Source organism: Rattus norvegicus, chromosome 5 (genome assembly GCF_021556685.1).
Source record: "Rattus norvegicus strain SHRSP/BbbUtx chromosome 5, alternate assembly SHRSP_T2T, whole genome shotgun sequence".
NCBI lineage: Eukaryota > Metazoa > Chordata > Mammalia > Rodentia > Muridae > Rattus > Rattus norvegicus.
The window spans coordinates 161,592,883-161,736,103 of record NC_141538.1 but is presented as its reverse complement, the minus strand read 5'-3'; the positions used below and the strand labels follow the sequence as shown (position 1 = coordinate 161,736,103).

The 143,221-nt window shown below is 48.2% G+C and overlaps 2 protein-coding genes, 2 long non-coding RNA genes and 1 pseudogene across 6 annotated transcripts; 3 read left to right on the top strand and 2 right to left on the bottom strand.

The window, feature by feature from the left end:
* Positions 1–31,517: 31,517 nt before the first annotated feature.
* Positions 31,518–53,597, bottom strand: Lrrc38 (leucine rich repeat containing 38). The gene is made up of 2 exons (NM_001107991.1): positions 52,562–53,597; positions 31,518–32,831 (listed from the first exon to the last, which is right to left on the bottom strand). The coding sequence occupies exons 1-2, from the start codon at positions 53,202–53,204 to the stop codon at positions 32,578–32,580; spliced, it is 897 nt and encodes a 298-aa protein (NP_001101461.1). The 5' UTR covers positions 53,205–53,597; the 3' UTR covers positions 31,518–32,577.
* LOC108351056 (uncharacterized) lies at positions 52,845–76,136 on the top strand. Of its 2 annotated transcripts, none has more exons than XR_015621310.1 (3): positions 52,845–53,084; positions 53,462–54,212; positions 54,927–55,909. It is a non-coding gene; the product is annotated as an uncharacterized LOC108351056 (long non-coding RNA). The 2 variants fall into 2 exon arrangements; XR_015621311.1 differs by lacking the exon at positions 54,927–55,909 and adding an exon at positions 75,794–76,136 and having other exon boundaries at positions 52,998–53,084.
* An 8,701-nt stretch (positions 76,137–84,837) lies between these two features.
* Positions 84,838–85,256, top strand: Mrps18c-ps1 (mitochondrial ribosomal protein S18C, pseudogene 1; annotated as a pseudogene).
* Positions 85,257–95,749: 10,493 nt separating this feature from the next.
* On the bottom strand, positions 95,750–99,277 carry LOC148006140 (uncharacterized). The gene is made up of 5 exons (XR_015621309.1): positions 99,228–99,277; positions 98,267–98,385; positions 97,590–97,674; positions 96,565–96,681; positions 95,750–96,001 (listed from the first exon to the last, which is right to left on the bottom strand). It is a non-coding gene; the product is annotated as an uncharacterized LOC148006140 (long non-coding RNA).
* A 4,190-nt stretch (positions 99,278–103,467) lies between these two features.
* Positions 103,468–137,404, top strand: Pdpn (podoplanin). Of its 2 annotated transcripts, NM_019358.3 has the most exons (6): positions 103,468–103,735; positions 127,878–128,014; positions 130,220–130,358; positions 133,807–133,845; positions 135,238–135,349; positions 136,280–137,404. In NM_019358.3, exons 1-6 carry the CDS (start codon positions 103,669–103,671, stop codon positions 136,284–136,286), a joined length of 501 nt encoding a protein of 166 aa, NP_062231.2. In that variant the 5' UTR covers positions 103,468–103,668; the 3' UTR covers positions 136,287–137,404. The 2 variants fall into 2 exon arrangements, with proteins under 2 accessions (NP_062231.2, NP_001416700.1); NM_001429771.1 differs by lacking the exon at positions 133,807–133,845.
* Positions 137,405–143,221: the final 5,817 nt, after the last annotated feature.

Below are 143,221 nucleotides of genomic sequence, written 5' to 3'. Positions count from 1 at the left end.
TTTTTGGTTTGGATTTTTTGTTTGTTTGTTTGTTTGTTTTTGTGTTTTGTTTTGTTTTGAGACAGAGTGTCACTCAGTAGCTTAGGCTGGACTAGAACTCCTAACAGTCGTCTTTCTTCATCCTCCCAAAAGCTGGGTCTACAACCATGCACCCCCTACACGCAGTGTGAAGTGATGACCTGTCCACGGTCAGGACCCCCCACCCCCCTCCACTGGCGTTTCCTTGGAGGGGAAAAGGGGAGGGGAGTGCAAAGAGCTGAAGAGGTTAATGCTGCGCTGGACAGATGACCAGGAGCCTTGTCCCTCTCCTCCCCTCCCCTTCCCACTGTCACACATGTCCCCCAGTAAGTAATCAGTCACTTTAGAAGATGTGGGATTAGCTAAAGAATTGGCTCGTGAGAGGACCCATCAAAATGACAGGCCGACCTCCGTTTCGGCAGAGTCAATGAAAGGATAAATCCTAGGAAACCAGAGGACCTAAACCGTAGTCTCCTTTGGGACCAGGTGGCAGACAAGGACAAATGAAGGACCCCCCTTCCTACTTTACTGGGTTTTAAGCTCCTTTGGTGCAGAAAGTCTGTCCAAGTAATTAACAGAAGTAATTAGGGGTCAGATGGTCACAAATGAAAAACCTCTCAGTACACAGTCACGATGCCAAGACTGTTTGTGCCAGATAGACGGAGCTGCCCTGATGTGTCCCAGCGGTGTGACCCTTCAAGACCTTGTTGTCCCTGCTTTGAGGAGGAAAGCCCTGGTGAGGTCCAGGGTTACATTCATAACCAGCAGTCCAAACCGCAACAGAGATGTACAAATTCTCAGACCAAGAGCGCCGACATAGCTCCTGACATCACCGTAGCCCTGAGCTCAGAGCCGTGCCCCGTGTGTCTTCTGCTGGGCAAAGAGGGCTTTTTCTTTAATGTACTAAACACTGGTCCTCTTGGCTGTATTCCTCACAGAGTATGGGTGGCTTTCAGATCTATCACCCAACCACTCAGAGGTCCATTCAAACCACCCACCGACTCACAACCGTCCTATCTACAATCCAGTCACCTGGCCGGACACCCTGATGTATGTTCACCATCCGCGTGCAGCCACCAGACTCCTTCCCACCTGGGTGGACATCTGCTGACACGACCCACGCATTCACCCATCCTTTTGCCCACACACCCATGTAGTTACTGGTCCACATACAAATTCAAGGCGAGTCTTCACTGGGCATGTAGTAAGAGGGATAATCATAGGCTTAGTTCCTGCAGTTTAGGATGTGGTCCGGAAGGATTGTGCACAAGCAAACAACATTCTACCTGACAACCATGAGAACCAAACAAGGTGTGATGGTTTGTATATGCTCAGTCCAGGGGGTAGCACTATTAGAAGCTATGGGCCTGTTGGAGTGGGTGTGGCCTTGTCGGAGTAGGCGTGGCTTTGTTGAAGTGGGTGTGGCCTTGGTGGTGGGTGTGGCCTTGTTGGGGTGGGTGCATCCTAGCCCCCTGGAAGTCAGTATTCTGCTAGCAGCCTTCAGATGTAGAATCCTCAGCTCCAGCTGTACCATGCTTGACTGGATGCTGCCATGCTCTCACCTTCATGATCATGGACTGGATCTCTGAACCTGTAAGCCAGCCCTAATCAAATGTCCTTGAAAGACCCACCCCATGAGTCTTAACTCAGAGTTGCAACAGGCTTGAACAAGCCCAGGCACGCCCAGATACCTAGGGCCGAGTCACCGTTAAAACTAACAGACCATAAAAGGAAAGGAATACAGAACAGACTAGGAGTACCAGATCTGGCAGGAAGAGATAAGTCCCTAGCCCCCTCCCCCCCCGACATTCAGGACGTCCCAGCCCGCACGTACTCTTACCATGTTACAACCTCATTCGAATATGATTCAAACCTGCCAATGTGTGTAGCTATACCTTATTACCTCATCTTGTGAAATAACCAATCATATGTGAACATGTCTATGTGCCTCATTTGAATCCACCAATCCCCGTAACTATGCATCTGCTTCTGTACGCCCGCTTCTGCTTCCCCAAACCCTATAAAAGCCCCATGCTGGAGCTGTTGGGCGCGCAAGTCCTCCGAAGAGACTGTGTGCCCGCAGGTACCTGTGTTTTCCAATAAACCCTCTTGCTGATTGCATCCGAGTGGCCTCGGCTCGGTCATTGGGCGCTTGGGGTCTCCTCCTGAGGGAAAGGTCCTCTCCGGAGGTCTTTTCATTTTGGGGACTCGCCCGGGACCTGGAGATCCTCCGCCCAGAGATCACCGACCACGACCACCCACCGGGAGGTAAGCCGGCCGGCATCTGTCGTGTCTTGTCCTGTCTTGTCTTGTCTTGTCTTGTGCGCGTGTTCAGTTCCTCTCAGTTTTGGACTCAGATCTGGGTTTTGGTCGGAGGAGAAGGCCCAGGGCCTTCGGTGTCTCAGGGTTCAGGACCCTCAGCGCCTCCGTTTGGGCGGGCCAGAGAAGGAGCTGACGAGCTCGGACTTCTCCCCCCGCAGCCCTGGAAGACGTTCCAAGGGTGTCTGGAGCCCGGTTCTTTGGGGCTCAGCCCGTATCGGAGGGATACGTGGTTTTGGTTGGAGGAGAAGGTCCAGGACCCTCGGCACCTCCATCTGACTCTTCGTTTGGGTTTTACGTCGAAGCCGCGCGGTGCGTCTGTCTGTTATTTGTCTGATCGTTGGATTTGTCTGTCTAATCTGTGCCCTAATTTTCTTTGAAGCTACCATGGGACAATCGCTAACAACCCCCTTGAGTCTCACTCTAGACCATTGGAAGGACGTCCGAGACCGAGCACGTGATCAGTCGGTCGAGATCAAGAAAGGAAAATGGCAAACCCTCTGCACGTCCGAGTGGCCCACTTACGATGTGGGATGGCCGGTGAACGGCACTTTTAACAAGACCACTATTTTGCAGGTTAAGGACCTGATTTTCCGCCAGAAGCCGTACGGACACCCTGACCAGGTGGCCTACATTGTCACCTGGGAGAGCTTGGCATTTAGCCCTCCTCCTTGGGCAGAACCCTTTGTGGACCCGAATTGGCTTCCTGTTTCCCCTAAACCTGTTTCCCCGAGCCCACCTGACCCTTTGGTTGCCTCTTCCTCTCTCTATCCTGCTCTAACTAAGGAAGAGTCTCCCAAAGTCCCTCCCCCGAAACCTGTCCTCCCAGAGGACCCAAATTCCCCCCTTATAGATCTCCTGTTGGAAGAACCTCCTCCGTACCCTGTACCTACAGCCCCGCCAAGAGAAGAGGAAGTGGAGCCGCCTGCTAGACCTCGACTCGAGGCGGCCCCTTTCCCCTGTGGCTGGAAGACTTCGGGGACGACGCGAGGTGGCGCCAGACTCCACCTCCCAGGCCTTTCCGCTTAGACAAGGGGCTGGCGGCCAGATGCAATACTGGCCATTCTCAGCGGCCGACATATATAACTGGAAACAACACAACCCCCCCTTTTCTAAGGATCCGGTGGCTCTCACCAACCTGATAGAATCTGTCTTGCTTACCCATCAGCCCACTTGGGATGATATACAGCAACTTTTACAGGCCCTCCTGACCTCTGAGGAGAAGCAGAGAGTGCTCTTAGAGGCCAGGAAACATGTTTTGGGGGACAATGGACGCCCCACCTTGCTCCCGGAAGAGATCGATGACGCATTCCCACTTACGAGACCTGATTGGGATTTCACCACGGCTGAAGGTAGGAGACACCTACGCCTTTATCGCCAGTTGCTCCTAGCGGGTCTCCGAGGGGCGGCACGACGCCCCACCAATTTGGCTCAGGTGAAACAAGTGGTACAAGAGGCTGTGGAGACTCCCTCAGCCTTCCTAGAGAGACTTAAGGAAGCTTATCGCATGTATACCCCTTATGATCCAGATGATCCAGGACAAATGACAAATGTCTCCATGTCCTTCATCTGGCAGGCAGCACCAGATATCAGGGCCAAGCTACAGAGAATAGAAAATTTACAAGGGTATACACTGCAGGATTTACTTAAGGAGGCAGAAAGAATTTATAACAAGAGAGAGACACAAGAAGAAAAGGAAGATAGAGTACGTAGAGAAAAGGATGAGAGAGACCGAAAAAGAAGCAGAGAGTTGAGTCGAATCTTGGCCGCCGTAGTTCAGGGTCAAGAGAAAAGGGGAGAGAGGGTGGGAGTTCGAAAGGGGCCAAAGCTAGATAAGGATCAATGTGCGTATTGCAAAGAAAGAGGACACTGGGCCAGAGATTGCCCTAAGAAACCCAGCGGGCTCCGAAGACCCCGCCCACAGACCTCCCTCTTGGCCCTAGATAAAGATTAGGGAGGTCAGGGCCAGGAGCCCCCCCCCCTGAGCCCAGGATAACTCTTGAAGTTGGGGGGCAGCCAGTCACCTTTCTGGTGGACACAGGAGCCCAGCACTCAGTCCTCACCCAGGCCCCTGGACAACTCAGCGACCGGACGGCCTGGGTACAAGGAGCCACTGGCAGCAAGAGATACCGTTGGACTACAGATCGACGGGTTCAGCTGGCTACTGGTAAGGTGACCCATTCCTTCTTACATGTTCCGGACTGCCCATACCCTCTGCTGGGCCGTGACTTGCTTACCAAATTAAAAGCTCAGATCCATTTTGAAGAAGGAGGGACCCGAGTAACCGGGCCCCGCGGTATTCCTCTTCAGATTTTAACCCTTCAGTTAGAAGATGAATATAGATTATATGAACCAGAACAGGACAAGCCAAAATCTCCAGAAATAGACTCTTGGGTCACGAAATTCCCACTGGCCTGGGCGGAGACTGGCGGGATGGGGTTGGCGCTCCAACAGCCTCCCCTAATTATCCAGTTAAAGGCCACCGCGACTCCTGTCTCCATTAAACAGTACCCCATGTCATGGGAAGCTTATCAGGGCATAAAGCCACATATCAGGAGGCTCTTAGACCAAGGCATCCTAGTCCCTTGCCGGTCACCCTGGAATACGCCTCTGCTACCTGTTAAGAAGCCCGGCACTGGAGACTATAGGCCAGTACAAGATTTGAGAGAGGTCAACAAAAGAGTAGAAGATATTCATCCAACTGTCCCAAACCCTTATAACCTACTCAGCACCCTGCCTCCCACCCATACTTGGTATACGGTCTTAGATCTGAAGGATGCTTTCTTCTGCCTCCGGCTGAGCCCAGAAAGCCAGCCCTTATTTGCTTTTGAGTGGAAAGACTCTGAAATGGGGCTTTCGGGACAGTTGACTTGGACAAGGTTACCACAGGGTTTCAAAAACAGCCCAACGCTCTTTGATGAGGCCTTACACCGGGACTTGGCTGACTTTCAAGTCCAGCATCCCACTCTTATACTTCCTCAGTTTGTTGATGACCTTCTTCTAGGGGCCACTTCTGAGACAGCATGCCACCAGGGAACAGAATCCCTCTTGCAGACTTTGGGGCGATTGGGCTATCGAGCTTCTGCCAGAAAGGCTCAAATTTGCCAGACCCAGGTTACTTATTTAGGCTATCAACTAAGGGACGGACAGCGATGGCTGACTCCGGCTAGGAAACAGACCGTGGCCAACATCCCAGCCCCAAGAAATGGCCGACAGCTACGGGAATTCCTAGGAACGGCGGGATTCTGCCGCCTCTGGATTCCTGGGTTTGCCGAGATGGCAGCCCCCTTGTACCCTCTCACTAAACAGGGGGTGCTCTTCCAGTGGGGGGCAGAACAACAGGAGGCATTTGATAACATTAAACGGGCCTTGCTGTCCTCCCCTGCCTTGGGTCTCCCAGACATCACCAAGCCCTTTGAACTATTTGTGGATGAGAAGCAAGGGTATGCTAAGGGGGTCCTAACACAAAGACTGGGACCCTGGAAGCGCCCGGTAGCCTACCTGTCTAAGAAATTAGACCCTGTGGCCTCCGGTTGGCCACCATGCCTGAGAATGGTGGCAGCCATTGCCGTCCTAACTAAAGACGCTGGGAAGTTGACCTTGGGGCAGCCACTCACCATCCTGGCACCCCATGCAGTGGAGGCTTTGATAAAACAGCCCCCTGACCGCTGGCTCTCCAATTCCCGCATGACCCACTACCAAGCCTTGCTACTGGATGCGGAACGGGTCCAGTTTGGGCCCGTGGTCGCTCTCAACCCAGCCACTCTGCTTCCTTTGCCAGAGGAGGCAGAACAGCACGACTGTCTGCAGATCCTCGCAGAAGTACATGGAACCAGACCAGACCTATCGGACCGACCTCTCCAGGATGCTGACCATACGTGGTATACCGATGGTAGCAGCTACTTGGTGAACGGGGAACAGAAAGCTGGAGCCGCGGTCACTACGGAGGACAAAGTGATCTGGGCAAGCGCCTTGCCTGTTGGTACCTCCGCACAGCGGGCTGAACTCATTGCCTTAACCCAGGCGCTCAAAATGGCAGAAGGTAAGAGGCTGAATGTATATACAGACAGCCGCTACGCCTTTGCTACAGCACACATCCATGGAGAGATCTACCGGAGAAGAGGGCTGCTCACATCTGAGGGTAAGGACATTAAGAACAAGACTGAAATTCTGGCCCTCCTGGCAGCTCTGTTCCTACCAAAAAGACTGAGCATTATACATTGCCCAGGGCATCAGAAGGGACACAGCCCCGAGGCACGGGGAAATCGGCTAGCTGATGTCTCAGCGCGTGAGGCCGCCATGGGCACCCAAGTTCTGTCCTTAAAAGACCAAGATCAACCCACGTCTCCACAGCCGGAACAGACCGGTTGGCTCTACACCACGGAGGACACAAAGCTCCTACAGAAAATGGGGGCCGTTTGGTGCCCACAACTAAAACGGTGGGTCTACACAGGGAAAACAGTTATGCCTACGAAGATGACCTTTGAATTAATCTCCTACCTACATAAATTAACACACCTGGGACTCAAGAAGATGAAGACCCTCTTAAGACGAGAAGAGATTGACACCTACCTCCTGGGACGAGATCAGGCCTTGAGGGAGGTGACTGAAAGCTGCAGGGCCTGTGCTCAGGTAAACCCAGGAAAAGCTAAAATTGGACAAGGAGTCCGTCCCCGAGGACATCGGCCTGGTACCCACTGGGAAATTGACTTCACTGAAATCAAGCCTGGTATGTACGGACACAAATACCTCTTAGTGTTCATAGATACCTTCTCCGGATGGGTAGAGGCTTTCCCCACGAAACATGAAACGGCCAAGGTGGTGACCAAGAAGCTCCTCGAAGAAATCTTCCCCAGGTATGGAATGCCCCAAGTATTGGGGTCAGATAACGGGCCCGCTTTCGTCTCCCAGGTAAGTCAGTTGGTGGCCAAGTTATTGGGGATTGATTGGAAGTTACATTGTGCTTATAGACCCCAAAGTTCAGGACAGGTAGAGCGCATGAATAGAACAATTAAGGAGACTTTATCTAAATTAACGCTTGCAACTGGCTCAAAGGATTGGGTGTCCCTACTACCCCTAGTCCTATACCGGGCCCGGAATACACCAGGCTCCCATGGCCTGACTCCCTTTGAAATAGTATACGGGACCCCACCCCCATTTATCAATTTCTTTGATTCAAACATCGCTGAATTCGCTAATAGCCCTTCCTTGGCAGCACATCTTCAGGCCCTACAAATCGTGCAGAGAGACATCTGGAAACCTCTAGCCGCGGCCTACCAAGACAGGCTTGAACAACCGACGGTGCCGCACCCGTTCCAGATCGGAGACACCGTGTGGGTGCGCAGACATCAGACCAAGAATCTCGAGCCTCGGTGGAAAGGACCCTATACAGTTCTCCTGACTACCCCGACAGCCTTGAAGGTAGACGGAATTGCGGCTTGGATCCACGCATCTCATGCCAAGGCAGCCCGACCTGAGGAAACGGCAGATCACAACATCGCACCCCAGACATGGAAGGCTCAACGCACTCAAAACCCCCTAAAGCTAAGATTTTCACGTTGTTGCTCTTAACTGTCTTATGGACTAGGGGTGGGGCGAGTCTGGGGGCTAGCCCCCACCAGGTATATAATATGTCCTGGATAATAACTAATTTAGAGACGGGCTGGTCTCAAGTCCTAGCTAATGGTAAGCATGCTGAAGGAACCTGGTGGCCCCCTTTGACTTTCGACCTTTGTCAACTGGCTAAGGACTCCTGGGAGCATACTGAGCGGACTCCCCACAACTCATACCCACCCTGCAGACACTCTGATTGGTATACTTGTCCCGGAGGTAAGAGGACACGGGAGTGCGGAGGTCCTGAGACCTTCTACTGCGCTAAGTGGGGGTGTGAGACTTACACTCGAGGATGGTGGGGGACCAAGAAGGGGGACTTAGTGGCCTTCTCCCCTGAGACTCCAGGCGAATCTCGAATTACAATAGAATTCACAGATCAAGGTAAAAACATAGATTGGAAGGTGGGGCGTAGGTGGGGGATACGGTTGTATACCCCTGGCCAAACTAACCCAGGACTCCTGTTCTCCCTCCAACTGGTGAGAGAACGGGTCACACAAGAGATTGGTCCAAACCCAGTCCTCATGGATCAAAAGCCCCCTTCCCGACCAGCACCAGCACTGCCCCCGGTCGGACCCCCACTATGGCTAAACACCACTCAGAACTCCGGGGATATCTTGACAACTCCCTCCCCGACTAGGGACCCTTCCACACCGGCCCCTCAGCTGCTAGGAACGGGAGACCGGCTAATCAACTTAGTGACCGGGGCATACTTGGCACTCAATTATTCAGAACCTGACAAGACCCAAGAATGCTGGCTGTGCCTGGTCTCTAGCCCGCCCTATTATGAGGGTGTGGCAGTCATGGGGAATTATACTAATCAGACTACGGCCCCGGCCAGCTGCACAACCCTCCCTAGCCATAGGCTGACGTTGCCGGAAGTCTCAGGACAGGGACTCTGTATAGGGACCATACCCCCCACTCACCAGGTCCTCTGCGCTATCACCGAGAGGATCCCCACTGGAAGCTACTACCTAGCAGCTCCTACAGGCACCTATTGGGCCTGTAACACTGGATTGACACCTTGTATCTCCGCCGCAATCCTCCGCAGATCCTCAGACTACTGTGTACTGGTAGAAATTTGGCCTAAGGTTGAAGGATTAAAAATTAATAATAAGCCGCCTAGCTACCCAAAAAAAAGAAGTAGGGTCTGTGAGAACATGAACTTTTCACCCCTCCCTTGCTGTACAATGGTTCCCGGAACATTCTTGCATGAAAAGTTTCCTGGAACAGCCACAATGACCCATAGCCTCCGGCCACAATGGTCCAATGGCCCTGTAAAATGTCACTACCCCTAATCACAATGTCACAAAGTCCTAAATTGTATGGGCAGTTTATGGTTTTGGAATTCCCCTCCTCCCTCCCTCTTGATCCCCCTGGTTTGTGGTTTTTTCCTTTATAAGCTCTGTGAAAATTCAGGTCGGGGTCGAACTCCTCTACTCCCTGTGTGGCGTATGAGTCTCGACCCCAGCATGCTGGCCTGAGCTCTCGTTTCATCTCGCTCACAATAAATCTTCCTCGTGTGATTACAGCAGGTCGGTGTCTGTGTCCTACTGGGTGCGCGTCTTTCCCGAGACTTGAGTGGGGGGCTCCCTTCGGGGGCCTTTCATTTGGGGGCTCGTCCGGGATCTGCGCGACCACCCAGGGGTCCTAGACCCACTTGGAGGTAAGATTCTCTGTTTTATCTCAGCGCTATGTCTGGGTCTGTGTCTATGTTCTGTCTGGGAATCTGGTGCGATCGCTGTTTCGGTTTTGCGGACGCTCAGTGAGACCGCGCTCCAGGAAGGAGAGCAGGGTGGATAGGGATAGACGTGTCCAGGTACCCACCGTCCGTTCGCCCTGGGAGACGTCCCAGGAGGACAAGGGGGGACCAGGGACGCCTGGTGAACCCCATCTGATAGGTCCAGAGGAGACTTTACTCCTTGACGACCGGTTTGTTAGGCAAGGTCTGCGACCTGCCGATCAGTTTCAGTGCCTCTGGTCGACACAAAGTCGACGTCGGTTTTGTTTTTGTTTTTTTTTTTCTTTCTCTTTTGTTTGTGCTCGTGTGTGTGAGTGTGTGTGAATTAAGTCCTGTAGTCTGTGTTTTTCGGTACCGGTTTAAGGTCTTAGTGCACTGTCTGGGCAGATGAAGGATTCCTGCCCTGTGCACGAGAGTCTTAGTGCACTGTCTGGGCAGAAGAAGGTTTCCTGCCCTGTGCACGGGTGGAAGAAGGTTCCCCACCCCGAAATGGCGCCTGTGAGTAGATGAAGGATTCCTACTCCGAATAGTCTTTTTCTTTCTTTTTTTTCCTTTTTAGAAAGCGCACCGGGGGACGCCCCAATCGCGCAGGCTCTGGGACTCGTGAGAGACGTTCCACGAGTCAGCCTTTGTTGGGTCCTGGCTCTGGGACGCGTGAGAAACGTTCCTCGAGCCGAATTTTGTCGGGAGGACCCGGCAATGGACAGTCAAAAAGATCTGACTGTGACTTTGGAGGTCGAGTTCGGCTGCCTATTTAAGTATAGGCACGGACAAGTGTGCTTAGATGTGTTAGTGTCTGTTGTCTGTATTCTGTTTCTGTGTTTGGTATCCCGGAAGCAGCTAAGGTTAAGCTGCAGTTTGGGCCAGGTACTGAAGGTACCAGGCATCTGTGGAAATTGGTTATAGGATGCTTTGTCTTGGTCTTGTTTGTCTGGATTGTTTTCTGTGGTATTGTCCAGTGTTTTTTTGACTTTTGTTTCGTGTTTGAATTTGGACTGACGACCGTGTTTAAAATCTTGGACTGACAACTGTGTTTGAAATCATGAAACTGTTTGCTTTGTTCGTTGAAGAGTTTTACTTGGTCCCCTTAATGCTTAGTGAGTAAGGAACTTAATTTTGTGGACCCCGCTCTAGTGGCGGTGTGTTGGTTGATAGCCAAAGTTAGTTTTTAAAACAGTGTTTTATCTGTGCTTGTGCTCGCAGCCAGCTGAGATAAGCTAGAGAAGTGAGTAAATATTGCTTGGGTTCTATCAAGAATCTTAAAGGCAGAGTTTCAGCCGGTATGACACTTAGTGCATAACTGCCTAAAAGATCAGAAATGCTGTTAACAGGCTAAAAAAAAAAAAAAAGGGACAGGCTGCGTTAGAAATGCTACAGGAAGAATAATCTAAAAAGGCTGAGAGCTAGGTGGGGCTATAAGGAAAACAAGAACAGGAAAAGAATTTCTGACATTTGCTCACAGAAGGAGAGTGCTCATTTAGAGAAGTTCTTTAAGGAAGCCTGCCTTATCTGCTGTCTTTATTCCAAGGGAGGAGTCAGTCTCCAGCACTAAATTACTTGGAGGTAGCCAAGGTCAGGATTAATGTTTTCTTTTCCATGGGCCTTTAAACCCAGTGAGACAGTTTGGTAAAGGGCTACTACTGAGGTCCTGATAGCCCCAGGTGAACTGGTTACAATTCTTTTATCAGCCCCCTGGCATCTAGCACCCAGGTTCTAACCATCTCTCCATCCTTTTGTTATTAGTTGTTACTAGAAGCCTAGTGTCATTTGGAGGCTGGTTCTCTTGAGAGGCAAAGCCATGGAGCTGACACTGACAATGGCCTTTTCGTTCCAAGAAAGGCCTCCTGGTTTAGCTGTGTGACTAAATGCTGTTTGCCCTCTTCGGTAGACTCTATTCTCAAGATTCTCTTGTTTTCTCACCATCCCATTTGATATGCTTGTTAGTAACTGTTACAGATCTTCTTTACCACCAAGGAAAGACAGAATCCTGCTAGAGGCCAGAAAGAATGTTCCAGACGTGGATGGAAGGCTCCTGACTGTTGATTTCAATACGCCTGAAGGTAGGGAGTGCTCCAGGTCTGCCCCCAGGCTCCAAGGGTGGGTCTCCTAGGGGCTGGAAAATGCCCCACCAATCTGGCTAAGATAAGGAAAGGGTATGAAGAGAAAGTTACAGAAACTTGAAGGGTTAAGCTAAGTCACTGAGAGAGTTATTGTAAGTTGCAGAGAAAATAAGTTGATGCGTGGTTCAGGGTCTGTGCAGAAAAGTGGACAGCACCTAATAGCTGTAGAAGAAGATGCAGAGAGACTGAAAAGAAAGAAAGAAAGAAAGAAAGAAAGAAAGAAAGAAAGAAAGAAAGAAGGTAAAAAAGAGCAGGAAGCTAGGGAAGAAAAGAGACTAAAAGAAGAGGAAGCTAGAGAGTTAAAGAGAGATAGAAGACAAGAGAGGAACATATACTGGCCACAGTAGTTAGGGAACCTAGGAAGATAGTACCTGGCAACAGAAGAGAATTCCTGGCTAAAGATTGAAAGACCCCAGCTTAGCAGCAGTAACGCCATTTTGCAAGGCTATATTTAAGATGACTGGTTCAGAGAAAGGTTAGAACACTGAGTACACAGCGGCTGCCAAACAAGATGTGTTTGGTTGAAGGCCTGGCAACAGGAGGACTGCCGTTGAGCACCTGACAATGAGAAAAGCCCCGGGAGAGGTCCCACACCCTGGTGGGGGGCCGAGTCAGCCGTTATGTTCCAAGAAGGTAGCTAAGAAACTTGCCCCCAGGCTGAACCCTTGGGGGGCCGAGTCAGTCCTTATGTTTCAGGAAGGTAGCTAGGAAACTTGCCCCCGGGCTAAACCCTTGCCATATTAGAATCCACCAATTATATCCCTGTAACCATGCATCTGCTTCTGTATGCTTGCTTCTGCTCCCCAAAATCCTATAAAAGCCCATCCTTGGTTCCATGGGGCGCGCCAGTCCCCCGAGTGACTGAAGCGCCCGCAGGTGCCTGTGCCTGTGTATCCCGACAATAAACCAAATCCTCTTGCTGATTGCATCCTGTGGTGTCTCGGTCTGGTCTTTGGAGTTGGAGGGTCTCCATCCCGAGGGAAAGTTCTCCATGAGAGCTTTTCATTTGGTGCGTTGGCCGGGAAAGGAGATCCTCCACCCAGGGACCACCGACCACCCACTGGGAGGTAAGCCGGCCGGCGTCTGTCTGTCTGTCTGATTTTGTCTCGTTCTGCCTTATTCTGTCTGTTCTGTGAGCACTCAGCCAGGTCTGTTCTGTGAGCGCTCAGCCAGGTCTGTTCTGTGAGCGCTCAGCCAGGTTCTGTGAGCGCTCAGCCGGGTCTGTTCTGTGAGCGCTCAGCCAGGTTGTTTGGAATTTGGGCGGGACGAAGAAGGAGCTGACGAGCTCGGACTTCTCGCCCCGCAGCCCTGGAAGACGTTCCAAGGGTGTTGGGGCCCGACTTTTCGAGGCCCAATCTGGGAGAGGAGAAAGATCCGGACTAACGGCACCTCTGTCTGTATTTTTGGCTTTCAGAGGGCCCCGGACCTTTGCCACCTCCATCTGACTTTTTGCTTTCAGTTTGGTACCAAAGCCGTGCAGCACGCCTGTCTGTTGTTTGTTTGACTGTTGGTGTTGTTTGTTTTCTCTGTGTTCTAATCTTCCTTAGAACTAACATGGGACAATCCCTAACAACGCCCCTAAGTCTCACTCTTGATCATTAGAAAGACGTCCACGACCGGGCACACAACCAGTCCGTCGAGGTTAAAAAAAAAAAAAAAAAAGGAAAAGGGCAGACTCTCTACACATCCGAGTGGCCCACTTTCGGAGCGGGATGGCCAGTGAATGGCACATTTAATAAGATCATTATTTTACAGGTTAAAGATTGGGTCGTCCACGGACATCCTGACCAGGTTTCTTATATTATCACTTGAGAGAGTCTCGCCTTAAACCCCCCCCTGGGCGGGACCCTTCGTGGACCCGAATTGGCCTCCCCTCAACCCCCAGCCTGTCCCCTCGGCCCCGCCCGGTCCGCCTGCCACGTCTTCCTCTCTCTACCTTTGTGAAATCAGAGCCTTCTAAGAAACCTGTCCTCCCGGCAGACCCAAACTCCCCTCTCATAGATCTTCTCTCTGACAGGCCCGGCTGAAACGGAGGAGGCAGAGCCGCCGGCCAGATCAGTTGCCGGGCCACAGTCTGATAAGGGTTTCTCCCCTGTCGCAGGGAGATTGCGCAATAAGCGCGAGGTGATGCCAGATTCAACCTCCCAGGTTTTCCCACTTAGACAGGGAACCGGTGACCAGACCCAATACTGGCCGTTTTAAACAACACAACCCTTCTTTCTCCAAAGATCCGGTGACACTCACCGACCTAATAGAATCTGTTTTACTTACCCACCAGCCTACTTGGGATGACTGCCAACAGCTCTTACAGGCCCTCTTAACCTCAGAAAAAAAAACAAAGAGTGTTCCTAGAGGCCAGAAAGCATGTTCTGGGAGATGATGGGCGTCCCACCCAGCTGCCTGAAAAAATTGATGCTGCATTCCCACTTAAGAGACCAAACTGGGATTTTAATACAGCTGAAGGTAAGGGACACCTACGCCTTTATCGCCAGTTGCTTCTAGCGGGTCTCCGAGGGGCTATACGACGCCCTACTAATTTGGCTCAGGTAAAACAGGTATTACAGGAAGCAGGGGAAACTCCCTCCGCCTTTCTAGAGAGACTTAAGGAGGCCTACCGTATGTACACTCCCTATGACCCAGATGACCCAGGACAAATGACGAGTGTCTCTATGTCCTTCATCTGGCAGGCTGCTCCAGATATCAGGACTAAGTTACAGAGGTTAGAAAATTTGCAGGGCTATACATTACAGGATTTACTTAAAGAAGCTGAAAAGATTTTTAATAAGAGAGAGATAAAAAAAGAAAAAAAAATTGAGTCGAATCTTGGCCGCCGTAGTACAGGGCCAAAAAAAGAAGGGAGATAGGGGGGAGCTCGAAAGGGGCTGAAGCTGGATAAAGATCAATGTGCCTATTACAAAGAGAAAGGGCACTGGGCCAGAGAGTGCCCCAAGAAGCCTGGTGGACCCCGAAAGCCTTGACCACGAACCTCCCTCTTGGCTCTAGATAAAGATTAGGGAGGTCAGGGCCAGGAGCCCCCCCCCCCCCCCGAGCCCAGGGTAACGCTTAAAGTTGGGGGGCAGCCGGTTACTTTCCTGGTAGACACAGGAGCCCAGCATTCAGTCCTCACCCAAGCTTCAGGACAACTCAGCGACCGGACGGCCTGGGTACAAAGAGCTACTGGTGAGAAACAATACCGATGGACTACGGACCGCCGGGCTCAGCTGGCTACCGGTAAGGTGACCCATTCCTTCTTACATGTTCCAGACTGCCCGTACCCTCTGCTGGGCCGTGACCTGCTCACCAAACTAAAAGCACAAATTCATTTTGAGGAAAGAGGGGCCCAAATAACTGGCCCCCACGGAACTCCCCTTCAAGTTCTAACCCTATGAACCGGGACAGGACACTGGCTTGGACAGAGACTGGTGGGATGGGGTTGGCGCTCCAACAGCCCCCCTTAATTACAACTCCAGTCTCCATAAAACAATACCCCCTGTCACATGAAGCTTATCAAGGTATAAGGCCTCACATTATGAGGCTTCTGGATCAAGGCATCCTAGTCCTCTGCCGGTCGCCTTGGAATACGCCTCTTCTGCCTGTTAAGAAACCCGACACTAGAGATTATAGGCCAGTACAAGACTTGAGAGAGGTCAACAAGAGGATAAAAGATATTCATCCAACTGTTCCAAACCCTTACAATTTGCTCAGTAACTGTTCATCGATGAGAAACAGGGGTATGCTAAAGGGTCCTAACACAAAGGTTGGGACCCTAGAAACGCCCTGTGGCCTACCTGTCTAAGAAATTGGACCCTGTGGCCTCCGGCTGGCCACCGTGCCTAAGGATGGTGGCTGCTATTGCTGTCCTGATCAAGGATGCTGGAAAATTGACTTTGGGACAGCCACTCACCATCCTAGCACCCCACGCAGTGGAGGCCTTGGTAAAGCAGCCCCCAGACCGCTGGCTCTCTAATTCTCACACCAAGCCTTGTTACTGGATGCAGAACGGGTTCAGTTTGGGCCCGTAGTCGCCCTCAATCCTGCCACCTTGCTTCCTCTACCTGAGGAGGCAGAACAGCATGACTGCCTAAGTACATGGAACCAGGCCGGACCTATCGGACCAGCCTCTTCAGAATGCTGACCACACATGGTACACGGATGGCAGCAGCTTCTTGGCAGAGGGAGAGCGAAAGGCTGGAGCTGCGGTCACTACGGAGGACAAAGTAATTTGGGCAAAAGCCCTGCCTGCTGGTACCTCCGCACAACGGGCTGAACTCATCGCCTTGACTCAGGCGCTCAAGATGGCAAAAGGTAAGAGGCTAAATGTATATACAGACAGCCGCTATGCCTTTGCCACGGCACACATCCACGGGGAGATCTACCGGAGGCGGGGGCTGCTCACATCTGAGGGTAAAGATATGGCTAAAATTCTGGCCCTCTTAGAAGCCCTATTCTTGCCCAAAAGACTGAGTATTATACATTGTCCAGGACACCAAAAAGGGCACAACCCAGAGGCACGAAGAAACCGGCTGGCCGATGCCACGGCGCGAGAAGTGGCCATGAGCAAACAAATCTTGCCCTTAAATAGCCCAGACCAACCCACGCCCCCACCAGTGGGACAAACCAGTTGGGTTTATGCCCATGAGGACATAGAGCTCCTAGAAAAAATGGGGGCCATCTACCACCCTCAACTAAAACAGTGGGTCTACAAAGGACTTTTAAATTGATCTCCTTTTTACATAAATTAACCCATTTGGGGTTTAAGAAGATAAAAACCTTACTAGATCGGGAAGAGATAAATCTGTGTTTTTTTTTTAAATCGGGACAAAGCGATACAAAAGGTGACTGAGAGTTACAAAGCGTGCGCTCAGGTTAACCCGGAAAGGACCATGATTGGACAAGGAGTTCGTCCTAGGGGACACCGTCCTGACATCCATTGAGAAATTGATTTTACTAAAATTAAACCAGATATATATGGATACAAGTATCTCCTAGTGTTTGTAGACACCTTCTCAGGATGGGTCAAAGCCTTCCCCACAAAACACGAGACTACAAAAATGGTCACCAAGAAGCTCCTCGAGGAAATCTTTCCCAGGTATGGCATGCCTCAAGCGTTGGGGTCGGACAACGGGCCCGCTTTCGTCTCCCAAGTAAGTCAGTTGGTGGCCAAATTGCTGGGGATTGATTAGAAATTACATTGTGCCTATAGACCCCAGAGTTCAGGTCAGATAGAACACATAAATAGAACAATTAAGGAGACTTTATCCAAACTTACGCTTGCAACTGGCTCAAAGGATTGGGTGGCCCTCCTTCCCCTAGTTCTATATCGGGCCCGGAATACCCCGGGCCCCCATGGTCTAACTCCTTTTAAAATAATGTATGAAACACCACCCCCATTTGTCCATTTCTTTGATTCAAACATTGCTGATTTTGCTGACAGCCCTTCTCTGAGGGCCCATTTACAGGCCCTACAGATTGTGCAGAGAGACGTCTGGAGACCTTTGGCCGCTGCTTACCAGGACAAGCTTGAGCATCCGGTGGTGCCACACCCGTTCCAGATTGGAGACACCGTGTGGGTGCACAGACACCAGACCAAGAATCTCGAGCCACGGTGAAAAGGACCCTACACCGTCCTCCTGACTACCCCGACCGCCCTAAAGGTAGACGGAGTCTCGGCTTAGATCCACACACCACACGTCAAGGCAGTCCGGTCTGAGGAATTGACTAATCACAACACTACACCCCAGACATGGAGAGTTCAGCACACTCCAAACCCCTTAAAGTTAAAACTCCTACGTGGCTCCTCCTAGCCCTTTTGTGGCCTAGAGTCAGTGGGGGAATAAGCCCCCACCAGACAAAAATTTCTTGACCAAGTCGAGTGAAAGATTTCACTCAAAGTTAGCAAAAAAATGGGGGAATGAAAGACCCCAGCTTAGCAGCAGTAACGCCATTTTGCAAGGCTATATTTAAGATGACTGGTTCAGAGAAAGGTTAGAACACTGAGTACACAGCGGCTGCCAAACAAGATGTGTTTGGTTGAAGGCCTGGCAACAGGAGGACTGCCGTTGAGCACCTGACAATGAGAAAAGCCCCGGGAGAGGTCCCACACCCTGGTGGGGGGCCGAGTCAGCCGTTATGTTCCAAGAAGGTAGCTAAGAAACTTGCCCCCAGGCTGAACCCTTGGGGGGCCGAGTCAGTCCTTATGTTTCAGGAAGGTAGCTAGGAAACTTGCCCCCGGGCTAAACCCTTGCCATATTAGAATCCACCAATTATATCCCTGTAACCATGCATCTGCTTCTGTATGCTTGCTTCTGCTCCCCAAAATCCTATAAAAGCCCATCCTTGGTTCCATGGGGCGCGCCAGTCCCCCGAGTGACTGAAGCGCCCGCAGGTGCCTGTGCCTGTGTATCCCGACAATAAACCAAATCCTCTTGCTGATTGCATCCTGTGGTGTCTCGGTCTGGTCTTTGGAGTTGGAGGGTCTCCATCCCGAGGGAAAGTTCTCCATGAGAGCTTTTCAAGATCAGTGTGCCTAATACGAAGAAAAAAGGACACTGGGTCAGGGACTGCCCAAGAAGAACAAGAGGGGCCACTGGAGAGCCTCTTGGTCCTAGAGTGCTGGCTATGTACAGAGATAGAAGGGAAGTGTGGATACAGGGACCCAATGCTCTGTGCTCCTATGCCCCCCAGTGGGCCAATATCCAAAGACCTTGAGTGCAAGGGGCTACTGGCAACGAACAATACTTATGGACTGCCCGAAGAACAGTGGACCTTGGCGTGGGCCGGGTAACCCACCCACTAGTTCATAGTCATCCCTGACTGCCCCTATCCCTTGCTCATGAGAAAATTGCTCTCCAAAATGGCTTGCGTGGGCTGAAATGGCTGGGTGAGGCCATGTGTATGCATATCTACAGACTGTGTATGTGGAGCTTAAGACCTGTCTCAGTGCACCAGTACCTGATGCTGGGAGATGTGTGACTTTGTCCTGATCTGCCTGGAACACATCACTCCTGCCAGCCGGGCACTAACAATTATCACCCAATCCAGGACTTAAACTGTGATAGAGTGGCTGATGTTCTGCCTTTGAATAGAGTGTCCCAAAAGATGGGACCACTGGTCAGCTGCCATGGACTAGATTCTCCACCGGTTGGGGACAATCTGGTCACCTTGCTGCCCAATCCGGACCTGGAGCCACCACAGCACGAGTGTCAAGTACTGGCAGAAGCCCATGGGTGGAGGAAAGACCTCTGCGACTGGCTGATTGACCCCTGCTGAAAGCCGAGGACCTTGTCCACAGACGGGAACAGTTCTCTTCATGAATGAAGGTCAGAGACAAGTGGGTGCTGCCATGGTGGACAACACAATGTCATCTGGGATGGCTGAACCTCTACCCCCCCAGCACATCAGCACTTCAGATGCTTTTGCCATCTCTTGGATGCCCTGGTGAAGCCAACCACTGTGAGTACTATTCATTGCTCAGGATATCAGGAGGGAAGAGATTCAGTGGGATGGGGCAATAACGAAGCAGATCAAGAGGCTCGAAAAATGGCTATGCAGGAGCCTATCCTGGTTGCAGGCCTGCAAGAGACAGCCACTGAGAACTAGGATCGGACTAAGGGATGGCCTCACTTAGAAAAGGCCCAAATTGCTTAAAAGATAAAGGACAATGGCATACTTGAGGGGAAAGCTATACTCCCCAGAGAACAAAGAAAAGACTCACTTTGCCAAATACAGAAATGGACTCAATTAGGAGATAAAAAGTTTGTCCAAGTAGTTAAGTGTATGTAATAGACTTTAAGATTTTAGCCAGAGAGACAGTAGAAAGTATAAGGTATGTCAATAAGTGAATGCTTAGCAAGCAAACAGGGCAAAGAGACCTAGAGAGTTTGGTGAAAAGTCGAAGTGAACTTCACTGAGATAAAACCAGAAAAATATAATCACAAGTATCTCCTAGTGCTTGTAGATACTTTTTCAGGAATAGATAGAAGCTTTCCTCACCAAACAAGAGACGGCCTCTGCAATCATCAAGAAGATACTGGAAGAAATCTTCCTCCGATTTGGAATGCCCAAGGTAATCTGGTCAGACAACGGCCCTACTTTCGTTGCCAAGGTAAGCCAGGGTGTGGCCAAGTATTTAGAGGTCAATTGGAAATTACATTGTATTTACAGACCTCAAAGTTCAGGACAGGTAGGGTAAATAAATAGAACTCTAAAAGAGACCCTGACCAAATTAACCATGGAGACTGGCACAGACTGGGTGACACTCCTTCCCTCTTGCTCTCTTCAGAGCAAGAAATACCCCTTCCAGATTCAGCCTTACCCCCTTTGAGATCTTATATGGGGCCTCAGCCCCCCTGACTGTATTAGATGATGTTACTGAACCAACATGTCATAGTGCCATAGTAATAATGATTTGTGTGCCAGGCTAAAAGACCTACAGGTGATACAGAAAGAAATCTGCTCACAGCTGACAGCAGCCTATGCCCCGGAGACCCCTGAGACATCCCATCAGTTCCAGGTTGCAGCTACACTGAGTCCAGACACTCGAGCCTCGCTGGAAAGGACCGTACCTGGTGCTGCTGACCACCCTGACAGCTGTCAATTCTCAGCCCTCACCAGCCGTGTACTAGCTGTTGGGGCTGAGAGCTGGGACCTAGAGGGAAATTCAGTCATGTTTGTCCTGGGTTCTATCAAGATAGGTGTGGGATAGGCTTGATTTCCATTACAAATGATGTAACATTGCATATGTTAGTACTCTTAACACTTCTTGGGACTGTGCCTCAGGGATCACAGTCCGTATAAGCTTAGAAGTTCTAAAAGCTAGTCATGACCTTGGTGGATAGGCTTGGATAGTGTCCAGGTTAGAATCCTCATGTTAAGACTACAATACCAAGCTGTTATGCTAGATGAAGCTGAGTTCTCCATGAAGTTCTAGGATTAGAACTATTAACAAAAAGAAGAAGTGGGGAATGAAGGATTAAAAATTAATAATAAGCCGCCTAGCTACCCAAAAAAAAGAAGTAGGGTCTGTGAGAACATGAACTTTTCACCCCTCCCTTGCTGTACAATGGTTCCCGGAACATTCTTGCATGAAAAGTTTCCTGGAACAGCCACAATGACCCATAGCCTCCGGCCACAATGGTCCAATGGCCCTGTAAAATGTCACTACCCCTAATCACAATGTCACAAAGTCCTAAATTGTATGGGCAGTTTATGGTTTTGGAATTCCCCTCCTCCCTCCCTCTTGATCCCCCTGGTTTGTGGTTTTTTCCTTTATAAGCTCTGTGAAAATTCAGGTCGGGGTCGAACTCCTCTACTCCCTGTGTGGCGTATGAGTCTCGACCCCAGCATGCTGGCCTGAGCTCTCGTTTCATCTCGCTCACAATAAATCTTCCTCGTGTGATTACAGCAGGTCGGTGTCTGTGTCCTACTGGGTGCGCGTCTTTCCCGAGACTTGAGTGGGGGGCTCCCTTCGGGGGCCTTTCAAGGTCACCTACCATGGGCCCGAGTACATATACTCACATTTTGAGAGGCTGACTCGATTCAGGCGAGAACCCATCACCATGACCCTAGCTCTACTCTTGGGAGGAATCACCTTAGGAGGAATGGCTGCAGGTATAGGGACGGGGACCACCGCCCTCATCGAGACGGGTCACTTTCGTCAGCTACAAGCAGCCATGAATGCAGATCTAAAAGCTATCGAGGAATCCGTGAGTGCATTAGAAAAGTCCTTAACATCTTTGTCTGAAGTAGTCTTACAAAATAGGAGAGGGCTAGACATGCTGTTCCTTCGCGAAGGAGGGCTATGTGCTGCTCTAAAAGAAGAATGTTGTTTCTATGCAGACCATACAGGATTAGTGAGAGATAACATGGCTAAGCTCCGAGAACGTTTGGCCCAGAGACAGAAGCTGTTTGATTCCCAACAAGGCTGGTTCGAGGGGTGGTTTAACCGATCCCCTTGGTTTGCTACCCTGGTGTCCACCTTGATGGGACCCTTAATCATCCTCCTCCTAATCCTCCTCTTTGGCCCCTGCATTCTAAACAGATTGATGCAGTTCATAAAGAACAGACTCAGTCATTCAGACGCTTGTTCTCACCCAACAATACCAGAGGGTAAGACAACAGGAAGAGATTCCTTAGAATTCGATTTGAGTAAAGGATTTTACTCAAGTCTAAAAGAAAATGGGGGAAAATGAAAGACCCACCCCATGAGTCTTAACTCAGAGTTGCAACAGGCTTGAACAAGCCCAGGCACGCCCAGATACCTAGGGCCGAGTCACCGTTAAAACTAACAGACCATAAAAGGAAAGGAATACAGAACAGACTAGGAGTACCGGATCTGGCAGGAAGAGATAAGTCCCTAGCCCCCTCCCCCCCGACATTCAGGACGTCCCACCCCGCACGTACTCTTACCATGTTACAACCTCATTCGAATATGATTCAAACCTGCCAATGTGTGTAGCTATACCTTATTACCTCATCTTGTGAAATAACCAATCATATGTGAACATGTCTATATGCTTCGTTTAAATCCACCAATCCCCGTAACTATGCATCTGCTTCTGTACGCCCGCTTCTGCTTCCCCAAACCCTATAAAAGCCCCATGCTGGAGCTGTTGGGCGCGCAAGTCCTCCGAAGAGACTGTGTGCCCGCAGGTACCTGTGTTTTCCAATAAACCCTCTTGCTGATTGCATCCGAGTGGCCTCGGCTCGGTCATTGGGCGCTTGGGGGTCTCCTCCTGAGGGAAAGGTCCTCTCCGGAGGTCTTTTCATCCTTACAAGAGTTGCCTTGGTCATGGTGTCTGTTCATAGCAGTAAAACCCTAACTAAGATACAAGAGGGGATTACAGCTCTCCAGACAAACAGGACATACATGCATATACATACATACATACATACATGTGTGTATAAAGATTTATCAGAGGGGGTTACAAAGGGAATTGGCTCACTAAATTATGTAAGCTAAGTACCACAATTTATTATCTAAAAGCTTGAGCCCCAGGGAAGCCAGTGTCTCAGTTCATGTCCAAAGGCCTGAGACTCAGAAGCCAACAGTGCACTCCCAGGAGTCCAAAGGTGGGAGAACAAGATCCCAGTTCTATAAGGCAAAGATCAATCCATCTTCTCTCTGTCCTTTTGTTTCTTTTGCACCCTCAGCCATGGGCTGGGCTCGTCCACACTGCAAGTAAATAGTAAGTACTCATGCACTGACTCTGCCCAGACAACCCTCTCAGACACACCCTCTCAGACACACCCTCTCAGACACACCCTCTCAGACACACCCTCTCAGACACACCCTCTCAGACACACCCTCTCAGACACACCCTCTCAGACACACCCTCTCAGACACACCCTCTCAGACACACCCTCTCAGACACACCAGAAAAGATGCTATATCGCATACCTGGGCATCCTTTACCTCAGGAAAGTGGACACTCAGGTTTAGTCATCACAGAGGGTACCTGGGCTGGGCAGGAGAGGCCCCTCTCATGAGGTAATATTGAGGTGAGATTTGGATGCCAAGTGGGAACGGTGGTCTAGGGAAGAAGCAGGTAGAATGGCCTCAACCTCCACTGGGACAAGCTGGGGCTGTGCAAGGGACCTGAGGACATGGAAGGCCGAAGAGTGTGTGTGACTGGAGAGAGATATGGAAGGAGGTTGGACAACCCCAGTAGTACGGGACTACCCTCTGGGCCAAACTGCTGCCATCTTTAGTTCTGCTGGGCCCACTCGCAAAAGAAAATCACAGCAGGGCTTTATTGACTGTGGACATTTCCCCATAGAAGGAACAGGCAGTGAGGATCATGGGAGGCTCACCTGAGTAGCCGGATGTCCTTCCAACCAGTTGCATGCGGTTCTGCTCAGATTGCAGGTGGCCTCAAGGTTTGGGGGAAGCACTCGGGGTTATAGGTGGGAAAGGACTAGAAGCAGAATTCCACCTGTACAGACGTGGGAAAATGCCATCCCTGCTGGGCATAAAGTTTCCCGTTGTGGCTGCTTTAAGGTCACCCTTTCTCCCCAAGTAACCACTCACCAGTTACTCTGTAAGGAAGCCAAATGAACACTGTTCTCCAGGTAGACTTGGGTGGAATTGCACCCCCTACCTGAGTTTGTCATTGGTGAATGTTGTTTAAATATCTCCCAGGGAAGGGATCTTCTCTCAGAGAGGCGTCACGGTTTAAGGACCTGCAGGATGTCCCCTAGACTATGTAGAGGAGACTACTACAATATTAAGCCTGAATGCAGCGAATCCCATTCAGGCTTACTCTCCCCAGTTAAGGACTCCGTTGCTAACAGTGATATACAAACAAGAGTTCAAACAACACCTAAGTTCATGTGATGCTCAACTCCAGTTTACCTATGTGGTCTGCTCAGCAGAAAGCTACCTTCTTCAAGGGTCAGAGCCCAATAGGGAGCTAAGGTTGTCTTGGAAACTAGATAAGAAGTCAGCCCCTCTGCAGAACCCCATGATACTGGCAAGTGGAGTGGTGATTGAGAGTCTCACCAAGATTTTTGAGTAGGGAAGAGAAAGACTAGAAGAAAAAAGGGGAGAGCGAGGTTAGGAAAGTAAGAGGAGGGAAAGTGGGGTTCAGCTTGAAGCCATCCAGTCAGAAGCCTCTGGGAGATCAGCTTCATGTGTCAAGTTGACTGGGTTATAAGGTGCTCAGATATGTGCTTAGTCCTCAGTATGTCTCCTGCAGCTATTTCTAGCTGAAATCAACAGTTGAATTGAGCGATGGGGCAGCATGATGTTGGTATCATCCAATCCATTTGGGCCTGAGCAAATCGCAAAGGCAGCAGAGGAGAAACTCACTCTCCCTGACTGCTGAACTGAGCCTTCTACTGCCCTGGCCTGGGACTGCAGCATCATTTCTCCTGTCATTGCAGAATGTGGTACTTGTCCTCACCCACCTATGTGAGCCAGTTTCTTCAATAAGTCTGTTGATGTGGCTTCTCTTGTAGGCCATGTTTCTCTGGAGATCCCTGACACACATAGCATCCAGCTGTGCTGGAAAGACTCCTCTGCGTTATTCTCTGTCCTGGGTCTTCACTTATTTCCTTAAGAGTCTGCTACTGCTTTCCAAGTGATAGTTTTGTATCCTTGTATTTTTTTTTAAAAAAGTCTATGTTTCGAATGTGATGTGACCATGTGATCCAGTACAACCCAGAACCTGAAGTTAGCAACTGCTTAGTTAATAATCATGGAAGCAAGACTTCCTTCTTTCCTTCCTTCCTTTCTTTGGATGTGTGTGAGCTTATGTGTAATGTGTGCATGTAGGAGCCCCTGGAGGCCAGGAGGAAGCAGTGGCTCCCCTAGAAGTAGACTTACAGATGGTTGAGCTGCCACATGGGTGCCAGGAACCAAACCAGGGTCCTCTTCAGGTGGAACTGATCTAAACGGCTCAGCCATCTCTCCAGCCCCCAACTCTTTGTCTGAATCGCATGAAGCGCAGACTAGTCATGAACAACTGACCCTCCTGCCTCTGTCTCCCAAGTGCTGGGATTATAGGGTGCACCGTTACACCCGGCCTTTCAAGTGCACACTATGAACAATAAAGGAGTGGTTCCCTAAAATATCCTGGCAGTTTCTCGGGGGCTTCTGGTCCAGGTCCTGGGCCCCAGCCCCACTCACAGTAGCCAGCACAAGTCATCTTGCATTAACCCACTGGGGCTCACGATATATCTGCTTCAGACTGTCTCCGAAGCAAAGTGCTGTCTCCCTCACTCCAGAAGACACTGTCACAGCCTATGTTCCAAGGAAATGTCACGCACACCCTGAGGCCACTGATGACACTGGTGGAGGTTGTTCAGAGGCCAAGTCCCTGTGTAAGGTTTTGTTCGTTTGTTTTGTTTTTGAGACAGGGTCTCACTTGTACTACATAGCCCAGACAAGCCTCAGACTTGAGGCAATCCTCCTGCCTGCACCTCGTGAGTACTGGCTGGGATAATGCACGGAGCCATATTGGATTTGGGCCTAGCCGCTTTTTGACTGCATGGTTCAAAGTGACTCTGGGCTGTTTGGCCACAGAGACTCACCCTGAAGATGACTGCCATAAATCTTAAGATTGTTGGATAAAGCCTCTCCCATGAATTTACGGCACAGGAGTATAACATTCAAGGGATGCCTCAGCTCGAGCAGATACCAGTTATCTCCTCAGTCAACACCCAGTGTCTCCACCACCTGACCTCATCGCCTGACTTCTTTGCCTCCAGCTATCACTGACTATACCCTCATCTCCCCCTCCTTCATATTTCACAAAGGTCACTCCCCCTACCTGAAAGCCTTAAAAGCTGCAATGTTCATCCCAATAAACGAGACCTTGACAACAGAACTTTTGCTTGGTCTCCTTCTTCTCTTCACCCCCATTTTGGCCCACAGGTAGAAAGCCTCTTCGGGACCCTGAATAACTGGGTCCCCGCTGGCGGGGACAAGTGGCGCCCGAACACAGGGACCCCGAAGCAAGGCCGACTACAGGACGATGGAGATAAGAGAGCTGCAGCGGGAATCAAGGACTCTTCAGGCCGCATCGCTCGTGCGTCGCTGGAGAAGGAGGTAAGGACCGGTCGAATAATTGTCGTCTAATTGCCATGGGGAAGGTATGGATTTAGGAGGCTTGTTTCATAGGAGAGATCAAGCGCTCACTCAGGGAGAGAGGATTAAGAGTTAAGAAAAAGGATTTAATCAAGTTTTTTTGTTTTATTGATGAAAGGTGTCCCTGGTTAATTTTAAGCAGTGTGGGGCTAGCTTAAGTAAAACTTGTAATAAAAAAGGGACAAGGTAATGGTAAAGTGTTTTTGCATATGCGTTCTTTTAGAGTTATATTTTAGTCTTTGGACCCTGACTAGAGATAGTTTACACCCTAGACATGAGAGAGAATGGGTTTGGGAAAAACAGTCCTCCCAGACTCTCCGCAGATGCTTTGGAGAAAGAGAAAAACCTTTTCAGAGCTCTCTTAGGAACAGAGGGAAAACAGGAGACGTCCTGCCTCTCTGCTGGCTCCTATTGGAGAAATGCTTATTTCTAGTTCTGGGTTCCATAGGTAGGATATGTGGGTCCCTATCGTGGGACACCATCTAGTTTTTTCCCTCTATGTCTATTGTGTGTCCTTGGTGCACCAAGCTATCCATGTCTGTCAGTTTATGTCTGTGGTCTTTGTTTCTCGTTGTTTAAATGTTTTATGTTTCGTGTTCAAAAGAAAAAAATGATAAAAACTTTATCTGCCAGTCGTTCACACCTTGACTTGGTTTTAACTCGTTTCAAGAAGGGAACAATGCATAAAAAACAGTTTCAATTGGCTTTTGGAGCCTACATCTGTAGCTAGAAGCCTAAGTCTGCTGGACAAGCTCCCCAGGGGCTGGCTAAATGTTTATACTAGCTGATCCTAAAGACACCAGGAGCTTCACAGCTTAAAAGGTGTAACATTGGTAACAGAAAGTTGGCTTAAAACTGTAATTTGGATATGAGCCAACCTAGGGAAACAGGTCCAAATTGAGGTAATATTTTTATGGAATTCTTATTCTAAAAACCAGGCTTCTAAAAGATTTTAGGGCAATGTCTCTTTGTTGAGGTATTGGAGACCGCACCATCGTGCGTTCACATGTAGGAATTGGCAGTCACAGCCAAAGTTGTGGTTTGCCCTAAAGTTACTGTATTTTGATGCTAATTCCACTGCCCCAAGAACAGCTGCCTAGTCACATACTCAGAATTCAGGTGACTTTCCAAAGTTGTGGCTGTGCTCTGGTGTTACAAAGAGATCTTAAAGATTGTGATTAAAGATTGTCAGTGTTACATTGACTAACTCAAACTTATTTATAATTAAGAAAAAAATCAAACAGGTAGAGATTGTTACAGGATTTAAAAAGGATTGATGAGGTTTTAGAAGTTGTGAGAACATTACAGCCAGTTTGCTTACTCCAACTGCCATTTCAAGATAGATTTAGAGGATTATTTTTATACAATTTGTTTACGTCCTGGCGATTGTGAGTTTTCATTTCGTGAGCTTGCTTATAATTTTAGAGAGCCCATAAAGTGATATCATTAAAATTTTTACTAAAGAATGGCTAATAGCCTTATATTATGTAATTTTGTCGCTTCTTCAATGTAAGAAGTTAGAACTTTAAATCTTTAAGTGTATATAGAAATTTTTACTACAAACTTTTGCTCTCTAAATGAGCTTTAATATTTGGGGAGTAGCTGTTAGACTACTCCAGAAAAGAGTATTTAAAACTAATTTTAAGCTACTAAGGATATGTTAGTTGGCTAAGTACCTCACCTTACCAGAGGACTTAGGTCTTTGTTTGTTATCCTCATTGGAGATAAAGCTTCAGTTGTGTTAATACAGAATTGTAGGCTAGAGTCATGGAAGTATTTTAAAAAGCCAAACAACAGTTAATTGGTTATTACAAAATACTGATATTTGGCCTATTACATATACAAATTTTTCAGGCAAAATTGATAATTTTACTCTTTACATGTTTTTGTATTTCCTGTATATTTGTGCATACAACCCATAGGAAATGCGCTTACTGTATTTATAGGTGGTTCATCTAATGAAAAGGCTACATGTATGATTGGATCACTTGTTTATTCTCTTGAGTTTCTGCTGCTTCAGCACAGATTATTAAATTCCTGGCTTTAGCCACTGTTTTTATAATGTTAAAAAAATCAAGCTTTCAATTCACATACTGATAGCCCATGTGTGGCTTGTGGTTTACAATTGATTTCAATTACTTAATGCTTTATTAAAGGCAGGTTTTCTACATGAAATCAGTGAGTGATTTCAGTGTAAATTGTCTGACAACTCACTGTCCTTTCAGTGCTCTGGCTCAGACAACTAAACAAAACCATAGACCCAGCTCTTTGAAAATGATAATGGAGTTGATAACACTCCCTCACAAATAGAGGAAGACTCCATTTGCTTACTTTCAACTCCCAGCCTCACCTTGCCGGCTCAGGGATTTCTAGTACAGTATTTATAGGATTTGGCATCTCTAATTAATGCTTATGTTTAGGTAAATAAAGCTGGTGAGGGGCTGGAGAGATGGCTTAGTGGTTAAGAGCACTAAGTACTGTTCCTTTATAGGCCATTTAAGAACTCAAACTGGATTGCCTGGACACCTTACTTAGCAAGGGAGGACAATGATACCAGGCAGATTATAGGCCTTATATAGAAACAGTTAGTCAAAAAATCTCATTCTTTATATATCCAAAACAGTAATGCTGGAGACAATAATTTGGTATAAAAGTAAATTTATAAATACAAGTGCTCAGTGTCCTCAATTTAATCCTTAAGGACTTATCTTAATAAATAATATTTTAACAATATTTTAATAAATAAAAAGGGGAGTTATCCCTGTATGCTAAAATATGCTCCTTTTATTTCAATTTTAAAATTTGGATGCCAAGGAACACTCTGAGTTTATGGCACCCTACAGCTAGGCATACTTCTGCCTAGGTGAAATAGAAAGATCCACATATTGGCATGATCCTGTTCAGATATTTTATATGGGGAAGAGGGAATCTTTGTGTTTTTTCTACAGGATGCTACAGGAGTGTGCCAGCTGCCCGAGTGTCTGGTGAGACTTGCTGATCCTGGGAGCATGAAGATTCAGCTCTCCTGGTTCGGGTCCCTGGAGTCATTCCTGTGTCCTTGGAGGAATATGGAGGATTCCCACTCATCTTTTGTCATCACAGAAATTCTGGCGTTGCTGCAGTCATTGTGTCCCGTCCCACCACGGCCTGCGCTCCGACCCTCTGTGCACTGTTGCTTGGTGGAAGCTGCTGTGGACTAGGGAACTCTGCCCTGGTTTTGCAGATCTCAGACATGGTCCCATTGCCTGCTGGTTGTTCCAGAGAAGAATGGCTGATCCTGAACTGTCCTGGGAAAGACCTTGGCATTTTCGCTGCTATTGTAGCAGCCATTACTGCTGCAGCCATTGTGTCTGCAGTGTCTGGAGCTACCCTCCACCAATCTATTGTTAGGCAAGCACAGTGGGTGAACTTTCTGGAGTAGTTGCTAACAATTGGGAATTCTAAATTTTATTACAGGAGAGGCTTGACTAGGTCCTTGGTGGTATGGCCATAGCAGCTGAGGAGAACCAGATGAGGTGCCCACTACTTATTGGGAGAGGCTCAATTTCCACAATCTCTTATATTAATGCCATCTGGCTCCTGCTCCTTCGCCCCTGGGTTCAAGTAAGAGGAATGAGAAGATGATCCAATGTAGCTTTCCTCAGTGACGGGCAACTTCCTCTGACCCTTGACCAGTCTAGACATGGAGCCTTGAGGGCGACAAGGTGGTCCTATGACAGAGAGGCTGGGGTTTGAGAGGTCGATCCTAAGACAGAGGTGGCTACACCCCGTTTAAACGTGCGGGCCGGTCAAATGCTCCTCTGCCCAGTTTCTCCCCCAATAACACACACGTATAGCCCAGAACGGTGTGTTACAGCATAAGTTCATTCCTAGCCATTGGGGTGCAGTCCTAACTGCAAGAGTGGCTTGCCATGGCCGAGCTGGGCACTCTGTGAGGCATGTCTGATCTCTCTCAGACCACTACTTCCACCTAATGGTTTTTTTTTTTAAAAGAAAAATGGGGGAGATGCACGGAGCCATATTGGATTTGGGCCTAGCCGCTTTTTGACTGCATGGTTCAAAGTGACTCTGGGCTGTTTGGCCACAGAGACTCACCCTGAAGATGACTGCCATAAATCTTAAGATTGTTGGATAAAGCCTCTCCCATGAATTTACGGCACAGGAGTATAACATTCAAGGGATGCCTCAGCTCGAGCAGATACCAGTTATCTCCTCAGTCAACACCCAGTGTCTCCACCACCTGACCTCATCGCCTGACTTCTTTGCCTCCAGCTATCACTGACTATACCCTCATCTCCCCCTCCTTCATATTTCACAAAGGTCACTCCCCCTACCTGAAAGCCTTAAAAGCTGCAATGTTCATCCCAATAAACGAGACCTTGACAACAGAACTTTTGCTTGGTCTCCTTCTTCTCTTCACCCCCATTTTGGCCCACAGGTAGAAAGCCTCTTCGGGACCCTGAATAACTGGGTCCCCGCTGGCGGGGACAGGATAACAGGCATGTGTTATCATGCCAACAGCCAACGTTCTTTTTTGTTTGTTTGTAAGACAGAGTTTTATTATATAGCATATAACCCTGACTGATTATCCCAGGTTTATACAAGGAAACAAAACCATCACTTGGGAAGCAGTAGCAGACTCCAAGAAGGACATAAATGAAGTCCCAGGAGTAAATCATAGGAGGCATCCAGATGAACCTGGTTCATAGAGCTCTGTCTGTTTCTGCCTCATGGGTGCTGGGATTAATGGTGTGTGGAATCACACCCAGGTTTTTTGTTTTGTTTTGTTTTGTTTTGTTTTGCTTCATGAACACTTTGTCAGTCCAATGCAACCTCCTTATTGACCTCCTGGCTTCTAGAAGAGTTTTCTAAAACTTCTACAGCTGATAGGTCTGTGACCACTCCAATGCAGAGGAAGGCTCAGCTATTGGCTGAGGCAGGACTCTCAGAGTGAGCAGCCTGATGGTACACTACAGAGAGAAGACTGACAAGCAAAGTGGCCATCAACACCACGGCTGTCAGTCCTCTGCAAGGTGCCACCTCTTAGGATAAGGACTGGAGTCCAGGTGCCCACCGTGCATGCTTTCCCGACCTCTTTACCAACAGACTGCAGGCACCCTTGACAAGGTCTAAGCTTTTACTTTTTGGCAACATTTCAGCTAAAGATGGGATGGTGTCCTAGTATCCTTGAGCTGTTATTCCTCTCCCTCCCAAAAAAAATTACAGACACGAGGGTTTATAAATAACATTTATTCCTCTCAGTTTGGGAGGCTTGAAGGTGGAGGCCGGGCCATCAGTATGGTTGAATTCCTGTGAGAGACCCCCTTCCTGGTTCATAGACCTGCTCACTGGGTCCTCACCCTGTAGAAGGGGCAGGGAGGTTTCCAAAGTCTGAATTATAAGGGCGCTAAATGCACTGAGGATGACTCCATTCTCATGACCCAATCATAGCCAAAGGGACCTCTTCAAAACACCCTGAAGGAGTGGGACCTTGAAACGCCCCCAGGGACTTCTTGTGAGCTTCCGCCTCAGGTCTCAGCCCCCAGCCCACCAGCTTGGTGCTGCTGGCTCAGGTCATTTCCCATCAAGCGACGTTCAACACGTTGGGTGTGAGGTATCAACACAGCCACACAGGGGAGACAGACGTTGTCTATTGCAAATACATTTGTTTGTTCTTGGTCTAACAGCCCAAGGCCGCTAGGGATCTTCTATAGAAGAAAAGGATTCCTGTTCCCACGGAGAATGAGCTTGACTTGAATCTACACTGAGAACACTACTGTCTTTTTAGGGGGAAGATGGTTCGTGGTCCATAGTGCAGCTTGTAATAAGAACGGCACAAACACCTCTGAGGTCAGAAGCTGTGAGATCTCTCTTCGGCACGGGAGGGTTGTAAAGCTGTAAGCCATGAAGCCTGACTTGATTATCTTCACACACAGGAGTCCCCCCCCACCCCCAGCCTGGGAGGCAGGCTCTGCCTAAGAGTGAATCTCTCCATCCTTCCTGCGTCTCTACTCTGCTGATTCTATGCTCTGGGAATGGCTGTCCCAGCAGGTGCATCTAGGCAAGCTCCATCCCGTTTTCTGCTTGGAGTGATGTGATGCATCTGTCTTCAGCATCAGTCTCCCTTGGAGAGGCGCCACTGGTTGAGTGTGGGAAAGCAAAGAGGAGGAGGAGGAGGAGGCTCAGTCATCTTCGTCATCATCCTCATCCTCCGTGTCCTTGTTAGGGGCGCACCTCTGGAAACACTGCACCACAGTGGCCAGGAAGAAGCTGGAGATGATGGCAGCAACGGAGACAGCCACCCCAGAGAAGATGATGATGAATAGGTCTGTGAGAGACAGGCTGAACTTACACTCGCTGAAACTGGCTTCGGACAGCTCCCTCAGGGCCACCCTCCGCTCCTCCATGGGCAGTGAGCACTGGATGGCATCGAGGCCTGGGGAGAGATGGATGGAATGAGAGAGGGTTAGGCTGCAGCCCATGACTGCTCAGAAGTACCTCAAGGAAGGAGTTCTCACAACACTTGCTTCGGTAACATCCGAGGTTCGCATCTAGGCTCAAAAGCCCAGGTTCAAGACTTCCTGATATCTATGGAGAGGTTTATAAGGCGCGCTTTTTCCAGGGAGAAAATGGAAGACACTATTTTGACAGGAAGCTTAGCAACCATCAACCCTTGCTTACCTTTGGTGCCCTCAAATACTCAGGAAAGCCTCTCTTGTTCTATGTGTCTGTGTTTCAAGCTGCCAAGAGCTCACCCACAACCCTTTCCCAACATCATCTGAGAGTAAGGATGTTTGCTTCCAACCTTCTTAATGAGTTCCCTTGTGCCCAGCAAAGAACATTCTCACTCACTGCCCAGCACCCCCAAACCACACTTGGGGTTCTTACCAGTGTGTCTCATCTCCTCCAGCTCAGAAGCAAAACTGGAAAAAGAATATTTGAGCTTCCTCCCTCCTTCAGTCCTGGTCCATCCCTCATACGTCCACAGCATGTATTTCTCCCAAGAGAACAGTTGCCTAGCAACTCTGACCTCTCCCTAAATCAATGTAGCTACTTTATAGACTCAAAAATTTAGACAACCAGAACTCTTTGATTTGTACTTGACTTTGATTTTCCATGTACAAATATATTTTTTGAGTCAGGGTAGCCCTGGAAGTCCCAAAACTCACTATGTAGATCAGGCTGGCTTCAAAATCACAGAGATCTGCCAGTCTCTGCTTCCCAGGTTCCGGGATTAAAATCCTGTGTTCACCAGCCTTCCTTAGACTTATTCACATTAAATGGATAAATTAACAGAATTGACTTCCTATTCCTATATAGGCATGTACTGTACATTGATTCTGTTCATCCTACTGCTCCTATTCAGTGTGTGTGCACATGTGTGTCTGTGTGTGTGTCTCTCTGTGTGTGCATGTGTGTCTGTATGTATGTCCATGTGTGTGTATGCATGTGTCTGTATGTATAGGTCTGTGTATGTGTGTGCATGAGTGTCTGTATGTATGTCTATGTGTGTTTGTATGTGTGCATGTGTGTCTATATGTGTGTCTATGTGTGTGTGCATGATGTCTTTCTTTTTTACAGATTTATTTTATTGTATGAGTACACTGTAGCTGTCTTCAGACACACCAGAAGAGGGCATCAGATTGCATTACAGATGGTTGTGAGTCACCATGTGGTTGCTGGGAATTGAACTCAGGACCTCTGAAAGAACATGGTCAGTGTTCTTGACCGCTGTCTCTCCAGTCCATGAGTGTTTTTATGTGCATGTTTGTATATATGTATCTGTGCGTGTGGTCTGTATGTGTGTCTATCCCCTTATCCTCTGGAAAGGGAGAGGTCCCCACTGGCTTCCAAGCCTAGCACATCAAATCATTGCAGGACCAAGCACATCCTCTCCCACCGGAGCCAGACAGGCAGACAAGCAGCCTGGGAAGACTGTTTCAAGGGGAACAGGAACCACAGGCAGGCAACAGAGTCAAGGACAGTTCCTGCTCGTTGTTGGGAACCCATGTGAAGACCAAGCTGCACATTTGCTACATATGTGTGGGGTGGGGAGGTAAGTCCAGCCCATGTATGCTCTTTGGTTGGTGGTTTAGTCTCTGGGAGCCCCCAAGAGTCCAGGCCAGTTGACTCTGTTGGTCTTCCTAGGGAGTTCCTGTCCCCTTCAGGTGCCTCAATCCTTCCCCCAACTCTTCCACAAGACTCCCCAAGCTCCATCTGATGCTTGGCTGTGGGTCTCTGCATCTGTTTCCATCAGCTGCTGGGTGGAGACTCTAAGAGGACAGTTACGCTAGGCTCTTGTCCACCAGCATAACAGAGTGTTATTAATAGTGTAGCTCAGTGCTTACAAGTGCTTTTCCACAGTCCCAAGTTAGGGTCCCAGTATCCATGGCTCACAACTACCTATAATTCCAGCTCCAGGGTATCTGATGCCCACTTCTGGCCTACACACACACACACACACACACACACACACACACACACACACACACGAAAATTAAAAATCATGCATACTTTAAAAAAAAATCAAACTCCAAATCAAACAGTCTGAGTATTTGAAAAGCCTTTGGGCCCGTCAGAGAACTTCTAAGATTTCCCTAGTGGAACTCTGAAACAGACATCTCTTTCTTCAGCGCTGAAATCAGTTAGTCTGCCTCTTCTTGATAGCTACGCTAGCCTCTAGCCAAATGCCCTAAAAACAAGAAAAAAAGAGTCCAGCCTGAGCCTGAGCCTGGGCAGGGTTCTAACAGCCGCAGGCGGCACGCAGCCCTCAGGCTCGCATAGCCTGTCTCAGCTCCGTCCACAGCCATGCACACCCACAACGTGCGTGCGCTGCAGCTCCCCGAGTCAATTCCGATTTCCACAATACTCTTTGTGCCTAGAGATTAGCCTTGGCATTTTTACAAAGCGACGTTTTTAGAAAATGTCATTTCACATTTCTCTGTGGCCAGAAGAAAAGGGCTTATTTGGGAAATCGCCGCGCAACCCACCAGGCTGGAGGCTGGGCATGCGCAAGCAGTTGTGATAAGACATCAGGACTTAACGGCTCTCCCGAGCTCACAGAGGGCAGACAAATAAGAGGGGCTGGACACAATCAGATGGGCCAGGCAGAAGAGGGTGGAGACCTGTCCTTGGAGCCATCTGCAACAGTACCCATGACTGGTGCAGGGCTTCAGTGCTGGGGTCTGTGACTTCAGGGTTCCCTTCTCTCTATAGCAGTATCTTGCCAGAGACTGAGTTTCTCAATCTGGAACGGCTTTTGTTTGGGTTTAATTGCTGTCGTTTGCTTGATAGTTTGATAATTTTCTTTTTTTTTAATTTTTTTTTTTTTTTTGGTTCTTTTTTTCGGAGCTGGGGACGGAACCCAGGGCCTTGCGCTTCCTAACAAGCGCCCTACCACTGAGCTAAATCCCCATCCCCAATAATTTTCCATATGTATATTATGTATTTGCATTTAGTCATTTACACACACACACACATGTCTTGTTTTTTTTTAATTTTATGTGTTTTGCCTGCATGTATATCTGTGTACCATGAACATGCAATGCCCATGAAGACCAGAGGAGGGCATCAGATCTCTTAGAACTGGAGCTACGGTGGTTGTGGGCTAACATAGGTGCCGGGAACTAGACCTAGGTCCTCTGCAAGGGCAGCCAGTGCTCTCGACCACTAAACCATCCCTCCAACCCCACCGACAATGGTCTCTATTGCTGTAATAAAACACTAGGCAAAAGCAACTGTGGAGGGAGTTTCGTTTTGCTTTTAGATTACAGTCCATCGGGGTTGGGGATTTAGCTCAGTGGTAGAGCGCTTGCCTAGCAAGCGCAAGGCCCTGGGTTCGGTACCCAGCTCCGAAAAAAAGAAAAAAAAAAAAAAAGATTACAGTCCATCATCAGAGAAGCCATGACAGGGACACAAGGCAGGAACAAGAAGGCAAGATCTGAACCAGACATCATGGAGGGGTGCTGCTTACCGGTTTGCTCCCTGTGGCTCTCTCAGTCTGCTTTCTCATGCAGCCTAGGACACCAGCCCAGGGGTGGCACTGCCCACAGAAGTCTGGGCCCTCCTGTACCAATCATCAACTAAGGAAATGCCTCCAAAGACAAGCCCACAGGCTGATCTGACAGAAGCATTTTCTCTTTTTCTTTCTTTCTTTCTTTTTTTTTTTTTTTTCAGAGCTGAGGACCGAACCCAGGGCCTTGCGCTTGATAGGCAAGTGCTCTACCACTGAGCTAAATCCCCAACCCCCGGAAGCATTTTCTAGATTGGGGTTTCTCTTTTCCCAGATAGTTCTAGCCTGTGTTAAGTTGACAGACACCTAACCAGGTCATATAACCAGGCCTCTCTACTTTGTGAAGCCCATACATTCTTGGGTATATTTTCCAGGACTCTTTGAGTACATGTGTTCTCAGCTGTGTCTGTCTGTCCTCCTGAGAGCCCCTTTCTCTTCTAACCCTCACATTTAAATCTATATTAAAATATATCTTTAATAAATTCAGCTTTATACACTGGCCAGCTCTGAAATTCCTTTCTGTGTTGAAACAGAAATCCTGGTTTTGCATGACTGGGAACCCCTAAAAAGCCTGGGAGAACTTCTTCAGTTAGCTAGAGTGACAATGGTGGTGGGAAGGACTCTGGCTCCTGTACCCCAAGATACTGACAACTCCACAGGGCAGGGACCTGCATTACCTCACTATAGCTGCCCACAGACTGGGTTACCCAAACTGATGGTATTTGGTTATGGTGCCTCATATCTGTAATCCCAGGGTACTCAGGAACCTGTGGCAAGAGAATCAAAAGTTAAGAGGCTAGCCTGAGCTACACAGAGAAACCAGGTCACAGAAAGGAATTTAAAAAAAAAGGCTGGGGGTATAGCTCAGAAGCAGAACTCTCCCTGCCTGGCATGCACACGGCCTTGCTTCCAATCCCCAAGACACACGACAAACCACAAACTTCCATCTAGAACACAGTGGGGCACTCCGCATCATGGCGAGCATCATAGCACATGCCTGTAATCACAGCACAGTACTCTGGAGGATGAGGTGAGGCAGGAGACTAAGGGATTGAGGCCAACCTGAGCTACAAAATATAAGACCTTACCCCAACACGCACGCATGCACACACAAGATGTGGAGGTCAAAATCAGGGCTACCTCTGAAGACACAAGGGGAGACTAGGGGAGAGGTTGCCTTTCTCTTCCAACTTTAATATTCCTTGACTTGTGCCTGCCTCACTTCCTTCTCTAGCCTATCTTCCCAGGATCTTCTGTTCTATGTCTCTGTCACTCAGATATCTCTCAGCCTCTCTCCCACAAGGACAATTGTCACTGGAGTGAAGCAGTCCTCCAGCTCCCAGCCCCAGCCGCGCCCGGCTCCCTGACCCCAATAAGGATGGTCTCATCTCTAGATTCTTAAAGCTAATCACAGCTGCAAAGAGTCTTTCTAAGTAAGGTCACCATGACAGCAGTCTGGCTCTGTATCCTTTGGGGCTCACAATCCAGCCCTCTACAGGTAGCATCTATATAACCATCCCCCCCCCCCCCCCCGCTTCTCATTGGTGCCACCCCCACCCTCTGCCAGGTTTCTCAATTTCTCCAGGTTTCTTTGAGGGCAATCGCCTGTTACCACTGAATGTGTGTGATGGTTTGTAAATGCTCAGCCCAGGGAGTGGCATTTTTAGGAGGTGTGGCCTTGTTGTAGCAGATGTGTCACTGTGGGCATGGGCTTAAAGCCCATGTCCTAGATGCCTGGGACTTAGCTGCCTTCAGATGAAGATGTAGAACTCTCAGCTCCTCCTGCACCATGCCTGCCTGGATGCCGCCATGCTCCTGCCTTGATGATAATGGACTGAACCTCTGAATCTGTAAGCCAGCCCCAATTAAATGTTGTCCTTACAAGAGTTGCCTTGGTCATGGCGTCTGTTCACAGCAGTGAAACCCTAACTAAGACAGTGTGCTTTAGCACAACTCCTTAAAACTGCTTGCCAGCTGAGGAGATAGCAGACATGAGGACCTCATTCCAATACCCAACGTTCACTTTTTAAAAGCCATGCATCATGCTATGTGCTTGCAACCCCAGCCCCACTTGGGGAGTCCCAGGCTGGTGAGAGATTCTGTCTCAGAAGACAGGATGGACGGTGTTGCTGGTTGGTGGTTGGTTTCTGTCAACTTGACACAGACTGCAATCACCTGGGAGAAAGGAATGTCAGCTGAGGGATCACCTCCATCAAATTGACCTGAGGTGCGTCTGTGGAACATTTTCTTGATTGGTGATTGATGTGGGAGGCCCCAGCCCACTCTGGATTGGTGCTACCTCTGGGCAGGTGGTCCTGGGTTGTGTAAGGAAGCAGGCTGAGCAAGCCAGCAAGCAGTGTCCTCTGAAATCTGGCTTCAGTCCCTGCCTTGGCTTTTTCTGATGACAGTCTGTAATCTGTCAGCCAAAGAAAGCTTTTCTTCCCCAAATTGGTTTTAGTCAGGGTTTTATCATAGCAAGAGAAACCAAACTAGGACAGATGTCATCTACAAATCTACGAAGTGAAAGCCAAGGTCATCCTTAGACTTAGACTTAAACACATGCACGCAGGCATGAACGCGCGCACACATGCACGCACTCACACATGAGCACACACAGCCACTCCTTCCCCAGCCACCAGGGAAGGACCACAATGGGGTTAGTAGCTCTCTGTGCCAGCAAAAACAACACTAAAGTTTAATACTTCCAAAAAAAAGTGGAGCCCACTTAGTCCAGCAACCCTTCTGCTGCCCTTCCCAGTGGGGTTCTGCTCCCCCAAACCCCAAAACCATCTCCCCTTCCAGATTATTGTTTGTTTGAGGGTTTTGTTTTGTTTTGTTTTGAGAAAGAGCTTCACTGTGTAGCCAAAGTTGGCTTCCAACAGGCAATCCCCCTGCCTCAACCTATATGGCCTGTGTCAACCACACCCAGTTTTCAGTGCCAGAGTCGGCACCCAGGACTTCCTGCGTGCCGTGGGAGAATGCTACCAGCTGAGCTGCATCCCTGTCCTTTTCTGAGACTGCTTCTTCAGCTCCGAGGATCAGCTGACATCCTTCCATTGAGAACCTTCCTGTTTATTCAGCCAGGCTTGGGTTCTCTTGCCTGCGCTCAGTGGCCCTGGGATGGACTGTGAAAAGTGGAAATCGCAGGTGAGTTACTCCCTGTCCTCACAGCTACTACCTCACAACCACACATTATCTCTGGCTGCCCAGACTTCCTGCAAACCCGACAGCTTGGAGGCTTGCTTATGCATTCTGGAGGACTATAGAAAAGGTGTCCGAGCAGATCACCTCCCTTTGGGGTAACTTCCCAGTGGACAGCTTAAGTGTCTCCCTGCTTTCCAGTGGCTCTCCCTTCTATCCATTCATCACACCAGTCAGCTCAACCTCGTTCTGGCCCAGCCTCTCTCTTGGGATGGGTACCTCACTCCTGTGAGTGGCTGGGGGTCTTCCTCCCGCCTGCACCCCCCAAGTCTCCATCCCCTGAATGGTGACTTCTCCCCACAGCTGACACCTGAGTGGCGAGGGTGACAAACTGCCATCCTAGAAATAGACAGTGACACAGCAGATGGTGGATCGAGATTAATCTCTCGAGCCTGGCCCGGTCCCTCGCCAAGGAACAGGCTGGGTTCAGATCTCTCAGGGGGCCTCTGTCCAGCTCTGGCCTCAAGAGAGCTCCTCGGTGCGATTGGCTCTCCTAAGCACCTCTGTTGTTAAAGATAGGTTCCTGCTCTCCTAATTCTGCTTACTGGGCAAATCCTGCATATGCACGGAGACATCAGCAGTAAACAAACGGAAGGCAGATGGAAAAACTTACAAATACGGTTTGCACAACAGTTTAGACCTTCCTAGGTCCTCTCCTAAGTGGACCTAGGAAATCTCCTAAAGGAAATCTGTCTGATAGAAATAACCCCAGCACGTGTCTGATGACCCCATGGGGAGTATCTTTCCATTCGCCAAATATAACATACCACCTTTATGAATTTGTTTCACTGTGTTTCCCAAGCTGGTATCAAACTCCTGAGGTCAAGACATCCTCCTACTTCAGACGCATGAGTCTTGGTACTGTGGAATAAAGTATACTTTGGAAAGTAAGATTTTAAATGGTTAAAATGAGCTTGCTGAGAAAGCATGACTACCAAAGTTGCACTCTCTAGAATATATGTGTGTGTGTGTGTGTGTGTGTATGTGTGTGTGGTGTGTGTATGTGTGTGTGGTATGTGTATGTGTGTATGTGTGTGTGGTGTGTGTATGTGTGTGTGGTGTGTGTATGTGTGTGTGGTGTGTGTATGTGTGTGTGTGTGTGGTGTGTGTATGTGTGTGTGGTGTGTGTATGTGTGTGTGGTGTGTGTATGTGTGTGTGGTGTGTGTATGTGTGTGTGGTGTGTGTATGTGTGTGTGGTGTGTGTGTGGTGTGTATATGTGTGTGTGTGGTGTGTGTGTATGTGTGTGTATGTGTGTGGTGTGTATATGTGTGTATGTGTGTGTGTGGTGTGTGTGTGTGGTGTGTGTGTATGTGTGTGTGTATGTGTGTGTGGTGTGTATATGTGTGTGTGGTGTGTGTGTGTATGTGTGGTGTGTGTATGTGTGTGTGGTGTGTGTATGTGTGTGTGGTGTGTGTATGTGTGTGTGGTGTGGTGTGTGTGTGTGTGTGTGTGTGTGTGTTAAAGTTGGGTGAGGTTGTTAATGTACCTGTCATCCCAGCACCAACTTTTTTAGGCAGGCATAGCCACATGCACACCTGTAATGTGAATGGCTGGGACTCTATGGCTGCCAGCCTATCCCTAGGTTCTGCGAGGGACCCTGTCTAAAGGAAATAGGTAGACCATGGCATCAGGTGTACCCTGGCCTCCGAATGTACTTTTTCACAATGCCTCATGCACCATGAGTATATAACACACACGCATATATACCACCACGTGAAAACACTCAAAAATACACATTTAATGGCTGCAGGGTACTTTATGGTAGAGAAGTCATGGTCTCCTCACTCATTTCCCAGATGTTTCCAGGATTGTTTTCTCTCTCACTGAAAATTTTATTACATTTTATTTTTTTATTTTTGGGTCAAGGGCATGTGCCACAGTGCACTTGCAGAGGTCAGAGGACAGCAGGCAGAAATCCGTTCTCTTCCACCACGTAGGTCCCAGGGATCAAACCCAGGTCATCCAAATTGGCAACAATTGTCCTTAAGAATTGAGCCATCTCTCCAGCTCTGGCTGGTCACCTACTCGTCATCATCAACCTGACAGGCCATAGAAAAGAATGTCACTAATAGATTTTGTACGTCTGTGGTCACCAGTTGAGCTGCATTCTCCAATGCGCAACCGGGGACCAAGACCTGTCATGTGGCTTTTGTCAGTCTTCCAGAAGTGTCAGAGGTCTTAGTGACAGGGTAGGCTTGGGGAAGGGGTGTGGTACAGCCAACCCAACCTACTAGGCTCACAGATCCAGATCCAGATCTCAGGAGCTCCTCCCACACCTTGGAGGAGGGGAGCTACAGCCTGCCTCTCACAAAGCCACCCAACAAACAATCCTGCTTCCTCTTCTTGCCTCTCGCTGGGCAAAAGGGAGCACGCCCTGTGCCAATAAAACCCTTCCTTGCCTTTACCCCCGAAACGTTTGAGTCCAAAAAAAAATTAGCACTTTGAGGCCTTTCACGCCCTGTCTGCTCTCACGATCGCACAGTGAAAGGTTAGAGGTGTGAGAAGACACATTCAATGCCCAAACTTCCCTCCTTCTCCTGATAGCAGCTCAGCTCCCCCTCATAGCAGAGATGAGAAGTGAAGGGGAGTCAACTTGCCTAAGGTCACTATGAGTACTAATCTCGAGGGCAAGATTGCAATTGAAGAGTGGCCTCCATCAGATTGGTCAGTGCGGACTTATGTGTAGGAGCATTTTCTTGATTGCTAATTGATGTAAAAAGACCCAGCCTGGGGACGTAACAACTGACTCAGAGATTAAGCACACTGACTGCCCTTCCAGAGGTCCTGACTTCAATTCCCAGCAACTACATAGTGGCTCATGGATGACCATCTATAATGAGATCTGGTGCCCTCTTCTGGCTTTCAGGCATACATGCAGGCAGAATGCTGTATACATAATATATAAACATATCTTTTGAGAGAGAGAGAGAGAGAGAGAGAGAGAGAGAGAGAGAGAGAGAGAGAGAGAGATCCAAACAATGACTTCATGAAATTCTTAGGCAAATGGATGGAACTAGAAAATATCATCCTGAGTGAGGTAACCCAGTCACAAAAGAACACATACAGTATGCACTCACTGATAAGTGGATATTAGCCCAAAAGCTCAAAATACCCAAAATATAATTCACAGACCACATGAAGCTCAAGAAAGAGGAAGACCAAAGTGTGGATGCTTCAGTTCTTCTTAGAAGGAAGAACAAAATACTCACAGGAGGAAATACGGAGACAAAATGTGGAGCAGAGACTGAAGGAAAGGCCATCCAGAGACTGCCCCACCTGGGGGATCCATCCCATATCCAGACCAAACCCAGAGACACTGTTGCAGATGCCAAGAAGTGCGTGCTGACAGGAGCCTGATATAGCTGTCATCTGAGAGGCTCTGCAAGAGCCTAACAAATACAGAGGCAGACGCTTGCAGCCAACCAATGGACTGAGAATGGGGTCCCTAATGGAGGAGTTAGAGAAAGGACTGAAGGAGCTGAAAGGCTTTGCAACCCCATAAGAAGAACAACAATATCAATCAACCAGACCCCACCCACCCACCCAGAGCTCCGAGGGACTAAACCACCAACCAAAGAGTACACATGGACAGACCCATGGCTCCAGTCGCATATGTACCAGAGGAAGATCTTGTCTGGCATTAATGGAAGGAGAAACCCTGGGTCCTGTAAAGGCTTGATGCCCCAGTGTAAGGGAATGCCAGGGCGGGGAGGAGGGAGGGAGGGAGTGAGTGGGTGGGTGCGTGGGTGGGAGAGCACCCTTATAGAAGCAGGAGAAGTGGGGATAGGATAGGGGGTTGTTGGAGGGGAAACCGGGAAGGGGGAAAACATTTGAAATGCAAATAAAGAAAATATCCAATAAAAGAAAAAAAGGACCCAGCCTACTATGGCTGGACTGTCCCTATGCCAGTGGGCCTGGGGGCAAGCTATAGCTTTCTCCTATGGTTTCTGTGTCTGCTTGAGTTACTACTCTGACTTCCTTCCACAATGGCCTGCAACCTGTGAGATAAGTTTCTCCTCTTACTTCCCTACGATGAAATAAACTCTTTTCCCCCCAAGTTGGCTTCGTGATGTTCATCACAGCAATAGAAAACTAACTAGGACAGTCACCTAGAACCTGGCCTGGACCCCAAGTCTTCTGTCGCCCTGTTTGGTGTCTTTCCAGATACCTGCTCTTCATCACTCTGAACATCTGGAGAAGGTGTATGTGCCAGGGCCTCAGCTGAAACTGTTTTGTGCCAGAGAGGAACACTGCATAAGGAGGGATGCCAGGAGCGCCGTGAGGCTCGCTCCTGCTCTCGGTGCCAAAGAGCACGGGCTCTAATTTCTTATAGTGCTAACCTTTGTTTTCTACTCCCACTTTCATTAAATATCCACCATCGCACAGGGGAAAATTCCCAATTATCCTCCCTGTCTCGGCTGGCAGACACTCCGTCTGCTTAAATAATAAGCTGATTTCATGGAGAGAAAGAAGGGCATATGCACGGCGTCGGGTCAAGGGCTCATCCTGGCACCACGCAGCCAGAGCTCCTATACCTCTCAAATAGAAATTGTCCCCCATTAAATGTCCACTCCCTGGCCCCTGGCAACCCCCGTTCTCCTTCCTTTTCTGTGAATTTCATCACTCCGGTCCTCTATAGATGGACAGCCAACTCTATGGTAGTTGGCTTAGTTCTGGCTACTACTGCGGTGATGAGACACCATGACCAAAGCAGCTCCCCAGAGGAAAGGGTTAATCTGACTTACACGGCCACATCACTGTTTATCACTGAAGGAAGACAGGGCAGGAGCTCAAACAAGGCAGGAACCTGGAAGCAGCTGATGCAGAAGCCACGGAGGGGGGCTGCTTACTGGCTTGCTTCTCATGGCTTCCTCAGCCTGCTTTCTTATAGAACCCAGGACCCCCAGCCCAGGGGTTGCACCACTCACAATGGGCCAGGTCCTTTCCCATTAGCAACGACTTAAGAAAATGTCCTAGAGCCTGACCTTATGGAAGCATTTTCTCAACTGAGGTTCCCCCGTTTCAGATGACTCTACCTTGTATCTGGTTGAAATAAAACTAGACGACATAGAAGTTACCATTTTGTGACTCATTTATTTCTTGTTTTGTTTTGAGACGGGGGGGGTCTCTCTATGGAGCTCTGGCTGTCCTGGAACTCACCATGTAGACCAGGCTGTCTTTTATGTCACAGAGATATGCCCACCTGTATAATGTGCCCTCCTGAATTCTGGGATTAAAGGCATATACTACAATGCCATATATATGCCATATATATATATATACATATATATATATATAGTTTATTTTTGTTCGTTTGTTTGTTTTTTGAGACAGGGTTTCTCTGTGTAGCCCTAACTGCTCTGGAACTCACTCTGTAGACCAGGCTGGACGATAACTCAGAGATCTGCCTGCCTCTGCCTCTTGAGCACTGGGATTAAAGGTCTGCACCACAACACCCAGACAAACTTTTTCTAAACATAGAACTTTAATAGTAAAAGGATTCTTGTTGTTTTGCTGTGGTGGTGGTGGTGGTGGTTGTCTTTTTTTCAAATATGTGTACAAGCCTACATGTATGCAAGTGCATGGTGCATGGTTCACGTGCAATGTACTTGGGGATCTGAAGAAGGCATCAGATGCACTGGAACTGGAATCACATATGGTTGTGAGCCACCATGTTGGTCTTGGGAACCGAACCCGGATCCCCTGCAAGAACAGCCAATGCCCTTGGCTGCTGAGCCATCTCTCTGTCCTCTGTTTGGTTCGGTTTGGTTTTTGTTATTGCTGCTTGCTTTTGTTTGCTTGTTTGTCTTTAACTTTTATTTCAGCCAAGTAACACGTATCTACTTCCCAACCGTCTAATGACTGAAGCTCATTACTTTTATAATCAGGAAAACAAAACTGCCTTTATTTTATTTTTAGAAAAAAGAAAGAGAGTCACCTTGGAGTAGTCTGAGAGAAAGTAACCATGTGACTTCAGGCAAGCTTTAGCTTTTTTCCCCTCCAATCTGGATGACAGTAATCCCTATTCATCTGCCTGAGGCAAGCCTGCTAACATCAGAAAATTGAGGCAGCTTCTGGGGCTCAGCATGGGCTCCCCCACTGGCCCTGAGTTAATAGGGTTAAGTGATATGTATGACACGGAGTCTGGATAAGCACCCTGTCTGCCATGGCACTGTATCAGGAAAGGACTCAACCCACAGAGGTGCCCACTCGAGCTCCCGGCCCCCAAGTGCCAGGACACTCCCTACAGATCTGTTGTGTCGACTCTAGGAGGAAGGCAGAGAGAGGCAAGGCACTTCTGCTTAGTTCAGCCGTATACCCTCCTCCCAGCCACGCAGCCTACATCTCCAAATGTCAAGGTCATAGGACAACAGAGTCAAGTACCTTCTCTCTGGTACTGAAGGCTGTGACTATGGAGGACACCAAGATCGTGGCTAGAAAGGGAAGGCACAAAAAGAGGCCTGACCAAACCAGCATCCCTGATGAGACTCGTTGGCACCCTTCCCCACATCTGATCTCTCAGGCCTGGTGTAGGCTGTTACCTGCTCTACACACCTCCAAAGCCAGACATACAGTCTTGGCCCTGCCAGCTCTCAATCCCAGCGACCTCTTCCACTATGGCTCCAGGACAAGGCTAGGGACCACTTAGGAACAGGCCTTCTGTGATGACATCTCAAGCTGCCTAGCACATGTCCACACACTGCACACACACACACCCTCTGAGAAGATTTGCACAGCCCGGCATAGTGGTGTGCAAAGAGGCAGAGACATGTGGATCTCTGTGAGTTCAAGGCCAGCCTGGTTTACATAGCAAGTTACAGAGCAAGTTCCAGGCGAGGCAGAGTTACATGGTGGATCTTGTCTTAAAAGAAAAGAACTAAAAAGAAAAGAAAGGAAAAGAATATATAAATATGAATATTTTTAAAAAGATTTATTTCTTTCTTTCATGTATGTGGGTACACTGTCGCTGTCCTCAGACACACCAGAAGAGGGCATCAGATATCATTACAGATGGTTGTTGGCCACCATGTGGTTGCTGGGATTTGAACTCAGGGCCTCTGGAAGAGCAGTCAGTGCTCTTAACCGCTGAGCCATCTCTCCAGCCCATGAACATTTTTTTTTTAACCCACAAACTTTTACTTGAAAACAGCTTTCTGGGTCTCATACTTAGACTCTCTTGATTTCAGAAGTCTTGGGCCCAGAGACTGTCAGCAATTTAGGTCATATCACTGTGCTGTGTAGTTTTATGTCAACTTGACACAAGCTTAAAATCATCTGAGTGTAGGGATCCTCAATTAAGAAAATGCCTCGGGCTGGAGAGATGGCTCAGTGGTTAAGAGCCCCCGACTGCTCTTCCAGAGGTCATGAGTTCAATTCCCAGCAACCACATGGTGGCTCACAACCATCTGTAAAGAGATCCGATGCCCTCTTCTGGTGTGTCTGAAGACAGCTACAGTGTACTTACATATAATAAATAAATAAATCTTTAAAAAAAAATTTAAAAAAAATTTAAAAAAAAAATAAAAAAATAAAAAAAAAAAGAAAATGCCTCTATGAGATCAGACTGCAGGCGTGCCTGTAGGGCATTTTCTTAATTCATGATTGATGTGGGAGGGTCCAGCCCACTGTGGGTGGTGCCATCCCTGGGCTGGTGGTCCTGGGTTCTTCTATAAGAAAGCAGCTGAACAAGCCAGGAGGAACAAGCCAGTAAGCTGCACCCTCCATGATCTCTGTGTCAGCTCCTGCCTCTAGGTTCCTGCCCTGGCTTCCTTAGATGATGAAGTTTAAGCCAAATAAACCCTTTCCTCCCCACTTCGCTTTTGATCATGGTGTTTCATTACAGCAATAACTGTAACTACAGCAATCACCCAGCTGCAAGGGGCACAGCCAGGGAGCCAAGGCTATCCCGGAAGCAGCTCTCAAGTGTCTGTGCACAGGAAAGCCCCAGATGGAATTTATGCAATACAGTTCATAGACTTCTCCCCTGGTGCTCGCTCAAGAGGTCTGGGGACCTAGAGATCCACAGGAGGCTCCTGGGTGGCTCTCAGATGATGCCGTCTATCTCCCAGGCTGATGGGAAGGACACCATGACCAAGGGAAGACTTAAGGAGCACAGCCTCTGGGGCTGCAGAAATGGCTCAGCGGTTGAGAGCACTGACTGCTCTTCCATTTCCCAGCAACTACATGGTGGCTCACAACCATCTGTAATGGGATCCGATGCCCTCTTCTGGTGTGTCTGAAGACAGCGACAGTGTACTCGTATATAATGAATAAATCTTTAAAAATAAATAAGTGAATAAATAAAAGAGCACAGCCTCTGTGACAAAGGTGTCATCTGGTCTCCTCCTGACACACACACACCCCACCTCTCTCTTACCCTGGCTGGTTACCCGGGTGATTTCCAGAGTCTACCTGGCTTCCAGGTCCAGAGTACTTTCTGTTGAAAGAGATGTCGGCACTATGCTCTGGCCGCCCACTGTCCCTTTGATACCTAAGAGTCTGGTGTCTCCTGGTGAACTACCAGAGTAGGTACAGAACCTGGAACTGGAAGGAGGAAGCAGCCTGATGTCACCCAGGACTAGAGGAGAAAGATGCTGTTCCTTCCCACGCCTCTCAGGGCCTGAGGTGATACATCTCAGAGTGCAAGGTTACCTAAACCACTAACTCTTCAGCCCTATGCCAGCACTCTCTCTGGTGCTGCTTTGGTTTCTTGTTGGGGAAATTGTTGACGAGGGTGTCCCCAAGCACAGAAGTGGAGTAAAAGCGACTTAGATGTGACAATGTGCTCTACAACTATAGAAAACGAGGTAGGGCTGCCAGCCAGAGAACTGGGCATGGAAATGAATGCTTGGTGACCCTAGAACTTGAGAAGCTGGGGCAGGAGGAGGATGAGTTCCAGGCCAACCTAGGCTGCACAGCAAAAGCCTATCATAAAAAACAAACAAAACAAAATACACGTGGGCTGGCAAGATGCCTTAGTGGATCAAGGCACGCGTCACCAAGTTCCATGACCTGAGTTCTATGCCCGTGACCCACGTAGTGGAAGGAGGGAACAGCCTCTGAAAAGAACTTGGCACTTATAATTTGATACCTAGGTGTCCCCACCCCTGACTAAAGAAATCGAATTAACAAAATACACATATAGGATGCCCACTTAAGGCCTGCATTTCACCTAAAAGACAAATAACATTTCATGGAAATACTAAATATACATTAAGTAAGTACGGCATGTTTGGTCTGCAAAGCTTTAAGAACAGCAGCTTATATTAAAACTGGATTCTGCATTTATCTGAAATTCAACGCTAATTGGGCACCCTAGGATTTCCGTATGGCTTATTTGCTGGCGGATTTTGCTTTCTGCTAACTGGTCACTGGAGGTGCTGGCTTTCCTAGTCCTCCCAATGAAAGAGCCAGGCCTTTCCCTTCCCCCTCCTTTCTAGAGGGACCAGCTTTGAGGCTGAATACTCCCCATCCCTGTGTGGCCGGCCACAAAGGGGCCTCGCCTGGAAGACAACACATTTTCGCTACTGGCTGAGGCGGTCAAGGTCACAAGGAGATAATGAGGCTCTGTCCTGATGCAGGAGGGTGCAAAGGTGTCCAGAGCAAGGCAGGAGGGAGCTGTCCTCTACTCAGGCCCGTGGGCTCCCTCCCTGGGAAGAGGCAGGGCTTGTGATTTGAGAGCCTGGAGCTTGTATCCCAGTGTAGCCCCGATTCTCATTGGCAGCAAGCGGGTGGTCCGCATAGCTAATGAGCTGGGAGCCAGAAGGTCCTTGCTCGGCTGTGAGTGTGGCTTCTCTGCACTCATGCCTTCATTGCAGTGGGGGTGGAGGGAGAGCGGTGAGGGGAGGCAGCCTTAACACCACCACCACGGCTTAAAGCCCCACGAAGCCCCTGCTACTGTTTCTTTCCAGCCTCCCAGGAAGCCCACCTAGCCGGTTCTGTATCATCTTCATTTACAGATGAGATAAGTGAGTTACAGAAAGGCCATGCTATACTGGGGATGTCACACAGTGGTAGAGCATGTGACACCGCAAGCACTGGGCCTTAGAGAATTTTGGGCTTGACCAGCCTGAAAGACAGACTGGGAAGAGGTGGGGAGGGAACGGAGGATCCCTTGTAATGGATACCAAGGAGGAATAAACCTTAGTGTTCGACAGCACCTGCCTATATTTAATTCTTTAACTAGTTAAATCATTCATTTAATTATCTATCATTTATCGTGTGTTTATGTGTGGTGCATGTGTATATCCAGATACACATAGACATGGGATGTGTGAACGTGTGCGTGGTCACATGTCTTCCTCGGTTGCTCTCCACCTAATTTTTCAGGTAACCTTTAAATGTTTTCGTTTTTATTTTTAATTATGTGTATAGAGGCCTGCTGTAGGGATGCTATGTGCACCACAGGAATGTAGCAGAGAGGGAGGCAAGAAGAGGTCTTTGGAGCCCCTGGAGGAGGAGTCACATCCTGGGTGCTGGGAACTGAACTCCGATCTTCTGAAAGAGCAGTAAGTTTTCTTAACCACTGAGCCATCCCTCTGGTCCCCTCCACCATCATTTTTGAGAGAGGCTCTCTCACTGAGCCTGGAGGCTGCTGAAACAGCTAGATTGGCTGACTAATGAACTCCAGGGATTCATTTGTCTCTGCCCATCACCATCTCCACTAGCACACACACCATCATGCCTGATTTTTACATGGGTGCTGGAGAATTGGTCCTCATGCTTGTGAGGCAAGCTCTTTATAAATGGAGCCATCGATTGTCCCCTTATCAACATATAATAGAATTTATTAAGGGAGAAAGAGCCTCTTCAAGGCCAGAATAAATAACCAGTGGCTAATAGGATTGAAATGTAAGTTTCTTGTATTTAATAGCTGCACATTTTATATATATATATATATATATATATATATATATATACATATATATATATATATATTAAAGTATCAGGTTATGTGCCCCATGAATATGCACAATTACCAGGTACCAATTAAAGTTTGAAGAACTGTCCAGCATGATGTAGTCAGGAGCGGGACTTAAACCCCTGGAGCATCCATTACATACTGGGCGTCACCTTGCCTTTCATTAAGGAGACTGCTTTTAACCCACCCAGCAGGTAGAAGGACAATGTTCACATTTTGAATTCAGAAGCAGAGAAACTGAGGCTTGGGGAGGTCAGGGGCTCATCCGGAATTATAGCCCCTGAGTCCAGATCAGAACTCGAGTCTTGCATTCAGTTCTCAACCTGAGCCACTTCCTTTGCCCTCCCCGCTTCTGGTTCACTTTGGGGACACTGCCTTGGCCACAATCTGTAAGCAGCTGGAGCAGCCTTTGGCGCTGTGCCCCGGGAGGTACATTCCAGCTGTCACCCTCCTTTCCCGGCTGAATGAAACCAGTCTTCCTCTCAGCCCTGCCCTGTTCAGTGTAAGACCCTTACACTGTCTCTGTTCAGTGTCTGTCCATCCTCCCCCATATCCACCTGCTGTCCATTTTCTCCCATAGATGACGGTCACTGAGAGAGTAATAGCTCCCCTTGCTCTGGTGTTATACCTCCATTACTGTGTTTTGATCTTGACAACACATAAAAAAGGCAAACTTCAAAAACCTTCAGTGCCCAGGACCTTAAAACAAAATGCAAACCCATGACTTCCAACTCTGACCCAAGGCTCTGTGGAGTTGTCAGAGGTCAACGCAAGTACTGGAGAGACAAGAAGCCAAGGTACAGAAGCATTAAGGGCCCACTCAAGGGCCCAGTCACCTAAAGCATCACTGAAAACAGAACCTAAGCTCTTGCCCTGAACTGGAAAGCTGGATGCACAGTCGGGTAACTGAGAAGCAGTCCACTAAGACAGGGGCGATCAAAGACAAGGTGACCCTCTCTCCAGCGAGGGCTTTCATGGGACATTTCCATCATTCAGAATCTCCTGGCAGATCTGAGGAGGGAGGCAGGAGAACAAGGGCATCTTTCAAACCTGGGAGACTCTGCACCTTGCAAGCCAAATCTTTTACTAACTGTTACACAGTTAAGCCATTAGAGAAAGTGTCCCATACACAGAGGAACACTGTTCCTGAGCTCTCAATTGTAGGAAAAAAAGATCACAGCTATGCCACCTTTTATAATGTCTGCTATACTGGACCGCAGCCAATTTCGCCAAAGTTTTAAGGACTTTTTCTGAGAGGTCAATTTGGGCCACTGCTCGAAGTCTCACAAGTAGAAACATAAGGATATCACCTCCCTTCGGTCCTGGCACGCACCCCATGAGTGTTGGAGTCCCTGCCTTCTCAGTTCTGCCTTTACTTCCTTGGTACTGTGTTCCCAAATGCTCTTGTGTTCCCATCAGCCAATTGGGTATGTGTATGGGTCATCAGGAGGGGCAGCAGGAAAACAGGGGAGGTGCCCACCCGAAGGGTTTCTGTCCCACATTTCACACCGGCAATTTTCCTCACCAGGGGTGGACTGAAGAGTCAAAGAGAGATGGGAACAGAGGGACCGGTTTCGAATCTGTGGCAGCCAGATCGTGTTCAGGACTGGCCAGCTCCTCTCCACCTCTGGGGTCTGGAAATGGTATGGTGTCCTACAAAGCGTGGGGTTTTCCTACTAGGAGGGTCGGGTACATTGCTCACACCCACCTGTCCTAGGACCTAAAAGCTCCCAGAGAGAATGGGGACCACAATGATGGAGAAAGGGCGGGTCCTAAACTTGGGTAGCAAGTGAAGAAAGGGAGAAACTTGGAAGAGTTCCGGATGTGTTCTCTAACACTCTTTGCCAACATATCCGAGATTTTCGGGCAGCTGATCTTACGGAGTTACACCACAGGGATCCTCATTCAGGAGACTTTCTGGTGAGCCTCAAAGCCTCAAAGCGAGGCCTCACACATCCAGACCGTGCTGGCCTCTTCCCTCTCCTTCCCTTCTCCACCCAGCCCTGGCTTCCAGCCACCCTCTGGCTCACCTTTGGGCAGTTTGGATGCGTTCTCCTGAATCCAGGAGAAGAGGTGAGCGAAATCACAGTCGCACAGCCAGGGGTTCCCGTCCAGGCGCACAGTGCGCAGCGCCGGCAGCGCATCCAAAGCCGCCACGTTGAGGCTGCGCAGGTTGTTGCCGTTGAGTTCCAGCACCTGCAAGGACTCCAGGCTCTCGAAGGCGGCCTCGTGTACACCGGCCAGGTTATTGTTGGCCAGGCTTAGCTTGACCAGCCTCCCCGCCGAGCGGAAGGCGCCGGCACCCAGCTGGGTGAGGTTGTTGTAGCTCAGGTCCAGGAAGGCCAGCTTGGCCGAGCCGCTGAACGTGCCCTCCTCCAGCGAGCGCAGCGAGTTGTTCCTGAAATCCAGATATACCAGATCTCCATGGAAGATGAAGAAGTCCTCGGGGATCTGCTGGATGCGGTTGCCGGCCACTAGCAGCTTGCGCACGTCCAGCGGGAAGGGATCGGGCACGCTAGGAAGCCCGCGATCGCGACAGTCCACCGTGTGGGGGTCAGTGCAGGCACAGCCCGTGGGGCACGCGCGTCCCGGCCCGAGCAGCACCAGGAGGCTACCGAGCCCCAGCGCCGCAAAGGCGCCCGTGGGGCGGCGGGGGACAGCGTAGAGACTCATGTCCCCGGGGATTCCGGAGGACTCGGCTCGCGGCGGGGAGGACGCAGCGGGGCCCTGACTCCCGGGCGCCGAAAGCCCCAGGGCAGCGGCGCCGGGCGGGGAGGCTGCGCAGGGGTGCGCGGGGGCGATGAGAGTGCGGCGGGGACAGAACGACCCGGGGTGTCGGGACGGCGGGGAGGGAGGAGGCAGAGGAGAGGTGCTGGGCGCAGAATTCACCCGCAAAGGAAACTGACCCTCTGGAACATTCCAAAGCACAGGTGGAGACCGCGGAGGGAGCCCAGCGCGACCCTACTCGGGCGGGGAATTGGGACCTGTCGCACAGACCTGGCCAGCGGTGCTCAAGACTAAGTTCAGTGACGGATCCCTGGAGCGATTTCCATGGGGCGTGTCTGGGGCATGCGCCCGGAGCGCCACCCTCGCCTTTGCCAAAGGGGCCCAGGTCACTCTAGCTCCAAGTCTGGGACAAAGCCCGAAGGCTGTCAAGTCCTCGCCTGGGGCTGCGAAGCTGAGAATTGGCTAGACTCCAGGATAGCTGGGCTTCCCTCCGACCCCCTCCTTCCTCCCACCTGCTTTTGTCCCACCTCCTGCAGGAGGAGAGTGTGAGCCTGGCGGGTGGCTGCCAAGGTCCGGCTGTGACTGAAAGGATAGCCAGGGCCAGGACCAGTCAGCGTTTTCCACGCTGGTCCTGAGCTTGGAGATAGAACTGATTATCCTCCCAGCACGGATCTTCTGTGGCTCTGAGCAAAGCCAAAGCAAGAGGCACTGGGGCAGTTTGGAGGAGAGTGACCTGGAACCGGGGTCCCTAGTGGCCCCTGACCTCCTGTCGAATCATCTGTGAAAAGGCATGGGTAGAGACGTCTCTCCACTCCCTTCGAGGACTGAGGAAGGCCAGAAACAGTGTTTGGGAGTTACCAAGTCTTCTTTCCCCATCAACCCTTCATTTTGATGGCCCAGGAAAGTAATCTGGTCAGAGAGAGATGCCAACGCTTAGAGCCCAGCTCCACAGAGGTGAGGTTGGTCTTAGAGGGTGATAGAATTCCTTCCTTGCTGTTCCTCAAGTCAACGCCCTGTTCTACTCCCAACCCCTGAATGTTTTTCTTTTGGAAAAGCCCCTATGGTGCTACAGGGAAATTGCCCTGCAGGTGGCTATTTTAATCCCAACACCCTGGAACGGAAAAGCTCAGCCCCTGGCCCAAAATAACCCACAGAACAGCTGTCGGTTACTGGCCCCCACTGACCCTGCCCCAGCCCCTGGCACTGCTGGGGATTGGTGGAGCCAGCTATTCCGAAGTCTCAGAGCTAAGTCTGGGTATTTTTCCCAGTTTGGAAGGGAGTTGGCTGACCTCTTTTTCCAGTTTGAAAGCCAGTTGGTGCCTCTGAGCCAGGGATCGGGCAGTTGAGCCTTTGGGGCAGAGCCAAAGGCCCCAGAACTTTCATGAGTTCCAGGAGGGGCTGGGTGTCAGGCCCCCTCAATCACTCCTCCCTTGCACACACCCTGGCTACCAAGCTAGACCTGCAGCCCCTGTCTTGCACCCACCCCTCTCCATAATGTCTTGCAGTTCCCGGTTTCAGGGGCTCTGCCTTCTGAAGAGGGTGGAATGGATCGGGGTGGGTGAAGGTATCTTAGCCACATTGATGCTGTTAATGGTGCAAGAAGAGCATGTGCCACCACCCTAAACTCTGCAAAAGCACCCTGAAAAGAGATCTCTTGCTCTCTTTCAGCCTCGGGTTCTGTTCTGGGCTGAGCAATACCATCGCTCCTGACGGAGCTGTAGGTCTAAGTGTACACAGGCGTCTTCCTGTCAAGGGGTCTGGCTAACTGCGGCTCTGCACTGTGAGTCAGATCCCAGTCCTTCCCCTGGTGTCTGGACCTGATCCTGCCGCTGCCTACAGAGCCATAGGGGGGTTGCCTCCATCTTTTTGGAGATAGCCCAGACCTTGTCTGTTAAAATTCAGCCTTGTGAGAGGTGGGCTTTCACCTCAGAAGAGGATACCCAGAGTAAACATGGCACTCACTCACGGGTGGCTTTATTCAGCAGCAACAGTCCCCTTTTATCTAGAATGTGCACAGTGTTTAGCCAATGATAACTCACAAAACAGGGCCATGCTCGATGGCAAAATAATGCAAGGGGACTCCGGGGACAAAACAGCTGAGAGATGCCTCTCCTTGGCTGTAACTCTCTTGTCCTGAAATTAAGAGGAAATGTTTCCTCTGCCCTTGCACAGACAGTGTGAGGGCATGAGGGAAATTATTTGTGTGGAAACGTGACTTGGAAAATGTTGTAGAAACCACGCGTGGCTTCTATGGAGTGGCCACAAATCTCCCTGTCGGGAACTCCTTGCTTTTTGCTTTGAGTGTCTCCCAAAGTCCCCTGGATCCTAATCTGACTTGTTTTCTTTATTAATTAACATCAGCAGGACATGAGCAGGTTGAGGCTCAGGAGAATCAGGAGGCACCCCCATGCCATAGGACTCTCATTCCTTGGGAAAATAAAAGCTTTGCCATCTCTGATATTTCTTCCTCTTGCAAGAAACACAAAACCATGACCTGAGCAAGGTCATCCGTGAGTCAGGGATAAGAGCTGGGAATAGAATGTGGGCATTGTGGGTCCCCACTTGGCCACTCACCCACTCTTCCCGGACCCACGTGGGACAAACCTCTTAGGGAGAGGACAAAATGCAAATAAAGAGGCCTGAAGAAGCTTTCAGAGTGTCTGTCTGTCAGGAGTGTTCCTGTGTTTACTCTTAGAGGTAACAAACATACCAAGATTCCTACTCAAGAGACTCTAAATGGGATATAAAATACCCAAGGTATTCTGGTGGATGTTTAAAAAAAAACAACAACCTAACATTCAGGTCATTGAAATAGCTCAGTGGATCAAGGTGCTTTCTATCAAGCAGGATGAACTGAGTTCGATCCCTGGGACCTAGAAGGTTGAAGGAGAGAGAACAACTCCTACAAGTTGTCCTCTGAGCTGCAGAGGAACGCTGTAGTACATGTGTGCCTACACATATACCTGTACACATACATGCTGACACACTAAATACAGGAATGTAATTTAATGTCTAAAAATGTCCTATTGCTTGCATTAACATCTTTATTTCATGCGTATGCACATTTTGCCTGCATGTATGTCCATGCACTACTTGTGTGACTACTGCCCAAGGCGGGTCAGACGAGGACTTGAACCCTTGGGAACTGGATTTACAGATGATTGTGAGCTGGAAATCAAACCCAACTCCTCCAGAGGAGCAGCCAGTGCTCTTTTTTTTTTTTTTTTTCTTTTTCTTTTTTTTCTGGAGCTGGGGACCGAACCCAGGGCCTTGCGCTTGCTAGGCAAGCGCTCTACCACTGAGCTAAATCCCCAACCCCGCAGCCAGTGCTCTTAACTGCCGAGCCATGTCTCCACTCCAGCTCCATATATATATATATATATATATACACATACATACATATATACATATATATACATATATATATTAATATAGGGTCTCATTCTGCCTTTCCCCTCCTCCCTTCCACCCCTCATCCCTAAACCTCCCTGTACTGTACTTCCCAATCTTTATTCAGAGATCTTTCTGTCCTGTCCTTTTCCCAACCTTCTCCATTAACCAGGAGGCGAGGTCCAGGGTAGCTGCATGCACAGAAATCCCCTGGAAATCCCCCAGTGGGGCCAGGATCCCGAGAGCAAAACCAATCCAACAGACTGGCTTCCCCTTTTTGTTGCCAGGCTGACATCTGAATTAGCCAAAGTCCCAGGCCTTGACTCGTAAGCGAGATGATGCCAGTACGTCGAAGGCTGTGTTGGAATCATAAAAATTGTGGCTTGTGTTGGGTGATGTCATTTGGATTACTGGTGTGAATCACTTTTTGATCAGAGCCTGGCTGCCAGGGCAGGAGGCATGAGGACATCCCCTTGTCCCCCAGGGATGAGAACATACTCTAGCCCTTTTCCTGAAGCAGCTTGACACGTAGATGTCTGTGTCCCTTACTTAAGGATTCAACTCAACTCCCGACACTTCTGCACCACCACCACCAGGGGGTGCTATGTGCCGCTCTCGCAGGTTCCAAGAGGGAACTGGAGGCAGGTATTTCTTCTACACACACACACACACACACACACACACACACACACACACACACTGCACTTTACTCAGTAGCTTGCTTGGTCTGAGCATGAGAACGTTAGGATTTGTGTGGGACTCAGGACATGGGATCAGTCCATTGGCCTGGCACCTTCTGTATTCATAGCCGGTGCTCCTAATGCCAGCCAAGCATCCGTCAAGTGTGTGGCCTCATGTAGGGCTGGAGGAAGTTGGGGTTAACGGCATCCTATCTGTTCCACGGAAAGCATTAGTCCTAGGCAACATCATCCTATGGGCAAGACATGCTCCAACAAGCCATGGTGTTACTCGCCCCCAATTCCGCTCCACCTGTCCTCATCTCCTATCCACTGACAAGACCCCTTCCCCATTATCTCCTTACCCAAGCCACACAGCCTGCTAACTCTCACCAGAAGTCTACTCCTGCCCAACCCCCAACTCCTGACTCCAATAGTCAAGGACGCCAAAGTGACCATTGAAAATATACATGAGAATATGTCGCCCCCTGCTCAGATGCTGCCGATGGGTTCCTGTGTGTGACAGAAAGATTTCTAAGATCTCGGGATCGCGCCCCCAGGCGTTCCTCGAGTGAGGGTGGACGGAACCTGTGGCTTGTTTCTGCCAGACAGCTCACAGCAATGGAGGATATCACATCTGAGACTGGGTGACAAAGGACAGTGGTTTCATTCTGCGTTGCCAGCAGACTGTCACCATCTTGGCTTGCACAGTTTGATGGAGCAAGCTGCCAGCTTGGAGTGGCCCACATGGCAATGATCGGAGGGTGACCTCAGAGCAACGGCCCACAAGGAACGGAGCCGGCCAACATCTGCAGGAGCTTAAAGCGGAGCCTTCCAAGTTGAGCCTGAAGCTGTCCACAGGCCCAACCCAAAGTGCTTTCTTACTCAGAAAAAATGTATACAAAGCCACGGTTAGTTTTAAGCTACTAAATGGGAATGGGGGTGCGTTTTGTTATACAGCAGTAGCTAACTAATACAGCCACTTTTAATAAAAATCTCGCCAGGCCTGGCTCTATGTATCTTTTCCACGGGAGCTTGTGACCCTTTCTTTGCCTATAGTTTACCAGCCTCTGGCTAGCCTGACCTTCTGTTTATGTAACGTCTTATTGGTTTCTGCCTCAAGGTCATTGTTCTAGTTATAGCCTCTGTATAGACACCGTGTCCCTCACCCCGCCCCCACCCTGTCCCACTACACCTCCCACCACACACACACACACAGAGAGAGAGAGAGAGAGAGAGAGAGAGAGAGAGAGAGAGAGAGAGAGCGCTGGCTTCTGGCTTGATTGGTGCCATTTTGTCCTTTGAATTTTCTCAGTCCAAATAGCATCTCAGCTGCAGGCCAGCCTCTACTTCCCCGCCTCTCCATAAGTCTAAACATCCCTTGTCTTTTTGTTGAAATGCTTATTATCATCGGTCCAGGGCTCACTTGCTCATTTCTTCCCCCCCCCCCCCCCCCCCCCGGAGCTGAGGACCAAACCCAGGGCCTTATGCTTGCTAGGCAAGCGCTCTACCACTGAGCTAAATCCCCAACCCACTTGCCCATTTCTTAACTTAGTCACTCCATTGTCCCTTCATTAACATGGAAATGGGACACTGTATCAGTCAAGGTTCTCTAGAGAAACAGAACCAATGGGATGAGTGTATGTTACAAAAGGGATTTATCAGACTGGCTTACCCACTATGGTCTCTGTGGTCCAAAAATGGCTGGCTGGCTGGCTTGCAAGCTGAGCACTTGGGAGCTGATGGATAACTTTGGTGGCTGGATGTCTCAGCAGTTTCTGTCTGGTGCTGAAGGTCTGAAGGATTCCTGGAGAGCTGCTGGTGTCCATCCAGGTTAGAAAGCCAAAGACGCCGGATTCTGATGGCAGAGGGCAGTGGTGGAGCAACAGCAATAGTACAAACTCCCACACCAGAAAGAAGCCAAGTCAGGTGGTAAGCGTTGATTTCTCCTGGGACATTCTTAGATCTGGGCCACTGGAAAGTACTACCCACTCTTGGGGACGGGCTTGTCCCTCCTGGAGGCATCCTCAAGAACCTACCCAGAAGGGTACCTCTGCAACGACTCCATATTCCATCAAGTTGACAGTCGCTATTAACCATCAGACATGATTGGTCTCGATTCCCAGGATCCACCTCAACATACAAGAGGCACTCGAGAAATGTTTAAACCATTAGCCAGCTGTCGCCCGCAAATGATGCTTCTTAACCGGGTTTCACAGTCACTCCCAGGGCATCCCACCTAGATAGAGACACTCGTTAGCCTTCCAGGATGGGGCAAGGGCATTGTCTCTCCAAACGTAGCCTCTGATCTGGTCCTGTGAGATGTCAGGTAGGGGTGTGTGTGTGTGTGTGTGTGTGTGTGTGTGTGTGTGTGTGAGAGAGAGAGAGAGAGAGAGAGAGAGAGAGAGAGAGAAACAGAAACAGAGGCAGAGGCAGAGAGACAGAGCACCCCAGTTGTACCCCAGCCATAGCCTGGGAATTTAGGGTTCCCCCAAATATACTTAGAGTCCCATCACAAGCAGGCAGCACCCCACAGCTTATTCTGCCCCCCACAAACCTTCTTCAAAGCCTCCTCCCAACTTGTCTCTCACTCTAATCCGCACTTACTTAAGGAAACTTGACTTTCCAAATTTACCCCAGACCTTTCGGATCCTCCTTCTTAGGAGAATAAGTGTTCTGCTAGGTGTGGGGTACAAAGATTGAACAGACACAGCCCCATCCTAAAGGGTTCTCTGGTTTAGGAAAGGAGCCAGAAGAGGTAACATGAGTTCTGCTGGAGCTCAGGACTTCCTGGAGAGATGGCCCAGCAGTTAAGAGCAGTAACATGGGTTCAGTTCTCAGCACCCATGTGATGACTCACAGTCACCTCCAACTTCAGGTCCAGGAAATCTGATAACCTCTTATGGTTTCCAAAGACACTGAATGCACATGGTGCATAAACTAGCATGCAGGCAACACACGGGCACACACACACACACACACACACACACACACACACACACACACACACACACACAAATCAAGTCCATACTGTTTTACAAAGTACACTGAAATGACAATGGTAAACTTGGGTAAAGCGGAGCTCAAAGCCTCCGCCCTCCCACCAGTTGGTCTGCACTCAAAGCATTTGTCTGCATGTGTGCTACCCATATGCAAACATGCATTGACCCATGCTAGACTGTGTTGAGGCTAGAGGTTGCCTTCGGGTATCTTCCTCTATCACTCTCCACCACAGTTTTTGGAGACACGGTCTCAGGCTGGAGGTCATCATCTGACTAGACTAGCTGGCCATCACAGCCCTGGGATCCTCCTCTCTCCGTGCTTCTCCCCCATCCTTTAGCCCTGGGGTTCCAGGGACGCCCGGCCATATCTGGTGATCATGTGGGTACCGAAAATACAAACGTGTATACTCAGGATTGCAGAGCAAGCATTTTACCCTCTGAGTCATCTTCCCATCTCCAAAGTCAGCATGCCTAGGCTGCTTCTATCCCACAAGCAAGGCCATGCCTCCAATCTGCACTGATTCCTCTGCAAGGTAGGGGACTCCATATGTGCCCCACAGGTGGCGATTAAGTGAGATACTAATATACAGACTCCCAACTGCTGGTCACTAAAGGGGCGCTCAGTGAAGAAGGTCACCATGAAGGTGGGAGAATTTTTATCTGTTCCTACACTTCCTGCAAATTCCCATCTTTTGCCTACTCGAGAGTCCAGGGGAAGGCACTGCCCTGGATCTCTGTCAGGTAGGGGGGACGCCAAGATGACGCAGATAGCTCCAGTTCTTGGTGACTCGGTCTCCTTGAAGTGTGGAAGCGTAGGCAACAGCAGAGGACAAACAGCACAGAGTCGCTGTTTACCATAATTGAGGAGCAAGCCCCTGGGGCCCATAAATGTCACCGGCATTTGTAAGAGCCACGGGTGCCAGGGAAAGACGGGTACACCTTGACACCGTTGTCCACACTTCCCAATTGGAACACACAGCCGTGTGGCTTCATGCTTCTGTGCCCTGACACACAGCATCCCTTCTGCCAACCCACCTGGCAGGCTCCTGCACACCCCTGAGACACAGTGCATTCCTCCGAGTGCTTTTGACCTTCCCAGGTACAGCCAGACCTTTCCTCCTTGGTATCTCTTGCAGTCAAGGCTGCCAGACCTGACTTGTGTGTGTTGTTTCTGGGTGATACATTTGTCTCCTGCTCTGGGGGGTTAAGCTCTGAGATAAAAAGAAGTCCCTGTGAGCGAGGGCAGCGAGAAAAGATTCCTTTTAGTGTGAACAAAAAAAAAAAAAAAACCGACAGTGTCCTTTCTGCCCTTATGTCCTGGAACCCTGCAGAGCGCTGATGGGAGAGCCATGCTCTCTGAATCTTTGTCAAAATGAATGAACCAGAGCGTGTTTGTAGGGACAAATGAGCCTGCTGTCTGGAATGATAATTGAACCAAGTTCTTGAAGACTGAATTACTTTTGAAGTTCACGCTGCCCAGACTGCAGCATGGCTCTGTGCTAAGCCTCCTTTCTTACCACCTTCCTTCACCTTCACCTTGTATGAGGCCGCCCAGCTGGGGCTGTGGAAATGGGTCGGTGGGTGAAGTGCTTGCTGTGAGGAGTAGAAAGACCTGAGTTCAAATCTCTAGCACCATTTAAAAGTCAGGCACAGGGCTGGAGAGATGGCTCAATGGTTAAGAGCACTGACTGCTCTTCTAGAGGTCCTGAATTCAATTCCCAGCAACCACATGGTGGCTCACAACCATTGGTAATGAGATCTGATGACCTCTTCTGGTGTGTCTGAAAATAGCTACAGTGTGCTCACATACATTAAAATAAATAAATAGATTTAAAAAAAAAAAGAGCTGGGCATGGTATCATGTGCTTGTGATTCCAGGTTCCAGGAAACCTTCCTCAAAAAATAAGGTGGTAAGAAATGAGGAAGACTCTTGATGCTAACTTCTGGCTTCCATGCACACACACACACACACACACACACACACACACACACACACACACACACACACACGTAAAGGCATGCCCAAACACACACCTGAGATGTACATTTACATGCAAAAACTATTAGCAATTCTGTTTGTTTGTTTTGTTGTTGAGTCATGGTCTTTTTGCTGTAGCCCTGGCTGTCCTAGAACTCACTCTGTAGACCAGGTTGGCCTCAAACTCACAGAGATCCGCCTGCCTTTGCCTTCTGAGTGCTGGGATCAAAGCTGTGCACTGCCCTATCTGGCTGAAAGTTTTAAATATTGGACCATGAGAACTCGTTTGTAAGCTGTATCTGGGAAGCATAGTTACTTGTATATCCTGTCCCCCAAAGCCACCCTCGTTTATTGAGAAGTGCTGTTCTCTTCCATTGAGCACTCTCCTTTGGGAGGAACATTTGGGGAGCTGTGACGCCCACCTAGTCACCCAGATCAGCCTAGTCAACCCTGGTGATTAATAGGGTGGCGGGTCCCAAAGACTGAAACTAAGATCATCAGGGACCTTACCCCACTCAGCCATCTCGCCGACACAAATACTAAAGTCTACAGTCTTAGACCTGCAGCTTCTGTCTCACTGCTAAGCAGTTCTGAAGCGGCCGCCATCAACCCCTCTGCCTCTGGGGCCCATGCACATCCATGCGCACGCCTCTCCCTAACAGGTGCGTCTTTCAGAGGGGACAGATTAGACACCTGACAGAACACGGAGTGGCATGGTACAAAGCCACAGATTTCTTTCTAGTAAATGCGGAGGTGGTACTCACAGACTACTTTATGCGACTCTGAATGCGATTTGCATACATTTGCATGCATTTCCCAAAGCCATCCCACTGAGTTCGCCGAACAGTAAATTACTCCTGGTAAAGGACACCTTACCTGAAGCTTTAATTCCGTATGACATCCTTTCTGTATTCATGGAGACCCCAGAGGCTGCAGAAAACACGATACTTCCTTGGTAAAATAGTCATCATGGAACGTGAGAGATGATTTGGTGGTTAAGAGCACTGGCCGCTCTTCCAGAGGACCGGCGTCTACACTGTGTGGATAACTACCTTCAGTCCAGTTCCAAGGCATCTGACGCCCTCTTCTGGCCTCTGTCGGTACTGCATGCACATGGTAAACATACATGCAGGTAAAACAGCCACATACATAAAATAAAAATAAAGGTTAAAGGGCTGGAGAGATGGCTCAGTGGTTAAGAGCACCCGACTGCTCTTCCAGAGGTCATGAGTTCAGTTCCCAGCAACCACATGGTGGCTCACAGCCATCTGTGGAGAGATCCGATGCCCTCTTCTGGTGTATCAGAAGACAGCTCTGGTGTATCAGAAGACAGCTACAGTGTACTTATATATAATAAATAAATAAACAAAAATAAAAAATAAAAGACTTTATTTTTTAAAAAAAATGAAGGTTAAAAAAATAGTCGTCAGTCAGGCGGTGGTGACCTTTAATCCCAGCACTCAAGAGGCAGAGGCAGGAACATCTCTGTGAGTTCAAGGCCAGCCTGGTCTAAATAGGAAGTCACAGATTGGGCAGAGCACACAGAGAAAATCTTTCTCGAAAAACCAAACCAAAACAAACAAAAGATAGTCACTATGATCACTTTTATCATTTAACTGAGCACTTTTAGAATATTGGGCGTGGCTCTCTGAGTTATAAATCTGCAGAGCTTTAAGTGAAGTCATCTCAAAGCAGGTCTGGCTGTTCTCCCCATTTTACAGGTGAGGAAATTGAGGCCCATACATTCAAGGCCACACAGCCTAATGCACAAATCTAATGCAGGCAGACTCTCCATTCATTGACACAGGGGACAGCTACTCCCTCAGACAGTGGGTACACTGCAGTGGATAAAAAAAGAGCAAGGCAGGATAGTCACCAAGCGCTTTTGATATTATTAAGGGAAGGTTGGACTGCTATAATAAAAAGAGCCCAGGTTTGTTAGGGAAGTCAGAAATGAGGATTGGGGAGAAATGGCTCACTCCATGATGCTAAGGTTTGACTGCCAAAGCATGTATGTTTGCTTGTTTGTTTGTTTATTTAAAGAAAGTCTCACTGACTTTAACCCTGGCACCCAGAAGGCAAAGGCAGGTAGATAGATCTCTGTGAGTTTGAGTTTGAAGCCAGCCTGGTCTACATACTGAGTTCCAGGTCAGTCAGGGCTACACAGTGCGACCCTGTCTCATGTTGGGGAAGCGGGTAGCCATGCACAGTGGTGTGCACTTTTAATCTCAGAGATGGTGAGGCAGGTAAAGACAGAGCTTCCTGCCCAGCTGGATGGCTATTGAAAAGAACTGAGGTTGTCCTTGGGCCTCCATACTCTCTCTCTCTTTCTCTCTCTCTCTCTCTCTCTCTCTCTCTCTCTCTCTCTCACACACACACACACACACACACACACACACACACACACGAGAGAAGGAGAGAGAGAGAGGGACTCAGCTGTGGATTGTTCCTGAGAGACTGTTGGAGGTTAAGTTCCAGATGACTTGGGCAGCCTTGTAGCCTCTACCATTCACATAGGCATACAGAATCCACCCCATCTCTGTAAATCACCTCGGTTGTTTCTTCACCCTCTGGATGGGGCTGGGCTGCACCTGCTGATAGCGGGAAGGAGGGGTGATAGAGACAGAAGGGGCTGCCTGAGGTACCAAAGCCCAGCCTGCTCTCTTCTCTTTCCGTAAGTGGCCTGTGGCCATGTTTCATTTTGAGAGGAGCTAGGGAAAGGGGTAGGCCCAAGGGTCTGAGGAGAGAGGCAGGGCGGATTTAGGCAGCCAGGAGTCTTTGCTGGCTGGTTCAAAGTGAATAGAGAGCTTTGAGGTAGATGACATCTGGGTAAACCCCGAGGAAAAGGAGCAGGGAAAGGCTGGAGATGACATGGGATTGAATTTGTGGACAAAGTCCTCAGCCCTTCTTACATCCTTACCTGACCCAGTCGCATGCATGTACACTGGAAAGATGCCCAAGGCTTTGGAGAGCGTCGGCCCTTCCTGAATCCGGTAAGGTCACCTTACATCCAGCTGAGTAGCCTGGCGCTCTCTCCAAGCAACACTTTACGAGTCTACTGAGCCCTAGCAGCCTTTCAGTGATAGATTGTGTATCCATTATTTTGTTCTTTCTCCCGTTTTGTTTTTTATTATTTTATTTTATTTTTGACTCATGGTCTTCCTATGTAGCTCTGCGTGGCCTGGGATTCACCATGTAGACAGACTGGCCTCCAGTCAAATCACAGAGATCCACCTGAAAGGCGTGCTCCACCGTGACTGGCTTTTGTTTATTTTTAAAATCCTTTAAGGTACCCAGGGAAGTTGTTGTCATCCTCTTATTAACATTTTTTTTGAGATTTTTCTCATTTGTGTTTTATAACTGTGGGCGTTATGACTACAGGTTATATAAGTCTGTGTGGATCGCATACATGCAATGCCCACAGACGCCAGAAGAGGGCGCTGGATATTCCGGAACTGGAGTTGTGCACAGTTCTAAGCTGCCATGCGGCGGGTCCTGGAAATCAAATCGGGGTCTTCCATCTTCTGTTATTTCCTTTTGATACTAAGAGAATTCAGGAGTTGGAAACATTTGGTTCAAATAAATGATACAACGTACTGAGTTTCTGTGGGCTAGGAGCTAGGAGAAAAGGCAGCTTAAGGCTGGCTTCAGTGTATCAGAAGAGACAAGAGAAATTAAAGCATCAAGCCAAGTCTCCTATCCCTTTCCTTTCTGTAAGTGCTCCGTGGACATATCTAGTTTCCAGAGCACCTGGGCAGCCCCATTGTTTCAGTCCCTGGTGACAGTGGGAGCCCTTTGGCTGTGGCATCATGTCAGAATAACAGTAAACAAGGAGAGATGACAGAATCAAGCCTGAGAGCCGGGAACAAGGCTGCTTTTGCAACAAGGCTTTAATGGGAGAACACTTTCACTCCATAGCATTGGTCCCTATAACAGACATTGAAATGAAATGCTAAGATGGGCTGGAAAGGGAGAAGCCTCGGTCATTTCTCAGCACTGACTTTACAGGTTAGCGAAATCGTTCTTTGGGAGATTTGCATCACGTTGTTGGGCCTCTGTGCTGTTATGAGTAAAGTTTCCTTCTCTCTGGAACACAACTCTGTCTGGAAGGGATTCTCCATCTGTGCTCTCGTTCAACCTTCAAAATCCTAGGCATGGGTCTGCAGCTAAAAGCTGTTCCTTTAGGGGACTCAAGTTTGGTTCCCATCACCCAAATTAGGTGACGCTCTGGCTTCCTTGGGCACCTATCCACGCGCACGTGCATGCATGCGTGCGTGCGTGCGTGCGTGCGTTGTGCGTGGTGTACCCATCCTAGGACCGCCCCCGCCCTCCTGCCTCTCCTGTTCCCCACCATCCTTCTCCAAATGCTTGGTGCTCTTCCAGCCTCTCAGAGCTGCGAGTTTGCTCTCAAGTCCATCTTCAACCTCAAACCAAGACCTTTGAGGTACACTGCGCATGCTCAGTGAAGACCCTTGTCTTAGAGAAAGTATGATTCATGTCTGGGAACTCAGGCGGAGTCACTATGGTGTCAAACTTTAGAAATAGCATCCTGTAGCCTACAATCAGTAAAAACTATATGCAGTTTGTCACTAACACTTGATAAACATTAGACCCAAGTAACCAGCCCCCGGCACTCTTCTCTGTAGTCTGCTCAGTGATTCCCAGTTCCAGACCCACCTCCCGGCAGTGTCCAAAGCCTCATCTCTCTCACCTTCTTTGTCCTTCTCCGTCCTGTTCCCTAGTTTCTCATTGTCCCAGTTTGATCTCTCCCAAGGGCAGAATGCAGGCTGTGGAAAACCCAGCTCCCTTTCAAAGGTGAAGGGAACAGCTTGGCTGTACTGGTTGAAGCCATAATACCACTTTTAGTCTCCAGGCTGTGGTCGTGAAAGGACACCCGTTCCCTCTGGGTTCAGTTCTAGAAGGTTCGTTATAGCATGTTAAGTCAGGGTCAAGGTCACTGCTGGACATACCTGCAGGGCGCAGCTGTTTGGCTTCTCAGGACTTTCCCTGCCAATTGAAGAGGCTGCTTATCGCCTACTTAGAAAAACAACTTGGAGAAACTGAGTCTGTTGCACCCAGCTCTCCCCTCTCTATTCCATAAGAGCTCATTGTTTCTAAATTAGGTCCTCGATATATATTCCTGGCCGTCCTGGAATTCACTATGTAGGCCATGCTAGCCTCGAACTCGCAGAGCTCTGCCTGCCTTGGCCTCATGGGTGCCCAGCATATAACAAGTCATATATTCCTGCAAACACCTGGTAAGCTCAGCTCTGAAAAGGGTAGACACCTCAGGACCACTGAGGGATCCAGGAAAGCTCCTGCCTCAAAAGGAATAATCCATTAGCCAGTGAGATGACTCAGTGGGTGGTCACTTGCCCATGACCATGATGATCTGAGTTGGATCCCCAGGATGCACATGGTAGAAGACGAGAGCCCATATCCACTGCTTGTCCTCTGACTTCCAAGCTCACACCATGGAGCATGCATGCTCACACATACACACATTAAATAGTAAATGTTTTTTAAAAATTCAGACCTGGGACTGGAGAGATGGCTCAGCGGTTAAGAGCACCGACTGCTCTCCCAGAGGTCCTGAGTTCAATTCCCAGCAACCACATGGTGGCTGTATGGGATCTGTAATGGGATCCAATGCCCTATTCTGGTGTGTCTGAAGACAGTGACCATGTATGTATTCACATAAATAAAATAAATAAGTAGATCTTAAAAAGAAAAAGGACATTTGCTGCTTTAAAAAAAAAATTAGGCTCAGTGAGACGGCTCTATCCTACCACAGGGTAGAAGAGAATCAACTGGAAGCAAGTTGTCCTCTGACCTCCACTCATACACCATGGCACATGTGCCCCTGCCCACATACACACATTCATATTAAATCAGAGAATATGAAAAGCAAGTCTTGTTTTTCAAGACACTGTTTTCTCTGTGTAACCCTAGCTATCCTGAAACTCACTCTGTAGACCAGGCTGGCCTTGAACTCAGAGATTTGCCGGGATTAAAGGGGTGTGCCACCAAAGCCTGGCCAAGAAAAAAAAGCTCTAAATCACGTGTTATGTAGCTTTCTTATCAGCTCTGAGGGGTCGGGAGAGCACGCTATACTGATGCTGTCGTGAAAATCCAATCCCCACCCCCCAAAAATGATGTACCTCTCGGAGAAGCAACTGATGGGTGATTTGGGGGTCAAGTTGTTGTGCTTTGAATTCCCAGCAACCAAGAAGCGGCAGTCATTTTGTTTAATCATCTAACCCTCAAACAGCTGGGCTTCCAGACTGATCTCTGAGAGGCGAGGAGATCTGAGGAGGAATCCACGAGGCAGGCTGGTCCTTTGAGTGGGGAAAATGAATTCATTTCCACTGGCAGACGGAAATAAATAGAACCTACTTTTCCCATAAGCTTCCAGCTCCTCTTGACTCTCAGGGCCGCGGCTCCCCGTTGTTATGTCCCGACGATGATTTATGGTTGTTCCAGTGAGACTGTCGTATTGGGGAGCGCGTCTCAGATGCATATTACTCACAGGGCTGAATCCTGGTCAGAACCAGCAATGTGCTGATGAGAAGGGTTTCCTGGCTTTTCTTTTTATGCATGCATTGGCTTTTCTGATAGGAAAGGTTCGTAACATGTGATTTAAATATAATCATAACTTGCATTATATTCCTTATTGCACACTGTGATTATTCCAAACTACTTCTCATAAAACAAATGTATTTGAATTTTTTTTTTTTTTTTTTTTTTTTTTTTTTTTTTTTTTTTTTTTTGCTGAAGTCATGACCTAGGACCAACCTACGGTTGTTGTTCAACCTTGACTTAGCAAAACCAGATCACTGGAATACCATCCAGATGGCAAATTTTAAGGTTTTATTTATCTCAAATTTTATATTTTGTGTGTATGGGTGTTTTGCCTGCACGTATGTCTATGTGCCACTTGCGAACCTAATGTCCGCAGACACCAGAGGAGGGCGTCCGATCCCTTGGAATAAGAGCTATAGATAATGCTGGTTTCACAACTGAACTGGCCCAGTCAGCCGGCCACTACCTCACAGAGCTGACTACATTGTGTTACTCTAACAGAATGCCCAAGATTGGGTAGTTTATAAAGAACAGAGGTTTCTTCATTACTATGCTGGAGGCTGGGAAACCCCATAGTTGAACGACCTGTAGGGGGCAGTGCAGAGGTTTGGGGGGGAAAACAGAAACCTCAGATTTAAAACCAGTGGATCAGAAGTGCCTGAAAGTTACAGCTGGCATCCTCCAGCCAATGTCATATTGTAATGGGATCACACACACCCAGCCGGTGGTGGAAAAAAACAGAAGAGGGCTACAGAGGAGAGTTCATAACAATCCTCCCCCCTCATTAACTTCTAATTCATAGTAAAAATTAAGCAAGTGGAAAAGCACAGGGGAGAACAGAGTACAACCTCTATCCGAGGTGCTGGAAATTTGACTCCAGGATGTCCCCGGAGGCTCCTCCACGACTGCTCCCCCCCCCCCCCGCACTCCCCCTCGTGACCCTCTAAGTCACATGACTTAGGCAAAGCTGCCTCCTTGAGGTAAATCCTTCGTTAGCACAAAGGGTCGGTGCATCCCTCAAAGGGGTCCTAAGGAGAGGTGCATTTGTCTGTCTTGTAATGCTGAAGTAAGATACACAAAGCTGGGTGATTTCGAAAATAATAGGGATCGTTTGGCTCATAATTTTGGAAGCCAGAGGGTCCAAACGTTGTCTGGTGACGCCCCCTGGCTACATCGTCTTGGGGGGGGGGGGCAAACCATATCCAAACTTTAACAGGAGGACTGAACTAAATTAAGCTTTGCTTGTGTGTCAATCTCTTTCTTCTCTCCCTAAACCCCTTCCACCATTATTCTCTGCCCCCGAAAGGCGGGGCGCTGTTGGGTTTTCGTAAAGGAAGCAAAGGTAGCAGAAAGAAGGGAAGCGGGACACAGAAAAGACAAAGGCCATTCAAAGAAAGCAGTCGGGGCAGCAAATGAGTGAATTATGCACTTGCAAAAGCAAACCAAGCCGGGCAGAAAGCACTTATTGAGTCCTGTGTGACCAGAGGCCTTGAACCAGCTCTGAATCAGATACATGGCGTTGGGGATGAGAAGAGCCAAGCCATGGGCATGAGTCCATGCTTCTCAGCACCCCTAAGCCCTGATTTGACCAGGCTAGTTTATCATAGAATGCCCTCCCTCTCTAAACATTTAATTTTAATTATGGGGGAGACGGGGCAGTATGTGCATAGCAGTGCAGGTGCACATGGAGGCCAAAGATAGCAGATCCCTCGGGACCCGAGTTACAAAAGCCTGGCGTGGATCAAGGGAACCAAACTTGGGTCCTCCAAAAGAGTATCGAGCGCTCGAAATTACTATGGAACTATACTTAATCAGCACTGCGCTTAAAGTGGAAACACTCAGCGAGGACCAGTTTGGCAAGGCTGGATTTGGACGTGACTGTGTCTAAGAGGAAGTCCGCTGTCTCATCTTCGGGGAGTGAATGACCTCCAAAGATGGTAGATTTTTGTGGGGTGAAGGATGGGTGTGCGGGGTGTCACAGAAAGGGGGGCACACAATTTCACACCCATTTTTCAGCATCTCCAGTTGTGGCTGACTGTCCTATTGGTAGGATGATCTTGAATCATCTACAAGGCAAGCCTCCAGGCCAGGTACACCGACGGGGGACAATTTAGGATAGGACACCTAAACTGCGAAGGCTTTTCTTAATTAGGTTCCTTGAGATATTAAGGAATTAGGTTCCTTAAGTTGCTTGTGTCAGGTATTTTATCACAGCAACAGGAAAAAATGACTGCTTTACCCAGGATGCCAAAAGGAAGAGCATGAGTACACACACACACACACACACACGCACACACGCACACACACACACATACACACACATGCACACACACGCACACACACATACGCACACACACGCACACACACATATACACACATGCACACACACATACACACACATACACACACGCACACACACACATACACATACACACGCACACACAACACACACATACACATACACACGCACACACAACACACACATACACACACACGCACACACACGCACACACACATACGCACACACACGCATACACACATACACACACATACACACACATACACACACACTCGCACACACACATACACATACACACGCACACACAACACACACATACACATACACACGCACACACAACACACACATACACACACAACACACACACTCACACACGCACACACACACATACACACATGCACTCACACACACGGACACACACACACGCACACACACGCACACACACACTCACACACGCACACACACACACACACAGACGTGAACCCAGGCCTCTTCCCCAGTGTAATCACGAGCCCTGTGGTGGCAGAAGATGGGTTGTGCGTTGAGATACTTCACTTCCTCCTGCTGATTAGTTATTCAGGAGCTGTCTACGGGTGACACTTGCCTCAGAGCCGCGGTGACTTTCAATCCCTTGAAGTGTGGAGATTGGGCAGGAAGCGCCTCTGTGCAGAATGACAATATGCAGTGGAGGCAGGGGCACAGGAAAGCTTAATTGCAGCCTTGAAATGAGACCCAGCCTTTGAAGAGCAGCGTTCTGCAGATGAAACCCAGGAAGGAGTCCAAGCCGACTGTTTCTGAGAGATCGTATGGCTAAGATGGGCCAGGAAAGGGATGAGAAAACGGAAGGGACACTGAGGGGACATGAGAGGACTTTCCCTCTCTGCTGGGATGAGTTCCTAAAACCTTGGATGGAAATTGGAGTTTTTATAGCTCGAATCATTTCCACCATTATTTCCCTTGCCCTCAAATGGCTTGTCAGAATATTCTTAGGCTCCTGAATGGAATAAAATTACAGCTGGGGCCACAACAGACCTTCAACATTATTGCATTTATAGTGGAAACTGACCGTTTTTCTTATATTAAAAAATATATATAAGAACAAGAAAACTCGAAAAAAAAAGCAAGAAATAAAATAGCTGAAGTGTTTCTCTGTGTGGTATGACAGTTCCGGTGTTAATGGCTTCTTAGTTTGGGACAGCAGGGAGCTGTTTCTGCAGGGCATCTGTCTTAGTCAGGGTTTCTATTCCTCCACAAACATCATGACCAAGAAGCAAGTTGGGGAGGAAAGGGTTTATTCAGCTGACACTTCCACACTGCTGTTCATCACCAAAGGAAGTCAGGACTGGAACTCAAGCAGGGCAGGAAGCAGGAGCTGATGCAGAGCCCACGGAGGGATGTCACTTACTGGCTTGCTTCCCCAGGCTTGCTCAGCTTGCTCTCCTATAGAACCCAAGACCACCAGCCTAAGGGATGGCACCACCCACAATGACCCTTGATCACTAATTAAGAAAATGCCTTGGGGCTGGGGATTTAGCTCAGTGGTAGAGCGGTTACCTAGGAAGCGCAAGGCCCTGGGTTCGGTCCCCAGCTCCGAAAAAAAGAACCAAAAAAAAAAAAAAAATTCATAGCAACTGTTCTTTTCTCTCAATTCCCCTAAGAAGCTCAGGCTGAGTCTGTGACTCTGCAAATGGCCGATAAGATAGTCTTGAATTAGCTGGATAGGAGATTTTGTCACCAAGAGGAATACAGTCCTAGCCTCCCGTGTCTCAGGAAATCAGTAATCAACTGTCACAATCATAATAACCCTCCCCCTTTTCCTTGTGAGACACGGTCTCACGATATATCTTACGATGACCTTGTGTTGTATTTGGTTAGCTTTAACTGTCAAGTTAACACAACCTACAACCACATGGGAAAGGAGTCTCTCAATAACGAATCGTCCACAAAGTGTTGGCCTATGAGTGTGTGTGCAGGGAATAGTCTTAGTTAAGTTACTTGATGTGGGCGGACTTGCCCACTGTGGGTAGCAGCATTCCCTAGGTAGGAAGTCCTGAATGATATGGATGTTGGAATTAACGGGCTATGAGCAAGCAAGCAAGATATGCATGCATTCAATTTTTTCTGCTCTTGACTATGGATGTGATATTGAAAGGGTCCAAAAACAGCTGAAGGAAGACCATAGACACAGATAGCATGCAAAGTCAAAGAGCATTTATTCTTCAGAGACCACCAGCAAATGAAAGGCCAACTCCGGACAAAGGCATGCAGGCCTCCTTGTAGGGAAGCGGGGGAACTCTCTAGAAGGATTAGGTAATCTAAAATTTCATTGGTTGGGGGTTGAGGGTCACAGGTGGTCAGTACTCTGCACTCCTACATCATGAATGTTTAACCATGTGATGAGATACGGCGGCTAGGCACAGAGGGCCCGTTCTGAGATAAGGTATTTCCCCATTTTTGTGGTTATCCTCAGGCTGATCTTTGGGAGGAGGTTTTAGGATCTTGTTCTAGATTTTATGGTCTGTCCCTGGAGCTGGTGCCTTATGGCCTTGTTTTCAAAATCAGGCCTGGTCCTTAAATGGAGACAGATGAGGTTTATGTCATCCTTTCAATACGACTAGCTATTTGAAGTTCCTGCCCTATTTCCCCACGATGATGGACTCTACCCTAGAATCGTGAGCTGAAGGAGACTCTTTCTCCTCTAAGTTGATTTTGTCTGAAGGTTTCCCCACGACAACAGAAATGAAATTCTGGTAGCCTGAATCCTAGACCCTCCTTGTAGAGCCTCCTGAGTGCTAAGATTACAGATGTGTGCCATTTTTAATTGAACACTACAAAGCAATAAGATTTGAATTCTGTCTCAGAAGCAGCCTTAAGTTGTTGTTAGTGGTGTTTCTCTATGAGAAGGGGGGGAAAGGGGTGGGAGAGGGGGAGGGAGAGGAAGAACAAGAAGAAGAGGGGGAGGGGAGGAGGAAAAAGAAGAAGAAGAGGAGGGGGAGGAAGGGGAGGAGGAGGAGAAGGAGAAGGAGAAGGAGTAGGAGAACAAGAAGAACAAGAACAAGAAGAAGTCGTCTCAACTCATTAGCAAAACACAAACATGGATATCATCTATGCAGTTCAAAGCTCCCCCGAGGACGATACTCGTCTGGAGGTACCTGCAAATACTGAGGGACAAGCAACCTCCCCAGAAGCATGCTATGGGCACTCTGCCTGGACAGCATTCCCTTTCTTGGCTCCCAGGACCGTGTCTTGGCACCTCCGACTGGGAGAGAAAAATGCCAGTTGCTTCCTCCCCAGTTTCAGGGCTTTGGAGGATCAACTACTGACGTCAGAGACAAATTGCTCCGGCTGGTTCAGGTCTAGAATTTCACAGCCTTCGGTGCCAGGAAGGTCTAAGTTCTGTAATGGGACACAGATGGAGCGATACTGACATAAGAGAGCTGTCCTGCCTGGATTACTAACCAGTGCTGGGCTAAAGGGAAAAGCCAGGCTTGTCTGTAGTTCAGACACTGGGAGGCTGCGGGGAGAGGGTCCCTCGAACCCAGGGGTTCACTGCCAGTCTGGACAAAATAACAAGGACATGTCTCAGAAATACACCAAGAAAGAGAGGAACTGAGAAAGAAAGAAGAGAGAGAAAGGAAGGGAGAGAGAAAAAGAGGAAGAGGGGTGAAGGGAGGAGGGGAAGAGAGAGGGAGAGACGAAGACGGCAGGTATTATAGCTCAAAAGGATTTAGAAGTCTGAGATAGGAGGATTGCCAGGAGTCCAAGTCCAGTTTGGACTAAATAGTGGAGTCCAGAGCTACACACACACACACACACACACACACACATGCATGCAGGCATCCATTTCAAAAAAAAAAAAAAAAGGGCAGAATGCTCACATAATGCGCATGTGACCCTGAGTTCAGTCCCCAACATTGCATGAAATAGGCTTTATGGCATGCACTCTAATCCCAGTACTCTGGAGACGGAGGCAGAAGGATCAAAGTCATTCTTAGCTACGGGGTTTACACGAGAAACTTGTTTGAAAAAAATCAAGGAAAAAGAAAAAGGAGAGGAGGGAAGGAAAGAGGGCTGAGAAAGATAGGGAGGAAGAGGAGGGAAGAGGGAAAGAGGAAGAGAGGGAAAGAGGGCAGGAGGAAGACAGGGAGGAAGAAGAAGAAAGAGAAAAGGAGAAAGAGGAGGGGAAAGAAGAGGAAAGAAAGCAGGAGGAAGGGGCTGGAGAAATGGTCCAGCGGTTAAGAGCACGGTTCTTCTAAAGGTCCTGAGTTCAATTCCCAGCAACCACATGGTGGCTCGCAACCATCTGTAATGGGATCTGATGCCCTCTTCTGCTGCGTCTGAAGACAGCGACAGTGTACTCACATACGTACAATAAACAAATAAAATCCTTAAAATTTTTCTTTAAAGGAGAGAGCAGGAGGAAGAGAGGGAGGAAGAGGGGGGGAAAGGAAGAGATGAAGAGAAATTGCCAATTATTTTGTCTAGCAGAGGAATGAGAGGCTGCAGACCGCAAGAAAAACACTCACCAAGCCGGGTAACTCAGAAATGAACTGTGGTAAAGCACTTACCCTGCCGTGTTACTGACACAGAGCTTTCCTGTGTTCTAGTGCCAGCCACCCACAGGATGAAAACCAGTTCAGAACACCGGGTATGTGTGAAGGGCAAGAGTTCAAGTCCAGCCTGAGGTACTAACTCACAAACACCAATAACACACAAACAACAGAGCCCTCCCCAAGGGGCCAGCAAGATGGCTCGGGGGATAAAGGCACTTGCTCCCAAGGCTGACGAACCTGAGTTCAATCCCCAGGACCTCATGGTGGAAGGAAAGAATAGACTTTGGAATGATGTCCTTTGACCTCCACAAGCCTGCTGTGGCACATGAACACCAATACACACAAATAAAAAAATAAGTAAACAAGCAAGCAAGTAAATAAAGCTGCATGAAATTTTATTAGATTGGCTGTGTTTTGTGTCTTTTAAAAATTATAGGGGTTGGGGATTTAGCTCAGTGGTAGAGCGCTTGCCTAGCGAGCACAAGGCCCTGGGTTCGGTCCCCAGCTTCGAAAAAAAGAAAAAAATATATATACATATATATACATATATATATATATATATGCATACACATGTACATGCAGTGCTCAAGGAGGTCAGAAGAGGGCATCAGATCCCCTGGTACTGGAGTTACAGTTTTGAGCTGGCATATGGGTGCTGGGATTTGAACCCAGGTACTCTGCAATCCTCTGAAAGAGCAGTCAGTGCTCTCAGCCACTGAGCCATCTCTCCAGCCCAAGATTTTTGTGTCTTAACATGATCAGATGTATACAATATTGTCTTATGATGAAAAAAAATTTTAAATGATTTATTTTATGTATGTGAGTACACTGTCACTGTCTTCAGACACACCAGAAGAGGGCATCTGATTCTATTATAAATGATTGTGAGCCACCATGTGGTTGCTGGGAATTGAACTCAGGACCTCTGGATGCACTCTTAAACGCTGAGCCATCTCTCCAGCCCTAAAAGGAGATTCTGTTTTAAACCTCAAAACCCTCAGACTTCAAAGCCTTTAGAGTAACCCAGATCACAGGATGAGTCTAGCTAAAGGGACACAGGGTCCCACTAGAGCAGCCGTAGGGTGGGAGGCCGGGCACACAACAACACGCTCGGATACCCTGAGTGGGGAAGCAGACCCAGGGCAGCAGGCAGCCAGGGTTCTCCAGGTCCATCAGGACCCAGCTGACTACAACCCCAGCCCCATCAGATACCCACCCTTTTCCTGGTCCCAGGCCCTTCACTTAACTCAGACGGACCAGGGACATCACAGCCACCAGTTTCAGGTGGCTCATGGGACAACCTGTGGGCAGACTGGTATGAACAGGAAACAAGAGACAGAGAGGTGAAGGACAAGGTGGTGGCTTACAGCGAGACTGAAATTGATCCATGGTCCAGAGGCACTGCTGGATGCCTTTGTATAAGTGGGGAACAGGCCGCTGTGAGGGGACATGTGGCTCATTGCAGACTTGGGTCTTGGATGAGCAGAGTGTCCTGGGAAGAGGTGGGCTCTGCCTCACAGTCTGCAGGGCAAGGTAACCACAAAATGAAAACACAGAACTTTGTTCAAAAACCACTGTGAAAAAACAAACAAACAAACAAACAAACAAAAAAACACTGTGAAGTGAAACTGAAAACGTGGCTCAGGGATTGAGGGCACTTGGTATTCTTGTAGACGACTCCAGTTAGTTCCTAGCAACCACATGTAACTTCAGCTCCTGGGGAAAGCAGAAGGATTTTAAGTTCAAGGCCAGCTTGGGCAACATAGAGAACCCTCGTCTTACAAAAACAGAAACAAAACAGCAACAAAAACCTTTAAGATGGAGACTGAGGGGCTGGAGAGATGGCTCAGTGGTTAAGAGCACCGACTGCTCTTCCAGAGGTCCTGAGTTCAAATCCCAGCAACCACATGGTGGCTCACAACCATCTGTAATGGGATCCGATGCCCTCTTCTGGTGAGTCTGAAGACAGCTACATTGTATTCATGTATAATAAATAAATCTTTGGGAAAAAAAAAAAAAAAAGATGGAAACTGAGAACGTTCAAGCCAGCACCAAGCCCTTCTAAGCCCAGAGCTCCAAGGGATAGCCATGTGGGATGTATGCTAAGGAAGCAAACCCTGAAAGGAGAACTAGTGAGAGAAGAGCTCAGACAGCTCTGGAATCAGAAGAACAGTGTGTGTAGAAGGCAGAGGGCAGGAAATGGTATCAGTGCTGTGTGGAGGAGAGGTGGAGGCGGCAGCGTCTGGAGGATGGGGAGAAGGGGCAAGCTGTTGACATGGTCATGTCAGACCCATGAGAAAAGGGCAAAGTGTCTCCCCATTCCCCAGGGTAAGGCTCAGAGGGAGATGGCAAAGCCTTCTTGGGGACCTGAGTGTGAATGTTGATTGTGTGCAGAAGATGTCTACCATAGCTTTCTCTCCTGAGATATTTATGGCCTGGAGCCTGACCCCCTACAGAGACTGCTCCAAGATTAACTAAACCGGTATCCCATAAATCCACGTCCCTGTTCAACTGTATATAACAAACACCCTGAGATCTTCCAGAGTGCTAGGGCTTTTCTATCAGAGCACAGCTTTCCTGTCAGTCTGTCTGTTGGTCAGGCTGTCATTTCGTCATTCCTGTTCCTTCTAGTTAGGCAAATCTCAAGAAGTTTGTGCAAGGACTCTGTGAAAGACTGGTTGTCAGTGAGGGGGTTCTCCAGGAAAGCAGGGAGGCAGGTCAGTAGATGGTAGTTTGGGCCTCAGTGACAGTGGTGTAAGGCTGTGCTGGCTAACGCTGAGTGTCGACTTGTATCACCGTGGAAACAAACCTCTGGACATGTCTTCAAGGACACTTCTGCACCAGACCTCTCTCTGTGTCTATTGTCTCTCTGTCTCTCTGTGTATCTGTCTCTTTGTCTCTGTCTCTTTCTCTCTGTCTCTGTTTCTCTTTGTGTCTGTCTCTCTGTCTCCCCCTCCCACCCTCCCCAACTCCTAATCCCCAACTCCCCCACGACCCCCCACCCCTGTCTCCTTACTGTGGATTTGACCAGCTGCCTCAGGCTCCGGCCATCATGCATTTCCTGCTGTGAGCGACTGGCCCTTCCACTGTGAGCCCAGATAGACACTTCCTTCTATAAGTGGCTCTTGTTGGGTGTATTATCAGCAGCAACAGGAAAAGAAACCGATGTATGTTTTTGAGACAGGATCTAGCGTGGTCCTGGTGAGCCTCAAACCTGATAGGTAGGTGGGGACAGTCCTGAACTTCCAATTCTCACCCAACCCTAGCGTTCACCTCGCTCTGCTTCCTCACTAGAGACTCCGTGGGACCGGTTGATCCATGCTTCTGCCGCCGTGACGGACTGTCACCGTGAACTATGCGCCAAAATAAATCCATCCTTCCCTACCTTATTTTTGTCAGTTATCTTGTTCCACAGAGAAAAACTTAACTAATGGGGTGGGAGAGAGAGAACATTGGACGGTCTGCAGTTACTGATGTCCACATTAGGGTCCCCACTCACACCCTCCTCTCCTCCATCCACCTCTCCCAAGTACTCAACATCTGGACCTTTATTTTGCATCCTCAGTCTCATCCTGTGTCCCTACCTGAAGGACCACAGCCCCTCCCAAGCGCTCAGTCCGCTCTCTTCCTAGTGGCCCACACAGTGTCTACCACAGTGATGCCACACTGCCGTCGAATTAAGACATTTGTTAACCCAGGCAAAGAAACAGGGCTCTGCTCCAGCCATTCAAATCTGAGCCTAGACCTTGACCTGAAAAAGGAGAGTTTATTTCTAAACACCCAGTGCCTTTCTCTCTCATTAAATGTTTAAAAAAAAAAAAAAAGTCACAAAAGGAGAAGCTGACATCCAAGGCTGTGGCACCCAAATTGCAGGCTGTGACTATTGTTTACGCTATATTTGTCCTGTCTCCAGGCATCAACCTGGGGACAGGAAGGAAAATGCCAAGCCATTGGCTTCCCTGCCCTCAACACCTCTAACAGAACGAGTCCGTGTTGCCCCCTTGTGGTCAGGATGGAAACTGCATCGGCCTCCGAAGTAGAAAAAGAATTTACTGAGGTTCGTGGCTTCCATTAGCCTGGGCTGCTATTTACCCTTTCGTTGCATTGAAACCCCAGGGCTACCTGCATAGTAGCTGGGAGAGACCTGTCCTGGGCATGCAGCTGGCAGCTCCAGTCCAGTGGCAGGAACTCAGGGCCCTTTAGAACAGCTTTTAATGGCCCCCTTCACAAAACTACTTTATTTACCTGCTGCATGGATGAGGCCTAAGAAAAACCCACATTTAACATGTAATTTAGAGCTAAGTACACGATAGAGGTCCGGAGATTTAAAATTAGCCAAGCGAACTGAATGCTGGGGCGTTGTGCTTGCTTTCAAGTGTCTTAGTGTCTGTCTGGAAGATGTAGCTGGGAGCAGATTCTTGATAAAATAATCAGGCTTTGTCATTCAAAAGAGGGGCTGCTCTTAAAAGGACCTGTTATCACTGTAGCTCTCAGCCTGTGTGACACAATGCCTTTGGGGAGTGAATGACCTTTCATAGGGGTCACAGGTCAGATATCCTGCATATCAGATATTTATATTATAATTCATAGCAGTAGCAAAATTACAGTTATGAAGTACCAGAGAAAATAATTTTATGGTAAGCGGTCACTGTTGGCCTTCCTGCTTGAATGGGAAGGTATCCCGGGACTCAAAAGCCCAGGAACTAAACAGTTCTGAGATGGGACAGTGTCCCAAGGGAAAGGCATTCTAAAACATGGGCACAAGGAACCTTAGGGCTCTGAGAGAAAGCCTCCTCAGAAGAGACATTGGAGCTCCCAGGGGAGGGGATCCCCAGATGAGCTGAGGAGCTCAGGAGCCTCAGCCCCGCTCCTCTTTGCTTCTTTCCTTCTTCTGTCATTGCTTCTTGTCTTCTTCCGATGACAGTCACACCAGGCAGTAAATCTCCTAAGAGAGATTTATTTACTGGAGGGTCCAGGATGTGGAGGGATGAATCCAGAAGTGTCTGCCTACGTTCCCAGGAGGAAGCAGACTGCAGAGAACCGGACAAAGGGAAGTGCTTATAGGGGTTTGGGGGATGGGGGGGGGGCTTTCTAGAGTGGATTTCCAGGGTGAGGATTGGTTAGATTTCAAGTCCTGAGCTTGGGTGAGCTCAGGATTGGTGGGGTCTCCTGTTCAGGGATTGGTGAGTTTTTGTGCTCAGGGGATTGGGGGATTTCTGTGGGAAGTTCAGAGATCTGTGGGTTTTATTATTTGGGAATCGGTGGCTTTTGTTCAGACTTTTTCACCTGAAATTAGCATAATCTGGGGAGGGTCCTGTTGAGGGGCCATAGATAACCTTTGAACCCTTTCAGTTGCTAGAACCACAGTTCTGATGGTTAGGGAGGTCTAGGGGAGGGGCTTGACTGCTGGGCGGGCCACTTTCTTGCCTTAAGGGTTTACAAAGTTTACAAAGTATACAACATTTACAAAGTATCCAACATTTACAAAGGGAGTCTAACCTTTCCCTGCTACACGAGTGGCTTGAATATCCCAACAGTCCGGACAAGACGAGGAGCTACGTTAAAGGGCCACAACCTTAGAAAGGTTGAGGACCACTGTGTTATTCCAAACCCCCTCCAGCCAAGTCAGTGAGGAGGGTTGTCTGCCCATGTCACACACACTGGGGTGCCCTGTGGTTTGCACAGATTATAAAGTGAGACCCAGAATGATCTCCAAAAAATTTTTTAAATATTTAATTTTATGAACATAGCCCACCCAGTTAGATTTCAAAATCAAGGCTGTCTCCTGTCCTGTCCGCCATCCTACATAGGGTGAATAGCAGGCGGGGTGGGTGCTGCCAGTGTCTAGTGATAACTCATGACACAAATTCACACTGACAGCCAGAGCAAAGCTGCAGGGAAGGCTCCGTGGGTAATGTGCCTGTCTTCCAACACGGGGTCCTGAGATGGATGTCTTGGCATCATAATCCTAGTTATTCACACTCCCAGTTCTGTGGAGATGGAGACAGATTGGTCCCTGTGGGGACTCGCCAGCCTAGCCTCGTTGATGAATTCTAGGCTAGTGAGAAACTCCGTCTCACAAAGCAAGATGGACCCGTGACCTTAGCATGTTCACATAAACACCAAACATGCATCTGAGTATACGCACGTATGAGTACACATGCACACACAGTATCTGAAGTGTGACAGGTACCGTTTCCTGAGCTCTTCAGTCTCAACAACCCATAGGAACCTTACAATGGCTTTACAGGGCTGATATGACCCTCCGTTTCCTGAAGGAAGAGGCCGGTCGATCAGAGAGGAAAGACGACTTGCCTGTGATCATGGTAGAGGGAGGTGGGGCCAGGATTCACACCTCGACTTTCTCAAGCGCCCTTTGCTATTCTCTCCAAGAGCAAAGTGGGATCCACTGGAGCTTATACCTCAGACCCTAGCTATCCTTGCCTTTGAAGGGGACCAATCAATAGTACTCTCCTGGAGCTTGGCACACAGTCGAGTAATACACACCATGCTCCTGTATCCCAAAGTCGGCAGCCCCAACCACAGATGCTTACTGTCTCGTAGTCCAAAGTAGGGAAGTAGCAAAGGGTTAGCGGGGTAAGGATGGGACAGTGTATCCTGGACAAGATGCCAGACAGGACCAGTGAGCCCAAAGCTCCCCAGAGGATAGGTGATTTGATGCTATGCCCGTTCTCTGGACTATTAGCATGGACTATATGCTATGTGGGCTTAGCCCAGAGTAGCTCACAAATGGAGGCTGATGTCTTCAGAGCAAGTGGGAGGGGGACACAAAAAGGCTTGGAGGGAGGAGACTGGCAAGGTAGGAAGGAGAGGTAAGCAGTCAGAAGGGATGCACCAGTCACCATTCTTATGGGGACCACCTTGATACAATTATGACATCCCTCGAAGACAGGGAAGAGTATTGGGTGCCATTTTGGACGGCACCCACTTTAGAGCCAGAGAGGTTGGGGAGACAAAAATAAAACCATGGCTTTAAAATATAGTGAGTCAGATATTGTGACTTCAACATCTGTTATTCTAGCACTTTGGAGGCTGAGGCAGGAGGACCACAATGAGTTGAAAACCAAGCTGGGCAACAGACTGAGGCTGTCTCAAACGTAAAAGCTAAATAAAACAACAAAACGCACTAATATGCACTCAAGAGGCTGAGACAGGGGAACTGCCATAAGTTCAAAGCCATCCTGGACTACACACCAAGTACCAGACCAGCTAGGGCTACACAGTTTGTCTAAGTTAGGATTTTATTGCTGTGAACAGACACCATGACCAACATGAGTTTTATAAAGGACAACATTTAATTGGGGCTGGCTTACAGGTTCAGAGGTTCAGTCCATTATCATCACAGCATCCAGGCAGGCATGGTGCAGGAGGAACTGCGTTCTACATCTTCACCCATAGGAAGCCAGGAACAGACTGCGCATCCCCAGGCAGCTAGGAGGAGGGTCTCCAAGCCCACCCCCACAGTGACACACTTCCTCCAACAAGGCCACACCTTCTAATAGTGCCACTCCCTGGGCCAAGCATATGCACACCATCACACAGTAGGACCTATTACCTCAACAGAATAAATAATGAAAATTAGTGTCAGAGGATACAGTGCAAGATGTTGGGCCACAAGGACTCCTTAGGGGTTATCCATGACATAAAAATGTCTAGCCACCTGGTCACAGGTGGATCTGGAGGCCAAGGGAGACAGGCAGCCTTCATGAATGGAGAAGGGAGAAGACTCTGCCCAGAGTGCACTGGATGGACCAGACCACGTCCCTACTGTCAGGGTCAGGCCCTTACTTCTCTCCCGAGAGGCAGGGATTGCTCTGCCCACAGACCTGTGCTCATCAAGATATCTGCTAGGAGATACTGTTCTCCCTTCTCATCCCTGAACTGGTCTACTCTGGTCATTCCTCTCCCATCTGATCAAGAACCCTAGTGTTCTTGTCCCCAGAATCCACCGTGGTGTGTGACAACAGATACCATCATTATCACCTCCCTCTTCTGCATCTGGAGGCATCACCATTTCTTAGCACGAAAGCCATGGTCTAATTCCTCCACTGGTGAGAGCACAATTATTGGCATCCCCCTGTGCTGGCTACTTGTGCTGGTTGGTTCTTGTTAACACAAGCTAGAGTCACCTAGGAAAAGGAGACTTGCCTCCATCAATTTGGCCTCTGAACACGTCGGAGGGTCATTGGCTTGATTGCTAATTGATGTGGGAGGACCCAGCCCACTCTGGGTGGTGCCTCTCCCCACCAACACCCTCCATCAAGCGAGATGTCTTGGGTTCTGAGCAAGCCATGAGGAGTAAGCCAGCAAGCAGCTCTCCTCCATGGCCTCTGCTTCTGTTGCTGCCTCCAGGTTTCTGCCTTGAGCTCCTCCCAAGGCTTCCCTCAGCAAGGAACTGTTGGGAAGCCGTAAGCCGAATCAACCCTTCCCCTTCAAGTGAGTTTTGGTCAGTGTTGATCACAGCAACAAACAAAGCAAACTAGGGCAGTAATGCTGCTGTCCCCACTTAATGGCCACGACGAGTCAGTCTTGGTAAATTATCTCGGTATGTTCACACAGTGAACAGATGGCCGACATGGGGCTGGAAACCCGTCAGTCTGACTCCGCCACCTCCCTCTGAAGCTCCAGTCAGAGAGAGGATGCTCTGTAAATATTTGTTGAAATCGAAGACTTGGAGAGTAGCTGTTGACCCAAAAGAGAAGGGAAGGAGGTCAGGAAAAAAAACCCAAAATAAGTAAAACTGTTGGAGGGTAGAAAGTCCCAGAGAGAAGCTACTCTCTGAGATGCTTTTTCCAGGCTTCAGAAAGACAATTAAAATTGGGGGAAAAAAAGTGGGGTGGGGGTGGGGGTGAGGGGGGTTGGCTGGAGAGGTGGCTCAGTGGTTAGAGCACTCATGGCTCTTCCAGAGGTCCTGAGTTCAATTCCCAGCAAGCACATGGTGGCTCACAACCTTCTGTAATGGGATCCGATGCCCTCTTCTGGAGACATCTTCAGATGCCTGCATCTGAAGACAGCGACGATGTCCTTTAATATAATAAATAAAGTTTTTTTTAAAAAAAAGTGTATATGGGAGAATCATGGCAGCTCTGGTTACTCTGTGCAATGGTACAGGGAGGAAGAACTTGACACCCGCGGCCGGCTGCTTCACGGACAGCAGAACTCATGTGATTTCTGTGCTGTGGAGATGTTTTCCACAGTATAAACAAGTGACCAGCAATGAGGCCCTGCCTGCCAATCCCAGTGGAAAACCCCTCTAAGGAGCGTCTTGTGTGAGAATCGTGTGGATTACACGGATGTGCAGCTTTTGTCCCAGTTTATCTCACCATTTTCCGGATGCATTTACGGAAGGCACATAACAGGTCCTTGTGGAAAGAAACAGAGGGAAATAACTAAAGCCATTGAGAGAGCTCAGAAAATGGGGTTTATGCCAGTTACATACAAGGATCCTGCATATCTCAAAGACCCTAAAGTTTGTAACATCAGATACCGAGAATAAATTCTGTTAAAGTTCCTGCCAATAAACCTGTAAGTGGTTGTGTCAAAAAAATAATAAAAATAAAAAAGAAATAAATTTAAAAGAGCAAATATTATAGCAGGGCATTGGTGGCACATGTTTTTAATTCCAGCACTCAGGAGGCAGAAACAGGATGGTCTCTGTGAGTTGGAGGCCAGCCTGATCTATGGAGTGAGTCCCAGGATGACCAAAGATACACAAACAAATAAATAAATAAAATAAAAAATAAAAGAAGAGAATATGCGTTGTTGACTTTTTTCCAATGCTATCACAAAATATTCAACAAGAGCAACCTAAGGAAGGAAGCGTTCACTTGGGCACTGTTTGAGGGTGCAGTCCATCATGGTGAGGAAGGCAGGAAGACAGGAGCTGAGGCAGCTGGGCTCGTTGCCTCCACAGTCAGGAAGCAGAGAGAGATGAATGCTGGCTCCTGGCTCACCTCCTTCTTTTGACTTAAGATGGCACTCAGCCCATGGGAGGGGTCATCCTACCTCATCCTAATCTAGAAACTCCCTTAGAGGCATGCCCAGAGAGAGGTGTGTCCCCTAGGTGATTCTCAGTCCTATCAAGATGGCAATTTTAACCATCACAGATTGACAAAGAGTTATAAGACGTTTGTGCTTCGGACAGCTGGCTTTGGGATGTCTTGGTCCTCAAGGAGTTTGCTTCAGTGTTGGGGTGAGGTAGGGTACCAGGCATACATACCACGTCACCATAACTAATTAGTTGGCTCCAGAGCTTTCCCCTGCTACACAGGGGAAGAAGGCAGCCCTGGACCCGGCTGGAGAGAGACGCTTACATGGAGGACCTGAGGTCTGAGGCACTAAAGAGATAGCAACTTGGCCAGTATTTCTTAGCCCTTGTTCTTGAATGGTCCCCAAAGTGTTTGGTGACAGCCTCTATTGTTATTTAGTGGTTTCGTTAAACTGGGTCACTTTTCAAGGACAAATCAATCCCTCTTGGGAGGACACCTCATGTCCCTGTGGTAAATGGGAACCCAGTAAGACCTGTCACAGAGACAGCCACACAACATGGGGATGAAAACAGCTGGGCATGATGGTGCACACCCTTAGCTCCAGCACTCAAGGAAGAGGCAAGTAGATGTCTGTGAGTTCAAGGTTAGCCCAGGGAATGGAGAGATGGCTCGGAGGTTAAGAGCCCTGTTTGCCCTTCCACGGGTGTTGCTGACTTTTATCCCGCACTAGATCCGGCACTGTAGTGCCGCAAGATATCTGGTACACATCTTTATCTCAATCAGCCAAGGGTCTCACCTGCTCTGCTCCATCCCATATCACACTGCCGAAGGCTTCTCTCTCAGCCTGGCAGTAATCTCTCTCTATCCATCTAGTTTCCAAGGCAAGTTGCCACCAGGCCAGAAATATACATCCCAATTCCACGGCGGCTTAGTGTCACATCTTAAACTTAAATCGCCACATGAAAGAACACACAACACAATAACCTCTGATCCAATTGATAAGATATAATTGCCCACCTAAACATACAAAGCCCTGTGCACATCCATCTCTTAATGATATAACAACCTGTAAATACACAGAGTGGAACCGTAACATCAGCCTCCGGGTTCTCTCTGCGGCTTCCCCCTTGCCTCCTCCAGTCTCCTCCTCTCTCTAAAACTCTTCTCCCGCCCATCCTTCCTTCTCATCCAATGACAGGCCTTGTTCTATCTTGTACCTGCCTACACCCACGTGATGACATCATCCTACACAGAAGTCCCAAGTTCAATCCCCAGCAACCACACGGTGGCTCACAACCATCTGTAATGAGATCTGGGGCCTTCTTCTGGCCTGCAGGCACATGTGCAGGCAGAAAGCTGTGTGATGTGTACATAATGAATAAGTATTTAAAAAAAAAAAAAGACTAGCCCAATCTATATGAGTTTAGATTATGTTTAAAACCCTGTTTTATGTTTAAAACAGTGGATCCTAGCTTCCAAAAGGGGTCCATGCCATGAGTTTCATCCCCAGAGTCAGAAAGAAAATAAATGAATGAATTCTATTTCTGGTTCAGTTTTGACTCTTGGCAGACCTGAAAGAGGGAGTACAGACACAGGGGCTGGTGTGTGCATGCAGTTGAGGGACAGGGTACTGACTGGCACACATGGGGACCCAGGTTCCATTCCCAGCGCAAGGCCCAGGCTAGACTTTCTCCTTGATTCAATCCAAAGAGTGAAAATGCACTACATTCCTCCTCTGGGAATACGGCGGATTGGCCTGAAAGGAATCCCTACCTCTTGGGTCTTGGGATAATTACCACGATGTTTCTCTCTCTGTTGTTAGGCTTGGGGAAAGTAAGGACAACACCCAAGGTCAGTGCAGAACGGGAGAAGCATACTGAATGGACAGCGTTTGGAAACAGTCAGACAGCACAGCAGCAGAGGGAGCTGAGCACCCTGGGGTCCTTAAGCCAAGCTGTAAGTTCCTCTCAGCATGAAAGAATGCTGAAGCGCTTCCCTGAAGCCACGACCCTGATGGCAGCTCAAGTGTGTCCTGGTACAGTGACAGTGTCCTGGTACAGTGACAGTGTCCTGGTACAGTGGCAGTGCCCTGGTACAGTGACAGTGCCCTGATACAGTGACAGTGTCCTGGTACAGTGTCAGTGTCCTGGTACAGTGACAGTGCCCTGATACAGTGACAGTGTCCTGGTACAGTGACAGTGCCCTGATACAGTGACAGTGTCCTGGTACAGTGACAGTGCCCATGTATAGTGACAGTGTCCTGGTACAGTGTCAGTGCCCTGGTACAGTGTCAGTGTCCTGGTACAGTGACAGTGCCCTGATACAGTGACAGTGTCCTGGTACAGTGACAGTGCCCATGTATAGTGACAGTGTCCTGGTACAGTGGCAGTGCCCTGGTACAGTGGCAGTGCCCTGGTATAGTAACAGTGTCCTGGTACAGTGTCAGTGTCCTGGTACAGTGGCAGTGTCCTGGTACAGTGACAGTGTCCTGGTACAGTGTCAGTGCCCTGGTATAGTAACAGTGTCCTGGTACAATGTCAGTGTCCTGGTATAGTGACAGTGTCCTGATACAGTGGCAGTGCCCTGGTATAGTAACAGTGTCCTGGTACAGTGTCAGTGTCCTGGTACAGTGACAGTGTCCTGGTACAGTGTCAGTGCCCTGGTATAGTAACAGTGTCCTGGTACAGTGTCAGTGTCCTGGTACAGTGACAGTGTCCTGGTACAGTGTCAGTGTCCTGGTACAGTGTCAGTGCCCATGTATAGTGACAGTGTCCTGGTACAGTGGCAGTGCCCTGGTATAGTAACAGTGTCCTGGTACAGTGTCAGTGTCCTGGTACAGTGTCAGTGCCCATGTATAGTGACAGTGTCCTGGTACAGTGGCAGTGCCCTGGTACAGTGTCAGTGTCCTGGTACGGTGTCAGTGTCCTGGTACAGTGTCAGTGCCCTGGTACAGTGTCAGTGCCCTGGTACAGTGACAGTGTCCTGGTAGAGTGACGGCGTTGGTCTCTTTAGGAAAGACAGGGAAAGTCTACTAAGAAGAAAGCCTCTAGGTGAGAAGTTTCCAGAACCCTCCTCAACCAACATAAGCTCAGGATACAGAATCCAAAATATTCAGAGAAAGGAGCATCCCAGCAGGAGTCATGGAAGTAAAAACACAGCTTTAGAATCTCAGGACTTCCAACATGGAGACTAAAGCAATATGAAGTATGGAACATGCCACCTTTACAGAAAATGTCATTAAAACAAGAGAACAAGAGCTCAGGCAGCCATGGGAGAAAAAAAAAAAAAAAAACCACCACCACCACCACCAACAACAACAACAATAACAAAAAAAAACAAAAACAAAAACAGAAATTCAGAGGGCTGGTGAGATGGCTCATGGGTAGAGGAGCTTGCTGCTAAACCTGATGACCTGAATCCATCCCCAAATCCACATAGAAAGGGAGAACCGATGCCTATGAACTGTTCTCTAACTACTATGTTTATGTGCTTGCACACACAAAATATGCACAAAATTTATAGATAAATAATCACGTAAAAAGTATTAAACATTTAGAAAAGAAAAATGGAATTTTGGCAATGGTGGATGTGTTTAGTAACAGACTGGAGAGTGCAGGTGTGGCCGTGTGTACCAGAAATCCAGCGTTCAGGAGGCTGAGGCATGAGGCTCACGAGCCTTGGCTATGACGGTTTGCCTGTGAAATATCCCCAAGACACCTCCTGTGTGAGCAATGGCTTGTTAGCTGGTGGCACTGTCTGGTAAGGCTGGGGAATCTTTAGGTGATAGAATCTGCCTAGAGAAGTGGAGTCAGGCCCTGAAAGTTTATTTTGAATTTTTACTATATTTATTTTTTAATGTTTTTTTTATTTTAATTTATTCAGCCTGCTTGTTGCCCGCAGAGATGAGAAGGGGGCATCAGATCCCCTGGTCTTATAATGAGTTGCTTACCACCAGGTAGGTGTTGGGGATCCAGCGTAGGTCCTGGACAAGAGCAACAAGTGCTCTTAACCTCTGAACCCCCAGATTTTCCATGCTCTTGGTAACATGCCTTCCTGCCATGATACCCTGGATCCTTTGGGACTACAATCCAAAATAAATGCTTCCTCCCTTAAGTCGACGTGTGCGTGCGTGCGTGTGTGTGTGTGTGTGTGTGTGTGTGTGTGTGTGTGTGTTCAAGAACACAAGTAATGAGGGGAGTTGGCATTGAGGGATGGGGCTGTTGCTGACTGGTTTGTAAGGGGAGTGTGGAAGAGTTTCTAGCTGCAGGCTAGAAATGCCACAGAACATGCTGAGTTCAGCCTGTTGGACTGTTCAGACGGGAGTCTGGAAGACTAGAACACCGAGAGACGAGTGACCAATAAACGCCTATGTCACAAGATTTCCAAGGAAAACGAAAACTCTGTTAGGAGCTGAGCTAGAGACTGCTCACAGTATATGCTGGCAAAGAATCTGGCCGCTCTGGCCGCAAGACTTGAGAACTTCAATGACGTCACGTTACCCCACGCAAGGCCGTGGAGGTGGGTGCCTCTGCAGGCAGGACTCCTGCTTAGATCCAAGTTCTTGAGACACATCTTCTTCCTATCATCCTGGCTGTGGGCAGGGCAGAATCAAGCATCCTCCTGCTTTGTGAGCATCTCTTTTCTCTGTCTCAGAGACATTCGTCCTTCCTAGCAGTCAGCAGCACATACCCCATGTCCCTTATGGATTCTTTCTGAGCACAATCCCTACGATTCAAGCTAGCCATTTGGCTATCGCTGTAGTAGGAGGGATACCTAAGGCAGTAGGATATTCTCAGTATGGCTTGATTGTCTCAGCGTGTTTTACTGCTGAGGACTTAGGGAGCCCATTTCAAAAGACAAACACTGAGTGCCAAGTCTTTTCTCTGGGCAATCTTATGTCCCCCAAACTAATCCTCTCAAAGGAGATAACTTAGCTGACTGGTTTTCAAGAGGAGGCTCAACAGGAGGGTTTTATGCTCAAGGTAATCTTTCAGAACTCTTTTTTTTAAAAAAGATTTATTTATTTATTATATATAAGTACACTGTAGCTGTCTTCAGACACACCAGAAGAGGGCATCGGATCCCATTACAGATGGCTGTGAGCCACCATGTGGTTGCTGGGGTTTGAACTCAGGACCTCTGGAAGAGCAGTCAGTGCTCTTAACCACTGAGCCATCTCTCCAGCCCCCTTTAGCAATTCTTTTTTTTTAATTGGATACATTTCTTTATTTACATTTCAAATGTTATTCCCTTTCCCGGTTTCTTGTTCATAAGCCCTCTATTCCCTCCCCCTCCCCGATAAGGGTGTTTCCCCCCATCCACCCTCCCTTACCACCACCACCCCCATTCCCCTACACTGGGGGACCAATCATGGCAGGACCAAGGGCTTCCCCTTCCACTGGTGCCCCAACAAAGTTATTCTCTGCTATCTATGCAGTTGGAGCCCTGGGTCTGTCCATGTGTAGTCTTTGGGTAGTGGTTTAGTCCCTGGAAGCTCTGGTTGGTTGGCATTGTTGTTCTTATGGGGTCGCAAGCCCCCCTCAGCTCTTTCAGTCCCTTCTCTAATTCCTCCAACAGGGGTCTTGTTCTCAGTTCAGTGGTTTGCCTCCCTTTAGCAATTCTTAATCTCATATTTTACCATTACATGGGGAGAAAGGGTGTGTGCCACTGGCACCTGGTGGATGGAGACCATGGGTGTTCCTAAATATCTTATAATGCCCAGAGCATGACTTCATAGAAAAGAATTGAATCCTGAATATCAGCACTGCCAAGGTTCAGATGCCACGCTGTAACTCACAGGTGGGGACATCCAGATAAGCCATTTCAAGCCTTTCCATGCATCAGAAACCCCACAGTTGGTGTCTGTAGCTCCGTGCTTCCCCACCACTTCCTGCGGTCCACTCTTCTCTCTCCTCCAGTGCACCATCAAACTCTCCAATTGACCTTCTTACTACGTGCCCTTCCCTCCACCTGCCCATCTCCCTCCTTTTCCTCTCCTTCCTTTTCCATCCTCAGCAGTCAACGGAAGGTGTCTGTCTTCTCTTCAACGAAGAGACACTTCAGCGAAGCCATCTCGCTTCACAAAGTTGCTCCCACCCACCACACTATTCTTTGGGTTCGAGGGTACTGTTTGTTTGATTTCGCTTCTTCAACACAGGTTTTCTCCGTGTGGCCCTGGCTGACCTGGAGTTCCCTCTGCAGACCAGGCTGGTCTCGAACTCAGAGATCTACTGGAGTCTGCCTCCCAAGCGCTGGGATTAAAGGTGTGTGCTACCGCCGCTCAGCTCAGGTGTCCGTTTTGCCTAGAAACGTTTTAAAGTAATGTCTAAGAGTTATATACACTCTGTGCACACTTCGAGACCCTTACAGATGTTTTTTGGCTGACACAGCTGTCTGCCAGCGATGCAGCAAAATGACAGACACCAAGGGAAGAGGAGGCCCCCTTCACGTCCTCTAGACTGGTTAGAAAACATGGCCGCACATATGTGAGATGAGGGGGTCACACTCTAGACATCAGGGGAATGCACACTGCTCAAAAAGGAACACCCCATAAATGTCCCCACGGCAGACCTGGAGCTAGCATGCGTGCAAGTTAAGGGCGAGATTCTCTCCAGGAGAATCTGTAGCCATGGAGCCTGTGAAGGCCCTGAGAGCCAAGAGGGCTTCCGTAAACCAAAGGAAAGTGCTCAGCAGAGGGGAGCCAATGAGAAAGCGCCGTGTTTGGCTGAAGAAAGGCCTGCTGCACACAGAGAGAGGAGCCTGAGCAGCTGGAGCTCAGTCCCCGAGAATTCACAGCACAATGAACGAAAACCAAACCTTCAGACCCTCAGCACCACAGACACTAGTGTGGCGCAGGGCACGCTGGAATCTCGCAGGAGGCAGAAGGGTCAGAAGTTCAAGGTCATCCATCCCCTTCTATGATGAGCTTGAGGCCCGCCTAGGCTAAGCGAAACCCCGTCTTAAAGGTGGACAGATGGATGGACGGACTGACGGACAGACAGGCAGACAGACAGACAGACAGACAGACAGCATCCTTCATCACAAGTTTAGTAGCTGAAAAGATGGGACTCCAGAGCAGGAGACTAGAGGATTGGGAGTTTAGGGTTATCCTCTGCTACAAAGTAAGTTTGAGGCTAGCCTGAGCTTCACAAGACCCTAACTCAAAAGCTAAGTAAATTCACAGTTCAGGGCCTGGACAGATGGGATAGTAGTTAAGAGCACTTGTTGTTCTCCCAGGAGAACCAAGTTCAACTCCAGCACCCACTTTGGTCAGCCCATGACTACCTGTAGCTCCAGCCTTAGGGGATCGGACAGTGTCTTCTGACCTCTCTGGCACCATTACATATGTGACCCAGACACACACACACATAAAGACACACACACACACACACACACACACACACACACACAGACATGCACATAACCAGAAATAAAATACAATTAATAATACTAATAAATGATCAAAATAAAAGCTTATTGAAAATGTGGCCAGTAGAGGGCATCCGATCCTCTGGTACGGGAGCTACTGACAGTTATGAGCCACCATGTTGGTGCTGGAAACAAAACCCGGATCTGCAGGAAGAGCAGCCAGTGCTCTTATGTGATGAGCTGTCTCTCCAGCACCCCATTCACACATCGCTGGGAGATTTGTAGTCATTAGTGGGATAAGGGAGAAGTCACTCTTTCTGTACATTTTTAACTTGTGAAGAGCTGTGCTAACTAAAGAGTTCTGTAGGCTGTGGATGCAGGCCAATGTTAACGAGCTGAGTAATGTACACAGGCTCAGGGCTCAGTTCCAAGAACTCAGACGGGGCGGGGAGCGGGGGAGAAGATTGAAATGAAAGGAATCTTATCTCACTTCTGTGAATTGTACTTATCAAAGACACACATTTATTAGAAACTATATGATAATAAGTCATTAGATGATTATTTCATATGACAATTAGGCTATCCTTTCTGGTTTTATTATTTTGATTTTTTTTTTTTTTTGGTTCTTTTTTTAGGAGCTGGGGACCGAACCCAGGGCCTTGCGCTTCCTAGGCAAGCGCTCTACCACTGAGCTAGATCCCCAACCCCAACTAGGGTCACTCTTATAGATTCCTAGGAGTTTCATTTGTCCTAGGTTTCCAGCTCGTCCAAGAGCTCTGCCCCCACCCCCATTCCAGTTCTCTGTTTTCTCTCTCTCTGTCCTCTTCCTATTTGATCCATCCCTGTCCTTTGTTGAAGGTGAGTAGTATAAATTAGAAACCTTTTGCTCTTTATTAAAAGATGTTACTGAGTTAGTGAGCTATTCTGAGTTTCCAGATGGCATACCCCAGGCCAGCAAAAGGGCTCATTAGGTGAAGGTTCTTGTTTCCAAGCCTGACTGTCTGAGTTGGGGATCCCCAGAACCTACATGGCCTCTGACTCCACATGCGTGCCAAGGCACATGCTTACAGACAGAAAGGTGACTTGATAAATAAACTATGATTTTAAAATTTCAAAATTACGAAAGAAAGAAACACCTTAAGGGTACTTTCAAGAACTATTAACTGTTATTATTCTGCTTTGAGCACTTTTTTAAAAAGAATTATTCATTTTATATATGTCAATGCACTACTGTTCTCTTCAGACACACCAGAAGAGGGAGGGCATCGGGTCCTATTACAGATGGTTGTGAGCCACCGTGTGGTTGACTGGGAATTGAACTCAGGACTTCTGGAAGAGCAGTCAATGCTCTTAACCACCGAGCCATCTCTCCAGCCCTGTGCTGCTTTCCTTTTTTAAAAAAAAATTAATTAATTTATGTATTATATATAAGTACACTGTAGCTGTCTTCAGACACACCAGAAGAGGGCACCAGATCTCATTACAGATGGCTGTGAGCCACCATGTGGTTGTTGGGACTTGAACTCAGGACCTCTGGAAGGACAGTTAATGCTCTTAACCACTGAGCCATCTCTCCAGCCCCCTGAGCTGCTTTCTTAAGGGAGGCTGCTCGAACACTGTGTTCGCCTGCTTTCCCTTGCTAAAGACAGGCAATTCCTCAGCCTAGGTAAACTTTAGGAAAACAGAGTTTAATGAAGACCAGTGACTGGCGATGGCCTTCTTAACATCAGAATCCAAAGGTGGCATATGACCTGGAAAAAGACAGGGTGTGCTTATGTGTGCATGGTTATGCACATGCCTCTGTGTGTGTGTCTATGTCTCTCTGTGTGTGCACACCTGGGTGGTAAATGTTTATGTGGTGTGTGTGTGTGTGTGTGTGTGTGTGTGTGTGTGTGTGTGTGTGTGCTCGAGTGTGTGCAAGAGTCTGTAATGTGTTCCGGGCTCTCCTTGTTATAAAATCACCAGGATTCCACCAAGGGGCCCTGCCCTGACAAGCACTCGTGAACTGCCTTCCAAAGGCCCCACCTCTGAAGGACACAATTCCGAGGCTTAGCCTCTCAACGTCTCATAGAGAAGATTAAGTTTTCAGCACAGGAATCCTTTGGGGACAACTTCCAAACCACAGCACACAGTAACCCTGAATGAGATCTGCATGCCTGGGGCCATGCTCCACCCTGGGGTTAAGCATAGCCAAGGGCTTTGTGTTTCTATAGCGAAGTCCAAAGGAAAAGAAGAGAGAAAGGGAGGCAGCTGTGAGCGCAGGTTAGCTGAAACTCTGAGATGGGCGCCCTTCACTCTCCCCTCTTAAGCGCGCCGCCTTAGAGAGCAGAGCCCCCGGATTTGTAACCACTCGGAAGAACGTTGAAATCATCCATTGATGCTTTTCTTCAAGGTTCCTTTCTATTATCATTTTCGATTACCTGTTTCTGGCCCCACCATCTATCTCTTTGGAATACAAGTGGCTCTAAAACAGGAACCTGAAAGTCTTGCTCCCTGGCATATCCTGGGAGGCACCCACACTGCTGTGCACGCATACTCCGTGATGGCATAGTGCATGCTGCCCTCATCCTCGTGATGTCCGAGTGACCAGGGACCACACTCCCCGCACCAGGGAAGGAAAACAGAAAAATAAAAAATCATTTTAATAACATTTCACCAGAAACTTCTTGATCATTTCCAGAAAAAAAAAATCCTGGGGATGAGCAAAGCAAGGAGCGGCCTTGCTCATTCTATGGCCTGAAGGCAGCTGGGTAGCAGACTCATTGCTCACACAAAGCTGTTTTCTCCCGGCTTTATTAACTTCTAAGCCTTTTCCTGTTTTCCTGTCATGGCCAAACCCATCTCTTGGCAGACACTGTCTGAGTATTCCAGTTAGATTCCGGAGCTGTGATTAAAACAGATTTGGGCCCTTAACGAAAGAGGTTCTAAATCAACAGAGCAGGCTCCAAGTTATAACATAGGGGCTGCACCTCAGCCTGTGGGCCTGGGACCCCATCTCTGGGCAAGCTGCTTTCTGCACTGGGGAGGATCCTTCAGGGTGGGATGGTTCGAGGTCTGTGACACTGGCACTCAGCTGTCCTCCTGACAGACAGCGGATGGCAGGATAAAATGTCTCTGGTCAAGCCTTCCATATATGCATGTTCTCCTTCAAGGAGAACATTCTGTGGGACAAGGAGTCCTTGCTGTGGTCATTTTCACAAGCCCACTTCCCACCCAGGGAAACAAAGAGAGAAAAAGGCCGGAACCAATGTCCACAAAGTCTCTGCCCCCGAGGACCTTCTTTAACATCCCACACCCAGATGCTCATCGGAGCTTTTATGCTTCCCATCAAGGGCCGGTGAACACACCGAAAGGAGCCTTCTCTGCGTTCGTTCTGCCTTGGGACAAATGCCCTCCTCCCTACCGCCCCCCTACCGCCCCCTACGGGCCCCCTACCGCCCCCCCTACCGCTTGTCTGTGCATTTGAACTCAGCTGTGGCTCTGCGTTTGCAGTGAACGCCGTCATCCCAGCACCGCAAAGTCTGAGATAATGGAACCAAAAGTTCCAGACCAGACTGAGATTTTCTCTCAACGCAAACAAAAATCACAAACTCAGTATTCGCCTTAACAAAGCAAACCCAGCCCGACTCTCATCCCAACCTACTGAAGTGGCTCTTGTCACCCAAATCGTCAGAGACCTTTGAATTCCAAGTGGATTCTGACAAGTTCACCTTTTGGTTGGGGGAAGGTAGGATGTAAACAAACAGTGAGTTGCTATGACAATAGTCACCAACTAAGGGAGTCTTTGCTTTTCTCTGGAGCAGTAAGAAGCCAGCAGGAGACTAAAGTCTCGGAGATGGGGTCCCTCACCTTCCCTTTAAAGGTACTGTTCACCTTGCTGGCCAGAGTAACTTGTGTGAAGCCGGTGCTGTGCTGTACGTGTGACTTGTCCCACCTCAAGGGTCAGGACAATTAGCCTGTGGCCTGTTTATCTGCATTTGAATAATGTCATTAGCGTTCCAAGCGGATAACTACTTCTTTTATAGAGCACAGAAAGACTCCACACAATAACTCATTCTTTGTCTAACCACAATAGGGACCCACTTCAATCACCAAAGATTGTCCCAGAAGACTCAACCCCGGTGGCAGAAGTATAAGGGCTTGTCCAGCAAGTAAGCAGCCCTTGCCTTGAACCCCAGCATCATAAAAAACTGGGTGTGGTATGGCATGCCAGTATTTCCAGCACTTGGAAGGCGAATGAAGGAAGATCATGAGTTCAAAGGTAGCCTTGGCTGCATTGTGAGTTCAAGACTACCCTGGGCTAAATGGGGCCCTGCCTCCCAAAAGAAGAAAAGAAAGTGCCCTAACAACAAAAACAAGTTCGGAGCTGGGGACCGAACCCAGGGCCTTGCGCTTCCTAGGCAAGCCCTCTACCACTGAGCTAAATCCCAAACCCCACAACAAAAGCAAGTTCTTATCCCTAGCTTCTTTACCTTCCTTAGGAGCATTTCCTGGGGAGGAAACAGGTCTGGGGACTGGGAGTGTGTAGTTTATTGACAGAGTGCCACCACACCAGTGCTGAAAGGAAGAAAAGTAACTTTAGTCCAGGTGCCAATGGGAGGTACTTACTGTTTAAGGGCAGAGGTCTACCCATGTAGGTTGCTCTAAATTCAAAAGCCTTGATTAAAGGCTCACAGGTGGCACTCCATCAATGATACACAAAGATACCACCTCACCCTGTGCCACTCAGGCAGGAAGGTTTATCAGCATCAGATCATCAGGAAATCCCCCAGACTCCAGCAGAGGGGCAGCCTACAAACACCTAGCCTATCACCTTCAAGAAGTGTCACATTCATGAAAGACAAAGGAAGGCTCGGTGTTCTGAAATTCTCTGAAGACATGACACAATTATGAACCAGGCAAAAAGCAATGTTTTATTTTTTCTTTATGTTAAGACAGAGTCTTGGGCTAGAGAGATAGCTCAGTGGTTAAGAGCACTGACTGCTCTTCCAGAGGTCCTGAGTTCAATTCCCAGCAACCACATGGTGGCTCACAACCATCCCTAACGGGATCTGATGCCCTCTTCTGGTGTGTCTGAAGACAGCTACAGTGTACACGTATAAATAAAATAAATATTTTTTTAAAAAAGAGAGAGACAGAGTCTTGTTACCTTGCAGGCTGATCTCACATTCTTTAGCTCAAGGGATCCTCCTGCCTCAGCCTCCCGAGTAACTGGGACTTCAGATAACAGACACCATGACAGTCTTCCACAGAACTTTGTTGGTCATGCTGAGGATCAAACCCAGGATTTTCACCATAGTGGGCAGCCATTCATCACCAAGCTACACCCCTAACCTAGAGAGGTGTTTTAATGTTAAGTTTCTTAAGTTTGGTAATTCTGTCGTTGGCTAAGAGGGAAGTCTTTAATCTTAGGAAAGTCACACGCAAACATTGGGGACTGGAGGGCATAGTGTCTCTACGATTCTCCCATTGACTCAGAAATACATCATTGCCCATCTACATGTAAACGCAGATAACACTAAATCACACGGAGGTGATGAGGCAAAACAGAAGAGGAATTCTGAAATTATTCTTCCAAACTCTTTCTTCTCTCTTTTTCTTTTGTTTGTTTGTTTTTGTTGGTTAGGTCTGTTTTGTTTGTTTTTGTTTGTTTTTGAGATAGTGTTTTCTTTTCTTTTCTTTTCTCATTTTCTTTTTTTCGGAGCTGGGGACTGAACCCAGGTCCAAGCGCTCTACCACTGAGCTAAATCCCCAACCCCGAGATGGTGTTTTTCTATGAAGCCTTGGCTGTCCTGGAACTCACTCTGTAGATCAGGCTGGCCTGGAACTCAGAGATCTGCCTGCCTCTGTCTCCTGAGTGCTGGGAGTAAAGGTGTGCACTGTCTGTCTTCCACATAGCTCTTAACTGTTGAACCATCTCTCCAGCCCCACCTTCACTACTACTACTACTACTACTTCTTCTTCTTCTTCTTCTATTATTATTATTATTATTATTATTATTATTATTATTACTACTACTACTACTACTACTACTACTACTACTACTATGAAATGCTTAACATGGTCAACATCTTATTCAGCTAGTTCTCTGAATCTACGGGTCAACTAACCACAGATTAATATTTAGGAAGCTGGGCATGGTGGTTCATTCCTTTCATCCCTGTGTAAGGGAGACAGAAGCAGATAGATCTTCATGATTTCAGGGCCAGCCTGGTCTACATAGGAAGTTCCGGGGTAGTCAGGACTACTGCGAGGCCCTGTTTCAGAAAGAAGCGGCTATTAAATATACACAGACATTACTCTCTTCCCCCTTCCCTCTAAACAATGTACTTCAGCAGCTGTTTATTACCACATAGCACCGGCATGCATCGCACTACCTAATCAGTTAGCGTGAGTGACCTAGCTATGTTTTAAGTTCATGGGAGGACATGTTAAAGGCAACCTATAAATACAACCCCACTGTCCACAGGGACTTGAGTATCTGGGGATTATGACTGACAGGTTATATTTCTCTGCTGCCGGTGAAATGAGTCAATTCAAGCCAGATTAGGTTATATTAAAGGCAGGTTTATTGGGAAGCTGCTCTTGGGTGGGCGAGTTCACTGGCCCCAGGGACCAAGGCCTGGGAAGTTGCCCTGGGGAAAAGTAGGGGTCAGAGAGGGTTGCAGAAAGAGAAAGAAGCATGTATACAGAGAGAGAAGAGGAGAAGAGAAAAACAGTAAGCAAGAAAGAGAAGGAGAGAAAGAGAGGAAGAGAGAAGAGAGAAAAGGAGAGAAGGGGAGAGAGATATGGGGGAGAGATGTGGAGGAGAGAGGGGGAGGGGGAGATGGAGAGGAAAAGGGACAGAGAGGGAGAAGGAAGGGGAGAGGGGGAGGGAAAGGGAGAATGGAGGCTTGAGAAAGCAGAAGGGACAATTGGCGTCTCACCGGAGCAGTGAGCACTCTGGCACTTAGGAGACACCAGTGGGTCAGAACTCAAGCCAGTTCCCATTCACGGAAGAGCGGAAGTGACTTCCTGACTGGGGTCTCGGCACAGAGTCCCAGCTCCTGAGCGCAACTGGGAGTAAATCCAGTTATCCAGGAATGGGGCAGATTCAGGGAACCTTCCTAAGTCAGGATCAGGTGAAGGTTGGCCAAGAAGAGAGAATGAGACGATACTTAACTTAGTTCTAGTGTAGCAATCCATGCCTTAGGTCAAAGAAACCGGTTCCCTTAGAGACCTTTTCAAAACTCTTCTGTCCTAGACACTAGGGATGTATGGTTGAGCTTCCTGGTGGGTACAAGCAGCACCTGATGAGAAAGGGACTGAGAACTCCTCAGGGCCTGGTAGCAACAGCCACCAGGAGCAAGACGGTAGTCACACCTCCTGGCACTCCGGGCACATTCGGGAGTTCTCCGGACTGGGAGTGACACTCGGTTTAAGAATGCAGACTGAGGTTCTTCCCAGGAAATCAAGGTGTTTTGAGTTCTTCCTGCCCAACCTGAGCCCCAGGAAACAATGTATTCAGTGGCCGTATGGATACTTCATGCCCTTGGAGAGTCAGAGTTTCTGCCCCAGAACATTATCTCCCCAGGAAGCAACCCTCTGCTCTCCAGACTTGACAGGGGCCTCAAAGAAGGCAGCTAGTGCTGAAGACCCTAACACGGACCTCCAGCATTCCCTAGAACAAAAGGTCCCCTACCGTCTGTATCATCTGCTCCTTCTCACGATAAGCAGTAGATTCCAGCCTTGATCTGCCACCGAGAGACATGTGTTTCCCTTCCCTGTAGGACTCTGGATGTGTTTTAAGGTATGTTCTGAAGAGCCTACCTCAGCATGGGACCCCAGCTCTCCTCTCTTAAGGAATGAGAACTTTGGAGTGACCCCAGTGACCTGTGTGTTAGCCAGCCGTGCAGGTGAATCAGTGCTAAACCATTCCCCTTGAATACTGGGAGATCTTAGATCAAAGGTCCATTGGTCAGGTGAGATCCTCAAGGTAAGATCCGCACCCCTCGGGGCTGTGAGTGTTATCTCCGGGCGCCAGCCATTCTACCTCTGCCTCATTGTTATTCTGTCCTCCCACAAGCTATGTCACAATCGGGAATGACCCTTAAGCACATAGTCCATCTGCCCAGGGCCAAGATGTCTTCAACTTGCAATTTGCATTGCTGTGGAATGTAAACCGGTCCCCCACCTGGTGTCCTTGAGTGACCCTTCTTGGGGCCAGCACTCATCTGGCTATTCAGCAGGAAAACACACAGAACTACTGCAGACTCCCCCAGACCTAAATCCTCTCTTCAATACTCTTCTAGTCACCAGGCCCCCAACGGGAATCAGTGTCCACATCTGCCTTCCTCTATCCTCTACAAGAAGGTGGGGGACCAACCAGACTTCCACAACCTAGACACGACCCTATGACACAGGGAGAGCATCCCCCTGAGTGTACAATACAAAATACTCCCATAGAGGAAATAATGTTGTAAGACCAGTTGGGGAGACATTTCTTCCAGGTCTCTCTTCCTCACTTCCTGAATCCATTTCACTCCTATCTTGTAGCCTCAGGATAAGGTGCCAGCCTGCCCTTGAGTAATCCCTAGATTCGTACAACCTCCTGCCGGCCAAGTTACACCTGCTGCTGGGTCAGGCAGGCTCACTCTCACCCTGGCGAGTGACACAGAAGTACAGCTAGTGAGTATAGCTTACCAACCATCCCTGTGAGCAAGCTTTCCAGGGACGCTTGTCTAAACTAGCATTTCCCCAAAAGGTCTTATTAATTAGCCAGTGGGGCAGAAGCCGGGAATAGCAGCTTTTGAAACAGTGTTGCCTCAGGATAAAAGGGCTTGCTAGCCTGGAAAGTTCACAACCTGAGTTTGATCTTTAGTACCCGTGTTAATGTAGGAGAGAGCCGGCTCTACAAAGCTGTCCTCTGATAATCACACACACACACACACACACACACACACACACACACACACACACACACACACACCAACCAGGCCATGGGTGCCCACACACAAGTGCACACATGCATGCATCTTCATGGGGACTCTTAGGGAACATTCATTGTTAAGCTCTCTGTAACTTTTTTTTTTTTTTTTTTTGGAGCTGGGGACCGAACCCAGGGCCTTGCGCTTCCTAGGTAAGCGCTCTACCACTGAGCTAAATCCCCAGCCCCAACTTATTTTTTTTTTTTACATTGTGTGTGTGTGTGTGTCTGTGTGTGTGTGTCTGTGTGTGTCTGTGTGTGTGTGTGTACATGTGTGAGCTGTCTGGTCAGAGGGCAACATTCAGGAATCAGGTCTCTCATTTCACCATTGTGGGTTCAGAGCATAGAACTCAAGTCACTAGGCTTGATGACTAAGCCTTCTCTGGGAGTGGGGAATTGGGGGGGGGGGGAATCTTCAGATGCTTTTGTCGAAAGGAATTTATGGCATCTGGGAGTGGAGCCGAGACCACCCCCAACCCTGCTCTTAAGTTCCAGCAGGTTAGAAGGGAACACTTGCTTATACCCACTACCTGAGAGCAAGGAAGGATTTTTTTTTTTTTTTAACCAAGAGACGGGGCATTACCAGCTAAACCCTAGGATTAAAATAGATGAGCTGAACTCTTAGTTCCAGGTGAGTGGCTGCTAGTCAGGTGACACAGCTGCTCCCGTCTCCAGGTGAAGCCACAGTGTCCCAGTATCAGGAGGTCTCATGTGCTCTGCCTTTCAAATCTGTGTAAGTCGCTAGGGCCAAGAACTCTTCAAGGTCAAACACCCCACCCAGACAAGTACCTCACAAAGCCAAGTACTGCACTGGGGGCCAGCTGTGGGAGGACAGGCACCCCACCATCCATGCATCCACGTGCCCTGGATGAGGGCTCAGTTAATTAACGCGAGCCGCCTCAGACTCACACAAACAACGGCTGTTTTCCTTAAACCATCAGATTCAATATTTACAAAAAAATTAAAAAGCCAATGCGTCGTCCTAAAACCATAAAACCAGCCGCACAGGCCACTGTGTGAGTCTCCCTTCTGCCCAGTAACAAGAAAACCTAAGTCGTGTGCCTTGCCCTTCAAAGCAGAATAGTAAAGATAGTAGAAAAATAAATAAAAATTGTAAAACAGAACTGTGTATTGCATCTGTCCCCCCTACCCCCCTTCTCCTGTAGTGGAACAAAGTCAAACGCTTTTTTTTTTTTTTTTTTTTTGGCCTGGGCTGGGCCCCCAGTGGCTGAGGCCCTGTAACTTTAAACCTGGCCTGAGGTCATCTTGTGATGCTGGCCAAACAGAATTCGGGGGCGGTCCTAGATCTCCGGGACCACCTGACGCCCACCCGCCCCCGCCCCCGTACTGGAGACATAAATTGCCGACTGTGCTGAGAAGTTGCCAGTTGCCAAGTTTGCTGTGCTTGCTCCCTCCGCTCGCATTGAAAGCCCGGGCACTCTCTGTCGCTGGGACTCTTGCTCACCGCTTGCCAGCCTCCTCCAGAGCTCTTCTCGGCTGGGCCTGTGGCTTCGAAGTTTTTTTGTTTTTTCATCTTTTCACAACCCACAAAAACCACTAGCTGCTGAGGCTCCAACGAGATCAAGATGTGGACCGCGCCAGTGTTGCTCTGGGTTTTGGGGAGCGTTTGGTTCTGGGACTCAGCGCAGGGAGGTAAGCGCCACGCCTGATTGGCAACCCCGCACTTGCTGATGGGGATGGAGGGAGGCGGGGGTTGCTTGGGCCTGGGATCTGGAGGTGCCGGGGAGAGCGGTGGGGCAGCTTAGATGGGGCTTAGAAGAGTCCCCGGGAACAGCCCAGTGGGTGTGGCAGTAGAATCGGGATCCACAGGTGATAGGAGTACAGAATGGCCCTTACCCCCCCCCGGGGGGGGGTCTAATGGTCCGGGATGGGAGGGTGACGCCAAGGGCGACTGGACTGGCCCAAAGAGCAGTGCGTTAGCGGAATGGTTAGTGTCTCTGAAAACTAGGGACAGGAGAGCATAGGTTAGAACTCGGGGTCACACCCTAACTGGGGACAGACCTGAAGAGTCTTCGCAAATTAGGGTGGTAGCTGGAAGGGGCGGTGAAATAGATTGAACCACAGCTTGAACCGCACACTGCTGCCTTTATAGCACCCTTGTTGTCTGCCTCGTTCTTTCTTCCTCCCCAAACCCCTGCACTGGAACCCAGGGCGTCCAGCCTGCTAGAACGCCACTGAATGTACCCCCCTAACCTGGAGGGTTGCTGTGAGCACTGAAGGGCATGTATTGAACTTGGCCAAGGACTCAAAGGCTGAATTAGTGTTAATAAAAGACCAGTGGAGCTTGAGCATGTAGTTCAGTTGGCCGAGTCCTTACTTTGCACGCATGACGCTCCCCTGTTCCATCCCCAGCAAGTATAAAAACCAGTATAGTGATGCTCAACTGTGTGATGGGAGCCTTTCAAGGGGCATGAGGGGTTTGAAACCGGCCCAGACTTTTAAGACCCTGACTAGAAAGAAACGGAATGGTGGGGACCACCATCAGATCCTCCTCTTCTGTCTTCCGTTCCTCTGTCTGCTGTGATGTATGGCTGGGATCTGGGACCGGTCCCCATTATTTTTATTTCTTGCCTGGACGTTTTAAGTTGTGTGTGTTTCGCTGGTGGAATCTAAGCTCTAACCTCGATCCCGGGGCCAAAGCATCATCTGACAGTGGCACTTGCTCAGTAAATACCGATTGAAGGCTCTAGCGGTCTTCGAAGGAGCGGTCTGTGTGAGATGGGTGGGCCTAGCTAGCCTAGGCTTCTATAATTCTCCACAGACAACACCTACCTAGTGTTAGGGAAATTATATAGAGTGCATTGGGTGGGGTTGTCTGCTTCAAAGAGACGAAGCTATTCTTTAATGGTGCTCGGGGCTATTCCCGGCAGTCCTATCTTTGAAACTTCTCCTCGCGCTAGGATATATATACAGTTCTGTATTTCGGTTCCATTTCCGCGGTGGCGAGACAGTGCACGTTAAGAACATGACTTTTCACTCACCAGCGCAAATCGAGGGGAGGCACCCACCCCAAACCACATCCTAGGAAAGCCAGAGGCTGGCTAACATCCTCCTAAGGCAGGGTAGAGTGCTCCTAAAATGTAGCTGGTATTTGGTCTTGTCTAGAAAGGCGTCATCCCTCAGTTATACCAGAAACTGCATAACAGAAGAAAGAGGCTTGGTAACGGGATGTCCAGAGGGACGGCCATGTGGCCAGTTGTTTGCAGGCTGCCCTGCTGCAAGGTTGAGCCTGCAGTGTTTTTGTCTGAGACTAATGAATATGGATGAGTAACTCCATTGAGTTAAGCTATTACTGGGGAGCCAGACCGGGGGTGATTGTGTCGGGGGGTGATTGTGGCGTGCTAATTCTTCTGTTACAGTCGTGCACCATACTGACTTATAATCCAACCCCCCTTGCAACCTCCGAAGTGGACTTTAACAAGGCCTGTGTCCTCTCATCTGGCATCGCCCTCCCCCCTTGCCCGGCCCCACCCTCACTCTGAACTTTCATCCAGAGCCGGTACCCCAGGACTTCCCCGTTAGACATTGCTTTTTATACAATTCCACAAGCTGCCGCTTGCCGCTAACCCACGGTGCTCTCGCTAACCCATGTGTGCTCTTTCCGGGACCAGTCAGAGCAGGATTAATCACGTGGCAAAGGAATCATCCTGTGATTTCCCTGAAGTTCTTGCCAGTTTCGGGGGCCCTGGAATCCTCACAAGCTGCTGAGAGCTTATGTGGCCAAGGAGGCCTTGAATAAAGCTGGTTCTGTTTGAGTTTCTGTGGGGGGAGCTGGGGCTTACGATCCCAAACCAAGTTCAGAGGGAGGGAAACGTCTAATGTGTGTAGAGCAGCAGAGGGCTGAGTGTAGCCACAACCAACAAGAAAGACAAAACACAGCCCACCATTGACTTGGCACTGGGACACGGACAGACCCAAGTCTTGAGGGAGAATGGCCCCGACTAGTGGGCGGGACACCCCCACCTCTTTGCCTTTCCATCCCCCACCACATTCTAGGAATGTCACAGCTTACCTCATTTAATCCCTACCACTCCTGTAAATTATACCCTCTTAACTCAGAAGCTGCTGGGACCGTGATTTAGAAAGTAAGTCAAGCCTTTTACTATGATTGACCTTAAGGGGAAAAAAAAAGATGACTGAACTTGATACTGCAGATGGAGTTCACTTGCAAACATGAATTAAAAAAAAATTACACACTCCCTATACTAGAATGGATTTGGCATGGTGCATTAAAATAGATTGCTTTATAAATTGTCCCGGCAGGCGGGCTCTAGGGTGCGGCCTGTTGCTGGGTGTAGGAAAGCACCCAGCCGAGAGACTGTGCTCCACCATGCTCCACCGTCCTTGCCAACCAAGAAGGAGCCTGTGCTCTGGCTTATCTGAATTTTTGTCATGTTTCTGGCCTCTGAGAGCAGGCGTTCCAGGTTACGGCTTGTGGAAGTATTTTGGGGGAGGTTAAGGAGGAAGCAAACGCAAATACCAGTTTGGCCAGGAACCCTGCAGAGGATCCCCAGCCCAACCCACCTCCCAAGGAAGCTCTGATAGCCTCAAATCTCAGGAAAGAAGCCTGTGTGGTCTTGTTAGAAGAGGGTCCAATGATTTCGGGGAGGTCGAGATAAGAGGCTGTTTGTAGGGTTCCTGTGGGGTACACAACAGATAAAGCTTCTCTCGCCTGCAATGTTAAGTACTTTCTCAATAGAGTTCTTGAAGTGTGTGTGTGAGTGTGTGTGTGTGTGTGTGTGTGTGTGTGTGTGTGTGTGTATCAAGTCTATCTTTCTCAATTACTCCGCGCCATAGTTTTTGAGACTGGAGTTCACTGATCACTAGACTTACTGGGCAGTTGCCCTTAGGGATCTGGTTGCCTCAGCCTCCCCAGTGTTGAGGTAACAGAAGCTTCTGCCCTGCTTTGCATGTGAGTGAGGGCTGGGGCTCAGATGTTCATGTTTGTGTGGAGAGCAGTTTCACGGACAGCCAACTTTCCCGCCCCTGGGATGTTCTGGGAAAAGAAAGTTGATTAGACTTTTCATCCAAGATCTAATGTAGGATAGAGCCAGGTTAGGAAACAGCTGACATTCGGCCAAGTTCATCCAGGGCAGGAAATGGAGGTGGCTGTTTCCTCCCACATGTCTAACCACAGCGCCTGGCTGTCCATCATCCCAGACCGTTCATGGCCATCCAGGTGGGGAAACTCTTGAACATCAACAGAAAGAGTAGACCAGGGTTGGAGTAGCCAGCATGACAACGTGAGTTTGGTTCCTAGAACCCATGTGAAAATGCCTTGCTTACTGAAGCAAGGGTTACCGTTCTGGGAATGCAGAGATAGCCATATTCCTGAGGCTCTCGGACCAGCCAGTCTAGCTCAGTCAGCAAGCTCCCAGCCATTGAGCTACCCTGTCTCAAACAATAGAGTTCCCCGGGGAATGTTAACCTGAGGTTATCATTTGGACACACACGCATGGTCATGCTCAGGGGTGGGGTACGTCTGCACTTGTGTCTGGTCCAGTGACTTTGCCTGAGAGAACCGTCTGTATTTGGCGACGAGTCAGGCTAAATTCAGAGGGAGGCTTTGGACCTTGGGCAGCTGATCACTTAGGTGGAGAAACAGAAGACAATCGTGGTTGAAGCAAGGCAAAACGGAAGCAGTTTCAAAAGCAAAAACCTACACAACAGACAGTTGCCTTTCTAGGTGAGGACGAGCTTGTGGCTTCTATTCGGAAGGCCAAAGATGACAGAAGTGCCTGATGGGAGGTATGGGCGGTTGGTGCCGCATTGCTCCATCTAAGAGAGCCCCTGTCATGTTGACAGGGTGCGGGGGAATGCCAAGGAAGCCAGGGAAGGAGGATGGTACAAAAGTCGTAAAGAGTACTGCGGTGAGGAGGGTATTCCCAGAGTCCATGAGGGAAAATAAAAGAGCAAGCGAAGCAGTAAGTCAGAGGAGTGCAGGGGAGGGGGGGGGGAGGAAGGTGGGGAGAGAGGGAGAGAGGGAGGGGAGGGAAAAGAGGGAGGGGGAGAGAGGGAAGGGGGGGAAAAGAGGGAGGAAGTAAGAGGGAGAGAAGTAACAGTGTTTGTTGACAGAAAGCTGTCCCGCCCAAGGAATTTGCTTATTTGACAAATATTTATTGAGTTCTTGCTGTGTGTTCAAGCACTGGAGTATGGCACTATCCTGCTTTGAGCTCCTACAGGGAAGTCTTGGCAGCCTTGGGGATTCTGACCTCAGTTAGGGCGGGTCCCCGAGAATTAGAGAGCTTTAATCCCTTGATCTGGAAACACATTCCATCCAATGCCTTTGTTCTTCCGGAGACCAATCATCTCTGGAACCCTTTTCAGCTGGGGAGGGCCTGTCGCAGGGAGCTAATATGTACACAGTGCAGAAGAGTGTATCTCCTTTGTGGAGGGCAGGGAGAAAAATGCCTATATTGTCAGACTTTATCATTTTTCTTTTTTTAAAAAGATTTATTTATATGAATGCACTGTGACTTTCTTCAGACACACCAGAAGAGGGCATCAGAGCGCGTTACAGATGGTTGTGGGCCACCGTGTGGTTGCTGGGATTTGAACTCAGGACCTCTGGAAGGGCAGTCAGTGCTCTTAACCGCTGAGCCACCTCCCCAACCCCTTTATCTTTTCTCTAAGATTTTTTTTTTAATTATGTGTGTTCATACCAGTCTATGTCAGTATGTACACATGAGTACAGGTGCCCACAGGAGCCAAAAAATGTCCGACCCACTCAGGAGATGGAGTTAACTGAGAAGCCTGAGCAGCCCTGAGTGGGTGCTGGGAACAAAGGTTCAGAAGTGTAGTATAAGCTCTCAACCACTGAGCTATGTCTCCGCCCTGCCACCTGGTTTCTTTGAGACAGGCTCTCATCTCTCACAGGTCTGCACCTTGTCAGGTACAGCTGGCTGAGTGGCCAGCAAGCCCTAGAAGGCCATCTTGTTCCTTCCTTCTTTCTCCTCAGCACCTCAAATCACACACAGTCACACCCAGTCTGGGTGGTTCTGGGGACCCAACAGCTTTCCATCTGTGGCGATTTGAATGAAAACGGGCATATATTTGAGTGCCTGTCCCACAGTTGGTGGGACTGTTTGTGAAGAATTAGGAGGCAAGTTACCAGAGGAGTGTTACAGGGTACAGGGTAGGGGTGGATGGACTTTGAGGTTTCAAAAGTCACACAATTCTGTCTCCCTCTCCCTCTCCCTCTCTCCCTCTCCCTCTCTCTCTCTCCCTCTCCCTCTCCCTCTCTCCCTCTCCCTCTCTCCCTTTCCCTCTCTCTCTCTCTCTCTCTCTCTCTCTCTCTCTCTCTCTCCTTCTTTCTGTGTGTGTCTCCCTGTCTCTTCCTCTCTCCTCCTACTTGAGGTTAAGGTACAAGCTCTGAGATGGCTCAGAGGTAAAGAGCACTGGCTGCTTTTCCAGAGGTCCTGAGTCCAATTCCCAGCCACCAGGTGGTAGCTTCTAACCATCTATAATGAGATCTGGTGCCCTCCTCTGGCCTGTAAGTAGTAATAAATAAATCTTAAAAAACAAAAAACAAAAAAACAAAAAAACAAAAAAAACTAAGATCCAAGCTCTCAGCTATTCTCCATTGCTGCCCTGCTTTCTACCATGATGGATGGTCATGAGTCAGTCTCTGTACGGTAAGCCCCAAATAAACTCTTTCCTCTACAGACCGTTGCTATGGCCATGGCGACTTCACAGCATAGAATGCTTGCAAGGCAAACACTTTACTGGCTGAGCTAAGCCAATTCCCCAGACGCCTGTGTCTCATTCTTAATGCCCCTTGGTTCCTGGCATCTTGTGAGACCAACTCTTGGAGAGCGTCCTGACGTGAGCCTATCTCTCCAAAGTAAGAGGAAATGTGAAGCTGTAAAGCCACGCCCTAGATTCCAGATGGGAGGGGCTAACTCCGCTGTAGCTTTTACCATTGGCTGAACTAGAGTGTGCCAGCCACTCAAAAGCCCTGTTTCATTCAGTCCTCACAGCACAACTACAGGCTATTTACAACTAATGGAGGAGTTAAGAGGCTCAGTTTGGTTCAGACAAAGCCAGTCATCAGGCAGCAATGACCTTGAATTCAAGCGTCGATGTATATATACCAAGAGCACACATTCTGGGCACACATCCTCAGCCACCTATCTAAATGGCCACCAGTGCTTTTAGCCACTACCCAGGCGCCATGGTTGGCTCCCTGCTGCCATGCTCCTTGTAATGATAGCAGTGGATTCTAAGCCTCTGAAGTCCTAAACCTCTAAATGAACTGTTTTCTTTCATAAGTCGCTTTGGTCACGGCGATTTGTCACAGAGATAGAAAAGTAACCAAGATAGGGGGAAAGGATGATTGATAGGTATGGGCATGTAACTCAAAGGCATGAGTTGTAGCGTCCCGTAGCTCATCCGGAATAGCTTTGACAACACACAAGTGCGTATGCTGACCCAGCCAGTAGAGAGGACGTTGAATGTTCTGACCGAAGTGATACGGGTTGGAGGTGATGGAAGCCAGCAGTCAGTCCGGCGCTGGTCCTTACATACAGTAGGAAAGTATTGAAATGTTGAATGTACCCTACAGATGTTTGTTGTTCTTGTTCTTGCTTCTCAAATTTTATTTTTTAAAAAGAATTTCATTCATGAGTACTGTATCCATATTATTGCCACCTTCCCTCTTTTTTTTTTTTTTTCCTTTTTTACGAAGCTGGGGACCGAACCCAGGGCCTTGCGCTTGCTAGGCAAGCGCTCTACCACTGAGCTAAATCCCCAACCCCTACCTTCCGTCTTTTTAATGCGCTCGCGCGCATGCGTGTGTGTGTGTGTGTGTGTGTGTGTGTGTGTGTGTGTGTGTGTGTGTGTACCGGAAAAGTACATCAGACTTCCGTAATGGAGTTACAAGAGGTTATGAGTCACCTGACAGGGGGAGCGCTGAGAAGCAAAACTGGTCTCTGGAAAAGAGCTACCAAGTGCTCTAAATTGCTGAGCCATCTCCCCACCCCCATCCCATGCCCTGTTTTTGTTGTCTGTTTACTTTTGTTTTTGGAAACAAGGCCTTCTACATTCAGGCTGGCCTCAAGGTCACTTTGTAGCCAAAGAGGACCTCAGAGTCCTGCCTTCATCTCCTGAGCACTGGGATTGTAGGTGTATGCCTCGGTGGCCAGTTTATGAGGTGCTGGTCATGGTTTGTTCATGCTAACTAAGCAAGCACGCTACAACTGAGACAGGTGCCCAGCCTGAATTGTTCTTGAATTGAAAAACAAATGTCTATACCATGACCCCCCAAAACCCCCTGCCCCCCTCCTCTATCTCTTTCTCTCCTCTCGTGTGTGATCACTTTAATGAGTGGGGGTGGGGATCTCTAATAGACCTGACTTACCTTTCCTTTCCCTAACGACCAATGAATTTGAACACCTCCTCAGGCTGAATATCTTGGGATTGTTCAAATTTTAAATATTTTAAATTGAGATGTCTTCGGGTATTTTTTGCTTTTTTTGTCAAGTAAGAAATTAAAGTTATTATCTAATATACACACATATGAGAAAAAGAGGGGCCTGGGGTTGGAGTCGTTTTTTAAAAAATTATGTCAAGGGCTGGAGAGATGGCTCAGTGGGTAAGAGCACTGACTGCTCTTCCAGAGGTCCTGAGTTCAATTCCCAACAACCACATGGTGGCTCACAACCATCTGTAATGGGATCTGAAACCCTCTTCTGGTGTGTCTGAGGACAGTGAATAAATAAAACCTTTATTTGAAAACAAATTATGTCAAATGATTATGAATAAATTGTTTGCATATTCCCACTGAAACAGGAAAAAAATTATTAAATGTTAGCATCTGGGTAGATCAATTCAAGTCTGTAGTTTCTTCTCTGAATATTAACTCCTTTCTGCGCATTTTGACCTGTAACATTTTCATTATCAATAAGTAATACCATTACATTTTTTTCATTTTCAGAAGTATTTTAGGATTTTATTTATTTGTAATGTATGTTGCTGTTTTGCCTGCATTGTATGTCTGTATGAAGATGATGCCAGATCTTTTTTTTTTTTTAAAGACTTATTTATTACATATAAGTACACTGTAGCTGTCTTTAGATACACCAGAAGATGGTATCAGATCTCGTTACAGATGGTTGTGAGCCACCATGTGGTTGCTGGGAATTGAACTCAGGTCCTCTGGAAGAGCACTTGGTGCTCTTAACCGCTGAGCCATCTCTCCAGCCCATGATGCCAGATCTTTAGGAGCTGGAGTTTAGACAGTTGTGAGCTGCTGTGTGGGTGCTGGGAATTGAACCCAGGTCCTCTGGAAGAGTAGCCGGTGATATTAACTGCTGAGTCATCTCTCCAGCCCAAGTAATGCCTTTATTTTGTTCAAAATTATGTAGATTGTTTTTAGTTGTGAGACATGAAATTTTAAGTGTTTTAAATGGGGGCTGGGGAAACAGCATGAGGACTAAATGCTTGCTGTGAAAAGATGAGGACCTGAGTTCAACTCCCCAGCGCCCACGTGAAAAGCTGAGGGTGGCCACGTGTTCACACACAGGCACTTATAACTCTGGTGCTGTGTGTGGAAGGTGGAGACAGGTGGCTCTCCCGGGTTTGCTGTTTGCCAGGCTCACTCCAGGTCCAGTGAGAGAATGAGGCAAAAGTGATGGGACGGGATACCTGATCCCTCCTCAGACCTACATGGGCACCCATGGGTCATACATCACACCTGCCACACATACATACACCTTAAAATTTATAAATGCTGAACCCAGAGAGATGGCTCAGTGGTTTAGAGCACTGACTGTTCTTCCAGAGGTCCTGAGTTCAATTCCCAGCAACCACATGGTTGGTGGCTCACAACCATCTGTAATGGCATCTGATGCCCTCTTCCGGTGTGTCTGAAGACAGCTACAGTGTACTTATATCCATTAAATAAAAAAAATAAATCTTTAAAAAAATGTGAATGTTAAGAGAAAAAGCTTTCGAAGTGTTCCTGTGGCTTTCACTTTAATAAAAGAAGTAATTTTTTAAATGGGATTTTTTTAACTCGTTGGTTAAAATTATACTTTAACAATTTTAGATACTATAAGGAGTGGTGCTTTTAATGCTAGCACTTGGGAAGAAGAGGCAAGCATATCTCTCTGTGTGGTCCAAGTCAGCCTGGACAAAGTATTAAAGCCCATTTTCAAAACACAAAACAACAACACTGTGTGTGTGTGTGTGTGTGTGTGTGTGTGTGTGTGTGTGTGTGATTGATTGATTGATTGATTGATTGATTTAAATACTGGACTATTATTGGCTAGCTGAAGCTTCCCTCCTGTGAATTGGCCCATCTTGTTATTTTATGTTACTGTGTTCATTAGAGCAAACTCTTTAAGAGCGTGAAGTCTGCTCTGTCTCCTTTTCTGCTTCTGCTGTTGATTGGTATTAATGTTGAGAGTCGCTGCTACCCTGAGCTGCAAAGATTGACTCTTCCATCGAATGGTTTAATTCTGACAGCAGTTAGTTAGGCTTTGATGCCCTTGCAGTGAACTCTTCAGTTGTTCTAGAACCTTCTGAGATGGGAAGGTAACTCTCCCCCCCACTGAATTATCATGGTGCCTTTGCCCTAAATCAACTGCCGGTGAGCATAAAGGCTTCTCTCTGGGCTCTCCACTGTATTCTATTGGCTCCCATGCTCGCTCTCATGCCAAATCTGCTGGTCATTTGTAAAAATGTTTTTCCGCTGCTGGGAATTAAAACACAGGCCATCCACATGCTCTGCTACTAAGCTCTCGGTTCCAAGTCTGTTTATATTTAATCATTTTCCTGAGCTAGGACTCTCTCGGCAGCATTTGCTGGCCTTGAATTTCCTGGGCTTAGGAGATGTTCCTGCTGGGCCCACAGGATAATCAGCCTTGTCCAGCGGTAGTCAGCCTCGGTTTCTGCAGGTTGTCTCACGTTTAGAAGTCAGAGTACATGAGGCCTTCCTACCTTGTCCTTTATCGGGACTGCTGGTGTGTGGCTCAGGGGTAGGCCATTTGCCTGGCAAGGGGGAGGCCCCGTGTAAAGCATCTGGTCAGACTAGGCAGCCATCTGTCAAGAGACAAAGAGCACAGATGTGGTATTATCCAAACCTTTCGGTAAGAAAGTCAATAAAAGAAAGTGTGGAGCCGGAGAGAGAGCACTTCCTGCTTTTGCAGAGGACCGGGTTCCCACCTGAACTTCTGGGTCTGGATCTGATGGCCTCTTCTGACGTCTGACAGCATCAGGCACGTGTACTCATGCTCTCGAAGTAAGAATAAATCTTTGGGGTTGGGCATTTAGCTCAGTGGTAGAGCGCTTGCCTAGCAAGCGCAAGGCCCTGGGTTCGGTCCCCAGCTTCAAAAAAAGAATAAATCTTTAAAAGAAGGCAGACGCCATGGTCCAGTCCATGACCAGATACCTGACTGAAAGCAACTTAGGGGAGGAAGGGTTTACTCTGCCTCTTGGTTTGAGAGTGTCCAACACAGGACAGGAGTGTGAGGTAGCCGGCCACACGGACAGTCACGGAGCAGAGAGGGAGGGATGCTGGTGCACAGTTTCCTTCCTCCTGTGCCCTTTTTATTCAGTCTGGACCCACCGCACACATCTTCTCTTCTGGGCTACACCGCTCTATAAACAGACACACCTAAGGTATGTCTCCTGCTTGACTTTACATCCAGTCAGACAATGACCCCGCCCACCACCGATGTCCGTTATCTGTGGAAATCAGGTGGGGTAGGTGAAAGGTGAGCAGTGAGTTGCTGAGCAAATGCTTGCATCTCCGTGTTAGACTCCGAGGTGATGGAAGATATGTGGACATGTGGAAGCCAGTGTGCTGAGAGGATGCTTGAGTTCCCCACAAGCAAGACAAAGGGAGAGAGACAGCAAGGGGAGTTCTGAAGAGACCCTACTAGCCAATAGCAGCCTTTAAAAATTACATCTACCAAGCAAGGGCTGAGACGGACTTCAGTCACAGATGGTTGCCTAGCATACACTGGGTTTGCCTCCCTGGCCCTATGAAAACCAAATCAAGATTTTCCTAAAGCAACACGGAAATCTCCCAAGAGGCAGCTTTCAAACCAGGCTGAGGATCAAGGCCAAGGACGGCCACAGGCTTCCCTGTGCTCGAGGCTGGGCTGTCTGCCTGGCAGGTCAGATCTGAAGGGGCTCATCTTCCACTCTTTTGAAATCCCAGCCACTCAGCTGAGAGCCCTGACTAATCAAGAGCTCAGACTCTTGCTCGGTTCCCGGCAGAAGGCAAGTGCTTTCCACCAGCTGTGATGTGATAGTCAGAGTAGCACCCCTCAAACATCCTATGAGCTTACCGCTCTTCCCCAGAAGGTAGACTTTCGTGCATGCCTCCGGCTTCTGCTGAGTTCCAGAAAAAAATTCTTAGGAGGTATGATTCCTGCCCACGAAACTGAGAATTCATTTCCCCCTTTCCAGGAAAACTATCTGCTCTTAGTCAAGAGGAAAAAAAAAAAGTGGTCTCCCCTAGTTGAGTTGAGTAATTCTGATGAAAGCTGGGCTCAGCTGTTTCTGTCTCACTGCTGAGGAATTCGGGGTGAGCAGGACATTGATTCACTTCCTGGAGCCCTAAAATGTGTAGCTGTTATTCATCTACTCTTTCTGTGTCACCCTCCGGCTGTGAGGGTGACTGGGCAGCAAACTCAGCAGAACAGCAGGTGGCCTAAAAGAAGGCTTTAGAGGGGGTTGGGGATTTAGCTCAGTGGTAGAGCGCTTGCCTAGCAAGCTCAAGGCCCTGGGTTCGGTCCCCAGCTCCGGAAAAAAAGAAGAAAAAAAAAAAAAAAAAAGAAGAAGGCTTTAGGATCGAGTAAGGAGGAAGTAGTGAAGGGCTCACTGTGGCCGAGCCCCAGGCTAATTCATGGAGACATTTCCTCCTGGCTTCCCTGTAGACAGAGGGGCTTTCCCCTGGGCAATGGGTGAAGGTTGGGGTGGGCAACAGTGGTGTCGGGAGATGGACCTTGGCAGCCTAGCTTCTAGTTCCTCTGGAAGCCATCCATGGTCAGCCGTGTACCCAGCCTTTTCCTTAAAGGGTAGAGGCTTGGGGATGGGGAGATGGCTGTGTTGGTAAAGTGCTTGTCTTGCAGGTGTGAGAACCTAAGGCCACCCCAGCACCCCCACAAAAAGCCACAAAAAAGCATGGTGGCAAGAGCTTGCGATCTTAGTGCTGGGGAGGCAAAGAAAGGAGGATTTCCCTGGGTGGAGCTCACCAGCCAGCCCACTGGGCAAAATCAGCAGACTCTGGGTCCTAGAGAGACATCGTCTCAGAGAACCAAGGTGAGCGACTTCAAGGAAGTGTATCTGAGGTTGACCTCTGGCCTCCACATACATGTGCACACACATGCTCAAACACCTGCCCCTCGTGTGCTCACACATGTGTCTGAACATCCAAGGATGGACAGGGTGGGTGGAGGGGAAGGAAGGAGAGAGACAGAGAAGGGGGAGCCTTCAAGGAGTGAGGCCAGAGAGACCCAGAGACATCGTGGTTAAGAGTGTACTTTGCGGGGTTGGGGATTTAGCTCAGTGGTAGAGCGCTTGCCTAGGAAGTGCAAGGCCCTGGGTTCGGTCCCCAGCTCCGAAAAAAAGAACCAAAAAAAAAAAAAAAAAAAAAGAGTGTACTTTGCACTCTGATGGCTCCTGACCTCTAACCCGCCATTGCCACCTGCTCACTGAGCTGATGGCCCCCTAACTTTCCACCTCACCATCCTCCTGAAAAGCAGGGGATGGTACATGTTGCAAGATTTTTTTAAAGACCTCAGGGGGAAAGAAGTAAGTTTTATTCATTCTCATGTAAACTCAGTCAGAAGCAGCTATTTGTCAACATCTCAACGCCTGGACCCTTCTGAGGGGAGAGGAACCAGGTGTGCATGGGTGGCCTGGAGTATCCTGCCCTCCTCTTGCCCAGTCCCTGACTTCAAGCAGTCAGAGTGAAAAGGGGGAGTCCTTAACAGCCAATGGCCTGCTCTCTTTTCTGTTTTCTCTTCCCTTCCTTCTCCTCCTCCTCCTCCTCCTCCTCCTCCTCCTCCTCTTCTTCCTTTTCCTCCTCTTCTTCCTCTTCCTCCTCTTCCTCCTCCTCCTCCTCCTCCTCCTCCTCCCATTCCTTCTCTTCAACAGAATATGTCATACTCGGGAACTTTCTGCTTCAGTCTTTCAAGTGCTGAGATTACAGCGCTGTGTCATTACCACCCCTGTCCTCTCACCCCTGCCACAGCTGTCTTTTTTTTTTTTTCTTTCTCACTCCCTGTCTTTCCTTTGACTCTAGGCATTGATCCCAGGGCCCCTGTATGGTAACCCTGTACTCTACCACTGAGCCACACCCCTGCACTTTCTTCACTGCTCTGGTCCTGCTACAAAAACTTGCAAAAGCTGCTTCCAGCTTTTATTTAGGAGGTGACCTGCAGCTAGCCAGAGGTCAAAAGAAACCTTTGAGCATCATGTAAGATCATGGGAACAGGCTCCTAACGTTTGCATGCAAAGATTTCCTCAGAGGCGCTAGGAGCCTGGCTGTGCTCACCCCAGTTCTGACACCCCTCTCTTAAATGCACATGTTACAAGGGTTGGGGATTTAGCTCAGTGGTAGAGCGCTTGCCTAGCAACCGCAAGGCCCTGGGTTCGGTCCCCAGCTCCGAAAAAAAAAAAAAAGAAAAAAAATGCACATGTTACCTGCTAGCAGCAGCATGCTGCCTGAGAGCCGTGTCCCATCTCATCTACCAAGCTTGATCTACAGCTTGACAGAACCTGTGACAGAGAGTGACAGGCAGGGCCACAGAGTTCATCCTCACTGGTGAGTTGTTCTGTGTCCTGTCATGCTTACCCTACCGTAGGGAAACATGCTCACCAGCTCTGCAGTGAAAGCCAGTGTACAGTGGGAGGGTGACAATTCCAAGGAGTAATATACCTACCTGCCCATCAGTCAGTCACTCAACAAATGCCTCGCAGGCACCTGCTGTGGCTCCAGATGCTGGCAGTATGTTAGGGCGTACCATGCTCTCCCAGAGGAAAACAAGTGAAGGCATTTCTGTGGGTGCCTCAGGGTGGCAGGGCCAAGCCTTCCGAGGGTGTTGTGTACATTAGTAAAGAGTTCTTTAGTCCCGGTGAATTGGTACACAAGCCTCTAATCTCAGTGCTTGGAAGTCGGTGGCAAGGAGGATCAAGAATTCAGGAGTAGACTGTACTATATACACAGTGAGAGCTTGTCTCAAAAATGCAGAGGGGGCTGGAGATGGAGAGATAGCTCAGTGGGTAGAGTGCGTTTGGTGTGCAAGGACAGGGACCTGAGTTCAAGCGGCAGAATTCATGTAAAACATGAACACTGTCAGGCGTGGTGATGCAAGTTCATCATTCAGAGTCAGGAGGAAGAAACCGGCAGATCTCCAGGGTTTCCTGGCTTGCCAGCTTGGTGGAATTGGCAAGTTCCCATCCAATGAGAGACCCTGTCTCAAAGACTAAAGTAGATAGCACCCTGAAGAACAATGCTGAGGTTGTTCTGATACAGACAGACAGACAAACACACACACACACACACACACACACACACACACACACACACACACACACACAGAGGACACAAGTACAGACTCTCAAAGCAGAGAGGATGTTTTCCATCGCTGGTCTCTCGATCAGCTAACCAATTAGCCAAAAATTGAAGAGACATTTAAAAAAAGAAGCCTTGGCCACACCCAGCAGCTACCAGGTGTTGAGGACCGCAGCTTGTTGGGATGGCTTTTCTTACCAGCAGAGCATTATAAATGACTGCTATTGCAGCTGTATTTCCAAAGAATGACTCCAACACAAGGCCAAAAGCAGGGCCACCCCACCCCACAGACACTGAGGATCAAAGCCATAGTAGGCAGAAGGGAGCTCCAGGCTCCCTCCTTGTTGTAGAAACCCACATCCGGGTAGCTGAGGGAAGAGGCAAGGGCTCCTGGGTCAGCAGGTGGTCAGCAGGGCTGACACCTCTACAGCATGAGGTGTATTTATTTTGGGACTTGTGGGGACAATTCGGGACACGATAGGGAAATAAGATGTAAAAGTCTCTACCAGGGAAAAGGGACAGAATAGAGGATGTGTTTCTCAAATGCATTCTCTATGTGTGATGTATGTAAGTGTTCTTATGGATGTGTACACTCACTGTGTATGCCCGTGTGGAGGCCGAACACACATGTCAGTTTCTTTCCTGGATATTCCCTCCCCCCTTTATTTTTTAATTACACACGAGTGAAGGTGTCCTTAGAGTTAGAGTCGGATCCCCTAGAGCTGGAGTTTCTGGCATTTGTGAGTTTCCTGACCTGGATGCTGAGATCCAAACTTCGGTTGCTCTCTCTAACCACTGAGCCATCTCTCCAGCCCCTCCACTTGAACTTGGAGCTCACTGATTGGCTAGACCAGTGCTTCGATTACAGGCACACAGCAACACTGGCTTTGCACATGGGTTCTGAGGTCTTCACGGGTAAGTGACAAAGCATGGTACTAAATGAGACACACACACACACACACACACACACACACACACACACACCCAGGTCTGGACTTAATTTGTTCTAAATGGTTATTTATGGTGGGGAGGGGCAGATGGATGCTGACAGTGGACCTGTGGAGGTCACAGGAAGCTTTCTCCGGAGCCGGGTCTCACCTTCACTATGAGGCCCTAGGGGTGAAGTCGTGTCTTGATCACAAAGTTCCTGTATCCACTGAGCCATCCCACTAACCCAGGGGACTTGTTTATCCTAATTAAAAACCTCAGGCTAGCTTAGGAAGCGATGGGTGCCACCATGGCATCTCTGAGCATACATGACATTGTGCTTTGTCCTGCTCCTCCCCACTGTCCCCCCACCCCCTCCCGCAGCTCCTCCCCCCACAGTTTGTTCCTCTTCAGCTCTCCTTATTAACTGTTTCGTTACTGTATTTTCCACCACCCCTAGGATCTTCCCTTCCCCTCATGACTCTTTCTAGTTTCGTGATTACACATAAACACACACACACGCACGCACGCACGCACGCACATGCATGCACACACGCACGTGTATTTAAATCGAGGTCCTGCCTCTGTATCTTTCTGAGGCTGGTTTATTTCCCTAATCGAAATGACCGCCAGTGGAAAAGGAACTTCATTTTTTTTTTTTTATTGTTTGTGGTGTTCGTGGGCGGTTGTTTTGGTTTGATTTGTTTTTGTTTAAGACAGGCTCTTCCTGTGTAGCCCTGTGTAGTAGACTAAACTCAAGCTCTGGATCCTCCTGCTTCTGCCTCTACAATTTGGGGGTCACAGGCAGGTACCTCCAAGGCCACTGATAAATGCCTTCCGATGACAGCACTTTGGGATTCAATTGGCTTTGGATGGACAGAACTTTTGAATTGTTTAAGCAGGATTATTTTAATAAGCCTGTGTTTCATAGGTGTCTGTCTGTCTGTTTGTTTGTTTGTTTGTTTGTTTAGAAACAGAATCTTTCCTGTGTAGCCTGGGCTGCCTAGAACTCCTTATGTTTGAGTCCAAGCTTCTGGAGTGTGGGGATTATAGGTGTCCTCTACCTGGCAGGCCTAGTTTTCAAATCTTTTTTACAGATTTTTTTTTCTCCAGATCTTTTCAAAGTCATCTCTCTATCCTGAATGTAACTGGGAACACATTACTTTGTTGTTGTTGTTGCTTGGCCTACAGTTTCTCTTAATACAAAAGCGGAACTTGCTAGGATTTCTTTCCTTTACAAGCATTCTATTTTTTTTTTTTTTGTTTTGTTTTCAGTAAAACCATTTCAAAACTATTTAATCACCAGTACTCAAAGGCACATCTGTGCGTTGAGGTATGGGCCAACCTAGAAGGACAAAACCAGCCTTATGCATGTGAGAACACCGTAGCTGTCATCAGAAACAGCAGAAAAGGGGCATCAGATGGTTGTGAGCCACCACCTCGCTGCTGGGAATTGAACTCAGGACCTCAGTGTTCTTACCCGATGATCATCTCCGGCCCACTCCTGACTTTTTTTTTTAATCTTTTTAAAAATCATCTCTACCATTTCAAGATTGGTCAGATTCTAAAGTCACAGGCTGATCACCTGGAGCTGAGTAGACAGACGGGTGAGATGGCTTTCAGGAATGTAGGTCAGGAGTTGTGGTGGCAACCCACGCCTTCAACTCGAGTACTACTTGGGTGTGGAACGCAGGTGGAGTTTGACTCGTCTACAGAGCAAGTTCTGGAACAGTCAGAGCTGCACAGGGAAACCCTGTCTGGGAGGTTTGGGGGGATGGGCGAAGGTGCTGGCTGCTAATTCGCTTGCCCGAGGACCTGAGTTTGATCTCTGAGATCTGCACTGTAGAAGGAGAAACTGACTCCCACAGGTTATCTTTTGATGCCCACCTGCATGTGATCACAACCCCCCATAGTAGATAAGGACGCAATTGTAATAAAAAGTTTCTTTTAGAAGATAAAAAAGAAAGCTGTGAGAGTAAGCGTGTGGGGCTGGAAAAGGAATTGGAACTGTTGAATTAGACTTCACTTAGAAACCAGAGGAAACCCTCGCAAGTAACATGGTATCGCTCCTTCAAGCTCAGCCGGCTTTGTGAGGAAGGGCCACCGATGGGATGGGCGGCGTTAGCATCTGAGCTGACTTCTCTGCCCCAGCTCCTAACCAGTGCCTGTGTCTCTGTAAGTTTCATACACAGAGAGCCGCCAGACCCTGCTCGTCCAGTGCTTTCTAGCACAGTCTTTCTTCAAAGCAATCCGTCAGCATTTGTGTTGCAGAATACGTGGTGGAGAGCAAGATGCTGATTAAGGGCTCTAGGACTGCAAATTGGCAAGTGTCATGTTTAGGGAGACTGAAAGAGTTTTTAGATTCTGTTAGCTCTTTTGGGCCCTAACCACCCAGACACAGGAGTATCTGTCAGTCCAGGAATAAACACCCTTTTCTCATTATTATTAATTATTATTTTAAATAATAACCAAGTATTCACAATGCACCCACTAATAGATTTGCACTTTCTCTCTCCCGTTCTCCCTGGCCTATAACAAGAATGTCTCCTATTCAACAGCACACCCACTCTGCTGTGGGTCAGGACACCTCGCTTGGTGGGAAAACCTTGCTTGTCGTTTGCACTGATTCAGACCACGTATCCCTTCTGCTCTCCACCCAGAGCACCAGCAGCTACTCCTGTGTCTACTTCTGTGGTCATTCGCTTATCTGTCATAGAATGTACTAAGCTTGTATTCCTTGTCCACTTCAACGAGTCTGAGTTGGCTGTGACCGGGAAGGAGAGATTCGCCTTCGTCTCGACACAATGTCAGTCACAGTCTTGGTACCACAGAAAAAGAGCCAGAGTTATCTGTGTTGTTTGCTTTGAGATAGGGTTTCTAACTGTGGCTCCGGGTGATCCTGAACTCACAAACCTCCTGCGTCAGCTTCCAGAGTGCTTGTGAGATTACAGGCATCAGCCACCACACCCAGTAGAAGAAAATTCTTTTTTTGGTTTTTTTTTTTTTTTTGGTTTTTTTTTTACGTTGTATGCATGCATGTCGTTGGTTAGTTCATGTGATACTAGGGCATGAACCCAGACATGCCCAACAAGCAACCTACAGATATGAACTACATTCCTGGTCCCATGGCTCCTTGTCCTCATGGTGACTGCTGACTTTTCTTGAACAGCTAAGGGCTGCCTTTCTAAGACACGCACGCTTTTAGGACAAATCACATCTCCCCTCTAATCAACCTCCCACAGAAACAGAGGAATGTGTGGCACCATGACGCACACGACAGCTTCCGTGCCACATTTGAGCTCCACTGTAATCTTAGAGGACAGAGGTTGCTGGGGACTGACTCTTGTTCTGTAAGGCAGGCAGGCATATTCCTGTTCTGTGGGCCACTTCAAGGAAACACAGATGAATCAAACGCTTAAGGAGGCAAAGACTCAGGGAAACAGATGTGAATATTCACGTAGCCCGAGGAAGGCTTCGTAAGTGTGGTGTCAGAGAAAATAAGGCGTCTGATTACTAATGGATCCAAATACCCACTTGTGGAAAAACAGGTTGTAGCATCTAAAAAAGAAGATATTCAGTGTGTGTGTGTGTGTGTGTGTGTGTGTGTGTTTTAATGTATATGTAATGTGTTCGTGTGTGGGTATGTGAACCTGTACACTAGTGCATGTATAAGGCTGATATTGGGCGTCTTCCTTACTCACCCACCTATACCCACCATGTATTTTTGAGACAGGGTCTCTCGCCGAGCATTCCAGTTCTGCTAGACCAGCTGGTCAGTAAGCTCTAGCCATCCTGTTTCTTTCCTCCACCAGTACTGGGGTTATAGGTTTACATCACCATACTTAACTTTATTGTTGGTGGTTTTGTGGGGGTTTTTTGTTTTTCAAGATAGGGCTTCTCTGTGTAGCCCTGGCCATCCTGGAACTTGCTCCGCAGATCAGGCTGGCCTCAAACTTAGAGATTTACCTGCCTTTGCCTTCCTCATGAGAGAATTAAAGGTGTACCACTGCCTGGACATATTAAAAAACGATTTATTTTGTGTGTATGTCTGTCTTTGTGTATGTGTGCACATACATGCAGTACCCACAGAGGCCAGTAGAGGGCACCAGGTTTCCCCGAGGACAGAAATAACAGGCAGTTTTGAGCTCCTCTGAACTGTTTCTCCAGCCCCCCCCCCCTTTTAAAGAACAGCAATAAAAACACCAAGGGATGGATTTATATCATGTGGAGAAATTCCATTGAGTCTCTTGCCCATGCCAGCTGCAGCTGAGTGTGTCAGGAAGTATACTCAGGTGACTGGGAAGGGATACAGATGTTTCCAGAACTTTCCTGGCAAGCCAGACTGAGAGCATCGGTTGCGGGTGTAGATTCCTCAGTCTCTGCTTGTATAGCATTTGTGTGCAAGCCCAAAGTGCAGCCCTGAGCGCCTATGTGCTGGTGTGTACCTCCTTGGGGGAGGACACATGAGTGCAAAGACATCAATCCACGGCTTGGAGATCACAAGAAAAGAGAAAGGGGATGTCAACTGCCGGCTGGAAACTCGGCAGCTGGCCTAGTCGACGCTCTCCACCAGGGAAAACCTTCCGCCAAAATAATTGAGAATCTTGTAAAGATAACTTTCCCATGGAGCCACAAAGAATGCCGGGGCTGGAGAGACAAAAGACACGCATGGTCATTCATAAAACACCCTTTGTCTATTCAGGGCGACTTCAGTTCTTGGCTCCCGAGGGCCAAGGGGGAGAAAGAACAAGGAGGAATTTTTATCAAGTTACTCTTTCAGTGAACTGAGCTTTCTATGAAGGAATTGAAGCCAGCTTCATTCAGAACGTTTGTTTTTAAAAGCAGGGCTTGTTTTAAGTTAGAGACTCGGGACTTTGACAGTGGTTCCAGGAAACCTTGTAACAAGTGATGTTTAGGAGCTGAATTCAATCCAAGGGAATGAAGGGTTTTTTTTTTGTTTGTTTGTTTGTTTGTTTGATGTTTTCCATTAGCATGTATTAAGTGTACATGATACTGGGTTTCCTTATGACATTTTCAAATATGTATATAGTGTGTTCTAACCATATTCACCTCTTTCTGGACCTTGCTTCTAATCTTCATTCTCTTCCAAGCTAACAAGCTACTCCTTTCCTGCTTTCCACCCCCCTCCCCTCTGTGTGTGTGTGTGTGTGTGTTTGCGTGCTTGTGTGCCTGTGTGTCCCAGTGTGTTGCAGTAGGGATGCCTACAGGAGGGGCGTGGTGAAGGTTTGCTTGCGGGAGTGTGGTTACCTTACCAGTGTTATGCCACGGAAGACATCTATTCCATGAGGATGCTTAGCTTTTTTTTTTTTTTTCCTTTCTTTTTTTTCGGAGCTGAGGACTGAACCCAGGGCCTTGCGCTTGCTAGGCAAGCACTCTACCACTGAGCTAAATCCCCAACCCCTGCTTAGCTTTTAAGTAGGGATTATTTGTCTGGAAAATGGACATTAAACATCTGTGTTCTCCACAGTCACAATCCCAGCCCTCAGCCCACGGTGGCAAATGACCGCAAGAGGAGGGCTACCATTTGTATGCACTGAGTTTTGAAGATTTTAAAGCTTTTCCTGAGTTTTCTTTTTCTTTTTTTTTCTTTTTAAGGATGACTGTGCTAGGTAGCTCAACTGAAGCCATCCGTTGGCAACTGGAATAGGGCCAGCTGCAGAGACTCCCGAAACACAGCAACATTCCTCCACAGGCCTCCCGCCCTGTTGGCATGAGCACTTGGAGTTATGACCAAATGTTTATTAGCCGTGCCCCTGGCTGGGCTGTCTTAACAGAGGGAAAAATAACACATCAAGGGAAGCATTGCTCGTCAGAGCAGCGCCCACCGAAAAACATCTGCTCTTTAATTACACGGGAGCTTTCCAAGCACCCCACCCCCACCCCCCATTCCACCGATGCCTGCGCTTCTTTTGAAACAACATTTAGGCATGGTGTTTCCATTGCTGTTCCAGTCTCGGGAGGAAGCTCACAGCCAGTGAGTCAAGATTTGTAACTCGTGAAAAGGATTACGCGAGTTAAGTAAGAGCAGATGCCCTGGTATGGAAAGCCAGAGGCAGCAGAGCGGGGGACACTTGTCAACTCCTCTCTCACTGTTTGAGGCCATCCATTTTCCATTGCTGTAGCAAAATACCCAAGACCATGTCATTTAGAAGCATAGATCTTTAGACCCCTTGTGGCTCCGGAGGCTGGAAAGTTCTAGAGCATGGCGCCGTTTCAGCCAATGCCTTTGTAACTGCATAGTTTTGCCGAAAGAAGATGTGATGTCGCAGGAAGAGTGCATGCGTCAGTTCAGATCTACCCTTCTCTTACTAACCCACCAGTCACTTCCTGGTGACCCCCTCCTGGTGACCTCATTCAGTTCTCATTACCTTTCCAAGGCCTCCGCTTCAAACACTGTCGACTTAATGAATGTGAAGGAGATTCGATTTCTAGCGGGATCTGGGGAGACAGATGAGAGCCTGAGGCACTTTACCATTAAGATCCCGTTTTTTCTAGGTGGCTCCAGTTTATACCGGGGTTGACACTAACTAACTCACCTGTCATCCAAGCATGAGGACCTAAGTTTAAAGCCCAGAACCCACAGAAAGCAGATGCAATCCAGAGTGAACACCCGTGGCTCTAGTGCGTCCACTGAGAGGTGGCGGTGTGGGGACAGGAAAATCCACAGTGCACAAGCCAGCTACCTTGTGGCAAACAGTAAGAGACTCTGTCCCTAACAAGATGGCAGCGGAGAACTGATATCTTACTTAGGGTTTAATTGCTGCGAAGAGACACTATGACCGTGACAACTCCTATAAGAAGGGCGGCACTTAATCGAGTCCGGCTTACAGTTTAGCCCACTGTCATGGCAGGAAGCATGGCAGCGGACAGACAGACATGGTGTTGGAGCATCTCCATCTCAATCCACAGATAGCAGAAGGAGAGTGTATACCACCACACTGGGCATAGCTTGAGCACGGGGAACCTCAAAGCCCACAAAAACCACAATGACACACTTCCTCCAACAAGGCTACGCTTATTCCAACAAGGCCACGCCTCCTAATAGTACCACTCCATATGAGCTCAGCATTCAAGCACATGAGTCTCTGGAGGCCATCTCTATCCAAAATGACACCTGAGATTGTCTTCTGAACTCTATGCACCATAGCCCATACATACCTACATGTGGGAGCATGGGCTCACACACGCGTGCGCACGCACACACACACACACACAAGCAAGGGCAGTTGGATCAAATTTTTTTTTAATTATTGATTTATTATATTTGAGTACACTGTCCCTGTCTTCAGACACAGCAGAAGAGGGCATCAGATCTCATTACAGATGGTTGTGAGCCACCATGTGGTTGCTGGGAATTGAACTCAGGACCTCTGGAAGAGCAGTCAGTGCTCTTAACCACTGAGCCATCTCTCCAGCCCCATGGATCAAATAAGTTTAGCTTTTGGCACTAAGCATCTGTTGCATCTCGACACCTTTAAGTGTCTGTCCTGCTGGCTCCATACTCCATATGTAACATGGTGGTGCCCACCTTTAATCCCAGCCCTCAGGAGTCAGATACAAGCGAGTCCAAGGACAGCCTGATCTCCACAGTGAGTAACAGAACAGCCAGGGCTATGTAGAGGGGCCCTGCCTATCTCAAAGAAGAAGTTGAAATGAATCTTACGAGGTCAGTGAGTCAGCAGTCTTAGTTATCCAAGTGAGCAGAAATCCCAAATAGTAATGAAGATTTGGCTTGTTGTTGTAGTTTTAATTTTTATTACACTTTATGTATTTATGGGGGGGGGGGGGTTGGGGGAATGTGTCCTGTCATGGCAGACAAGTATGTGCCCATCCGAGGACAATTTGCACACGTTGGTTTTCTTCCACCATTTGGATCCCAGGTTTGAGCTTGAATTATCAGGTTTGGCAGCAAAAGCACCTTTACCCTTCTCGGCCATCTTGCCAGCCTGTTTGTTTGTTTGTTTGTTTGTTTGTTTGTTTGTTTGTTTTTAACTGGTTAATGTTTTGATGCTGGGAAATAAGACTAGTGCCTTGGGCATACCTAGCACGTGCTAGGCTATAACCCTAGGCCTGAGTCTGTGAGAGTAAAAAGCAAACAGATGATCATTTTATTGGACGCTGTAGGTTTGGACAGAGCATGGACCCCAGGTGTTATATATAGAAAACTGTTCAAATGATTCTACAGGGTTTTCCTGGTCTATACAATACTCTGTCTGTTGTCCGGAAGACACTGTCTCTACTAAACAGGGAAAGGCACACATTTACATACTGCATCTCTGACTGGACTTTCTTTCTCAGGGGCCATCGGTGCGCTAGAAGATGATCTTGTGACCCCGGGTCCAGGAGATGACATGGTGAACCCAGGTCTAGAAGACAGAATAGAAACCACGGACACTACAGGAGAACTGGATAAGTCAACTGCCAAGGCGCCTCTGGTGAGTGTCTAGGGAGAGAGGTCATTGGCTCCAAAACCTTACCTGTCACATACCTGGGTATGATGTATGTTTATGTAAGAAAACAGCTCCATACAAAGAAATGGTAATATGACTCATAACAGTGACACAGGTCTCATCCAGGGACAGGGAGCTAGTTTGTTGGCACAAACTATTTGAGAGCAATAGACCACATCTTCTTGTGGGCTGGAGAGGCAGATGGCTCAGTGGTTAAGAGCACTGGCTGCTCTTCCAGAGGTCCTAAGTTCAGTTTCCAGCAACCACATGGTGGCTCATAACCATCTGTAACGGGATCTGGTGCCCTCTTCTAGTGTGTCTGAGGACAGTGACAATGTACTTATATAAAATTAATTAATTAATTAATTAAAAAAGACTACATCTTCTCAAAGTAGTAAGAAACCAGCTTGGCGTTGTTTGCAAACTTGAGCTGGGGCAGGGCAGGTAATTACACCTGTTATTCCAGTATCCAGGAGGCAGATGTGTGTAAATACGAACTCTACGATGTGGCAACTATAATAGCAAATAGTAAAATAATTCCTATAGCCTGGTCTATGCAGTGAGTTCCAGGACAGCCTGGGCTACAGAGCAAGATTCTGCCAAATAAAACAAACAAATGAACTAAAAAGGACTGAATTCAGGGAACTTTGGTAGGGCCCTGAGGAGGGGAGATACCTTCATCCGAAAAGGGTAGGAAAGCCCCAAGCCAGTTCCTGCCCAACCTCTTCTTTTTTTTTTTTTTTGGCCTTGCGCTTCCTAGGCAAGCGCTCTACCCAACCCCCAACCTCTTCATTCAAATCACTTGCTCCATCCTCTGTGATGAACAATGAAAAGGTTTAAAAGCCACCACTGGGCTGGGGAAATGGCTCTCGGTAACATGGATGCCTTGCGAGCATGAGGACCTACCTGAGTTCACTCTCCAAAAGCCAGACGTGATGATATCTGGGGGCTGTCCTGACTCTGGGGAGGCCTCTGGGTCCCTGGGGTGTGTTGGCCAGCTAGCCTAGCCTAATTGGCAAGGGCCAGGCCAGTGAGAGACCTATGTCAGAGAACAACAAACACACATTCACATATGCCCACCTCAACCCCTGCATACATTGATACTTAAAACCAGAACCTCTTCGTAGTCCTCCGCTGCCGTGGAATGGCTGTGAGTTCTGGCACACCGTGAAAGCTCTTCAGTTCTTCATGGAATTTACTTCATAAAGTTGCCCTTGGCATTGAGAATGGATTTAAAGGGCCGGGTACAAAGTAAGTTGTCAGTGACAGTGACACATCTTTCCGCCAAGTTGTTCTGAGAGGGTTTTTTTTTTTTTAAATGTATTGATCCTTTGTGAGTTTCACATCATGCACCCCAGTCACAATTATCTTACTGTTCCCTAATACCTGCCCTCTTCCCTTGCAACCTCCCCCAAACAAAATAAACAAAACACAGCATAGAAAACATGTCATTGTGGAAGCTGTAATGTATCACAGTGTGCCCCAAGGTACATCCCTCTGTCCACACATCTTCCTCACTTGCTGGTGTTTGTTGCAATGAGTCATCGGTGTGGTTCAACGTCTCTGGCTTCTGTGACACCGTCCGTATTGGATCCTCATCGGGGCTCCTCCTGATTGTCTGGTTAATTGCCCTGTGTCACGGAGATCCTGCAACTTTGGATCGGTGGGACTGGCCCTTCCATGCATTCTAACCATTTGCAGATGATACAGATTTGGGGATACGCAAACTCAGAGCCCTGGATCTGGGCCACGTGGGTGGGAGTTGAGCTTGTCAGCCCCCTGTGAGCAGTGTTTTTTAAAGAATTAGGGGACAAGAAGTCTCCGTGCCTTCTTTTTTGATTTTCTTCTTTTTTTTTTTTTTTTTCTTTTTTTTTCCGGAGCTGGGGACCGAACCCAGGGCCTTGCGCTTGCTAAGCAAGCGCTCTACCACTGAGCTAAATCCCCAACCCGTCTCCGTGCCTTCTTCATTTAAGATTTATCGTAACATTTAAGATTGATTTCTGGATTGAACCTGGTTTTGTTCCCCATCTCCACTCCGTTATGGTTTGGTTTGGTTTTGGTTCTACCTGGAATTTATGTGGGTTCTTTTGGGTGTGTGCTACCCTAAAATCTTTCCCGAGGGAAGACAGGCAGTGTACATTTTAAACCTTCAGAATTTATCTTCTCTCTTTCTCGCCTCACTTCTGACAGGTACCAACACAGCCTCCCATTGAGGAACTGCCGACCTCAGGAACCTCCGACCACGATCACAAAGAACATGAGAGTACAACCACTGTCAAAGCGGTGACCAGCCACTCCACGGACAAGAAAACAACTCACTCCAATAGAGGTGGGTCCGTTTTATATAACCCACGAACCTCATGAGCAGAAGAGTCAAAGGGACTGAGGGACTAAGAAAATGAATCCCTCACCAGACTTTGTGTGGTGGGTCCAGAATCCGGTGTAACTGTGTCAAGTTAGTTTATTGGCTTTCTGGAAATATCTCTTAACTGTGACTGATAACTAGTAGTAACTCCCTACACACACGGGCCAGTCGATGGCTCCCCTTGTATTATACCCTTCTGTTAAGAACCTTGTGTTGGTGCTGGAGAGATGGATAGCTTACTGGACAAGCCCATGAATACTTTCAGAATTCATTCAGTTCCCAGCATCTCACAATGCCTCTGTCTTCTGAGGGTGCCTCACATAACAAACGTAAAATAAATATTTGAAAAGGAAAAACATCTTGCATAAGACGGGTCATATGGCTCAGTAGGTCAGCAGGTAAAGAAAGAGGCTTGCTGCCAACCTTGACAGTCCCTGAAACATACATGGTTAGAGGCAAGAAACTAAGGCCTAGAAATTGTCTCTTGCAGGGCACCACAGCACAATACCCACATACAATAAATGAATAAGTAAAAAAAAAAAAAAAAAAAACTTTTTTTTAAACAAACCTTGTGTTGACACTGGAGCAGCAATTCTACACTAAAGTTTCCCATTTTACATTATGGCTATTATAAGTCAGACTCAGCAGGACCTTGGATTGTGTGTATCAACCAGGCTGGTGCCTACAACCTGTACTGACTTTTGTAGCTGAGGCTGTCCTTGAACCCCGAATCATACTACTTCTACATTTTAAGTGCTGTGATTACATAGGCTACTGTGCCTGACTGAATGTTGTGTTACTTAATGTGTACCTCATGTCCAGGTGCCAGTCTGGCCTTAAGAGCTCAACACTTCTTCTTTTGTTATGATTTGTTTTTATTTGACGTGCACTGGTATTTGCTGCCTACATATACCTTTATGTGAAGGTGCTGGATTTCCTGGAAAGCAAGTTACAGACAGCTTCAAGCTGCCATGGAGGTGCCGGGAATTGAACCCAGTTCCCCTGGAAGAGCAGCCAGCACATCTAATCACTAGTTCATTTTTCCAGCCCCTCTATAGCATTTCTAAAGCCTTAAAAATTGGTTTTAGATCCAGGTTTGGTAGTTACATGGCCATAATGGCTCATATTCTAAGGCACAAAGATTATTAGTTAGAGGCTAGCCCCGGCTACATAGTAACACTTTATCTTATAAAATAGCCACACGGGGCTACATGAGATGCTGTTTCAAGAACAAAAAAAACTTCCACATTTGTACATATGTACAAATCACTGTCCGCAATATTTAACACTTGGAAGCAGCGGGGCTCACAAACAGGTGAAAGATGTAATGTCTTCGCATGGTGGAATGTTACTTAGCTTTAAAAGAGAAAGGAACGCTGACACATGTTACAATACATGCGAGGCAGTTCAGTCGGACACAAAGGACAGTGTGGTATGAAATCTACTTGCTTGAAGCACCAAAAGTGCTGAAGCCAATGGACACAGACATTGGAACGGTGGCCCCTAGCAGTGTAGGAGGGGGTAAATGGAGAGTTGTTGTGTAGTATGTTTAATTTTTACACGATGAGAAGGGGTTGAGAATTTGGCTCTGACAGATGCTTGCCTACCAAGGTCCTGGGTTCAAGCCGTGATACACACACACATAAAAAGAGCTCAGTCAACGGATGGAGGTGATGACTGTCCATGATTAAATATAATCTCACTGCACTGCACACTTAAAAGGATTTGTGGTGGCCAGGCACGGTAGGACACACCGTCAATCTCAGCAATCAGGAGGCAGAGGCTGCTTGGTCTACAGAGTGAGCTCTAGACAAGCCAGGGCGACACAGTGAAGTCCTGTCTCAAAACAAAACACAAAGCCAAGTCGGGTAGGGGCTCTGTCTGTTCCGTTGATTGATTGGGTATTTTGGGGTGCTCTGGATCTAATCCAGCCCCTTCCTCACAGCTAGGCAACCGCTCTGTCTACCACTGAGTCACACCCTGTAAAGCGCTTTGAAATGGATGAAAAGCTTGCTGCAAGCTGTTAGGAAAACGCTAACATTAAACACGAGGTGGAACCGAGGCGGACCAAAAGAAGGAGGGGTGTTACGACACGTTTCGAAATCGTAGAGGATTTCTCGTTTCTATCATGATTCAGCGTGTAACTAGCAGAAAAAAGTAGCCTTTCACCGAGCATTTCCTGCTATTGCTCTTAGGTGTTGGAAGCTTGGCTCCGTGGCTAAGAACACTTCCTGTTCTTTGCAGGGGTCTGGAATCAGCTCCTGGCAACCACATAGCAGCTAACAATCACCTGTCACTCCAGTTCTAGGAGATCAGATATCTTCCGCAGGCTCAAGGTGCACATAAACACACGCTCTCTCTCCCTCTCTCTCCCTCTCCCTTCCTCTCTCTCCCTCTCTCTCCTTTCCCCTCTCCCTCTCTCTCTCACATACAAACACACCAAATAAACAAACAATCAAATAAATAAATAAATGTGGGCTGGAGAGGTGGCTCATCTGTTAAAGGCTAGGCTCACAACCAAAACTAAATCTTAAAAGTTGAGTATGGGGGTGCACACCTGTAATCTTTTTTTTAAAAAATGTTTTATTTATTTATCATATATATATGAGTACACTGTAGCTGTCTTCAGACACACCAGAAGAGGGCATCAGATCTCATTACAGATGGTTGTGAGCCGCCATGTGGTTGCTGGGATTTGAACTCAGGGCCTCAGGAAGAGCAGTCGGTGCTCTTAACCACTGAGCCATCTCTCCAGCCCCACACCTGTAATCTTAACACTGGGAGGAAAGAACTCAAAGTGGAGAGGGTGTGTGTTGCTGCTCGACCCGAATGCAAGAGGAAACCCTCAAGAACAGAATTGAAGTCTCAAGGGACCAGTTATCACTAGGCCTTAGCAGGGCTGGCTACTGCCTCAAGATGTATAGGTCTGACCATCAAAGAAGAATGGAGTAGGTAGCAGGAGGGCAGCCCAGGTTACCTCTTCCTAAATTTGAAGCCTGCTGGGAAAGTGCTCAGATGAACCTTATCATTCCGTGTTTTCTAGGATCTTGATAAAAAGGTGAGGCAGCCACACCTGGATTCTTTCGCTATCTCTTTTCGCCGACAAGTTTCCCAACCCTTTATCTCCCAGCTCTGGGACTCAGTGTCCTTGACTCTGAGAATAAGATAAGGCAAAATCCTACGGATACAAAAGCAGTGAAAGCCTGTAGGTGGGAAGTAGCAAATTGAGGACAATAGATACAAAGACAGCAGTCTGTCGGGGCTGCCTTCTAAACTCCCATCAGGTTTGTTGAGGAAATTACCCTCATTGCCGGTGTTTGCTACATTCCACTTAAGGTAAATTTATCTGCCAACTGTTAAATTATAGTCATTAAATCCTAATGATTCTGATGTCCCATCTCCCTCTTTCCAGATAACGCAGGCGGTGAAACGCAGACCACAGATAAGAAAGGTAAATGAGAGGTTGATATATTCCTTTGGGAGATAAAAAGAGAGCGTCTTTGAGGTTTTTTTTTTTTATTCCATTCTTTCTAGGATCTCAGTCAAACAATAAACAGAATGGAACATCTTTTCTTCCTTCCTTTCTTTCTTTCTTTTTTTTTTTTTTTTTTTTTTGGTTCTTTTTTTTCCGGAGCTGGGGACCGAACCCAGGGCCTTGCGCTTCCTAGGCAAGCGCTCTACCACTGAGCTAAATCCCCAACCCCTCTCTCTTCCTTTCTAATTGCCTCCCTCCCCACCTTTCTGAAGTAGTGGGAATTGAACCCAGGACCTTATGCATGCTTAAGCCAATGCTCAACCACTAAGCAACGTCCCCAGCCCACGTCTAACTTTTTACTTTGAGACAGTCTTAAGTTTTCCCAGGCTGACTTCTCTGATAGGCCTAGCACCTTCATCTTTCTAATTATTAAGGGAAAAAAAGGAAAATCTGTGTATTTGAAAAGAAATTGGGCTGGCAGCATAGTTAACTTTTAACTCTGTTAGTTTAGTATGGGAACCCAGCACTACATAAATATGTATTTGTGTGCACACATGCGCATGCGCGCGCGCGCGCGCACACACACACACACACACACACACACACACACACACACTCTTCCCCCTCCCCCGACACCACACTTAGTATGGACAGCTGTGAGGAATAACATATCACAATTACTCTATTATATTGAATATGCTGGAATCTTTGTTCTTTGTTATGGACATATGATGTTTTCCCACTTAATGTTGGCCGTAAGTTTTCATGCATTTTTTTTTTTTTTATGTATGAAACATACTTTACTATGTCGAAGTATGTTCCTTCTGGCTTTTCAGGGGCTTTTGTCATGGAAGCCATAAAGAAGCATTGCCCATCAACAATGAAGCCAGTGTGTTATGTGCGATAAATCTAGAGACTCAGAAACCTTTTGATTCACAAGATGGGATTAGGGGGCTGGAGAGATGGCTCAGCGGTTAAGAGCACTGACTGCTCTTCCAGAGGTCCTGAGTTCAAATCCCAGCAACCACATGGTGGCTCACAACCATCATGTAATGAGATCTGATGCCCTCTTCTGGCGTGTCCGAAGACAGCTACAGTGTACTCATATAAATAAATAAAAAAAGAGATGGGATTCGGCCGGGACTTGGCTTGGTGGTACTGTGCTCGACGAGGCCTGGGTTTGCTCTCTGGTACCAAGCAGAGAAAAATGGTTCAGTGCTTCCACACTTGACTCCTCTGGACTCGGGAGACAAGCGGGGGACCGTTCCCTGCCGAGACCAGCACGGCAGTTCTGTTCCTTGCTTATGACGTGTGGTTTGGCACATCTGTCTATTCCTGGGACTCATGCTTCTTTCCCGGTCTATTCAGATGGCTTGGCTGTAGTGACCCTGGTCGGAATCATAATTGGCGTCTTGTTAGCCATTGGCTTCATTGGAGGGATCATCATTGTGGTTATGAGGAAGATTTCTGGAAGGTTCTCGTAAGTAGCCTCTCATCCCCCTGTGACGTGGGAATGTAGGCAATTCTGCCACCGCCCAAACCTTTGCATGCGCGGAAGCCTCTGCCCACGGTCCTCTTCAGAAGCCCATGGCACGGCCTCTGACGTCATCTGGGATGGATGTCAGCCTCTGCACACGGTCCTCTTCAGAAGCCCATGGCACGGCCTCTGACGGCTTCTGGGATGGATGTCAGCCCTGGCTTTACAAGTTTCTGAAACAAAACATGCTTTGAGGTCTGAGCAGATCTGATCTCTCGTCTTAATTTTCCAACTGCACAAATTTGAAAGAAAAATCCCAAGTTTTAACTTGTTTCTTTTTTTTTTTTTTCTTTTTTCTTTTTTTTCGGAGCTGGGGACCGAACCCAGGGCCTTGCGCTTCCTAGGCAAGCGCTCTACCACTGAGCTAAATCCCCAACCCCTTAACTTGTTTCTTAATCTCCTTGTTCCCTCTGCCATCAATAGCACCCATCACACTGCCCCTGTTCTGATGAGGACCTACACTGTGTGCATGGGGGGCAGGCATGCATGTTTTGCATTTAGATCCTTCCCTGACACCTAATCCCTCCACCACGGAGGTCATTATATCCTCCTGGTTAAGCTTCCTTTAGAATTTAGAATGTTCCAACTCAGGACCGGAGGAAAGCCAGAGAAAGACAGTCCGGGAGGGGAGAGGATGTGTCATCTATGACTGGGAGGTACACTGTCATGCAGTTGTCCATGCATCGTGTTCGGAAATGTCTGGGGTCCTGACCCTGGCTACGTAAGGTGTGGAGGGGAATATCTGGGGGGAAAGGGCACAAAGTTCCGGGACTGAAGCTAGAGAAAAGGACAATAGGATTAATTGACGGTGGGAAAGGGAGTGACTAGTCCCAACCGCAGTCCAAGCAGTAACTATGTTCTTTACTTTCACAGGCCCTAAAGAGCCAAACAGAACTGGTTGTTCTCCCAACACATCTGAAAATAAGAGAGCTTCCACCTTGCCCTGTTCCCCATCCTCTTCCTGTGGAGGAAGATGACCCATGGAATGCCCACCCACCCCTCTCACAGCCATGGTGACCCCTCCACTTGCCAGCAGTACCAAAGGAAAGATACGGGACAAGCCACTGGCCCCTCGAACCATCTGCCTTTGGAAATCAAATTTTTTAATATAAATGTTATGATTGAGGACCACATGCATAGAAAAATGGTGCAAAAACCGAGACAGTATCATCAGCTTTATCAACTGTAACCATGGGTTGGTTCTTCCGGGCCAGTCCCAGTCTGTTAAGAGGCAAAAGAATTTGGAAATGTTACCTCACAGAGGCACGGGTCTTTTTGCAGTTGCCAACCTGCAAATGCAGTTGATGCATACATATTCCAGCCTAGTGGGGTCTGAATCAGTGCATTGAAAGTATAAACCCAAAATCAGGCGTGATAGGCAGCCCCTCAGGGAGCTTCATTATACCTTTTCAGAAGCATCCACTGCCTTCAGTTCCCGGAAGATACCTTGCTTTTTACAAGCCTCCAAACCCTCTCTAAGCCTCAGATGACTCAATGACCCAGAGGTCTGTCTACTCCACTCCCCCTGGTGATGGAAAGCCCAAGTTGAGGAACCATGTCCTCACCTCCCTAGGCCTCAAGCCTTCAGATCAACCGCTTCTTTCTGGACGATGGAGACCTCATCCCAGATGCTCAGAAAGTTTGTTGGATGTCACAAAATGCCAGAGCCTCAGCCGCTGTCGAACCAAGAACGAAACTCAGTCCTTAAGTGGAAGTGACTCCTGTGCCTGCTTTAGCGTAGGAAATGAGACCAACCAGTTTCTAGCACCTGCCTTCTGCTTCCCAGGAAAGACGGAGAAAAAAATAATCTTGTATGTTCTTAACTGCTTCTAGGTGGTGGATGGAAAGGTTTGATGTTAATTTCCGGTCTTCGTGACATACCACATCTTCCCATGAGGACTCGGTGTTGCTGGCACAAGAGCTGTAGTGTCTTGGTTACCTGTGTTGGTACTCAATACAGTGTAGACATCTTTTCAAATAAAATATGATTGTGTACAATCATGAGTCCAACATTTGACACGTCTGTCAACTTTAGATGTCACTTCTGGTGATATATATTATTATAATGTCATATATTATATCATATATATATATATATATATATATATATATATTAGTTTTGTAGACTAAGCTAGCCAGCCTCAAACTGAGACCTGTGTACATACCTCCTTAGCAGTGGGACTAAAGGTGTGTGTCATCATGCCTGGCTAAGAATATATCTTTTAAATGTAGCTGCCTGTTGACTTAATGGAGAGAGAAGTATCCATGGTCACAGGAAGTTCAAACCCAGGGTGGGGAAAATGGACCACAGCTGTTACCAAACCTCTGCTAAAGTAGAGAAGCCAAGGCCAAGGACAGAATAGAATGAAAATCAACTGTCATCTTGGGTCTTTTGTCCTCTCTGGTCTCAGGGTTAGCAAGGTCTTGCCTTGGCCAATGAGGAGAAGCCATGGGATGGAGCAATTTTACCTGGCCCTTAACACTTTCCTACGAACCTGACTTTGGGTTCAGAGCTCAGCTCAAGAACAGGAGGTGAAAGAAGGCAGGAGTTTGCAGGCCTGGGAGCCGTGCCTCCATCCAGAACTCAATTCCCACTCATTCTCCCTCCATGGAGACTGCCGTAGTCAGGGGCTGTACCCTCTCTCTGTCCATCACCTGTCCCTGCTGCTCTGCTGGGATTCTGTGATACTGCTGCCCTTCTCTGAGCCTGTGCTCATGGGTAAAGGTTGAGTGTTGGCAGAAGTTACCACTTACCTCTTTGAAAATAAGTACAGATGGCTGGTGCGATGGCTTGGTGTGTAAAGTCACATTCTACACAAGTCTGAGGACCTGAGTACTCTCCCCGGAACCCGGAAGACAAGGAGAGAACTGATTCCTCAGACTACCATTCATACTCATATGCACACAGTGGTAAATAAAAATTTAAACCAATAAAAGAAGTGTAGATAGTGTTTCCCTTCTCTCTGAAATACCCAGGACCGTTATTCAGACTTCTTCAGGGAAAGTTGGGGTTGCTTTCAGATAAAAAAAATAATATAAAAGACTTTTAAGAAAATAAGTATTATTTCCGTGTGTATCCGCATTTTGCCAGCATATATGTCTGAGCTGCGTATGTGCCTGGAGCTTGTGGAGGTCAGAAGAGGGAATGAGATCTAGAACTAGAAGTATGGACAGTTGTGAGCTGCTGTGCTGGTGTTGGGATTAAACCCAGTTCCACTGGAAGAGCAGCCAGGGCTCCTTACTACTGAGCCATCTCTCCAGCCACTTAGGATAGGTTCTTATCCCATAACCTAGACTGCCCTTGAACTTACAGTTCTTCTTCCTCAGCATCCCCAGTTCTGAGAGTCTAGGCATTGTGCCTGGCTCAGACATTATAATGTGGGATGTTTTATGGTCTCCAGTTGAACATCCCTAGTCTAAAACTCGGGAGACCTGTGGCATGCAAATCTGGGACTGAGCATCATGTCAACTCTAAATATTTTCTTTTCCTTTCATGTGCATTGGTGGTTTTGCCTGTAAGAGGGTGTAAGATCCCCTAGAACTGTAGTTCCAGACAGCTGTGAGCTACCATGGGGGGGGGGGGGGGCGCTGGGAATTGAACCTGCCATCTCTGGAAGAATAGCCAGTGCTCTTAACCTCTAGCTATCCCTCCGGCCTCTCCCCAGCCCCTTTAAACATTTCAGGCTTCAAAATTGGGAATGCTCAACCTCTCTTCAGATTTTATTCAGTTTTGGGGGCTGTTGAATTTGCTAGACATCAGAAATCCTGGGTTCCTGATTCCTTAGAGAAGACTGTGATTTCAGTCCATCCATTTATTATAGATGCAACTCCTTAGAGCCCCATTTAATCTTTGGGGCTCATTTGTAACTACTTCCAGATCCTGCAGAAAACTTCCCTTGTCTAACTAAAGACTATCCACATCTAACCTCACAGCCTCAAAGGGAAAGTACCCCCCCCTTCATCTAGAGCACAAGTGTCTTCCATTATGAACACCCCCAGGGAGACAGACTGCCAAGGGTGTGGGATGTTTAGGAATGGCTTTGTCTCCTCCTCTGCCCCAGACTTCTGGGGTGGTGGCAATGATGTTCCCTGGTACTGCTGTGTTAACCTAAGCCTTCTTTGATTGTGCACCTAGACTCCTGAACTCAGAAAGCTGAGGCAGGGAGGGACATGAGTTCGAGGCCAGCCTGGCTGAGCTCTATTCTGAGACCGTAGATCAGTTGCCCCTCTTAGCTCCCTGCTCCCTGCTCCACAAGCTCCTGTCTTGACTTCTGTCCTCTTTCCTGGTCAGATCTTCAATGTAGAAGCTCACCATGATTGCAAAGTTAAATGTTCCCATCCCACCTCCAATCTGAATTGCCCTATACCAGTGATTTCCTTCGTAGGACATCTTTCCAAACATACACCACCACATTACAAAATTGCCCCAATGGTTATAAAGTAACTGGGTAGGGATTTCACCACCTGTATCCCACACACACATACAACACTGGAATGAAAGCCGTGTGGCTCTGGATCTAGGACTAACTTCAATTGGATGTCACCTTGAGCAATGCACATGTTTTTCTTCTATCCTTACTCTACATCTGTGTATCCACAATCGAGGTAGAAAATAGTATAACTGAGAAGTAGTTCAGTGGGAGAGAGAGCACCTGCACAATGTGTGAGAGCCTAGACACGGGATCTTTCTCTGCGACTTGCTTCCTCTAGCCACATTCTGCCTATGGGTCTCACCTTTGCTGAGGCAAATAACCCAGGTGCGTCCCAGCAGCTGGTGTGGAGGATTATTAGATCATGGCTATGGCACCATTTGTGATCTTCTCCCCCACCCCCTGTTGCTGGACATCTAGGTTGTTTCTACATTTTAAAATCTAAACAGGATACCCATAGTTAAAGACATTTTATGTTTTTAGAGAGCAGGATTTTGTTGCCCACAAAGAAACAAATGTGAGTCTATTTAATAAATTATTATTGTTTTAGATTTTATTTTTAAGTGTGTGAATGGCTGTGAGCATGTATTCAGGTATATGCAGAAACCTGAAGAGAGTGTTGGATCCGTGGGAGCCGCAGTTACGGCTGTGTGGTTGTGAGCTGCATAGATATCATCTGATATCTTTCTTATAACCTTTAGTTAGAAAATCACTTCACCCATTTTAATCAGTTTGTGAGTGGTAGTTAGAGGTTGGCACAATCTGGTTTCATTTTTTTAAATTTTTAAAAAAAAATTTTAAATTTATTTCATGTGAGTACACTGTCACTGTCTTCAGACACACCAGAAGAGGGCACCAGATCTCATTACAGATGGTTGTGAGCCACCATGTGGTTGCTGGGATTTGAACTCAGGACCTCTGGAGGAGCAGATTAAGACGCTCTTATCCACTGAGCCATCTCTCCAACCCTGTAGCCTTGTTCTTAGGGTCTGAATTAATTGGATTTCCAATAACTTCATAAAGGTCTCTTTTCCCTCCCCATCTATTCCTGTTGGGTGAATATCTGTGTGACTTCATTTCTGTATCAAAGTACCTGGAAGAAACATGCTTATTATTTCTTTTCAAAAAATGATAGGGATGTCTCATCCACATTCCATAAAAATGTATTTGGAGCTGGTAATCGAACATAAATACAAATTGTTGAAATTGAAGGACTGCATTTGCTTTTAAAGTGTAAGATAACTTATCAAAAACAGGGGCGATTTTCTTTTCTTTTTTTTTTTTGGTTCTTTTTTTCGGAGCTGGGGACCGAACCCAGGGCCTTGTGCTTCCTAGGCAAGCGCTCTACCACTGAGCTAAATCCCCAACCCCGTGATTTTCTTTTGTTTTGCAGGGTTGTGTGTGTGTGTATCTTTGTGAATGTGTGGTGTATGTACTTGTGTGCCAGGCATGGAAAACCTTCTTTCATATTGTTGGTCAAGGTGGTTCAAGAGACTCCTAAAACAGAACAAGACGTTGACGTTGCTCTTGGCTGTCTCCCTTCATTTAAAAATGTTAAAGGAACCACACACTCCACACCCAGGACACGGAGGCATGGAACTGGAACTGACCTGGAAGACTCCTTTTGGAGGCCATCTTTCGGGCCAATCAGAAAGTGCCAAGCATGCTCCCTGGCACAAGGGAGAAGACAGTGAGTCTCCCAGCTGTAAGACTTACAAATCAGCAATGACTGGGCTTGCGGGATATCTACCATTGTGCAGCAGGACACCCATGTTTTAGGTGTAGCAAACAGCCGTCTAATTGAATTTAACCGCTCACTGGGAGCAAGTTCATGCCTGGTACTGTAAACCTACAACTACCCATGCATACAGAGGTCATAGACACTAAGCGGGGAAATTCTGCCTTTGTTAACACTGTCTAAGCTCCACCCCCACAGTTACCTGGCAACAGCCAGGCGTGCCTGACGCTATAAAAGGGGCTGCTTGCCCCCCCTCCTCACTCTCTTACTCCTGCTCTTCTTTTCTTCCCCTTTCATCCTCTCTCCCCCCATCCCCTTTCCCCCTTCCCTTCATGAGCTCATGGCCGGCCTCTACTCCTCTCCTCTTCTCCTCTTCTCTCTCCCATCCCTCTCCCTTGTCTTGTCCTTCCATTAAACCTCTCCGCGTGGAACCATGATGACGTGGTGTGGTTTGTCCAGACGAGAGCTGAGATTTTTACCCCAACAGTCATTTTCCCAAATCAATACATTCATTCGCTGCGCTCTAAATATTTATCTGTATTTTCACAGAAAGATGCTCCCCCGGAGATGAGTCCCCTGACAGGTTGTCTACTCCCGAGTGACTAACCCTAAAGAAATGTACAAACAAGCAATGACGAACAGAGTCTCTAGGTTGTGAGTATAAATGTAACGATAATAATTATGGAAGAAGTCATGAATTTGAAAGACGGGGCACAGGAGGAGTAGGAGAGGAAAGAGAAGGGGGGTGGAAATGATGTAATACAGCACTCATAGTAGCGGGCATTGGTAAAGCCAGCGATGGCTCCAGGTTCGTCAGGGGACCCATCTCAAAATATAAAGAGAATAGTGACAAAGACATCCCATTCCAGGAAAATATGAAGGCTACCACTAAGTAACTATCCTAGAGCCACCAGAAGCTAGAGAAGGCTGGACCACTTCCCCAGAGCCCTAGCTCTGCTCACTCTTGATTGCCGGTGGGAACCCTCCCGGAAATGGGGGAGAATAAACTCCTGTTGTTTCCACCCTCCGACCTGTTGACACTTGTCACAGCTGCCCTGGGAAGTTAACACCCCTGTGAGTAACCCACTCTCGAGGGAGGAAGCTTCCCCACTCCCGTCCAGCTCATCCCAGACAGAAAGCAACCCTAACCGCTTCACCTCTGACCTTGAGCCGTTCACCTGATGCTTCCAAACAATAGGAGGCAGGCGTTGTACTTCCTTTGTGATGGACAGATGTTAATGGTCTTACCAACTGTTATTCGAATTTGTCACTGGCGGATAATTCCTGTTGAAAGACTTACGGCCTTGAACAATAAGCCAACCCAGAAATGGGTATTGAAATGCAAACTGCCCTAACTTCTATACTTGTCTCTTTACTAACCTTAAAACACCCTCCCTGCTCAGAGTTTAATTTGAATACACGATTCAAGCTAAGAAACATTCTGACATAAATAAAACCCCAACTTCTACTCTGCAAGGCCTCAACAGACACTGCCTGAGTGTCTTGGCTGCTGGTCAGGTGAGTCCTTAAGGTGTCAGTGATGAGAAGGCATTGTTCTAATCAAAGAGCGTGGAACCCATTGTCCTTTGGGTCTGTGGCTAACATGGCAAGTTTCTCAGGTCTAAGGGCATTGTTCATTCGAAAATC

Coding starts and splice junctions, on each gene's coding strand:
- Lrrc38 (NM_001107991.1), bottom strand. CDS start 53,204: ATGAGTCTCTACGCTGTCCCCCGCCGCCCCACGGGCGCCTTTGCGGCG. Junction 32,832..52,561: donor CGCATCCAAACTGCCCAAAG/GTGAGCCAGAGG, acceptor ATCTCTCCCCAG/GCCTCGATGCCATCCAGTGC.
- Pdpn (NM_019358.3), top strand. CDS start 103,669: ATGTGGACCGCGCCAGTGTTGCTCTGGGTTTTGGGGAGCGTTTGGTTC. Junction 128,015..130,219: donor CAACTGCCAAGGCGCCTCTG/GTGAGTGTCTAG, acceptor CACTTCTGACAG/GTACCAACACAGCCTCCCAT. Junction 130,359..133,806: donor AACAACTCACTCCAATAGAG/GTGGGTCCGTTT, acceptor CCCTCTTTCCAG/ATAACGCAGGCGGTGAAACG.